The following is a 144,179-nucleotide window of genomic DNA, read 5'->3' on the forward strand; positions in this document are numbered from 1 at the left end:
CTGTATGGAGGAGAAGGTACTGCTCTGTTTCAGCCGTTATGGGCAGCCTAGCTGTGTGGATGAGAAAGCTTTTTTGTTTCCTTTAGTGTCCTTGCATCAACAGCCTTTGAAATGTCTGAATCCTTATGATGAAATGGGATTTCTGGATTCAAATGAAGTATTTAAAATGTGTGTGTGTGTGCGTGTGTGTGTGTGAGTGTTTGTACATACGTACCTACGTGTGTGTGTCAAAGGGAAACTAATTAAGCGAGGTCACTCACTCAATATTGAGCAAGATTATTGCAACAATATTTCTGTGAGAAAATGTATTGTGTACACAGTATTCGCTTACCAGGGGCAGAAGTTTACGATAAATAGAACTTGGTGTGGGTCTTCTCTGGTGGTTATAATTCCATCAGCATATGTTCCTCCACCAGCATCCATTATTCATGCAGTATATCTACAACTACTCCAACACCTGACTCCCACCGCTTCACCACTTATCTTCACACCACTGTTTCCCAAGAAACATATATAACAAACATAGCTGAGGGTTGCGTCCAAAATGCCACCATGTTCCCTATGTAATGCACTCATTTTGTCTAGAGCCCTATGTGTCTTGGTCAAGAGTACTGCACTAAATAGAATAGGGTGCCATTTGGGACGCAGACGAGAAGTGAGTGAACCTTTTCAGATGATTAAAAGGGATGTAAGGTCCTGGGGCAGACGGAAGGGAACACTGAGGTGGCCCAGTAATGACTTTTTAATTGCATTTGTCCCCTGAGGAACACCCATCCACACCACAGGGGAATAGTTTAACTTTAACCCCATACACACATATCCACCCTTCATGCATCAGGGCACAGGGGGAAGGGCGAGCTCAACTTCAGCAACACCTGGTTGTTCCTGATTTCATTCCAGTGTGGATACAATCTGGGTTTTACTTGTGAGTAAACACTAGCATGAACTAGCGCAATTCCCAACATACGCACGCACTCTCACATTCTCAAACATGCACGCACTCTCACACTCTCAAACACCGCAGGCACTCTCACACTCCAAACACGCAGGCCACTCTCACACTCTCAAACACGCAGGCACTCTCACACTCTCAAAACACGCAGGCACTCTCACACTCTCAAACACGCACTCTCACACTCTCAAACACGCACGCATTCACACCTCTCAAACATGCAGCATTCACACTCTCAAACATGCAGGCATTCACACTCTCAAACATGCAGGCATTCACACTCTCAAACATGCAGGCATTCACACTCTCAAACATGCAGCATTCACACTCTCAAACACGCAGGCACTCTCACACTCTCAAACACGCAGCACTCTCACACTCTCAAACACGCAGGCACTCTCACACTCTCAAACACGCAGGCTCTCACACTCTCAAACACGCCACTCTCACACTCTCAAACACGCACGCATTCACACTCTCAAACATGCAGGCATTCACACTCTCAAACATGCAGGCATTCACACTCTCAACATGCAGGCATTCACACTCTCAAACATGCAGGCATTCACACTCTCAAACATGCAGGCATTCACACTCTCAAACACGCAGGCACTCTCACACTCTCAAACACGCAGGCACTCTCACACTCTCAAACACGCAAGGCACTCTCACACTCTCAAACACGCACTCTCACACTCTCAAACACGCACGCATTCACACTCTCAAACATGCAGCATTCACACTCCAACATGCAGCATTCACACTCTCAAACATGCAGGCATCACACTCTCAAACATGCAGGCATTCACACTCTCAAACATGCAGCATCTCACACTCTCAAACAGCAGGCACTCTCAACACACACACTCTCACACTCTCAAACATGCACGCACTCTCACACTCTCAAACACGCAGCACTCTCACACTCTCAAACACACACTCTCACACTCTCAAACATGCACGCACTCTCACACTCTCAAACACGCACGCACTCTCACACTCTCAACATGCAGCACTCTCAAACAATTGCACACACTCTCACACTCTCCAAACACGCACGCACCTTCACACTCTCAAACACGCACGCACTCTCACACACGTACGCACTCTCACACTCTCAAACATGCAGGCACTCTCACACTCTCAAACACGCACACACTCTCAAACACGCACGCACTCTCACACTCTCAAACACGCACGCACTCTCACACTCTCAAACACGTACGCACTCTCACACTCTCAAACACGCAGGCACTAATTAGGTGGTTGATGTTGCTGTGTCATCAGCTTAGCGAATGAGCTCTCCTACTTTTTAGCTCTAGGAGCCTTATACTGCTGAACTACACATGACCTTTATGCCTAGCCATCATTTTCTTGCAGAGGTAATGCTATGATATGAACTTATTATCCATGTGCTGTGCCTGATGCAGTACATTTGCATTAAAAAACACTTGGTCTATTCTAGAAAAACACTGTATTTTTTTCCACTGGCAATGACACAATGACACATACAGCGTACAGTGAGTCCTGGCTGACATCTCAAATGTCTTAGTCTAAGCAGGTCTGGGTGCAGGTCAGCTTTAAATGGGGGTCTACGCTGGCTGGAATGGCAGGTCACTCCAGCTAGCCAGTCACCTCAGTCCACTGGACAATCTGTCCACACAAAGCAAGGCCCAGACTCTTGTCACAGCTCCTTCCAAAGTGCTGATTTGTTCTGGTTATTTCTGAAGCAGGTTAGAAAGATGGCCAGGGACAGAGAGAGGTGGAGAGAGAGAGAGAAAGAGTGAGTGAGAGGGACAAAAGAGAGAGATTATAGAGAACTAAATCATTTGAGGGAGAGATAGAGAAAACAACAAGAGCGCATCATTGTGATGACAGAGACAGACGGGTTATTGTGTGGAGACGAGGCTTTAAATTCCTCCATTTGTCCATCTATCTGATCTGTAATGACATGGATTTACTCACTTGGGCTTGCACAGGTCTCTAATAACACGRATTTACTCAGTATGAACCCACACTCACATTGTAGTTGGAAATATAATACCTCAGCTAGACAGAGGGAGAGACAGACTGACAGCATAGCTAGGTAGATGGAGTGAGTGGGGAAAAGTAGGAGAGGTAGAAGAGGGGAAAAGTAGAAGAGGTACAAACAGAAGTACAAACAGAGACTCAAATCCCCCTGGACCAGAGCACACAGCCCAGGGAGGAGTGATGGAGGAGAAGAGGGACTTAGGGAGTGGGGACGGTTACTGGCTAGTTCTCCCTTTCCCTTTCTCTGTCTCCCCTCCTTCCTTAAGCCTCAGGGGCTGGAATCCCCAACCTGAATGGACTGTGTCACATGGAAGGGGACTTTGAGGGGAAAATCCAATAAGGTGCTAGAGTAGATTGACCAGGCCAGGTTAAAGGCTGAGTCAAGCAAGTCTTTTTCTCGATCTGTTACTTATTGCCTACCCTTTGTTTCTCTCTTTCTCCCTCTTTCTAGTCACTCCTCCCTTCCACTGCCTGTCTTCATCAAATCAAATCAAATCAAATGTATTTATATAGCCCTTCTTACATCAGCTGATATCTCAAAGTGCTGCACAGAAACCCAGCCTAAAACCCCAAACAGCAAGCAATGCAGGTGTAGAAGCACGGGGGCTAGGAAAAACTCCCTAAAAGGCCAAAACCTAGGAAGAAACCTAGAGAGGAACCAGGCTATGAGGGGTGGCCAGTCCTCTTCTGGCTGTGCCGGGTGGAGATTATAACAGCACATGGCCAAGATGTTCAAATGTTCATAAATGACCAGCATGGTCAAATAATAATAATCACAGTAGTTGTCGAGGGTGCAACAAGTCAGAACCTCAGGAGTAAATGTCAGTTGACTTTTCATAGCCGATCATTGAGAGTATCTCTACCGCTCCTGCTGTCTCTAGAGAGTTGAAAACAGGAGGTCTGGGACAGGTAGCACGTCCGGTGAACAGGTCAGGGTTCCATAACCGCAGGCAGAACAGTTGAAATTGGAGCAGCAGCACGGCCAGGTGGACTGGGGACAGCAAGGAGTCATCATGCCAGGTAGTCCTGAGGCATGGTCCTAGGACTCAGGTCCTCCGAGAGAGAGAAAGAAAGAATTAGAGAGAGCATACTTAAATTCACACAGGACACCGGATAAGACAGGAGAAGTACTCCAGATATAACAGACTGACCCTAGCCCCCGACACATAAACTACTGCAGCATAAATACTGGAGGCTGAGACAGGAGGGGTCAGGAGACACTGTGGCCCCATCCGATGATACCCCCGGACAGGGCCAAACAGGCAGGATATAACCCCACCCACTTTGCCAAAGCACAGCCCCCACACCACTAGAGGGATATCTTCAACCACCAACTTACCATCCTGAGACAAGGCCGAGTATAGCCCACAAAGATCTCCGCCACGGCACCAACCCAAACATTCACCGTACATCCTCATATCCTCCTGTCTTGCACTCCTCTGTCACCTTCTCTCTCTCCCTTCCTCTGTCACCTTCTCTCCCTTCCTCTGTCACCTCTCTCCCTTCCCCCTCCCTGCTCTCTGAGGCCTCTAGAACCCTCTCTTCCTCCTGTCCAGTCTCCTGTTGTCACAGTCAGCCCACTGCATGCATAAACAACAACGGCCTGCCTCTCCACTGCACATTATGCTCACAAGGGTCAAGCGGCTGGACAGCTGGGCCAACACGCCCAACCAGTGCACCCAGGGGACTCCCAGGGCTGTCCCCTCATCCTGCCTGCCTGCCACCCCCAGACGGACCCCATCAACAGGCCATGGTGGGGGACTGACACACCCTACTTTAGTCTTAAAATTACACATGTATGGGCAATACACACACGCAAGTACAGAAACACGTACAGGAACACACACAGAGACACGAACGCCCGCACACACACACACGCACACACACTGTGAGACTGAGTTTCCTATGATTTAAATCCTGTCTCAGTGGAGCTGCCCTTCCTAACCAGACTACAGCACAGACAAGACCAGCCCCCTCCCATTAAAGAAACTGCAAGTTGGCCATTTGACTGGCTGGCCAGGGTCTACTATTACTGACCTGAATAGACTGTATCTATCACCAGAGGAGGGTTGAGAAGATGAACCTACGGATGAATGGATCAATCTGAGCTTGTGTCCAAAATTGCACTCTATTCCCTATATAGTGCACTACTTTTGACTAGAGCCACATCGGCCCTGGTCAAAAGTAGTGCACTATATAGGGAATAGTGTGCCATTTCAGATGCAGCTTGGGGGTGCTCAGGTTTTATGTGTGGAGGGAATGCTAAAAAGAGGACAAAGCATAGAGGCACATACCGTAGGTCTCATACTGTGAACTAGCTAGGTATGGATTTTGGTGACCTGGACATACAATAACCTGACACATCATGTGGTCCCCCAGCAACTCTCTCTCACACACACCTCACCAAAACATGAGGACAAACCCCTTTGCTTCACCTGTCTCATTGATGAACGACCACAGCGTCGTTAGGGCTGTTCATGTCCCTGAGCAAAACTGAGCTGGAAGAAGGGAGCCAGATATATATAATGAACACATGCTGCTGGACATGAATACAATGAATACATACAGTCCAGCCTCTACCCCAAAACCAATAACAACTTCATCAATTATTCAGTCCCAGCCATCCCCATGGGCAGCAAATGGTTCATGTTACCGATCAACATCACACAAGTGCGTATCAATTTCCTATACTAGATAAGCATGTATTTCATTATATAGACTCAATAGAATTAGAAAAATCGATATATTCATAGCTAGAGGCTGCTGAGAGAACGGCTCATAATAACGGCTGGAATGGTATCAAACACATGGAAACCATGGAAACCACATGTATTTGATACCATTCCACTTATTGCACTCCAGACAATACCACAAGCCTGTCCTCACTAATTAAGTTGCCACCAACCTCCTGTGGAGTATACCCTCTCTCCAGTCTACACACAATGACAAAGGATACTACTATAGTTACTAAGTCTCATCTATGCTCCATCACTGCCATCTTGAGGGTGGTGCTGGTTCCACTTAAACAGAAGGCAGTTTCCATTCTAGGAGAAATCTGAGAAGAAATCAATCAGTGAGTAGAACATGATGAAGAGCGAGTGGATCATTAATATATTTATTCATCTTCGACTCTACAGGATACTGGCTGGTGGCTTCCAGTTAAATAGGCAGTTGATGAAAAAGGGCATGAACAAACAATACAAAAAAATAATGGGTCAGCTACAACTCAATTATATAAGCAAGCAAGCCAGACAGCACACACATAATTACTTAATTTACAGCAGTAGCATATCCTTTAATACATTCACACTTTCCAATATTAGACTATTTTATGATTCAGACAAACGACCAGAAAAATGGATGCGACACAAAAAGGAAAGATTAAGGGAAAGATTAAGGACTTGTTTACTCATCTTATGATAATGTATCCAAGTGACCCTGATTTTTTTTTAATGCCAATTATTGCAGACAAATGTCAATTATCGACAAGATGAAGAAGCCCCTAGTTGTTTTAACAGTCAGCGTAGCATAAAGCAGTAAGGCTGATTAGGGAAGTATCTATGGTAGTGCCTCTATGGCACTGCCCGTGCTATCTCCATTTCGAAGTAGTCAATTTTCTTCTTCACGTTTGGCTGATCCCTCCTGATGACACAGTTGGACATGACACAACAGGGTCACCAGGAGGGATCAGCCAATGAAGTTGGAAGTCCCACCCAATGATTACACTAAAATGGTGGAAGCATTCAACGGTGCTGCCCATGCTAACATGGCCTTTTGGCCACTACAGGACTCTATCATTCTTTATGTCAGATACCCAAAGATCCTGTTCTTTAAAACTAGAGTTCTTAATTGAAACAATACTAAGCAGTCAATAGCCTTTGTTTCTGTAAAAGTTGAGGGATGGGCCTGGAGAAATGGAACCACTCAAATTCAAAGATAGAGCTATGGCTGCAATGTATGACCATCCTTGATATTACAATTAGTTTAACCATGTTTTGAGCCCATATATTGTTTGTTTACAAACATTGGAATAAAACAAGCTTATAGAGTTCTGATGGTGTACACCAGTTAAACTAAGCCCATGAGGCATTTATATAGCTTTTTCAAGAAACAATGGATATATACATCATCCATTTATGAGTAAAAACAGTAGCAACCAAGGATTCCAGCTAATAACTGAACACAGTATACTGTAGGTCTTGTATAATAATAGCACCATCTACTGGGAACGTAGGAAAGGTCAAGAAGAACTGCAAAGGTGTGAGATGAGACGCAGCTGAGCSATTACAGCGCTCCAACATGCCCAGCACAGAGTTGTACTCATTAGGACATGCGATGGAAAACATTTTTACAAGTTTTACAACAGAAAATGAAAAAAAAATGTAAAGTCAAAGTAGTCTCTCCCTGTTGGTTTGTTTTCTACCATTTGGTGCCTAGAACACAGGTTTATATCCCTAAATAATAAAAACAGATCACAGGAAGCAGTCTGTGCACTGTGCACCCATGCACTGAAGTGTTTTTTTGTTTGTGCTCTTTTCTCAAGTGTTAAAAAAAAAAGCATTGAATACTGTTATTGCATGTCACTTTGATACAAAGGGGCAACAAAAAGATAAAACTGCAAAACATGTGACAACAGACAAATGCTTTCTAAACAAATAGCTTAGTCTTTTTTCCCCTTTTTACAATGTTGGCACATGAACACAATGATAGTTTATGAAATATATATTTAAAATACATTTAAACAGGTCTTGCATTTTATGTTTKGTCCCACTTTAAACAAACTGAAGGATTTCAAAACTTCATAAGGACTATAAGTTATTCACAAATCATATACACCGAGTTACAAAACATTAGAAACACCTGCTCTTTCCATGACAGACTGACCAGGTGAAAGCTGTGGAACACTTGCGACACCTTGTAGAGTTTATGCCCCGACGAATTGAGGCTGTTCTGAGGGCAAGGGGGGGTGCGACTCAATATTAAGAAGGTGTTTTTAATGTTTAGTACACTCTGTGTAGAAGCAAAGCCATAGCATATATAAAGGGTAATAGAACAGGTCCTTGAATCTATGCCAAGTGTGGCATAACCCGTCAGACCCTCTTAAATAGCATGACAGTTGCTGGTGAATGACATAGGCCATATAAAAGGGTTTTTGAAAGCTTCAGTTATCCTTCATTTATTTCTTCAAAGGGGGACCTTGGATTTATTTCTAATACAATCAACCCAGTCTAAACAGAGGAAAGAGGAGTGTTCAGCGCAGTTCTGCTCGTACACACTAACAAGCCCCCTCTGCCTCTAGAAGACAAAGATGGAGTGGAAAATGCATCTCAACAACTTAAAACATTTCAAGCGTGCAGACAAACATGCATAGCGATCCTTTGTCAAACGGCAATGAAATAAAAATGACAAAAGTCTACATAGTTCAAATGGAGAATTTTTTTTTTTTTTTTTAAACTTTTGAATCTAATAGTACATCAAGTGTACTTCATAAGAGGGGAGAACTGAACTTCTGACAAACTAGAGGGATTTTGTTGTGTTTCTTTAACCCCAGTGTTGGCTTGAGTCCCACAGTGAAGGCTCTACAGTTACATTTATACATCTCCTTCTGCTCCTCGTCCTCTTCCTTCCTGTTTAGCCTCGGTAAGAGTGTCAGGGCTCTCTGACCTCCTCTGTAGTTGTGAGCTCACATTGCGCCACAGCAGCGGTTCTGGAAGAGCAGTTCGATGACCGAGGAGTCGGCTAGCGTGGACACATCGCCCAGGTCTTGCTCGTTACGGGCAATCTTACGTAGCACACGCCGCATGATCTTACCTGTGTACACAGAGGGGGAAGTAAAGGCAAGTCAGTCACTAATGAAGTTACCAGCTCTCATTCAAAACACCTTTCAAATCAGTGGAAAATGTTACATGTTCACATACAAAACCATGTTTGTACAGAATAAAATCATAACCAACAATCATAACCAAGGTACACGCTCACCTGATCTGGTCTTGGGAAGGCCTGGGGCATTCTGTATAAAGTCTGGAGTGGCAATGGCACCAATCTTCTCTCTCACTATCAAAGCAGATAAACAGTACAGAAACCTATTGTCGGTGTGGGATGCATGCAGACAGTGTAGGACAATCCCCTTTATCATGTTCAGTGACAGTACTGTAGTTGGCTTTATACACACATAAAACGTACCTTGTTTCTTTAACTGGGCCTCCAGGGTGCGGCTGAAGCTGACTCCGTCTGTAAGCGTGACGAAGCAGTAGAGACTCTCCCCTTTGACAGGGTGCGGCCTGCTAACTACCGCTGCCTCGACCACCGCCTCGTGCTCCACCAAGGCTGACTCCACCTCTGCCGTGCTCAGCAGGTGACCTGATGTACACACAACCCACAGGATTATCATATAGTACAACAGTCCACTGATCTCTACTGTAAATCACAAGTAAGAGAAGGTTCTTACATGCAGCATGACTAGAAGACAACCTTTAATATTTCACAACAGCAGACAGTGCCCTAGTAGTGGTAGTTCTATACCTCCCCAGCTCAAGATAAATGAACACCTGTTAGAGCACTATACTAGCAGTAGTGCAGATGACAGGACAGACGACTCCAACACACTGTACATCACATTTCACAGAGCTCCAGCTGATGGAAGTGCTCACCTGAGACATTCAACATGTCATCTATCCTCCCTGTGATCCAGTAATACCCGTCCTTATCTCTACGGCAACCTGGGGGGGAAAACAGCAATACATTCATGCGATTTCCATGTCAACAACAGAGGGTCTTGATTTAGTATACAAAAAAAACCTGTCCATGACACAATGAGACTCAAAGAATACATATGGTAAATGTGTGAGTTATTCTACAAAACGTCAGTCATTAATGGTGCTCAGGACTGTGTTTGCCATGTTAGACTCATCTTACCGTCACCAGTGACGTAGTATCCTGGGAATTGCTCGAAGTAGGTGGTCTCAAACCTCTGGTGGTTCCCATACACAGTCCTCATGACTCCTGGCCAGGGCTGTTTGAACACCTGAGGGGRATAAGAAGCAAGGATGTCCAAAGTCAAACAAGCAGTGAAGATCCACTTCATCAAATATAGACAGCCGACAGCATACTGCAGTGAGAATATTGCGTATTGGAGTGAGAATTAATCTAATGTTTAGTACTGGGTAGAACTCTACATAAACTTCTGGATAACTAATTGCTCCCGTTGTCTTACCAGGTAACCCTCGCTTGGTCCCTCAAGCTCCTCCCCAGACTCATTCAAAATGGCAGGGACAACTCCAAAGAAAGGAAACGTCTGGTGGAGAAATGGGAAAAGACCAGAAGGCAATTTAGACCAACATATCCCACGATGACAGGGAGGGAGCATCTCAGTGAGCAGGAATTGGGAAGTTGATATTGTCAATATAACAACACTTACAGCAGAGCCAGGCTTCATGGGCGTGGCAGCAGGTAGAGGAGTCAACACGTGGCCACCCTGAGACAGCCAATGGGAAGAGATTGTCAGAACAGAGATTACAGTTACAGAAAGATGTCCATTCAATAAATTCATCCATGTCTTTAACGTATTGAATCAAGACAGACTGCGTGACCGAAGGTAAACGCCCCATTCCTCCCCCACCGGAAGCATCTTACCCAGAGCTAAAAACCAAATCACATTCTGAAATGTTTTGATCAACATGATAAATGTAACCTACGTCTGCCTTATTTATGAACAGCTGAAATAAAAAGCCCACAGTGATTTGAACCAACACTCCAAAAATATATTAGGATGTAGGCTATTTCTGTCTGTTGTAACTAAGAGCATTGCAGTAGCACACAGACTGCCTGTCGGTGTCGTGCTTATGTTTGTAATAGCCTACTGTTACAGACAATGAGGTTTGTTGTACAAATCGATCATGTCTTCGGTACACGTCGAAGTTCGTAGGCTACGCCAGTCAAAGACCGATCATCGCCACAGGGGACAAAAAAATGTGCATGAAGTAGAGTCAAGAGAATGCAGCCACTCCGTTCAATAAAATCTATTCAGTAACATTATTTTTTGATGTGTGTTAATCTAAAATTCATTAAAAAGAATAAACTGCTGACGGTCTCAGTCTGCCAGAAGGTGTCGACCACGGGGCACCTCTTCTCCCCCACCACGCTGTAGTACCACTGCCACGCCTCCGGGTTGATGGGCTCCCCCACAGTCCCCAGCACCTTCAGAGAATCCCGCTTGTACCTGACACACACAGGGAGGGAAAGGGTTAACAGACACCCCCATAGCCTCAAACAAAACATGCAGACATTTCCCAACACTTATATATATCAGTTTATAAACTGGGTGGTTTGAGCCCTGAAAACATGTATTTTTACCGCTCTAATTACACTGGTAACCAGTTTATAATAGCAATAAGGCACCTCGGAGGTTTTCGGTATATTGCCAATATACCACGGCTAAGGGCTGTATCCAGGTACTCCGCGTTACGTCATGCTAACATGGCTCCGTGGAAATCTAATGAGCATAATACAAAAATCCCCATCAAAATCTGTCAGTTTAAGCTAAAGATGTGTTTTAACATGGGCTGCATCTCAATCCACTGCAACCACCGATGTCAGCCTTACACATCTGCTGTGAAAGGTGGCAAAGCTAGAGCGGTGTTTGTCAGGTAACGAGACAGCCCGAAAATCAGGATGTCTCTATGGAAAGATGGTGTTCTCTGTTTTGCTCTACGACCCGCACAAGAGTCATAGGACTTGTCTGAAGTCTGTAAATCCGATCTGCCAACTTCTGTCTGTAGCATCTGAACAGTTTGGGCTACACACTAATATGACCCCTTTGTGGAAAGGTGAATGTCTCACGAACACGTACGTCGTTTGTTTTGCTCTAGGACACCCACAAGCCTCGTCTGAAGTTCCCTCAGTACCAGTTGAGTAAATATGGAGCTCAGATATATTTAACTAAACTTTCTAATATCTCTCAGATATAGGACAGACACTTCAGAACAAACTTCCTTTAGACTTTGTTTGGGACTGTCTGTTTATCCATGTATGAAGCTGACAGTGCTGAGTAAAACCTTAAACTCAAAAACAGCAGCTCTTTGCTGTATTTGTTGCCAGCCTCGCTCTAGTCATGGTTTAAAAAGAATAGAAATCTCACAGTATCAACTTTGCTGTAGCTTTCTTTTACACCTGCTACGTTACTGCAGACACGGTAATCTGAGCCATCGATTGGCCAGTGGTAGGCCTATAGTGCACTTGATTGGCTCCCCCCGGGAAAGGCAGAGTTCGTAACTTCAGACATGAAATGGTTCAAAAAGTTGCCTACCCGGTACACAGAGCAGCTGAAACAGGTGCACCTACTGCCAACAGCCTGGGACAAATAAAAAAATAGGAAGGCAAGGCGTACTGTTGTTTTTTTAATAGAAATGTTTGGCGATCGACAAGGAATGCCTTGGACATCGACCAGTCAATAGGCGGTTGGTGACCACAGCCTTAAGGGGTCCATAAACTCAAATAGCTAAATTATTCTTGGTATGACCATCTTAAACCAATTTCATATAGTTTAGTAGAACCCCCCCCTCATCTTAGACTCTAGTGGATTAAATGATAATATAAACAGATGGAGAACTCAATCTGTAGATACAGGAATGCTTCTTCTGTACTATGAAGCCCTATCATACTCAGGCCAAGGTCATGTTCAATAGGATATMATTTTTTAATTTTATTTTTTTAAACAGGGTCAACAAGGAGGTACTGTCCAATTTGAACAGTTTTGTTAGTGTGCCCTAATGAACACAATCCTGGTGCGGAACAGGCTGAATGARCCAAGAGTGTGGAGACTCACTTCTGGACGGGCTCACTCCCATATTTCATGAGGAGGCGGATGGCTGTGGGCGCCGTGTAGAACTTGGTGACTTGGTACTTGTCGACTATCTCCCACATGCGGCTGACGTCCGGATAGGTGGGCAGACCCTCGAACTGAACATGTATCAAATTCACATCAAAACCGAGCCAGAGGCAGATGGTGTAAACACAACCTCATGATCATAACCTAACTAAGTCATCAATAGCTGTCTGAACTACAGGAACAAGTAGAGGTAGAAAATAACATCCCCTTCCATCTTCCCCTCCTGTTTATACACACATGAGAATACCTTTTTATGAGTCGCTTTATGATATTAGTCAATAAAACCATGACTTGGTTATAAAACAAATATCTCTAACGTTTGTCAAAATGGACTATGGACGTTTTAGACACATTTAAGGTCATACAACATTATGAAGTCCTGTTGCACAACATTGTAAAGCCTTCTTTCAATATAACAATGATAAACTTATCACATTTAATCATAAAAATACTCTGGGTGTGTCCAAGTGTCCAAAAGAGCACCCTATTCCCTATATATAGTGCACACCTTTAGACTAGRGCCCTATTCCCTATATACAGTTGAAGTGGGGAAGTTTACATTCACCTTAGCCAAATACATTTAAACTCAGTTTCACAATTCCTGACATTTAATTCTAGTAAAAAGTCCCTGTCTTAGGTCACTTAGGATCACAACTTTATTTTAAGAATGTAAAATGTCAGAATAATATAGTAGAGAGAATTATTTATTTCAGCTTTTATGACTTTGTTGTCCTTAAGCCATTTTGCCACAACTTTGGAAGTATGCTTGGGGTCATTGTCCATTTGGAAAACCCATTTGCAACCAAGCTTGAACTTCCTGACTGATGTCTTGATGTTGCTTCAATATATCCACMGTTTTCCTACCTCATGATGGCATCTATTTTGTGAAGTGCACCAGTTCCTCCTGCAGCAAAGCACCCCCACAGCATGATGCTGCCACCCCCGTGCTTCACGGTTGGGATGGTGTTCTTTGGCTTGCAAGCCTCCCCCTTTTTCCTCCAAACATAATGATGGTCATTATGGCCAAACAGTTCTATTTTTGTTTCATCAGACCAGAGGACATTTCTCCAAAAAGTACAATCTTTGTCCCCATGTGCAGTTGCAAAGCCAGTTGTAGTCTGGCTTTTTTTATGGTGGTTTTGGAGCAGTGGCTTCTTCCTTGCTGAGCGGCCTTTCAGGTTATGTCGATATAGGACTCGTTTTACTGTGGATATAGTTACTTTTGTACCCGTTTCCTCCAGCATCTTCACAAGGTCCTTTGCTGTTGTTCTGGGATTGATTTGCACTTTTCACACCAAAGTACGTTCATCTCTAGGTTACAGAACACGTCTCCTTCCTGAGCAGTATGATGGCTGCGTGGTCCCATGGTGTTTATACTTGCGTACTATTGTTTGTACAGATGAACGTGGTACCTTCAGGCATTTGGAAATTACTCCCAAGGATGAACCAGACTTGTGGAGGTCTACAATTTTTTCTGAGGTCTTGGGTGATTTCTTTTGATTTTTCCATGATGTCAAGCAAAGAGGCACTGAGTTTGAAGGTAGACCTTGAAATATATCCACAGGTACACCTGCAATTGACTGAAATGATGTCAATTAGCCYATCAGAAGCTTCTAAAGCCATGACATCATTTTCTGGAATTTTCCAAGGTGTTTAAAGGCACAGTCAACTTAGTGTATGTAAACTTCTGATCCACTGGAATTGTGATAGTGAATTATAAGTGAAATAATCTGTCTGTAAACAATTGTTGGAAAAAGTACTTGTCATGCACAAAGTAGATGTCCTAACCGACTTGCCAAAACTATAGTTTCCTAAAAAGAAATTTGTGGAGTTCCGACTTCAACTGTTTATAGTGCACTACTTTAGACCAGGGCCCTACTCCCTATATATGGTGCACTACTTTAGACCAGGGCCCTATTCCCTATTTATAGTGCACTACTTTAGACCAGATTCCAAACAGAATAAGGTTCCATTTCAGACAGCCCTCTTCCTCCTCTAAATGACAGTATTAAGCCTGTGGCCATCCACTCACCAGGACACTGGTGGCCCCGTTAGCCAGGGGCCCGTAGGTGATGTAGGAGTGGCCCGTGATCCAGCCGATGTCGGCCGTGCACCAGTACACATCATCAGGATGGTAGTCAAACACCAGTTTGAAGGTGGTGGCCACGTAGAGCATATAGCCACCGATCGTGTGCAGCACACCCTGATTACAAGACACATGATCACCACAGCAGCATTTACACGTATGTGAAGACAGAGTGCAAAAATCTATATCAAAATGAGAGAAAGGGAGTTAGAAACGGAGTGCCACTGCTGCATAGCATGTGTACCTTGGGTTTCCCGGTGGAGCCGCTGGTGTAGAGGATGAAGAGGGGATCCTCAGAGTCACACCACTCTGGTTCACATTCCTCAGACACACCACTCAGCAGGCTGAGCCAGCACTGATCCACCTCAGGGTTCCACGGCACCTGGCGGAACCACACACACTCTGGTAAAAACCACACAATGACATGGATCCCTGAATTTTTACAGCTCTTGAGACCACATCAAGACATCCTGATAACGATCATAGGAAAAAAAAAAAAAAAAAAAGAAGTCTAATCTTACTTTGATTCGGTCAAGAGCAACAACCAAGCCTAATTGATAGCAGTAGGAAGAAAAGTATAAATGCTTCTAATCCCTAAATCAGGAGTGAAAATGTTAGCTCAAATCAAACATGCTCAGATAAGACAAAAAACGAGCTATAAAAAGGTGCTGGTAAGTCTAAGTGAATCAGCGTGGTTTACACKTTAACAGTCTGAGAATGGCGAGAGAAGTTAAAACATTTGTTAACTCCTAGAGTTCACAATCAAATTACTCTCCTAAAATGCTGCTCTCGGGGTTAAAGGTCACTATATGGGTGGGGCTAATGAAATACACTGAACAGATGTTCTAAAAATATGGGTAGGGCCCTGCATTTCTTGAATTTTTTTTCTGAAATATGCCAAATGTGCATAACATTGATAGTGTTGCACATGTATTGATATACACTCAGTGGACAGTTTATTAGGTACAACAACCTGTTCACAAAAATGGTTCTCTCCAACATACAATGAGTCAAGTGGTCGTGGCTTGCTATATAAAGCAGGCAGACAGGCATCGGAGCATTTACTTACTATTCGATTGAACGTTATAGAATGGGTCAAACAAGTGATCTAAGTAACTGATCGCCGGTGCCAGGCGCACTCGTTCCAGTATCAGAAATGACCAGTCTCCTGGGCTTTTCACGCACGACAGTGTCTAGGGTTTACCGAGAATGGTGCTACAAACAAAAAACATCCCGTCAGCAGCAGTCCTGTGGGCGAAAACAGCTCGTTGATAAGAGAGGTCGAAGGAGAATGGCAAGAACTGCGCAAGCTAACAGGCGGGCCATAAACAGGCAATTAACGGCGTAGTACAACAGTGGTGTGCAGAACGGCATCTCGGAACACGCAACTAGTCGGTCCGTGTCACTCATGGGCTATGGCAACAGTCGACCACACCGGACTCCACCCCCATCAGCTAAAAACAAGAAGTGGCTCCAGCACCAACAGTGGACAATTGAGGAGTGGAAAAACATTGCCTGGTCCGACGAATCCTGGTTCCTGTTGCGTCATGCTGATGGCAGAATCAGGATTTGGCGTAAGTCCACGGCCCCATCCTGCCTGCTGTCACCGGTAGAGGCTGGTGGTGTAATGGTGTGGGAAATGTTTTCCTGGCACACGTTAGGTCCCTTCATACCAATTGAACAACATTTCCACACCCCGGAGAATCCGGGTTGTTCTGGAGGCAAAGACGGGTCCGACCCAGTACTAGATGGGTGTACCTAATAAACTGAGTGTATATTGACAGTGGTGCACAATCTCAGTAAGGCTTTAAAAAAAAACAGAGATTATCTGAAGCATGAAATGAAAGACCCCACTTACAGTATGAGAGATCAATTACATCTACATGGAGTCAGGGGTCAATTACCTCTTATCTGAAACCTTAGTCATTGTTTATCCTTCAGTGAGTGTGGTTACATGCACACAATAATGTGATTATTGTGGATAGTCAGATTAATAAATAGTTTGAATAAAAGTTTACATGCTTTGCAAGAAGAATGATTTCTTTAATCCTGTTTGTATGGACACATCTGAAATCAGGCTACTTGATGGCACTCTGATAAATGCAGAAAACACGCAATCAAAATAAACGTTCTACAACAGCAAACATGTTATTTTTGGGAAGCATATTTGATTCGGAGTTCGAACATGTGAAAACTACTTCTAAGACCCATACATTCAGTTGTTCCGAACTCACTTCACTCACACTAAAGCGGCTGGCTCGCTCGGCTGGTGCTACCACATGCAACGATCAACTACACCGCTGGAACGCCRATTACGTTGTTTACAGGGCTTAATAATTAGAAAGATTGCTCAGAAAATCTGTTGTTTTAATTGGCGTATGTTTACTTCGATTTTGACCTTACGCCGATTAAGATAGCAGAGTAAGGCGTTTACATGACTATTGCATAATTTGCCTACTGCCATAAATCAGTTTAAGGTCGAATTATTAGTGTGCATGTAAACGTATCCAGTGTTTCTTTCAGGTCAAACCTAATAGTATTTATCACCATCTTAAAGATGCACTACACAGAAATTGGTCAGACATTTCCTGGCTGGTAAAATTCTAATAGTTTGCCTAATTTCAGTTTGTGACAATACAAGCAGTGAAATACAAATAACGCAGTGAAATATAATTTCCATAACCAAAAATATTGTATTTTCAGCTGTTTGAAAGTAAAAGACAAAAGCGATACATTAGAACGGGAAGGATAGAAATATTTTTTTATTTAACCTTTATTTAACTAGGCAAGTCAGTTAAGAACAAATTCTTATTTACAATGACAACCCACCGTTCCCCGGTAGGCCAACAGCCTTGTTCAGGGGCAGACCGACAGATTTTACCTTGTCAGCTCGGGGATTCGACCTTTCGGTTACTGACCAAACGCTCTAACCACTAGGCTAACTGCCGCCAAAAAAAAGCTCACATCTATCGCTTCTTAGACTTGCTCTCAATTAGTGACAAATCTATAACACACATTTCTGTGGATTTGGTCAGGTAGCCCAAAAAGTTACATAATGCAGCGAAAGTAAAGCCTAAAGCCAGGCAGAGATCAGGTAAGGGACCCCTGACAGGTGTGAGCTGACAGACAGACACTCAGACAGAGGGGTGTTACTATACGTGTAACACGATTCACCCCCAGGGTTAGCCTACCGCTGACAAGTAGATCAGACAGGTGTTAAGAAGAAAAGGACAAGAAATGGAGAGAATTCAAGCTCAGGGAAATCTGAAATACCTGAGGGACGGGATGGATTTTCTTTACTCTGTCTTTCTGTTTCTCCTGCTAGAAGGGGTTAATGGAAATGGTTAGGCCTATTTGAACAAACATAAAAAGAGGTGGCTTCATGTCATTTGAACCATGACATCGAGACAAAGCCGTACAGGCTTCGCCAAAGGACTATCTACGTGTTGACTGTTTCTGGAGATACGTGAAAAACAAACACAGTAGGGAGTTAACATTAAAGTGAAAATAAGGTATTTATTAATTAAACAGTAGCCCCAGTAGCAAATGTTAAAGGTGACAGACCTGCCCTATGAACACAGGGGTCGTATTCATTAGGCACCAACCGGAAAAAACTAACAGGGAGGGACAGCGGTCTAAGGCACCGCATCGCAGTGCTAGAGGCGTCACTACAGACCCGATTTCGATCCCAGGCTGTCTCGCAACCGGGAGACCCATGAGGCGGCGCACAATTGGCCCAGCATCGTCCGGGTTAGGGGAGGGTTTGGCAGGCTGGGATGTCCTTGTCCAATCGCGCGGGCCAGGCGCATGCATGCTGACTTCGGTCGCCAGTTGTACGGTGTTTCCTCTAACACATTGGTGAGGCTTCCGGGTTAAGAGAGCAGCATGTCAAGAATCAGTGTGGCTTGGCAGGGTCGTGTTTCGGAGGACACATGGCTCTCAACCGTCGCCTCTCCCGAGTCCGTAGGGGAGTTGTTGCGATGGGACAAGACTAACTACCAATTGGATAACACGAAATCGGGGAGAAAAAGGGGTAATTGTCCAAGAACAAACACCCATTTTTAATTCCCGTTGCAAAACAGTTTGCTGTGGTGTRCTCTAAATGAATAGAACCCTAAAGAGAGACCGAGGCGCGTGAAAGAGCTTTTGCTGGTGGTCTCACCTGCAGGTCAGGACAGGGCCGCTTGGCTGGGGGAGACTGAGAGCTGAGGGGAATGGCCTCCACCTCCTTGGACAGGTGTTTAAGCATGATACACCTCTGTACTGGGAAACTCCTGACAGATGGAGAAGAGAGTTGGGCAGTGTGAAAGAGTAGAGGAAGAGACAAAGTAAAAGGACAGAGTCGTGATTCACATGAACAAAGTCTGCATGACCCTCTCCAAGTAAACATACAGATATCTATCGGCAAGGATGTGTTGTAAATATCAAGCAAAGAGAGAGTAGAAGTCTGTATACGCGACTGGCTAGTCAGATAGAAAGTGTGTCCTTACTTGTCCCTGCATTTCTGTAGTGCGTCGTCAGCGATCACCTTCAGGTTGATGAGCTTATCTCCTCTGTAGAAGCCATCTGAGAGAGGGGGGGTATGATGGGATGGGGGAGTTCAGAACGGATGAGGTCAAAGGGTGCAAACCGATCAATGAGAGAAAGGCAGGGCAGTGCTTGCTATCGACAGGACTTCACTGGTACTGTCGGTCTGACTGCATTGGCATAAACCTGTCACAACCTGGGAACAATCTTCATATTGATATTTTAAAATCCGCTGACAACAAAAATGAATGATTCTTAGATTATATTCATATGTGGCAAAACATTTTAGTATTGCGTGCTCAGCTCCAAAATGTTTTAGGATATCAAATGAATGCATGTCTGGGTTCTAGTGTAATTGAACAGCAGCCAACGGGTGTCGCTAATGTGCAACGTTTTTAATTCACTTAATTCCCCATGTAACAGTCTTCAGCCATAGACCAAAATTGCCCAGGACCACACCCAGTCACTCACAATGGGTCACCATCTAAAGAGGTTATGGTGGTTATCCGATTAGCGTCACTCCAAATCCAAAGCTGTACAGTGATGCAGTAGGCCTGTACAGTGGGCTGGGCTCACTATGATGAGTACAAAGCCACGCTAATTAACACTGTGGATTAGGGGGTCAGGGGATAATCTGTGGCACTGTAATCCAATCTAATAAGAGTGTCTTTATTACTGCAGTTTAGTTTGCAGTCTCACCGGCCGTGATCAGCAACGAGCACTGGGAGTCCAGGATCCTTTCGCACAGCGACTCTGCCGAAAAGCCTGCAAACTGGATAGTACACACACACAGAAATACACACATCAAATACAGTGTACTGTGTGCAAATGCACTCTAAAGTGTTTGCCTATTCTGTTTGCCTTGTAGGGTGTTGGTAGATAGATCTGTTCCTTCTAAGTCTGTATGAGGAAAAAGCTAGCAAAATGGGTATTACAGCCACTTTACCTACTAATTCAAGGTCGCTGAAGTGCACTTTAATGACGGTATAAATCCGGCTGGTATGATGTGCCTATAGGTTTTAGGGTTGTCAATGATACCAGTATGACGTCAGGAAGAAAAGGAAACTAAAACGTGAAGCAGACTTAGAGCAAAACAGTCCTAATGTTGGAAAACACAGCCTCATGTTGTCTCCCAGAGTCACACTTATTTCGCAAGCTATAGCACACAATATTTTACATAAAGTAGGATTTTAAAAGGATCATAAAGTCTGCTTCGTGTTTTATTTTTTTGCCACGGAAAATCTGCCTAATCCAGACAGTTTAGGTGTATGTTGTTAGTTACTCACCACGATTGAGTGCACAGCCCCGATGCGGACACAGGCCAGCATGGCCACCACCAGCTCCACCACCATTGGCATGTAGATGGACACGCGGTCGCCCTTCTTCACCCCCTGGGACTTGAGCACATTGGCAAACTGGCAAACCTGCTGGAGCAGCTCTCTGTATGTCACCGTGCTCTCGTCGCCAGGCTCGTTCCCTTCCCTGTAAGGGGACCAACAGCATAGATATCATACAGAGATACAGTGCATTCTGAAAGTATTTAGACGCCTTCTCTTTTTCCACATTGTTACGTTACAGCCTCATTCCAAAATGGATTAAATAAAAATCCTCAATCTACACACAATACCCCATAATGACAAAGGAAAAACTGGTTTTTAGAAATTTAAAACAGAAATACATTTACATAACTATTCAGACCCTTTGCTATGAGATTCAAAATTGAGCTCAGGTGCATCCTGTTTCCATTGATCATCCTTGAGATGTTTCTACAACTTGATTGGAGTCCACCTGTGGTAAATTCAATTGATTGGACATGATTTGGAAAGGCACACACCTGTCTATATAAGGTCCTACAGTTGACAGTGCATGTCAAAGCAAAAACCAAGCCATGAGGTCGAAGGAATATTCCATAGAGCTCCGAGACAGGATTGTGTCGAAGCACAGATCTGGGGAAATCTACCAAAAAAGATCTGCAGCAAATGAAGGTCCCCAACACAGTGGCCTCCAGCTTTCTTAAAATGGAAGAAGTTTGGAACCMCCAAGACTCTTCCTAGAGCTGGCTGCCCGGCCAAACTCCGCAATTGGGGGAGAAGGGCCTTGGTCTGGGAGGTGACCAAGAAYTCAATGGTCACTCTGACAGAGCTCCAGAGTTCCTCTGTGGAGATCAGAGAACCTTCCAGAAGGACAACCATCTCTGCAGCACTCCACCAATCAGGCCTATGGTAGAGTGGCCAGACAGAAGCCACTCCTCACCTCAGTAAAAGGCACTCCTCAGTAAAAGGTACATGACAGCCACTTGGAGTTTGCCAAAAGGCACTTAAGGACTCTCAAACTATGAGAAACAAGATTCTCTGGTCTGATAAAACCAAGATTGAACTCTTATTCCTGAATGCCAAGCATCACTTCTGGAGGAAACCTTACACCATCGTTACAGTGAAGCATGGTAGCGGCAGCATCATTCTGTGGGGTATTCCAGTGGCAGGGACTGGAAGACTAGTCAGGGTTGAAGGAAAGAGTAACAGAGCAAAGTACAGAGAGATCCTTGATGAAAACCTGCTCCAGAGCGCTCAGGACCTCAGACTGGGGAAAAGGTTAAATTTAAAATGGATAAAAATTGGGATTTTGTGTCACTGATCTACACACAATCCTCTTAATGTCAAAGTGGAATTTTGTTAGAAATGTTTATTTAAAAAAAGTTAAACGTTGTCGAGTCAATAAGTAGTCAACCCTACATAAGTTCAGGAGTAAAACTGTGCCTAACAATTCCACAAGTTGCATGGACTCATTCTATGTTCAATAATAGAGGGTAACATGATTTTTGAATAACTACCCCATCACTGTACACCACACATAGAATTATCTTTATGGTCTCTCATTCGAGTAGTGAATTTCAAGCAGAGATTCAACCACAAAGACCAAGAAGGTTTTTCAACGCCTCGCAAAGAAGGGCACCGATTGGTAGATGTGTAATAATGAAAAAAAGCAGACGCTGAATATCTCTTTGAGCATGGTGATGTTAATTAACAGGTGTCCTTCCTAACTCAAGCATGGTGGTGGCTGCATCATGTTATGGGTATACAGCTAAGCACAGGCAAAATCCTAGAGGAAAACCTGGTTCAGTCTGCTTTCCAACAGACACTGGGAGACGAATTTACCTTTCAGCAGGACAATAACCTTAAACACAAGGCCAAATATACACGAGTTGCTTACCAAGACGACATTGAATGTTCCTGAGTAGCCTAGTTACTGTTTTGAAAATCTATGGCAAGACTTGACAATGATCAACTTGACAGCGCTTGAATCATTTTAAATAAGAATAAAATGTGCAAATGTTGTATAATCCAGGGTTGGAAAGCTCTTAAGATTCACAGTTGTAATCACTGCCAAAAGGTGCTTCTACAAAAGTATTAACTTTGGGGTGTGAATACTTACGTAATATGATATTTAAATTTGAAATACATTTGCAAACATTTCTAAAAACAAGTTTTCACTGTCATTATGGGTTGTGTAGATGTGCGAAGAAAAAAAAAAGATTTAATCCATTTTGAATTCAGGGTGTAACAAAAATGTGGAAGTCAAGGTGTACGAATACTTTCTGAAGGCACTGTAGATGTTATCCCCCCCAAAATTCTGAAGACGAGTAATACTAAACCCCTGCTTTCTACTCAAACCATTCAAGCACACCAACATGCTCACAAACCTAATATTCAATGTGGATAAATTCTAGCTAAGTATCTCATGTGCCTACAGTTAAAGTAATAAACTGTGACATTGTGGCTCTCTGCTTTACTCAGCAATGTGCCTGAGCTGTGGAATCATTTGTCTCTTGGAATCGCCTTTAAAAACGAGAAATGCATGACCGGCAAACTAAGGACAAGCTCTTAAAATGGCAGTGTGCGCACTAACGGTAGAATTTGGGACTGTGTGGTTACTGGGCATGATTGTACCTCTGTTAATCCTTAAGAGTCTATCGACTCCCGTGCTTCCCTCGAAGTATCAAAATACAAAAATCTGCTTCAGAAACGGTCAGTTTAAGCTAGAGATGTCAGCTTGAGAGATATTGCATAGGCTACGTCTCAGTCCAACGCATCCGCCTATGGCCGCGCTACAGCGGTGTTCGTTAGACATCCCGAATATCAGTCTTCACGAAAACGTCTGTAACGTCCAAACGGTTTGGCCTACAGTACTATTATGGCCACTCTATGGAAAGGGGAAACTCACGAACATGTTGTTGTTCTCCGTTTTGCTCTACACCCTCACAAGAGTCACAGGACCCGTCTGAAGGGAACCCATACAAACGAATGGAAGGATGAAGGTAGATTTGTGGCAACAAATATTTTTTATATACCTAAAGTGGTCCTAAAAATTCAAAATCAAATAGCTAAATCATCCATGGTATGACCATCTTGAAACAAGTCCATATGTTAGCTTAGTCCCCAACCCCCACCCAACAGCTTAGACTTTGAGGTTAAAGCACTGTGTCCCTTACACAGTTGGCCCTCTTATCCCACTGGCCCATAACAAGAGCCCCTAGGGACTTCTACAAAATTAGAGCAAAACTCACTGTAACCAAGTTCACCCAATCAGCCCACATTCCACCCAAGGATAACAATCACTAATTGTGTTGTTGCTCTGCAATACCTTGTTAATTTGAGTGCGAAAGTAACTCTGCCAGACAGAAATCAGTGTGGGAGAGAAGATAATGGATTTCTCATTTGAGGTAGCAAATGCATTTGAGCAAACAGCACATAGACTTATGATAAACTTAATAGCATTTGGAGTTCTCCTCTACAGTCCAGGACACACATTGCTTAATATAAACAAAACACAGCCGTGTCTAATAGGAAATCTAAAGGAAAGGCCGAGTTTGGTCTTTCCTATTGTGCAACACAATAGGCCTCCCAGATACTGTAGAAGGCCACTTATCTCACAACGTTTTATGTGCAAGAGCGCGAGGAGGAAAATACCCATGCAAAGCTCTGCTTTCACACAACATGGATCTCTCACTAGAGACTGCCCACTGCTCCCTTTTAGATTTATGTTTGTGAGCTGCATTCTGCTCATTGGCAGAAAACTACACCATTGCTGGTAGGTCAAGGTCATCCAAACAGTTTCCCTCTCTCTGGTGGTGACAGAGTGTGGCGAAACACACACACACACTCCTATAAATAGTCAGCAGGAAAAAAAATCTTTCCACTCACGTTCAAGATGTCAAAGTACAGATGACAAAGACGCCAACTCTGTTGTGGAGGTTGGCAGAGGACAGACAAAAACATAGGCCTGCCTATTACCTACACATGCACTAAATAAACAAACTATAGTTAAGCAATAAGGCCCGAGGGGGTGTGGTATATGGCCAATATACCAAAGCTAAGGGCTGTTCTTATGCACGACAACACAGAGTGCTAAGACACAGCCCTTAGGCGTGGTATATTGGCCATATATCTCAAACCCCCGAGGTGCCTTATTTCTATTATAAACTGGTTACCAATGTAATTAGAGCCGTAAAAATAAATGTTTCATCATACCCATGGTATACGGTCTGATATACCACGGCTTTCAGCCAAATCAGCATTCAGGGCTCAAACTACCCAGTTTATAATACAAATTAGATCATTTAGGGACAAAACAGCTAAAGTAGACTATCCCCAGACAAAAAGCTAGCCTATTACAACATTGCGAGACCAAAAAGTAACTTGATAAAGAAAAGGACATATCCATTGGATTGAATAAGCTGAGAAGTAGCAGGGCAAATCTAATGGTATGGCTGACAGTACATTGGAACTGATAGGACAGACATTCACACTTGAGGAGTCATGAGCACTGGAAGAGACTGCAGAGAACATTGCATTTTACGCTAGAGCAACGTGGGACAAAGAAATGTCTAAGTTTTGCAAAATCTCTCCCAACTTTAATAACTGTAATGACTAGCCTGTCGGAAAGGAATACACTTCAAAATTCTACTAGTGAGAAAAAACATCTCCTATAGTGAGAAGTCGGTTTTCTAAAATCAGTTAAGTTGAGACCTCTGAGTAACATACGCAGTCAAAGTCAAGTGTAGGCCCAATGCTGTTCATCATTAGACATCAACTGGTAAATGCACAACAATTTGCAAGACACATACACTTGAGACTAGAGCATATCAAAACTGCAGCATACATCGATGTCAGTTCCCTGTGGTCTAAATGACCTAGTCTGGTGTGGTTAATGGGGTGAGCAAAGAGCATATGTGTATTGTGTCTCAACTTCAAAGCTCTCCTATTCACTCATACCAACAAAACACACAAGTAGCTACCACATCCCTAAATAACCCACCCAGCACTAGAAGTCTATCCTTCCTCATAGATTCACTATTCATTCATGAGGACATCTCTGACCTGGGGCTGGCTTTACAAAAGAGGGGGGCGGGGGTCTTAAGCACTAGTCATTTCAGACAAGACCAGATACAAAGGACCGAGGATCATTGTAGAAGCATTCAGCCTCCTGTCCTAGAATTCCATCAAATTGTTCCAGAGGGGCACTCTCCTCAAGCAGTGAACAATACAATGTCAAGGAGAGAGTGCTTTGACAGCCTCCATAACCCCTTTCAACACACATACACAGGCCATCAGACTTTTAAACAGCCATCACCAACACAGTGAGGCTGCTGCCTACATACAAACTTGAAGTTATTGGCCACTTCAATAAATGGATTACTAGTCAATTCAATAATGTTTACATATCTTGCATTACTCATCTCATATGTATAAACTGTATTTTATACCATCTATTGCATCTTGCCTAAGCCGCTCAGTCATTGCTCATCCATATATTTAAATATTCTTATTCCATTTCTTTACTTAGATGTGTGTATTAGATAGTTGTGGAATTGTTAAGATTACTTGTTAGATATAGCTGCACTGTCGGAACTAGAGTCACAAGCATTTCRCAACACCCGCAATAACATCTGCTAACCATGTGTATGTGACCCATAAAATTTGATTTGACACACCAGTAGAATGCCACTTTGTCCCCTAGCCTCTTCTCGTGAACGTTACAGTCCAGGACATTGTAGCAGATGTTGGTGGTGGCCCCCTCCATGCACTTGATGTAGATCTCCCCCTTCGTCACGTCAAAGTTGTAGTCCATGAACTGGCCCTTGTGCTTCGACTTCCAGTAGAAGTCTTTTGCAATGTCACCCCAGAATGCTGGAACAAGGAAACATAATGAAGGGCCATTCTGATGACCCATGACAGGTGGCTGATAGGGACAATCATCCTCCCCCACCAGAGAACACAGAAATGACAAACACATTCATTTCTTGTGTCACATTTCCTTGACATGCTCACAGTTGTTGGAAAGCTTCCGAGTAAGATTCTCCCAAATGTCTAAACCATGTTACAGAAAAAAAGCAAACATGAAGCAAGACAAGCACACTAGCATAGACATGTGAAAGATATGCTGGCAAAATCTATACACTGGGGTCTGAAGTAAAACAAGACCTACTGCTGGTATAAGTATGTATATAATCTCGCTATTTTTTTATTTTATTTTTTACTGCTGCTAGTTAAACTACTTGTTACCTTTATTTCGTATTTTTTAAACTGCATTTTTGGTTTGGGKCTTGTAAGTATTTCATTGTAAGGTCTACACCGCTTGTATTCGGCGCATGTGACTAATTCAATTTGATTTAAATGTATTTGTAAATAAACCTACCATCTGGATTTTCAATAGATTTCAGGTAGAGTTCTTTGTACTTCTCAAAGTTGGGTACATGAGCATCCTTCTTTAAGTCTCCTCCTGCATGAAATACGTCCTCCTTCGGTGCTTTGTCTGGAATCATTTTGCCCTCGAGTCAGCTGGCTAGCTATCTATCGAAATACGAGACAAAAGATGGCAAAGCTGCGAAGAATGGTATTGACGATAAATTGCGCTATTTGTTCGTGCTTACTGCTGCTCAAACTACTACGTGCAATTTAAAAAAAAGCCTCCAGTGAGTCACCCTCTCACTGCATGGTATTGAAGAAAAACAATGGTACAACTGGCATAGTTCATTCTTACTTCCTTTTTTAAGGATGCTTCTTTAGCCTCCTAGCTACTTTAGAAGTCGACTCTCGATTAATGCATAGGAAAGCAATACAGTACGTTAACTGAGATAATGACGTTAGCTAACTGTCAAGCTAGCCAACGTTAACTTAGCTGGTTGCAAATCCAAGCAATATTTCCAGGCAGTGGAACCCAAAAGAAACGAGATAGCAGCTAGCTAACTTTAGCGACATCAGCTATTCAACGCGTTAGAAAATAGCTTAAAATATAAACCACTTCTTGCTATTCAAAAGGTTAATAACTGCGTTTTCAGTTAGCTAGCTAACTTAGACCCACCGCTGGCTGGAGTTCAAATCCTTGTAAAAAAATAAAAAAAATCTAGCTGCTATAACTATAAGGAAGTAGCAAACGATTGACTTGAGAGCGAGACGAGGCCGTTCTGTTTGAAGTGGTAGCTTGGACACCACTTGACTTGATGGCGCCTTCTTCCATTCAAATTAAGCAACATGGAATGCTTATCTGCAAAAGTATCCGTTTTCCCTGAAGTGGAGGTGGTCTGCCCTTCGTCCAAATGTTGTCTTTTGAAGACAGAGACAACGCGAAGAGCGCATGAGGAATGACGGTAACCTGAACTCCGGTTGGCCCTAAAATGGGCGGAGCGGCAGCCAATCATATTTGAGGAGAACGATTACGATTCCATTAAATACGTTTGAAAGATACCTCCACTTCCTCCAAAGCCAAAGGGTATTTTTGTTGATAAACTTTCCTCTCATCAGGTGTGTGTGTGGGTATGTGTGCAAATCAAATTGTATTTGTCACATGCTTTGTAAACAACAGGTGGAGTTAAAGTGAAATGCTTACTTATTGGCCCCAACAATGCAGAGTGTGTGAGCATGCATCTCCAGGGGTCAGTGTTTTGTGTTAATGAGGTCATAAAGAGGATGCCACTGGAGATAACTGATAGCCCTAAGTCCACTCGAAGGTTGTCACCACTGTGTGGTAGACAGTGAAACTGGTGCCAATTAAAACAATTTAATAACATGACAGTAATTACACAAATTGTGTATTGAAACAGTTAATTTAGAAACAGGGAGAAATAACAGGTAAAACCAATGGACACTGCCACAATCACAGCTACTCAGTTCCCTAGGCGATGCTGCTGCCTCCCCTGATCTGCTGTTTGGGAGCAATAGACTTCCTGCGCGCCCCTTTGGCCGAGCTRAAGCGTACATGAGCGCCACGCTTGTTGTTCCTCTTCTGCTTGCCCAGCATGTCAGCCCCGTCCTGGGTCTTCTGCTGCTGCTCCTTCAGTAACTCAGGTACCGGAGGCTGGATGATGGGCAGCAGGGATGTGCAGGGCATCGACTTGTACACCCGTAGCTGCAATGGACAATGAAAAATGTTAGAGTAGGAGCTGAATACACACAAAATTAGTATTTGTGTCTCCTGTGAGGCTTTACATCTATGACAAGCATTGAGTCTTGCTGTATATAATGTTACATTATGAGGTAAATCCTCCAGGGTTGGGGTCAATTCCAGTTTAATTAGAAATTCAATTGTTGAATTCACTAATGAAGTGGAGAATTCACATTGAATTCAATTCAAATTAACAATCATCAAGTTATGGAATTTAAATTAGACTGCTTGAATTGGGAAAAACATTTAACCTTTGGAATTGAATATTTGTACATTTCCCAGTAATTGGAATTAATGACCTTAGTATAAAAAAAATTCACTGCAGGTGTTAAATAATTTCAACATGTTTTTATATATTTCCAGCTAGGCATTCTGAACAGTGACATGATCAGCCTGAAAGCCTGAGGGAATTTAATTCAAATTGGGATTTGTGGAATTGTCGGGGATATTGAATTGGGAATTTAATTATTTGAATTGACCCAACATTGGAATTGAGAGGAAATTAATTATCTCTGAATTTAAAGACTGACCTGGAATTTTAAGTTAATTAAATGGAATTTCCAGGGAGAGCCCAGCTAGCACATTTGGTTTCTTGAAAGTTGTGGGAACGCAMGTTTTTGGATTCCCATTGTTTCAGGGAGCGAAGCCATACGTTTCCTAACCGGTGAAACTGAACGTTTTTTTAAACGTTCTGAGAATGGATGTTTTGCCTGTTCTGGGAACATTCATTTGTAGGTTGCAGGGAAGTCAGAACATTTTACTATGGTTCCCAGAATGTTTTCCTGGAAAGTTTTAACGTTCTGAAAACAGAAATTATAAGTTATTTGAAGGTTTTTGAATAACTTAACTTTCACTGAATGTTTCAATAAGACTTAATAACACTGCTAACTTTGTTTGGGTTAACTGTTTTGCACTCCAAGCACAGATAGGATACATAAATTAATTTGCTTATGCATTAATCATGCAAACACATTTATTTTTTATTGTGGCACGTGTCAGTGAGATTCAAACCTATGATCTCTTCTATATACCTGGAATTAGTCCACTGTGCCACCAGGATGGTGTTTTTAAAATTCATACAAAGCTGTTCATTTTAATCTACTCAAAACAGACCCCATTTCAAAAGGAAATAAGCACTCTAAGATGAGGCGTGGCAAATTAGTGGGCGCAGCAAACACACTTAAGATGGAGGATAGAGTGTTTTGTTGATGCTGAGAATGGAATGCATGTTTTTAAATCGCATTCTTAGAATGTTCTTTTTATGGAAAGTTCTTAATGTTCTGACAACATGACTTTAAATAGAACCACGAGGAAACCTGCTGAAGTACTGAAATTCCCACAGAAAAACGTTGTTTCTTAAATGTTCTCAGAACAATGAGAACATTACTTTAAAATAGAACCACAAGGAAACGTTATGCTGAAGCAAGCGGTACTGGAGCACCAAGTCTGGGACCAAAAGGCTCCTGAATAGCTTCTACCCCCAAGCCATAAGGCTGCTCAACAGTTAATCAAATGGCTTCCCGGAATATTTGCATTGACCCCCTTTTTATTTGCACTGACTCTCTTGCACCGGCTCTATGCAGACTCACTGGACTCTACCCACATACTACACTGACACTCCAACACACACACACCCACCCACGCACACATATTGACGCCACATGCACGCACACACTCTTTCACATATGCTGCTGTTACTCTGTTTATTATCAAACCTGATTGCCTACCCCTACCTACCTGTCACAAGAGGTTGGTGGCATCTTAATTGGGGAGGACAGGCTCATGGTAATGGCTGGAGCGGAATGCTATCAAATACATGGTTTCCATGTGTTGATAACATTGCATTTACTGTATTACATCTACCTCTTACCCCTGCATATTGACTCGGTACCGGTACTCCTTGAATATAGWCTCGTTATTTTATTGTGTTACTATTTTTTAACTCTGCATTGTTGGGAAAGGGCACGTAAGTAAGCATTTCACAGTAAAGTCTACACCTGTTGTATTCGACGTAACAAATAAAATTATATTTGTTTTGAAGTACCAAAATTCCCACCTATGAAACATATGGTTCTCAGAACGTTATGTGCTAGCTGGGTATCCTGCACTATTCCCAGAATGCTGTGGGAAGGTTGTATGCAAAATAACCATAGGATAACCACACGCTCACCAAGCTCTAAGAAACATACGGTTCTCAGAACGTTAAGTGACAGCTGGGAGGTAATTGAATAAGAATTGAATTTGTGGAATTTACCCCAACCCTAATAGTCTCATGCGGAGGAACAAGGAGATGGTCATGGTAAAAATGGGAAGCACCCACCTGCTCTCGGCTGCTAAAGGACACCTGGAGGTCCAGGGGACAGGAGGGCCGGTGCCTCACTTTCTGCTTGTAGGCAAGCCCCAGGATGGCACTCGTCTGCAGGGGAAATACAACATATAGATTAGTAAGTAATGCTCTCTCACACCTAAACCCAACCACACTTTACAGTGCTATATAACATTCAAATTAAACTTGATTAATTTGAACAATATAACCACAAAGATTTGAAAGTAAGATTGTGGAACTAACAATTCAATGTGATATAGCTGGCCATATATATGGAGCACCTACAGTGGGGAGAACAAGTATTTGATACACTGCCGATTTTGCAGGTTTTCCTACTTACAAAGCATGTAGAGGTCTGTAATTTTTATCATAGGTACACTTCAACTGTGAGAGACGGAATCTAAAAACAAAAATCCAGAAAATCACATTGTATGATTTTTAAGTAATTAATTTGCATTTTATTGCATGACATAAGTATTTGATCACCTACCAACCAGTAAGAATTTCCAGTCTCCAACAGACGTGTGTAGTTTTTCTTTAGAAGCCCTCCTGTTCTCCACTCATTATCTGTATTAACTGCACCTGTTTGAACTCGTTACCTGTATAAAATACACCTGTCCACACACTCAATCAAACAGACTCCAACCTCTCCACAATGGCCAAGACCAGAGAGCTGTGTAAGGACATCAGGGTTAAAATTGTAGACCTGCACAAGGCTGGGATGGGCTACAGGACAATAGGCAAGCAGCTTGGTGAGAAGGCAACAACTGTTGGCGCAATTATAGAAAATGGAAGATGTTCAAGATGACGGTCAATCACCCTCGGTCTGGGGCTCCATGCAAAATCTCACCTCGTGGGGCATCAATGATCATGAGGAAGGTGAGGGATCAGCCCAGAACTACAACGGCAGGACCTGGTCAATGACCTGAAGAGAGCTGGACCACAGTCTCAAAGAAAACCATTAGTAACACACTACGCGTCATGGATAAAATCCTGCAGCGCACGCAAGGTCCCCCTGCTCAAGCCAGCGCATGTCCAGGCCCATCTGAAGTTTGCCAATGACCATCTGGATGATCCAGAGGAGGAATGGGAGAAGGTCATGTGGTCTGATGAGACAAAATAGAGCTTTTGGTCTAAACTCCACTCGCCGTGTTTGGAGGAAGAAGAAGGAGCGTACAACCCCAAGACACCATCCCAACCGTGAAGCATGGAGGTGGAAACATCATTCTTTGGGGATGCTTTTCTGCAACGGGGACAGGACGACTGCACCGTATTGAGGGGAGGATGGATGGGCCATGTATCGCGAGATCTTGGCCAACAACCTCCTTCCCTCAGTAAGAGCATTGAAGATGGGTCGTGGCTGGGTCTTCCAGCATGACAACGACCCGAAACACACGCCAGGGCAACTAAGGAGTGGGCTCCGTAAGAAGCATCTCAAGGTCCTGGAGTGGCCTAGCCAGTCTCCAGACCTGAACCCAATAGAAAATCTTTGGAGGGAGCTGAAAGTCCGTATTGCCCAGTGACAGCCCCGAAACCTGAAGGATCTGGAGAAGGTCTGTATGGAGGAGTGGGCCAAAATTCCTGTTGCAGTGTGTGCAAACCTGGTCAAGAACTACAGGAAACGTATGATCTCTGTAATTGCAAACAAAGGTTCTGTACAAATATTAAGTTCTGCTTTTCTGATGTATCAAATACTTATGTCATGCAATAAAATGCAAATGAATTACTTAAAAATCATACAATGTGATTTTCTGGATTTTTGTTTTAGATTCCGTCTCTCACAGTTGAAGTGTACCTATGATAAAAATTACAGACCTCTACATGCTTTGTAAGTAGGAAAACCTGCAAAATCGGCAGTGTGTCAAATACTTGTTCTCCCCACTGTATGTATCCCCACTATCCAGTACCCCGTTGTCATCCTCCTGCCTCTCACCTGTTTGCCCTTCTCTTGCCAGTGCTGCCAGGTCTCCTCGATCTGGTCGTTGCTGTACTGGGCGATTCGTGGGTCGGTTGGCACCAGCTCCTGCAGGTCAGAGGCAGTGCTGGCCATGGCTGTATGCCGGAGCTTCTGCTGGGTCAGTGTCTCCAGGATACGCTTGGCACAGCTGTTTAGTTTTTTGGACTCAGTTCAGTAAATCTTTATCGTCACAGGTGGGCAATGTGTGCAGCATTAGAAATKTAAAACCATAGAGGCACAACACACAATACAATACATTTAAAAAGCATGTAGGCTTACTGTATAGTAGGACATGTTTAAGTCAAAAACCAATGGCTCAGCAATGCACTCACAATAGAGGAGTCACAGTGAGACCAAAAACTCCCAGGTTTCACTTTGCCCTTTCGGGTTTGAGACTTACTTCCAGTGGGGTTGTGTTCCCTGGTTGAGCACTTTGAGGGTCTGGCAGGAGCCAACCCTCCTCAGGTCCACTGGCAGTTCCCAGGGGAAGGCATGGTGGTCTCCCACACACCACTGGGCCTGGCCAAATGTGCCTGAAGGAAACACTTCTAGTTAGCTTGACATTACCTCTACCCTAGCCTCCAACCAGCCTCCAACCAGACTTGCGCATCCATCCTCTATTATGACTGATAGCTCAAACATTGTATTGTGATTATATTTGACTGTACAGATGTGATTCAATCMAAAAAATTAAAATAAATAAAAAAAGACTGATAGCAAGACCCCCACTGTCCTAAAAGCATTTCACTGTTACGGACCATGTGTCAAATAAAACTTGATTTGAAATGATACAATTTTCATCTAGGTGCTTTTGAAACAAGAGCACACAGGGCAGCAGGTACACTAGTGGTTAAGAGCGTTGGGCCAGTAATCGAAAGGTTGCCGAGTCGAATCCCAGAGCCGACTAAGTGAAAAAACTTTTGATGTGCCCTTGAGCAAGGCACTTAACCCTAATTACTCCTGAAGTCGCTCTGGATAAGAGCATCTGGTCAAACATAAAAATGAGACCGCAACAGGCCCATATGAGAGCACCACACCTATGTAGCTGCCAGCGATGGTCCACAGTCGCACGTTACAATCCAGGCTGGCGGTGACAATGAGGCGGAAACGTTCCACGTACTCCAGACTAACGATGCCCTTCAGGTGACCCCGCCAGGAGCTGAGGAGGGGCGGAGGGGTGAGGGAGACGCTCCAGCCATCCACCACCTGGACAAGTGGAAACCGTGAAGAATTAATKAATAAATGAGACAGGGTTATAAACTCTACAATCCTCTTTGATTGGAATGAAATGGATAATGTGGTGAAAATAATATATCCATGTACACTGAGTGTATAAAATATTATGAACAAATGCTCTTTCCATGACAGTGTAGATGAAGGAGAGGAGACCGGTTAAAGAAGGATTTTTAAACCTTGAGACAATTGAAATATTGGATTGTGTATGTGTGGCATTCAGAGGGTGAATGAGCAAGACAAAATATTTAAGTGCCTTTTAAGTGCCTTTATGGTAGTAGGTGCCATGTGCACTGGTTTGTGTCAAGAACTGCAACGTTGCTGGGTTTTTCATGCTCAACAGTTTCCCATGTGTATCAAGAATGGTCCACCACCCAAAGGACATTCAGCCAACTTGACACAACTATGGGAAGCATTGGAGTAAACATGGGCCAGCAACCCAGTGGAACACTTTTGACACCTTGTAGAGGGCAAAAGAGGGTGCAACTCAATATTAGGAAGGTGTTCTTAATGTTTTGTACACTCAGTGTATAATAATTAGTCAGTGAGAAAGCAACAATGGATTTGTTGCTATGCATTTTCAATATTTATTTCCCAGAAAGCCACTGAAATCAACATGTAAAATTTGTCTGAACAGGGTTGTGTGCGGTAGGCACGAAGCAGAGAAAACTTTTTAAAATGGAGGATGTGCTACAGAAACTTGCGTAACACTGATATCGGTCTTCTGTTGCAAAACATTTCACTACAGTGTGCCATACAGAACATGACTGATTTTGTAACCATCTATCTCATCCTACTCTCACCCACCAAATTAGAATGCTAGAAAGGTTTATGACGTGTTACTCTAGTATGTTCTCTCTCTATGCTGCACCTCGGTTCTCTTCTCCACCTTCATCCTGCGAGGCCCAGTCACCTTACAGTACCTGGGGATGAGGCTGGGCAGATGAACGGCCTTTTCCAGAGGGGCCATCCCCTCCCGCTCCCCTTGCATACAGAAGCAGTACCTCTCTATGTCCCACAGCTGGGGAGGGGGATAGAAAGTGTTAACTGCAAGTTGCTTCAGATAAGCGTCTGCTAGCAGCTAAACAACCATATTCTCATATATCGTAATATTCTGATATGGGAACGTCTGCGCTACTAATCCTCTACGATTCTTCTGACCAACCATGATGTAGCCGGTGCTGTCCCCAGTTAGCAGCATCTGGTCTTGCAGATCAGTAGACATGGTGCTGATGGCCGTGTCCTCGGAGTGGACCGCCCGGAACTTTCCCAGCAGTCCCCCCAGGTGGTGGATGGACCAGGCGTACACATAGCCGTCAGCTGCACTGGTCAGCAGGATGGCTGTGTCAGGGCTCCGCTCCCTGGTTCCCAGGAAAAGAGCCTGAGGGAGCGAGGAAGTGAAGGAGGGGATTTGTGTGTGTTCAACCACTTTGTTGGTACTTGTTACATCATTGTGACCTGATCTGCTCTGATGTCGTGGGAATATTGCTCAGTGTCTGAGGGTGTCCAATGCTGCGTCCACAGACTCTCACTGAYTGGTCCATTAGCCCATACCTTCTCCACAGCCAGTCTGGGTTTCTCTAACTCTTTTGCACTGAATGGCTGAGGTTTGCCGCTCTTGTGCCGCTGCTTTGGCGACTTCTTCTGATGAGTTCTCTCATTTTCTTTCTCAGTGCCTGACTCCTCCTGGTGGGGTCAAACAAGGTCAAATATCAACTAAGAGAGAAGCCAAAGGGAGGGTTAGAAGCAGGGTTGAGGTCAATTCAGTTTTCAATTCAGGCAAATAATACATTCTCATTGAAAACACACAGCGATTTATTTTTTMAATTCACTTCATGAATGGATCTTAACCCTGGTCAGCAGTTATGGGTCAGAATGTCTCACCTGGATCATCTCAGGGGGGCTGCTGCAAGAGCTGTCCTTGTCCTCCTGAGGAGAGGTGGGAYGAGGTGGGGGTGCACCGGGCCCCACTGAGACCCCCTGGCTGGAATGGGAGACTGTGGCCTCCCCTCTGTACTCTGATGAATCTGTCCATTCGCTCTCATCAAACGAGCTCTTAGACTCTGACGCCTCAAATCTGTCAAAAGCTGACCTGTCAATCACCTGGAAGGCAGGATTGGGCAACAAAAACATGATCATTTAGCCTTCTAGCATAGGGGTTTTCAAACTTTACTTGCCCAGGGACCCCCTGCCCAGGCAAACTGGCAACCCAGGGACCCCCATCATATGTTAGCAAAATATAAATAAACTTGCGTCTTGTAGCCTGCGGCTATGGAACCCTGACCTGTTCACCGGACGTGCTACCTTGTCCCTGACCTGCTGTTTTCGACTCTCTCTCTCTACCGCACCTGCTGTCTCTCACACTGAATGCTCGGCTATAAAAAGCCAACTGACATTTACTCCTGAGGTGCTATTATTATGATGATTATTATAATACCCGGCTGGTCATCTATGAATGTTTGAACATCTTGTCCATGTACGGTTATAAATCTCAACCCGGCACAGCCAGAAGAGGCCTGGCCACCCCTCAGAGCCTGGTTCTTCTCTAGGTTTCTGCCTTTCTAGGGAGTTTTTTCTAGCCACCATGCTTCTACATCTGCATTGCTTGCTGTTTGGGTTTTAGGCTGGGTTTCTGTACAGCACTTTGACTTCAGCTGATGTAAAAAGGGCTTTATAAATACATTTGATTGATTATCAGGTGAATGATAATGGCAAGTAGAAGTAATCAACATTTTAAAATGAATAGAGTTTCATTATTTTGACCTCCACACACTTAATTGGAAGAGGAAGTGTAAACTCTAACATAACCTATTAGCTAGAAAGGTATCTTGGCAGCTGAGAAAATATTTTGCAGTTTTGAAGCTAACATCCAGCAATTCTACACAGTTTGGCATAGAGCTGAGAGACAATTTTGCAGTTTTAAAGTCCTACAATAGTATGCATTGTTAGTTCTCAAAAATGGTATTATAAAATAATATATATAGTTCAATATCTTTTCTGGATGCTTTCTATCTGGTTTGGTCGTTTAAGTTAACACTGAAAATTACCATTTAAACTGGCCACCTAAGAATGTTCTATGCAGAAGAATTTCTTTTTTATTAGTGACCAATTTCCTCCATATTAGACGGATAATTCGAGATTTTGGCATGTTAACTGTTTCTGTAGATTTTAATTAATTGTGCTAACGCTAGTTAGCATTGGCTCGTGAAACTACATATAACTTCCTTCATACTGGATGCAGACATAAAAATGRCATTCTGTTGTAGCTAGCAATATTCATAAAATAATGCTTTTTCTCCAAATAATAAAACAAATATTTAAAAAATTACGCTGACCCCCTGCAGTACCGCCGCGCACCCTAGGGGGCCATGGACCCCAGTTTGAAACCCCCTGTTCTAGGGGATTGGTCAAAAAGTAAGTATGATCACTATCCCCTCACCCGATTGGGCAGCAGTGGTCGCGAACTCTCGCAGGCGTTGAAGCGGCAGAAGGCTCGCCCCGAGTCGATGTTCCATACGATGATGTCACCACTGTAGGAGGCGGTCACAAGCATCTTGTTGCCGTGGGCATGCATGGAGTAGATATCCTCGGCATGGTACTGGTTCCAGATACGGTACTCCATCTCCATATCCTCCTTCACATCCCTRGCAGCCACAGCAACAACCACACTCCATCAGAGGAGCCTTAAAAAGGTACACTCAGCAATACAACATCATCCAGCATGAAGTTGTTCCGCAGTGTATGATGTCATCACATTGCTCAGTATACATTTAACCCTGCAGACTTTAATGACACATGGTGTCGATGGGAGGTGTACTCACAAGTACCACATGACCCTTTTGCTCCAGCCGGACACATATATCCTTTGGTTGATGTAAATGACCCCCGTCACCTGGAAAAAGAGCAGGGTCAGATTTTCTTATCCCCCTATTGGATAAGGCTGAAAGAAGGTAGGCTAGCTACTGATCCCTGATCTGTAGTTGGGCGTAACTTCTACCTCGTTATCATTCAATATGGGGAGTGTAGCTAGCAGCGCTCCGTTGTTGAAGTTCCACAGGCGCAGGCTACCATCCTTGGACCCCGTGATGAGGCGGCGCTTGGGCCCGTCAAACGTCATGGCCGTTACCTCCACCGCCTTCTCCGGGGATGTCTGGAATTGCATGACCTTCTCCCCAGTCAGGATTTCCCACACACTCACCACGCCGTTATGACAGCCACTCACTACCTGGAACAGAGAGAAGGCAGACACATTGGGGTTCAAATGGGACAGAACATTGTTCTTTCATCTCTTAATGAATTAGTTATTTGTTCATTCATCCAGCCACCTGGTGTTTTAGAGTATACCCAACAACTTACCTGTTTGAAGTTGGTGTTATAGAGAGCTGTACACAGGGGCTGCTCATGTGATGTCTGCAGCTTGTGAACAGTATCCACATCATCCACCACTCCATGTAGAACCCCTATCTGCACAAAGATTGCCGTTATAATAGGCAAAAAAAAGCATAGCTGTTGATGCTAGAGTAGCTGTAACATATTTGTGTGAGACGATAAATCGCATTTGCATGGCTTCCTCGATGCCCATTAGCRGACCACTTAGCCAGCGCTAATCTTCCTAGGGCTTTGATTACTTCAATCAGTCCCCTTTTATGTGTCCTACAGTATGTGAATGAACAAGGTGGGGAGCCTACCAGAAAGGTGGCCAGCACCAGGGTGTTGGTGTCTCTGTTGTAGTGGACACTTGAGATAGGGAAGCGACTCATGGTCACATTCCTGGAGTGGATGTTCTGGAGACAGGCACAGTCCTGCAGGTCCCACACACGCACATTCTGAGACACAAACAGAGAATAGGAAAGAAAACAGTGTGATCATGTGCGTGAAATCAAGCAGTGCTTCTCTTACATTCATGGCAATTCTTGCTCATCACATTTCTCATAACATGATTTCTAGTAATCCTGATCACCGAGGAACCAGAGACCGTAGATCAGGTTTGTCCCCAGACAGACCTTGTCCTTGGAGATGCTGATGATCTTGTTGTCGCTGCTGTTGACCACGATGTGTGTGATGGCTGTGGAGTGGCCCTTCATCTGAGAGGTGGCACAGTTGTTCACGTAGGGGTTCCATATCCTCACAATGCGGTCAAAGCCTCCAGTCACTATGACAGGGATTCACATTCAAAACACAACCCTTCTTTTAACTTTGTAATTCATTTATCTACACAAAGTAAAGATTTGACAGTAAAAAAAAATGTAAGAAACAAAAATGCAGGTGGTGAAAAAAAGACTGCTGATATTTTTGCACGAAAATAACGCAAATTACTAATTGCCTTATTATTAGACTTTAATGAAGGAGGATTCATCCTAATCAATCTCTTACCCAGAATGTTAAACTCGGGAGAGTAGTCAAAGCAGAGGATTCCCTTCCTCAGCTGAAAGAATGAGTTGCTATGATGGAGAAAGCACACAGTCACTTTTGGAAACAAATTGTATTCCTAAACATTTAGTACTTTTGGAAACAAATTGTATTCCTAAACATTTAGTACTTTTGGAAACAAATTGTATTCCTAAACATTTAGTACTTTTGGAAACAAATTGTATTCCTAAACATGTAGTATTTTTAGAAACAAATTGTATTCCTAAACATTTAGTACTTTTGTGAAAATGAGCAAAATGCTACTGTAACAATCAGGGCTCTTAAAAATGTTCAGTGTCTTAAAAGTAGGACTTTTAAAGGGCAGCTGATCCTAGATCAGCACTCAAAAACGCTTTGTGAATATGGGCCCTGTTCCTCTGTAAGGTCGACAGAGATACAGATATGTGTGAGTGGAATAAGATAGAAGAGAGAGTTCCTGGACCACTATGTAGGAACATGCACTGTGTGCAGGGCATGGGGAACGTACTGGATTTTAGCCTTCTGAGAGTGGGGCACAGTGGTGAGAACCATGGAAGTTTGGTCAGATGCACAGCAGGTGGCGACAGCGTTTAACTCCGGTAGAAAGCGGATCTGATGGCACCAGTTATTGTGCAGGGCCTGGGGGGGTGGCACAGAGCCATGAAAAGAAGAGATACAGTAATGGCGTGAAAAAGGTGGGATACTGATAAAATAAGAGACCAAAGTAATAAATAGGCAATAGAGTAGTGTAATAAAGGCTGCTGAGAGGGAAATGAAGGCACATGTGGTCTAATGGAAGTATGAGGTCTACTGAAGTCAATCAGTCCATCTTCCAGCCCAGGCTCCCCCCTGACAAGCAGACTATCATCTTCGACCTGATTAGTATGTATTAGTCAAGTGATATGTCCCCAGGGTCACAGATGGGTAATGGGACAGTCCCTTTGTGACAGACTGATCCATCACAGAGGTAGAGACACTCTCTCCATAACCCCATCCCCTTCTCCATCTCTCACAATGCTGTTGTCATCCATTTCTTTTTCCTTCCTCTCCAACAGACGTAAAACTGTGTTGACTATTATAAAAAATAGAGACCTTATCATTAACGTTATTTTCATCAAATCCTTTACATCTCTGCAAAACTCTGGAGCAGGAGAGAGGGTTACCGTCCACCCAAATCTTCATTCCAGTCCTAAAGATCTACTGGTGGGTAGACATTCATTCAAAAGCCTACAGTAACAGACCCTAATTCAGCATAATTGTAAGTAAAGTGAAGACCTTAATTAGTTAAATATTTGAATCAAGTGTTACTGCTGGGCTATAACAAAACCATGCACAGATTCCTGCTCTTAGACTGACCAGAATAATTGCCTTTGTAGAGTAACGTACCACTTTGAAACACAGGAAATACTTGGAGGTGTTCTTCAACAGAGCTGGGACAGGGATGCGGCAATTCCCCCCTGAGACAGAGAGAGAGGGTAACCATCCACCCAACTAGCTGAGAACCATCATAAGGTGAAGAGAAAGGGTTTGATAATGTGCAGTGAAGGGTTTGATAATGTACAGTGAAGGGAGTGTTGGATCAGGACAGGGAGGGTTAGTACCAGACTTAAAGGCCCCGCTGTTGAACAGTCCATACTGGAGCACATCACTGGAGATGAAGACAGACACATAACCCTCAATGTCCCCTATCGAAAACACTGCTTTGGTTCCATCTGACCTGGACAGACATATAGACAGACAGACAGTGTGGGAAATTAGCCATACACAACAAAATGTATCGTTAACAGATCCTCCCGTCGACTGACCTGATGTTTTATCTAAATGTGTGATGCCCTATAGCCAATGTCATACCAGTAATTGAAAGTCCTAGCCAATGCCCTATCAGCAGTGGTGTAAAGTACTTATGTAAAAATACTTACAAGCACTACTTAAGTTGTTTTTTGGGGTATCTGTACTTTTTACTCCATACATTTTCCTTGACACCCAACAGTACTCGTTACATTTAGAAATGCTTAGCAGGACAGCAAAATGGTCCAAATCATACACATCAAGAGAATATCCATGGTCATCCCTACCGTCTTTTATCTGGCAGAATCCCTAAACACAAATGCTTCATTTTAAATTGTGTCTGAGTGTTGGAGTGTGCCCCTGGCTATCAGTAAATTTAAAAACAAGAACATTGTGCCATCTGGTTTGCTTAATATAAGGAATCTGAAATTATTTACACTTACTTTTGACACTTAAGTATATTTTAGCAATTATTCACTTTTGATACTTAAATATATTTAAAACCAAAATACTTTTAGGACTTTTACTCAAGTAGTATTTTACTGGGTGACTTTCACTTGAGTAATTTTTTATTAAGGTATCTTTACTTTTACTCAAGTATGACAATTAGGTACTTTCCACCACTGCCTATCTGTAATCTAAAAACATAGCCATTGCCCTATCAGTAATATAAGTTACTAGACTAGCTGGTGCCAGGAAATCCAATGCACTTGCCAATGCCCTACCAGTAATCCATGACAACCGCGTAGCCCTCCAGTCCAGTCAGAGAGAATACAATGTCACACTTGCTGGCGCTGATGTCATAAAACTCTAACACACAGACAGGCATAATACACAGAGAAACACATCAAATAATGTCTAAAGCTATACAAAGTGAAAGCAAGGGATGTTAAATTGCTACTACCGAATCTGGTCTGATTTGGTTCATGGTTTTGTTCAGGGTTAATTACAATTCTTACAGACACACCCTCACATGCACTTGCTGCAGGCTCTACACATGCATACACACCAACGTCTCGTCCAGTGGAGGCGATGGCCAGGAGGTTAAGGTTGCTCAAGCAGATCATGTCGGTTACCCAGATCTGTTGGATGGAGGTGGAGGGGGGGGCTCGTTTCAGCTGGTCCAACTGATAGAGGACAGACAGAGGAGGAAGATCAAAAGTCAGTAGACCACTAGAACCACACATACAGTGGGGCAAAAAAGTATTTAGTCAGCCACCAATTGTGCAAGTTCTCCCACTTAAAAAGATGAGAGGCCTGTAATTTTCATCATAGGTACACTTCAACTATGACAGACAAAATGAGAAAAAAAATCCAGAAAATCACATTGTAGGATTTTTAATGAATTTATTTGCAAATTATGGTGGAAAATAAGTATTTGGTCAATAACAAAAGTTTCTCAATACTTTGTTATATACCCTTTGTTGGCAATGACAGAGGTCAAACGTTTTCTGTAAGTCTTCACAAGGTTTTCACACACTGTTGCTGGTATTTTGGCCCATTCCTCCATGCAGATCTCCTCTAGAGCAGTGATGTTTTGGGGCTGTTGCTGGGCATTTACAACATTAACAATGTTTACACTATTTCTGATCAATTGGATGTTATTTTAAATGGGGGAAAAATAATATATATATATATATATAACAAAGTGCTTGTCTTTCAAAAATAAGGACATTTCTAAGTGAACTTTTGAACGGTAGTGTACATATATATATATATACACTGCTCAAAAAAATAAAGGGAACACTGTAACTCCAAGTCAATCACACTTCTGTGAAATCAAACTGTCCACTTAGGAAGCAACACTGATTGACAATAAATATCACATGCTGTTGTGCATATGGAATAGACAAAAAGGTGGAAATTATAGGCAATTAGCAAGACACCCCCAATAAAGGAGTGGTTCTGCAGGTGGTGACCACAGACCACTTCTCAGTTCCTATGCTTCCTGGCTGATGTTTTGGTCACTTTTGAATGCTGGCGGTGCTTTCACTCTAGTGGTAGCATGAGACGGAGTCTACAACCCACACAAGTGGCTCAGGTAGTGCAGCTCATCCAGGATGGCACATCAATGCGAGCGCAAGAAGGTTTGCTGTGTCTGTCAGCGTAGTGTCCAGAGCATGGAGGCGCTACCAGGAGACATGCCAGTACATCAGGAGACGTGGAGGAGGCCGTAGGAGGGCAACAACCCAGCAGCAGGACCGCTACCTCCGCCTTTGTGCAAGGAGGAGAACTGCCAGAGCCATGCAAAATGACCTCCAGCAGGCCACACATGTGCATGTGTCTGCTCAAACGCTCAGAAACAGACTCCATGAGGGTGGTACTCCAAAAGGGATGATGGCCCATGTTGACTCCCACAGTTGTGTCAAGTTGGCTGGATGTCTTTTGGGTGGTGGGCCAATTCTTGATACACAYAAGAAACTGTTGAGCATGAAAGAAAACAGCAGCTTKGCAGTTGTTGACACAAACCTGGCACCTACTACCATACTCTGTTCAAAATGCACTTAAATAGAAGTCTTGCCCATTCACCCTCTGAATGGGCACACATACACAATCCATGTCTCAATTTTCTCAAGGCTTAAAAATCCTTCTTTAACCGGTCTCCTCCCCTTCCTCTACAGTCTACACTGACTGAAGTGGATTTAACAGGTGACATCAATAAGGGATCATAGCTTTCACCTGGATTCATCTGGTCAGTCTGTCATGGAAAGAGCAGCTGTTCTTAATGTTTTGTATACTCTGTGTATACTGTGTATAGACCACTAATCCCATGTAACAAGGTTTAAGTAAAACACCTGCTTGGTGCATAGGTCTTCTGGATCACATTACAGAGATAGCATCCCATGCAAGATTCAGAGGGTTTAGATATATTGAGATGTTGGTAATCTTGGTCAGCCTTTACAGAAGCAGTGGTTTTAACAGACCCATGGAGAGACGAGGCAATCCGCCTTCGGTGTCCTCAGTGGCCCGCCCAATCAGACGGGTGATGTGTGGCACCACCTGTCCCCGTGGAGCTGAACTATGCCGCTCTGATTTATTGCCATGGCAGGTGTCTACTTTATATCCATGGATGAGTCATTGTGGCCAACTTTAAAATAGACTAGGTGGTGACAGGACATCCATCCATCTCTATGGAAGAGCAGCATCGACTCAATTCATGTTTTTTCATCCTACCATGCAATGCACTGAATTCCTCTCTCCTCAGTCTAACCTCTGAAGGGAAGTACTCTGGTGTTTTAAGTGCGCGCACACACAAAGATGCACTTGTACACACACAGTGGCGTGCACACACAGACACACTCACGTTGACAGTGCGTGTCAGTTTGAACCTCTCGCTCCAGTAGTTGAGGATGCCATCTCGGCTGACAGACAGGTAGCGTCCCAGCTGGGCGCGGGTTTTGGGCACGGCCCTGCCCTGCCCCCCGTTCTTCTCTGCCTGGGGGGTCTGGAAGGGGTAGAACTGCAGCCGAACGATGGGCTCACAGTGGGCACTGCAGAGAACCAGACAGAAACGACACAGACCTCACAAACCACCAAGACATCAGTCAAAGAACAAAACCTGTGTGGATTATTGGACATTTAGGATTCAGAGTATTTTGTTTGTCAAATATATATGAGAAAAAAAGTGGCAAGCTGCAATATTTCTAAAGACCTGATCTCCAACGATTCCATTAAATGACATTATCTTAGCCATTCTCTGGTGATATTTATAGACTGCCTATATCCATGTCTCCTACAGTCAGAAATAGACCCCCGGGGACTGGATGCCAGTGATCTCAGATAGACACACCGTGAGTAAGGAGAGTAGCAGTGATGTGTCATCCATGGACATGAGTCATTGACACAGACAGGGGGATGCATGCATGGCCACACACACACAACCCCTACAGACAGAGAATAGGAAAGAAAGCATACACTTGAGAGAACAGAAGAATGCAAAGGGCGTGGGTGTAAAGAGTGGGGGTTAGAAAGTATGGGAGATTCATGGCAAAAATCCTTGGACCCTTTGAATAATTTACATGTGAAACTACAAAAGGCGCTGTTATATGCAAATCATCTCTTTCACCCTCTCCACACACATACAACTGAGGAGTAGTTGTCCTAGCCAACGTCCTAGCCAACGTCCTAGCCAACGATAATAGGAACCATCCATGTCTATCGGAGAGCCATCACTCGTCTCACATACAGCAGTAGCATCCCATCCTTCTCCGGTCTCCCAGTCATGGCACCGTACCATGACAACACACCTAACCCAGGGTCGAATTAATGGACTGAAACACAGAGGGACTGCTTGGACTTTTCCAATAAGAAATGCTTGTTTTTGTTTTCCATTGCAAAACGTTTTGCTACGGTGTGCCGTAATGAATAGGATCCAAGTGAGAGAGCACTTACACAGGGACAATCTTTAGAGGTTTGGGGAAGTAGAGGGGACGGTTCTGCTTCTGTAGGGAGTCCTTCTCCCTGTACTCCAGCAGCATGTAGTTTAGATACTCATCCTACAGGCAGACAGGCACACATCATGAGCTACTGTATGTCCAAAGGCGAATAAGAAATGGCACCCTATTCCCCACATGTGCGCTAGAGAGAGTAGGGAATAGTGTGTCATTTTGGATGCACTCATTTTGAGTGCATCGCACTCAAGGAGCTCAGACGCAATCATTTTATAACCAATGTTCCGACAGCCAAGCTGTCTTCATCAGAGTATAATGACAAACACTGCAGATCACTAGTTTATATAGTTTGAAAGGACACACACACGCACACACCGGTGTCCATAATCAAAGCTAGCTGTGGCTTGATTTCATTGGTTGATTTACAGATGTCAATAGACATAAGTCATGAATGGATAACATGTGATCATAAATACAATTTGGCTACATAAGCCTACAAACACTTATGATAGCAAAAACACAATAGCTTCAGATCAAACGCTACGTTGAATGTGCAGCTCTGCTTTTCTTTTTCAAGTGTTCTACTCTATTAGCCAGCACCTCTTCTAAGCAGGTGTGCATTTCTGTGCCTTCATTTTGGATGCAGCCATTAAGTATGTGGAGAAAGGTGGAGTTTTAACAATATTGGGGTTATTCAGTCTTCAGGCATTTAGATAAGAGATTCCCACCACAGTCACCCTCTGTCTCAGCACACAGACATCCCTGGTCTGGCCCTCTGTCTAGTAACAGGGGAGCGATCATCATAAATAATGGTTTGGGGTGGCAGCTGGGGGTTTGAGGCAGAGGGGGCTCACTGTGCGAGACGAGTGTCACTCTTTGGGACACACCCACCGGAACATGTAAAAAGCCCGAGGAAGGATGTAATTTGACTCTTTTCATCCCCCTAGTCCCAATTACGCACCACCGTGTACCCATTAACCCATACCCTGAGAAATATAAAAAGCCTTTGTTTTACGGTCCTGAAAACTACCAGCTTGGCCCGACAGACACCCACCCAGTCCACACCGCCGTCACAGTTGGTGTCCACCTTCATAAAGATAATGTCCACATCTTCATCATCAATGTCACCCATGATCTTCTTGATTGCCTCACGAAACTCTTCCATATCCAATCCTTTCAGCGAGGGAGAGAAAGAGAGGAGAAAAGAGGGTCATTAGGATAATAGTGTTGAACCATGGTTGTATTTCTGATCATTCCACAACGTATCTTCAGACGGTGTTGAAAATGAGCACAGCGATGGCACTGCTATAGTCAAGAGAATTTCATGAGGAGTGAGACATCAGAACGGTACCCTTGTCTCCAGGTTCATTTCTACCGCATATAGACAAGACGTCAAGCTAGTGGATTTCTCTATCAGAACTGGATCAACAGGAGATGGGGTGTGGATGAGAGGTACGAAATCTATGTACCTCCCCCTCCGTCGGTGTCTGCTTCATGGAACATGGCCTCAATCCGTTGAAGGTGCTCCTCGTTTATCTGGTCCTCCACACGTCCCTGGTTCTTCTTCTCTCCCTCCTCAGGGGAGTCACTCTTGGTGCACCCGCTGCCAGCAGTCGGCTACACAACAAGGGACGGGATAGAAGGAATAACAGTACTACATCTCTCACAACCAGACAATCAGACCAAGAAGAATACAGTAGAAGGGTCTGTAACGCACAAGTGGTCTTTACACTATACCTGTGGTACATTTTGTTTGTGCTTGTCTCCATCAGTAGGGGACCTGGAAGCAAAGTTATTTATGCAGACAATTGTGATAAACATTTACAAAATGATGATCCTCAGTGTAAATGGCTAGACAGAAATCTTATCACTCAATACACATACCAGGCCTCTGAAGATACCTTCATCATGTTGGTATTGCTGCCCTGCGGCGAAGTACTTCCCATGACTAACATTAAGCCATATGGTTGGTTTGTTGTTGTCTCAGGGTTTTCAACAATTGAGTTTCACTAAATAATTGACATTCCAGAATAATGCACTCTTTATGATGTCACAGCAATGGAATTCCAATCTGGCAAGTTGACCTGGAAATGGACATGTGAATTTCAAATTCTGAACTAGGACTGCTTGTTTTGTCAAYCGAATAAACAGACCTTTTCTGCCATATATCACCTTTATATTAGAGAAAAGGGAGAGAAAAAAATGAACAGAAGGGGGGGGGGAATCTTGAAATACTGTTTTATTGTTTGTAAGAAACTTGATTCGGCAAACATGATTTAAGTAAATCAGAAAAAATAAAATACATTTCCCGCTGAAAAAAATGTTTAAATCAATTAAAAATGTTTTTTTATTTTTTATTTTATTAAAATAAATTAAAAATCAACAGACAAAAAAGGAGAGCAGAAGGTGGCACAAGGCCCACAGTGTACCAGAATGTCAACTCAGATTATTATGTCACAGGGGATATCTGATGAGCACCACTGATCTTTCACACCACAAAAACACAAGAGCTGCAAGGGCTCCTTCCAATTACCACACTAATCATTCAGAATATCTAGAAAATAATACAATCAGGAACCAATAGCTAACAGGGAGTTGCTCGATGGTTAAAAGGTCAAGATTGGCACAAGGTTAGATTGAAACAGGTCATTGCGGGGTTCTGCCTTGCATATAAAATGCACTTTACCAAAACTATTTCCACCTTCCAGACTGACTACATTGTAGATGTCTGCCAGATCTCAACTCCTGGATAAGTGTTTAATATCTGCAAACCACATATGATATAGCAAACTGATAAACTGCGCAGTCGATGACGTTGCACACAACCATTGGTTGTAGACTGCTGGAACATGACCCGTGTTTAAGACCCAAATACCCACTAATCTGCCACCAGGATAGTTTAGTCTTTAAACAAGCCAAATTCAAAAAAGACAATTATGTTTTTAAACTATCACTCAAAACAAATGTTTCTGGACTCAAGGTTAACAGTCACAATGATTATTTCTGTGTGTTACACATACACATTCATATCCCAATACATTTTGAAAAACTGTTTTGGACATGGTAATCCCAAAAAGTAGACAAATGAAATTAGGGTTGTGGTCCAGAAGAAAGTAACGAGGACCAAAACGTAAAAATAATATTACAGCCAGGCATCCCCATGCATTTCGGAAGGTTTTTGCAYGACATTCAAACTTCCTTCATTGCCTAGAAAGGTTCCGTTTTAGTGCCAGAAAACTAAAGTACACCACAATGGTCAAATCTATGTGCAGCTCCCACATGGACTTCAAGCCAATAAGCAATTCATTACATATTCAGCATCAGAAAATCCCCTTCATAAAAAAACGACATGCAAAACTAATGCCCAGCGACCAGCACAACCAAAGGATGCTATAGATCACATTGTTGTGGCATTACTGTTCAATTTATTATACACATTATTTAACAGGCCCTGCAAGGAGGCAAGACTTTGGACTTGACAGTTATGTACTTCTAATTAATCAGCTGGGTCATTTCAGCCAACAGATGGGTGGCACGAGTTAGATTAAGTACACCAATAAGTTCAGAACACTTCAAATGAACCATCAATGATGTACAAATGTAAATTGATCTTTGTCAGAGCAGTGTGTTAACTGGAAGACTGAACATCTATTTGACAGATTCTCTAGACGGCCATTCAGAGCAGCAGAACAAAAAAAAGATCTGAAATGACAATTCTTTAAATCGAATTACAAACATTTGCCAAAAAGAGAGTACAAAGTCACATATGTAGGTTATGAAAGGTATTTAAGAATAAGGCAATTCATAAAACTTAGAAAATCTCTGATCTTCCAGTGCAGAGACTGGCAGTTCTATTTGCGCATCAGCGTTTTGGGCCTAGAACCTGTCAATGGTGCAGTGGCTCCATAATCAAAACAGATTAAGATGCAAGACCGGAGTAAAAAAAATAAAAAATAAAAATGAAGGTAGAAAATAGAAAAACATCAGTCACCTTTTGCATTCCCTAAGAAGATGCATTGACACTAGAGGTGCTAAATCAAGTTAAAACTTTATCCCATGCCAACTGAACAATTTTAGACAAGAGAAATGCCAACAAAAAAAACAAAGTGGGTAATTTGGGATAAGCTTGGGACCAGAGCGTTTCTGGCATCCACAGTGCACATGCCTTCCAACATCCAAGAGACAAACAAAACAGATAAATCACGCACAAAGTATTCCACCATAAGTTTGTAGTTTCTAACATGTTTCTTCATAAATATCGTCAGGTTGTTATGAGCTGTCCCGAGAATTGCAGCCACACTAAGAGGCGTTGACCTGAATCTTTGAGAAAAAAATGCCACTTTCCTGGAATAAAAAGGATTGCACCGATTAAAAAAAGGTTAATATCCAAACAAGAGGAGACCAAATGAAAGTAGTGAACTCAACTAGGTTTGAGGGATATGAACATTTGGTTAGTAAAGCAAAGAAAATGTCCCACGATCACTACATTAAGCAAGTAGAAACTCAAAGTGAATTTGCTCAGACCCAGAAAACAATTGCTACACGTGGCAAAAACAGTGATAATTTAGGAAACAGGTAAAATAAGAAAAATACTATGTACAAAAGTGAGTGCAGGTTCCAATGAACTTGTAACGCCAATTCCCGGAACAGACACAGAAATTGAGGGGAAAGACAAGCAAACAAAAAAGTGACATCTTACAGATGGACAGTTCACTCTTCTGGACTCAAATAGAGCCAAAATGGCTGCCTTCTACCAACATGATGCTGATACGGGCCAATGGGATGACCCAGAGAAGGGCTTTCAGAAGAGGAGGTACTTCACACACACTTCACTTATTTCAACTTGATTTTACAGAAAAAAAACATTTGATATACAGTCCACTCAGAGACCACGAACACATAACACATTTTTTGGAGGGGGTGTTGTAAGTAGGGCGAGGATGGAGATGTGGTAGCTGATTGAAGGGGTTTGGTGGGTTGAGGGGTTGTATTAAAAGCTGCATGATCCACTCTTGAACGTTAGAATTCCTCCTGGTCCTCTGACTCAGCGTCCGGTATGACAAAGCCCTCCTGAGATCACAGAGACGGATGAAGAGGAAGATATCAGGTTAGATATTAGGTTATAGGACTCTACGTAGCGGAAAGACACTCAAATTGAGATCGAAGTCTGACCTGGGTCAAATACACTACACAGCCAAAAGTATGAGGACATCCCTTCAAATTAGAGGATTTGGCTATTCCAGCCACACCCATTGCTGACAAGCACACAGCCATGCAACCTTCATAGACAAACAACAGTAGAAAGGCCCGTACTGAAGAGCTAAGTGATTTTAAACATGGCACCGCCATAGGATGCCACCTTTCCAACAAGTCAGTTCATCAAATTTCTGCCCTGCTAGAGCTGCACTAGTCAACTGTAAGTGCTGTTTTTGTGAATTGGAAACGTCTAGAATCAACACCGGTTCAGACGCGAAGTGGTAGGCCACACAAGCTCACAGAACGGGACCGCCAAGTGCTGAAGCCTGTCATTTAAATTTTGTTTTTTTTAAGTCACCTGTCCTCGGTTGCAACACTCACTACAGAGTTCCAAACTGCCTCTGGAAGCAATGTCAGCACAATAACTGTTTGTCAGGAGCTTCATTAAATGGGTTTTCATGTAAAGGGAAATTCTAACGCTACGCCAGTCAATGACATGCTAGACGATTCTGTGCTTCCAACTTTGTGGCAACAGTTTGGGGAAGGCCCTTTCCTGTTTCAGCATGACAAGGCCCTGTGCACAAAGCAAGGTCCATACAGAAATGGTTTGCCGAGATCAGTATGGAAGAACTTGACTGTCCTGCACAGAGACCTGACCTCAACCCAATCAAACACATTTGGGATGAATTGGAACTCCGACTGCGACCCAGGCCTAATCACCCAACATCAGTGTCCTATCTCATTAATGCTCTTGTGGCTGAATGGAAGCAAGACCCCGCAGCAATATTCCAACATCTAGAGGAAAAACCTTCCCAGAAGAGTGGAGGCTCTTATAGAAGCAAAGGGGGGGGGGGAGACTCCATATTAATGGCCATGATTTTTGGAATAGTCCCAAAAGTGCAAAGTAAGCTAAATCAAGCACACTAGTGTTATGACATTTATTCGACGCAGGTAAGCACGCATGAATTTCGAACAGAATGAACCAATCATGCGTCGCCTGATGGAACGAAACTGCATAAGCTGTATGAGCATACGTTAGCATTCCGTTTGAGCTACATGCATGCCATTCCACAAACTGAATTTTAAGGCATCAGCAGTTGTTTGAACCAAAACACATGGGCTCAAACCTAAAAAAGCTGAAGTGACCCGTCGAGGCTGTGTGTAATGTTGACTAARCTCACATCTGTGGCGTAGAGTATATCCACGATCCTCTGCAGTGTGGGATCACCCTCTCCTTCCTCTTGGCAGATGAGCTCAATGTTCCTCAGTTTGCCAAAATAAAAGTCCCTCTCCTTCTCCATGTCCTGGATGGTGGACTTCAGTATATTCACCTGGGAGGAGGGAGGTGGGCAACAGATGATACAACCTGTATATCTCTGAACTTTGAGTAGAGCTTCAGTCAAACCAATTGTTATCATTTCTAACAAGACATGGCACATGAATTCATGAATGGAAGGATGGATGACAGTACCTCCTGGATGAGTTCTGCCCGCTCCTCGTCACCTCCGCCAGCCCCTGGTCTCCGCGCCAAGCTGGGCGCCATTTTGGGTGCTACCTTGGCAACTGCTGCTCGCTGGGGTGCTGATGGGAACAAGCCACCAGTCAGAAAAGAGATGGGGAGAGGTTGTTATTGACAAGCTCAGTAGATTTAAGTATGGAAAGACAAATCACCTCTAGACTGCTTACAGAAGCCATTTCTTGCTGCTAGTCAGTGTTTCTCCTACAGTGTTTCCATTCTCCCCCCAAACTAAAACAATTTTGATTTTGTTGCTTTCAATTGACAATTTTAGTTCAACAGGTCTCAAGATGTTGATTTTGGGGTCTTTGTACCCCACCTTGAACCTTCTGTAGGGGAACCACTCCTAAAAAGTTATTCTACAGTGAAACAAAAAATAATAATATATATATAAAAACATTGCACAGGCTCAGCCACTATTCTCACCGGCATTGAGGATTTTCTTGGGCTTGTTGAGGGCCGACATGGCGGGGTTGGACATGGAGTCTTGGCCCTGGCGAGCCTCCACAGGGTCGTACTCTTTCCCATCATAGTTGGCATCAAAGAACTTCTTGAACCACTGCACAAACTCAAAGTTGTCCTGGAACTTGCTTTTTATCAACTTGTCAACAGGGATGATCTTGGGAAGAACAAAGCACCAGGTAAGTGGATTCAACACCACAAAAAAAGGGTTAAATTAACACTAGTGGATGTGCACATCATACACAGCTGATTTAGACTAAACATGCATTGCAGAGGTAGTGACTACCGTTACAAATGCTGTCGGGATGTGGATATAACACACAGAGACTAGGAGACGAGGACTGTCCATTTCTAAGGGACTTTGTCATGACACTGGATTGGAGAAAATCAAAACTCTCGCTCTGAAGTGTGTTGCTCTCTGTCTCCCTCTCAAAGACAGGACAGCTCTTCACTGTGCAGTAGCCGAATCCAACAAATACGCCATCTAATTGCTGGATGAGAACCAATGACTAAGAGTGGAGACTGTATAGGATGCCAACAGTCCTGTCTCTGCGGGCACAGGAAAGTCAATATCAGTGAGCCACTGTAGAGAGGTCATGCTAGCTCAGCAGTAAACACAATTAGCAAGCAGTGGCAGAGAAGTATACAGCAGCTGACATCATTGGTACACACACAGACAAACCCACACTACGGGCAACTCAGATGTGTAAATCCAAAGGAGAAGGCAAAGATTGGGATTAGAGAACACGCCGTTGTTGAATTGTTATCATGTTACAAGCCAACACATGGTAAAGACCGGAAGCAAAAGGATCAATAGATTAATATGCTTCAAAAGCAACCAGTTCAAAAAAATATAATCAGCCTGGCAAATAGAGCTATGAGCCTAGGACATGCTGAGAGGGAAAATGGAATAGCCTACTTACTTTTTCGACACCCATTCTTTTGAAGCCAGCTTGCAAGATCTTATAGTTGTGAATGAATTCGTGCTCTAGTTTTGCAGCAAATTTGACTTTCTTCAAAGGCACACAGCCGGGGAAGAGCATGTCCATGAACTGGCAGTAGGCCGCACCTTGAGAAGACAGGCACACCAGGGGTCAACACAAATGCTAATGAACTATTCCTCTATGATGATATACTGACACTAAAGGAAAGTAGGCTTAACCTTCAGGCTACATCAATTACAGGATTTACTTTAATTTTCCCTAACCATCTAAGCAATCTCCACCTTATGAAGTAATGCAAGAACAAATGCAGTTCTGCCATCCATAACCTGCCAATTACCTGAACATAACAGCTCTATCTTAGTCAGGTTGATCTGTAACGATTCGTTGATCCATGCAAGCATGTCATGACGACTCAAGTTGTCACTACACACTGAGGTTGAGTAAACGTTCACAGCCATTTTCTGTTGAAGCACAAAAGGATAAATGTTGATTTCAACTTCATGTTCACGTTAGAAAAAACACACAGGTGATTATTTTTATTAGGACATTTCTATGCCATATAATCATGTCAGAGATACAACAGGTTGGGGGGGGGGGCTATTACTGGTTCAGTGGGGACCATTCCTGAAACGAAGGGAAATGATCATGGTCAGGAGAAGAGTTGAAAAACGTTGCAGCCAGTTCTGYTAACCAAAGACTGAATCACTTCTGGACACTGGCTAGCTAACTATATCAGATAACTAATTAGGTAGTTTAGTTCAGTTGGACTAGCTTTCGTAACGTTGGGTAGTTAATTCAGACGTATTGGTGAGTGGAAATTACGAGGATGGAAGTAAGCATTGTCTTGCAGATGTGTAAGCTACCCAAGTTAAGTAGCTTGAATGGCCCTGAAATTACTATCAAATAAATGTGCCAACGTTAGTTAGCTATATCATGAAGTCTGCTTGTAATGAAAATTAGCTAGCTAACGTTAACTAGGTTGTCATTTTCAACCTAACAGCTARCTTATCGAGCTGGTAAAGACAAAGTAATGTTAGATAGCTACGTTACATATTAATAGTGCGCAAACTATCTGTGGGTGGCTAACTAGCTGGTCTGGTAACATTTCCCCCCGCCCAACTCAGTCGTGCTAGCTAACTAAACCCCCATATATCATATACATTCAATCTAACCCCGGCCTCTGCGCCCCATCCATGCCATTGGCTAACTAAATGCTAGGTAGTTAAATTACACGTTGCAAATATTGCTGTATAAATGACTTACCCTGTTTTGGCGTAGGTGTTGCCAATATATTAATTCAACAGATGTCAATGTTTACTGCTCTCAGTTCATTCGAGAAATCTACCGGTGAGGTGATTTCTTTAAATGCAACTGCGTGCGTTTGTTCTCAAGTCAAACGACGCCAAGACGTAAAGCCTAGACGCATGCTGGAGCTCACTGGTGGATATGGGAAGAGATGGATAACTGGGCCCAATGAGTGTCGAATTTARTTATCGAAAGATGTCATGGATTATTTGCTACGTGTGGTTTATTTGATCAAATATACGTTTCGTAATGCATAGTTAGGTTGTTACGAGTGTACTGATATAAGTAGGACACGTGACATCTGTTAAAGATTGATGATATTTACTAGAAGAGAGAGACCAAGTTGAGACGCTAGACCAGGTGGATAAGGTATGATATTTAAGGCAGTTTAATAAGTTGCAAAGATATCTGACAACACGTGCACGGGCTCGTCCATTTAGCTCAGAGGGAGCTAGCAGGAGGAGCCCCGACTCATATTGTGCAATACATTTTATACAGTGAAATGACGTAGGTTGATTCTAGTAGTTCTGCTCTCCTGACTGGTCGCTGTGAGTGGAGGGCGKTCCCCTTCAGGCTGATATCAATGTTCCATTGGTTCTCAGTAGTGTTCTTTGTCCTTGGAACTCCCGCCTGAAACAGGGGTTTGTGTGTGTGTGTGTGTGTGTGTGTGTGTGTGTGTGTGTGTGTGTGTGTGTGTATGCATGCGCGTGCTCGTTGAGTGCCATGCTGGTCNTGTGTGTGTGTGTGTGTGTGTATGCATGCGCGTGCTCGTTGAGTGCCATGCCGGTCTGGGTTGTCTCTTGTATTGACAAGATGTTGAAGCAGACACCAGCAACTGGCGCCTGAGGTCAGAGCGCCCCCCTGAGGTCAGAGCGCCCCCCTGCCTTATCAGTGCTCATAAATGGTTTGTGTCAGCCATCTCTCTCTGTGTGTGTGTGGGAGTAAGGTTAGTATCTGGCACAGGCAGAACGGGTTCATCTGTGGGGTGCAGCAAAGTATTACAACAGAATCTACTTTAGTAAAAAGGCATTATGTCAGCATTGTAGCTATGGGTTAAAGTCACATAAAAAACATCATTTATTACACATCCCAGCAATTTTGATAAAAATATCGGCGTTGTGCCTGATAACGCACTCGTATCTGCCCTCATTGGCAAGAATGGTCCCACCTGTTATCGCCACCTCCCAACTGTCTTCCATATTTCTTTGAATACATGTATTTTTATTGTTAGAGCGCCCAATTGAGTATCACACACACTAGCTGGTGGGCTAAGTCAGCAGAAGACACCCATAAAGGGGAGAGGTAGGAATGAGCTGTCACACAGCCTTGGAGGGCAATTTTCGCGCTCTGACCCACAGGTCACAGTTGCCCTGTGGTCATAGCTAGGCTCACCTGAAATTATTTTGCGGGTGCTGTACAGCTCCTAACAGATTATTGTAGCGCTCTACCCTTACTGTGTACTGTGGTAGCTGTTGTATACAGTCTCCGGTTATTATTATATTACTTAATTTGATGAATTAGTATATTGCATAAGAAATATTATATATTTATACTTTGTAAATTATTTTATTCACATTCTGAGCTGAGAGAACACTGCATCACCATGATGCTGGGCATACATGGCTGCTCCTCTTGTGGAGCTGAACTACAAGTAGAAGATGGTCATGACCTGTGCCCCGCCTGCCTAGGCATTGGCCACCTACGTGAGGCCCTTTCTGACCCCTGCATTAACTGCGCCATCCTGCCTGTGAAGGTTGAGGGCCTGGATTTCACAGATAATTTACTAGTGTTCGGCGGTGTTCGCCAGGGCCCACCCAAGGCTACCAAAAGACGGACAGCCCACAAAACCGATGGCGCCCCCCCTGGTAAAACAGTCTAAAAATAAGAGCCTCACTCGGAAGGTTTATTACTTATCCTCTGAGATAGAGCAGCTAAAAACACTTTTGCATTTCTTCAAGCCCCCTGAGTCGGTGCTCTCTAGCACTCCCTCCAGCATGGGGAACGCAACAGAGGACTCAGATAGCCGTGATGATGACCTGCTCTCCACTCGGGCATCCAACCGCCACTTTAGTGACCAGAAGGATGACATGCCCAACATGGTGAAGGAGGTGCCAACCAGTGTTGTGGATCCATTCAGTCTCAACGCTAAAGATGGGTCAGAGGAGTCATTCCGAGGCTCTGATCACACAGAGTCAGAAGAAAGCTCTGCCTCACTATGTGCTGTCCTGCGTGTGGCCTTAGCTAGGCTAGAGCTTGATGACCCTCAAGCTACAGCTCCTGCAGCTAACCCGTTCTTTAAGAAGGCCCTGGCAGCTACACCTTTCAGTGTGCCACCTTCACCGGCTTTTGTTACGGAGCTTCAGAGATGCTGGTCCGACCCACGGGCTCTCGCCCACCATAGCAAGGACAGTAGGACACTATCTGCCATGCACGATGCAAAACAACATGGGCTGGACCATATGCCTAAGGTGGATGAATGCATAGCAGAGCTGATGCTCTCCTTAGATGAAGGATGATGGCCGTTGCCCCAGACCTCATTGCAGTGCCACAGATGAGCTACTGTCACGGGCCTACAACACATCACCCCGCATTGGGAACTCCCTTTCAGTGCTCATGCTAGCACAGAACAGTATGCTCCAGCCGGACCAYGCAGACCTGGACCTCTGCAACCTGAATGACGCATYTCTTCAAGCGTTTGCGTTCATGACCAGAGAGCTAGACAGACTGATGTCCACCCTTGTTGTGACTCGTCACCAGGTCTGGCTCGCCCAAGTCCCAATGTCCGATGACTCCAGACGGACGCTGAGAAAGCTCCCAGTAGCGCTTCCGCAACAATTCTTCTGCAACAATTCCAGTTGAATGCATTGGTGAAGGTACGAATGTTCCAACAACTGATGGGCATGCTTGCTGGGTGACACCATTAGGCCTGCTGTCTTTAAGGCCACTACAAGTGTGGTTCAACGACCTTCACGTGGAGGAAGAGAGCCTACCTGATTACAGGTGTCCCTCTCGGATCATTTCCGGCAAGGCGGGAAGTAGTGACGACCAACGCTTCACTAGCAGGCTGGGGATCAGTGTGGCAACACAGGTCTATACGGGGAGAGAGGTGCCCCCGCTGGAGGAAAGAGCACATCAACGTGCTAGAACTTCAGACAGTTTACCTCATCCTGAATCACTTTCTGCCGGTTCTCAAACACAAACATGTCCTGATACGATCAGACAATACGTCAACAGTGTTCCACATCAACCATCTACCACATCTGGCCTCCCTACGAGCCTACCACATCTCTGAACAAGGTGGCAGACTTCTTGTTGCGACAGAAACCGCCCATGGGGGAGTGGAGACTTCACCCACAAGTAATGAAGATGATATGGCAGTGGTTTGAAACAGCACATTTGGACCTGTTCGCCTCAGAGGAAACATCCCACTGCTCCCTCTGGTTCTGTCTGTCAGAGTCCAAGAACCCCTTGGGCATGGACGCCTTAGCCCACACATGGCCAGATTGCCTACTGTATTTTTACATGACATAAGGTTGAGCGTTCTGACCTCACAACGGCTGTCAAGCACTTAAGGTAACTAGCTAAAGTTGGCTAGTTACCTTAAGAGAGGAGAAGAAGAGAAGAGAAGACTCCTGTATAGTTGGGGACRGTTSCAGAGGTAACAGGAGTGAGTTCAGTTTTTGATCCCCACAGGATACAGCAAGACCCRGAGCCMAGAAGACGKTATCCCGGAGAGGGTCTCATGGGGGAGACCTWYTCTTTTCTTTTGAATTATTATTTTAATAAACACCTTTGAAACTGAGCTAATCCTAATGTGTCCGTGTCTGATCTGTGTAAACATTTTGACCCAACCCCCTGGTCTGCCACACCAGATATGAAATGATATTTCACAGTAAACAAATAAACAGCTTTTTAGCACTCTTATAAGGGCTTTCAACATTTATGGCACTTACACAAATTACTGATGATTGGCTGACAGAAATTGATAATAAAAAGCTTGTGGGAGCTGTTTTGTTAGACTTGAGCAGCTTTTGACATTATCGATCATAATATGCTGCTGGAAAAACGTGCTGTGGCTTTACATCCACTGCTATATTGTGTATCGAGAGTTACCTGTGTAACAGAACACAGGGGGTGTTATTTAATGGAAGCCTCTCCAACATAATCCAGGTAGAGTCAGGCATTCTCCAGGGCAGCTGTCTAGGCCCCTTAATTGTTTAAATCTTTACTAATGACCTGCCACTAGCTCTGAGTAAAGCCTGTATGTCCATGTATGCTGATGACTCAGTACCTTACAAGACAGCTACCACAGCAAGTGAAATCACTGCAACACCTGACAAAAAGCTGCAGTCAGTTTCAGAATGGGTGGTAAGAAATAAGTTAGTCCTAAATATTCAAAAAAACAAAGCATTGTATTTGAGACCAATCATTTACTAAACCCTAAACCTGGAAATTAAGCAAGTTGAGGAGACTAAACTGCTTGGAGTAACCATGTATTGTAAACTGTCATGGTCAAAACATATTGATGCAACAGTAGCTAAGATGCGGAGAGGTCTGTCCATAATAAAGCGCTGCTCTGCCTTCTTAACGTTATCAACAAGGCCGGTCCTACAGACCCTAGTTTTGTGGCACCTGGACTACTGCCCAGTCGTATGATCAGGTGCCATAAAGAGGAACTTAAGAAAATTACAATTGGCCCAGAACAGGGCAGCACGGCTGGCCCTTAAATATACATGGAGAGCTAACATTAATAGTATGCATGTCAATCTCTCCTGGCTCAAAGTAGAGGAAAGATTGACTTCATCACTACAGTCGTGGCCAAAAGATTTGAGAATGACACAAATATTAATTATCACAAAGTTTGCTGCTTCAGTGTCTTTAGATATTTTTGTCAGATGTTACTATGGAATACTGAAGTATAATTACAAGCATTTCATAAGTGTCAAAGGCTTTTATTGACAATTACATGAAGTTGATGCAAAGAGTCAATATTTGCAGTGTTGGCCCTTCTTTTTCAAGACCTCTGCAATCCGCCCTGGCATGCTGTCAATTAACTTCTGGTTCACATCCTGACTGATGGCAGCAGAGTTTGTCAGAATTTGTGGGGTTTTGTTTGTCCACCCGCCTCTTGAGGATTGACCACAAGTTCTCAATGGGATTAAGGTCTGGGGAGTTTCCTGGCCATGGACCCAAAATATCRATGTTTTTTTCCCGAGCCACTTAGTTATCACTTTTGCCTTATGGCAAGGTGCTCCATCATGCTGGAAAAGGCCTTGTTCGTCGCCAAACTGTTCCTGGATGGTTGGGAGAAGTTGCTCTCGGAGGATGTGTTGGTATCATTCTTTATTCATGGCTGTGTTCTTAGGAAAAATTGTGAGTGAGCCCACTCCCTTGGCTGAGAAGCAACCCCACACATGAATGGTCTCAGGATGCTTTACTGTTGGCATGACACAGGACTGATGGTAGCGCTCACCTTGTCTTCTCCGGACAAGCTTTTTTCCGGATGCCCCAAACAATCGGAAAGGGGATTCATCAGAGAAAATGACTTTACCCCAGTCCTCAGCAGTCCAATCCCTGTACCTTTTGCAGAATATCAGTCTGTCCCTGATGTTTTTCCTGGAGAGAAGTGGTTTCTTTGCTGCCCTTCTTGACACCAGGCCATCCTCCAAAAGTCTTAGCCTCACTGTGCGTGCAGATGCACTCACACCTGCCTGCTGCCATTCCTGAGCAAGCTCTGTACTGGTGGTGCCCCAATCCCGCAGCCAAATCAACTTTAGGAGATGGTCCTGGAGCTTGCTGGACTTTCTTGGGCACCCTGAAGCCTTCTTCACAACAATTGAACCACTCTCCTTGAAGTTCTTGATGATCTGATAAATGGTTGATTTAGGTGCAATCTTACTGGCAGCAATATCCTTGCCTGTGAAGCCCTTTTTGAGCAAAGCAATGATGATGGCACGTGTTTCCTTGCAGGTAACCATGTTTGACAGAGGAAGAACAATGATTCCAAGCACCACCCTCCTTTTGAAGCTTCCAGTCTGTTATTCTAACTCAATCAGCATAACAGAGTGATCTCCAGCCTTGTCCTCGTCAACACTCACACCTGTGTTAACGAGAGAATCACTGACATGATGTCAGCTGGTCCTTTTGTGTCAGGGCTGAAATGCAATGGAAATGTTTTTTGGGATTCAGTTAATTTGCATGGCAAAGAGGGACTTTGCAATTAATTGCAATTTATCTGATCACTCTTCATAACATTCTGGAGTATATGCAAATTGCCATCATACAAACTGAAGCAGCAGACTTTGTGAAAATGTATATTTGTGTCATTCTCAAAACTTTTGGCCACGACTGTACCTGTATTTGTGAGAACTATCGACATGTTGACTGCACCGAGCTGTCTGGTTAAACTACTAGCACACAGCTCGGACACCCATGCATGCCACCAGAAGTCTCTTCACAGTCCCCAAGTCCAGAACAGACTACGGGATGCGCACAGTACCGAAGAGACCTATTCTAGGTCTAGCTCTATTCCACATCAAGTAACTCTTGGAAGCAATAAAATCAAATGTAAAAATCTGATAAAAATACACCTTATGGAACAGCGGGTACTGTGAAGAGACACACACACAGGCATGCACACACGCACATAATAACATACGCACTATATGTACACATGGATTTTGTGTTGTAGATATGTGGTAGTAGAGTATTGGCCTGAGGGTGCACACTTAATCTGTTGTGAAACTGCTTTAATTTTGCTCAACCTTTGGCAACAGCTAATGAGGATCCATAATAAACACAGCTAGTGGGGTGGCTTGCTTCCTCTTCCGTCTTTTTTATTACTACTTTCCACAAATGGCTATAAATAAAAACAAATCATGAAAACAACAATTTGGTTTTTAATCTTTATTAAGGTTAGGGTTAGGTTTAAAATCGCATTTTATGAAGAGAAAGTGAAGAAATAGCCGGGATTAGAGTGTTTGGCCATCAAATCCCCGAGCTGACATGGTAAAAATCTGTCGTTCTGCCTCTGAACAAGGCAGTTAACCTACTGTTCCCTGGTAGGCCGTCATTGTAAATAGAAATGTATTCTTAACTGACTTGCCTAGTTTAAATTAAGGTTACATTAAAAAAATTACTAAAGGGAACATCAGTTATTTTGCAACATAATAAGCAATTAAAAAAAAAAAATGTATTAACAGATTTCTTTACACTTTTGCTTTACACCATTTATTTAAACTTTACAACTGTGGGACTTATGCTGGTTATTAGTACAGGCATCAGTGAACTACATGTAGTTCAACTAGTAATTAAACTACATTTTTCAGTAGGTTTGTGGTCGTTAAACTAAATTCAAATTTTGCTTTAAGGAGCTTATTACTTTTTTGCCATGTAGCGTTGTAGCTAACTACTGGAACTACATAATACTTTTTTTATATAGAGAAGAAAATATGGGGGAAATAAGCAAACATTTCTTTCTTTTTCAGCAACAGAACAGCTTAATTCACACTTGAAACATAGTTTTTGTGTTAATATGGCAAATTACACATTCTTGTAGCCTATGACATTTCGGCTTTAGATATGATAATTTGTCCTGAAGTAGCTTGATGTAGTGAACTACTTTTTCAAAGTAGCTTAACTTCTTCTAGTGTGAAGTATTTGGTTGATTGGTAAATTAACAATTACTTGCATGATTCCCTCCAATCCAACATGGGGTAGGATAAACCGCTAAATTTGTATCTCAAACTTAATATCACAGTAACTTCATCCTTTTCAGCCTTTTATTCTAGAATGTAGATGGTTGTAATGTTGTCACCAAAGGCTCCTCTGTGATATGAAAGGGCCATTTCTTCTGAATGGGCTTTTTTCACTAAAGGCTTGACCACAAACTACACACTTACAAAGGAATGTATGCAGAGGTCCTCTTGGGTGCAAAATGTTGGTAGTGTTTATTACTAGATGTGACACTACTAGTCTCAAGAACAAATCAGACCCGAACCCGATTGACAAAAAAATACATGTTGGAGCTCATTAGGATGAAAGACCAGTGGTTGTTCCCAGTGCTGACCGGTTCGCTGCTTTGAGGTAGGCCTGGTTGAAATGTAAATATGTGACCCGATGGTCTTTTGGGCAAGTATTGTAGTTTAAAGGTAGACTCAGTGAAATTACGTTGCCACGAGCAGCACTGCAGATATTGAGATGAGCGAGATGCAAAACGCTACTCTAACAGTCACACACAGTATCTGTGCATGTGCACGGGTTCACAGCGTGGTAGCCAGGGCATCAAAACAGCTGAGAAGTTGAGCCTCGCGCTTCAACGCTCTTAGTTGTTGCGGAAATCGACCCACTATGCTGTTTACTTTCTGCATCTACGTCATATCGCTGAGTCTACCTTTAATTTATACTAATTATTATAATAATCTATTTGGATTACATTTGTATCACATACTACAATCACCATTTGCAAAATCATCCAATGCATATGATTGACGATACAATAAAACGCAACCATGACATCATATTAAACATTTCATAAAAATGTTATTTGTACTATTCATTTTTAAATAAGACATCACTATATAGCCCTTGGCTTAACACAATAGCAATCAGTTTTTAAGAAAGATTTAAAAAATGAACATGATTCTGTCTGCCTCCTTTCACACAATAAAGGAATCTTATAAAAACATCCAATATCTGACCAAATTATTTACAGTATTATCATACCATAACAACTTCAATTCTATTTACAAAGTTACATTATATTTACAGTAGAATGTGGCTTGTTAGCAGCAGATATGTTTGAGTGTTTCTCATATGGCTGGCATAAAGCAACACAGAGGTAGTCTTGCTGGATCTAACCATCTTTGTTGAGAACATCCCTGCATGTCACAGCTTTGACTTGGACAGAAAGTGACAGTGCTCATAGTAGGGAGGCCATTGACATCACATGACCTCATTAAAAAACAAATATACATGAAATCTCAAGCCATCTAATAGAGGCCAAATATCAAGTAATTTTTCCATAAAAATAGAGACATAAATGAATAATAACCCAATGAGAGGATTATCCAACTCAGAACTATTAACACAATCAGATTGTGAACCCAACGATGATGATGAAGAAGCTTTGTCTTAGTAAGATGTGTCTGCTCTTTCGATCCATTTCTTCTTGCTTGGCCTTTGTGTCAGGTAAGAAAAAATCAGTGTGAACAAACAATAATAAAAGAGATGCATAAAAGGGTTTAAGTAGAACAATTAAAAGATTAAAAAGATCAGATAAGTAGATTTTTTTGTTGTGGGCATTTTCTGTTTTCTATTTTTTTGTTTTGTTAATTTTGTTCTCTCTTATTGGCCACAGCCCCGTAGGGTGGAGGGTAAGCGCCCTTGCTGAACCTGACTGTCACTCCTGGGGACTACACCATGATTGACCCCTCCCCCATGGCTGTGAAAGGACCGGGGGAAGTTGTTCACAAGCAAAGTAGTCCTTCAGTGGGGCAAAGAGATGGCGGATCACAGGCACACTCCAGGACTTCCCCAGCACCTTCTGCCTCTGCTGGCGATTCATGTTCTTTACATCGGTGTAGTGCTTGGGGAAGCCGAAGATCCTTGAAGTGAAAGGCAGAAGAGAAGAGAACATCTTTACTTTCCACTGAATTTCAAAAAAAAATATGAAAATAAGTGATAAAAAATTAAATGCCATATTTCAAAATGCCTACTTCTCTAACTCCGTGATCCACAGGTTGTCATCCACGCCTTTCTCTGATACAGGGAGCTTGCTCACGTCCTTGCCCTGCTTGAGGGAGTTCGGGTTGGTGGTGATGGTCCTCACTTTTGTGAACTGTACAATAGAATACAAAATAAACAAAGGAAAACAAGAAAGTAAGACACCAGGAAATGCTTGGATACAAACAGTCACAGGTTCTAAAGAAAGATGGGTAGACTAACTCAAATGAAAAAAACAACAGGACAACAACATTTGAAAACAACCAAAGAGGATCAGATTGGGACTTCCTAGTTAAATGAAGATTCAATAGAAAATTCATTTGAAACATTTTCTGACCTTGGCAACTCTTCCCCTTTCAAGGCAGTCCTGGAGAATAACCTTGTCGTTCTGGGATGCAATGATGGGTCTAGAACAGAATCAGACACATTGAACAAAACCTAAGAAGATTTCTAAAGGCAGGAAGCAGACCCATCACCAAGGAGATAATCAGGCAGACGGGGTCACCAGTGAGTTATGCTAAATTATAATTATTTTGCCACTATGGCCTATTTATTGCCTACCTCCCTCATCTTACTACATTTGCACACACTGTATATAGACTTTTTCTATTGTATTATTGACTGTATGTTTGTTTATTCCATGTGTAACTCTGTGTTGTTGTTTGTGTCGCACTGCTTTGCTTTATCTTGGCCAGGTCGCAGTTGTAAATGAGAACTTGTTCTCAACTGGCCTACCTGGTTAAATAAACGTGAAATAAAAAATAAAAAAAGTTATTCTTATTATCACAGAGAGATGGGCCTAAAGATGTTGTCATACTGGTGTGGTCCTGGGTTTTTGCGAAGACCCACATATCAGTAGACTATAGAGATCAATTGCACTGAATAAATCATTTTCATCTAAGGTTTCAATAATCAAAGGGGTTGATGAGAAAGGATCATGGATCAGCTGAGTGGTTTAGTTTGGTCCAGGGTGCAGACACGTACCTGTTCATCCCAGGGATGTTGCCCCAGAAGTATCGCGCTCTGTGGGCCGGGCTCACTTTCACCGCATCCACCAGAACCGGGTTGCACTGAGAACAAACTGGCAGTTATTTGGGTTCTGAACTAGAGAACATTTAGACAGTATGATTTGTATACAAATCAAGAGATCTGGTGCTGTGTTCATGTGCATTATTATATTTTCTGACTTCAAAACAGTTCATTCTGAGACCCAGACCAAAACCAGAAAGACCCAGAAATATAAGCGCCAAAATTTCGTTTTCAGCTTGAACCCTAAGTTTCCCATTAGAATTCCCAATGTTTGGAGACAAAAATGTACACAGCACGATACAACTGTTCTAAGAGGAGAGTGAATGGGGCTAGCTAACCTCCAGGAAGCGGCAGATGTCGACCTTGTGGTGGTTGTTCATGAACACCACGTTCTCGAAAAACCAGAAGAACGGCCTCTGGTCGTCTTCTTTGGGCTTCATGATGTGAAGAAGCCGGTAATACTCAAAGAAGAGCCTCCCCGTTCCCTCTACAGACAGAATGACAGAGATGTAATAAGCACCCATAACACAGGGGAATAGTCGGGGAAGTTGGGTTATGCACTGTAGCTAGGCAGTGAACAACATTGCAGAGCTGATATCCACATTAGAGCTAACACAGATGTTGCACTCTACTTGCCTATTCCAAACTAACCACGCGGTTGTACACTGCACTCTGCTGGTAATGTCTATAAGCCACACTACAAAATGTGTAGAAAATACTTAAAATATATTTTTACTCTGTTGATCTCACAAGGTAAACTATTCAAGTCCCAGACATACCAAACAGTCCCTTCCGTGCTGGGTTCACCATGGCCAGATCGTTGCAAGGGCTCCCACCAATGAGCAGATCGAACGGACCCCACTTTAGGATCTGCATTGGACAAGAGTAGTGAGGTCTGTTTTAGTACTGACCAATGTTTCAAATCGACAGTAAAAGCGCTGTGCTCACATTATAAGACGTACGTGCTCTTTGGTGATGAGCCGGACATCATCCACATGTATGATCTTGCCTTCATGGTTGATCTCGGAAACGGCGATGGACTCCGAACAGATCTCCGAGGCCACATATTTGTCCACCTTGAATCCCAGCTCTTTCAGCACCAAGTAACCTAAGGGTCAAATAAAACAGATGTCCTCCTTCATAATCTGGTTAAGTGCTACTGTGCAAAGTCTCTGATTATTGAAGTTCCTCTTCTCGCTAGACCTTAAAGGAGTATAATATAATTTTCACAGTAGAATCAGAACAGTAGAAAAACAGTAGAATTAGAATCAAATGGAATAGTCAAATATTCACAGTAAGATMTTCATAGTAGAAGCAAAACAAATAATAGTGGAATCAAAATTAGAGTAGAATTAAAACAACACAAAATACAGTAGTATTTTTGTCAGCAGAACCAGGACAACACAGAGTAGAATTAGAATGGAGGAATTCCGGCSCTGCAGCTAACCTGTGCCAATCCCATCAAACAGTGAGAGGACGCTGATTGGTCGACGCAGGTTGGCAGGGATGGACAGGTATACCCGATCGGGCTCCTAGAGAGGGCAAAGGTTAAGCACACTCATTTGGTTATTGACCAATAAGAGCAGTACCGGTATGTAAATAAATGTTACTAATACATCAAATCAAAACAAAAAGCATTCCATTCTAAGGTAGCTCTACAAGAAAAGATGAATTCGCTGGGCCACTCACAAACTGAAAGGCACTGTTAGTTGCAAAAAACTCCTGGACACGGATGCTCCAGTCAAGACGGGGTTTCAGGGCACCGTGGGCATTGTGTGGTTCACACAGGTAGCAGATCCATGGATCCACCTCCTTCAGAGAGTCAAAGGTACCTGGGCCAACCAAGATGTTTAGGCAGTCCAAGCAGTAGGAGCTGGGAGAAGACATATATGTTAGACCATGATCCATGTCTGGAAGGTTTAGGGTAAACAATGGCAAAGGAGGCTGGTGGAGTGAGAATGGGGAGGACGGTCCCTCTTCCACCAGCCTCCACTGGACAGAGCGTTAGTAGCAAATACTGTTACTCACCGGCAGCAGCTGTCGTTCCCACAGAGGATGACCTCCAGGCCAGCACAGCACACTGTACAGTATGACTGGTAGCCATCCTCATCGTATCGATAGAGAGTCTCAGTGAAGTTATCCTGTAGGGAAGAGTAGTCAGTGTTATAACTTCCCATATAAAGATTTAGAAATTGGCACAACTAGGGAAGACATGACCATCTGAAAAAATGGAGGCAACACACCCAATATACATTTTGTTTAACATATACAATACCAGTCAAAAGTTTGGACACACCTACTCATTCAAGGGGTTTTCTTTAATAACACATATGGAATCATGTAGTAACCAAAACAGTGTTAAACAAATCAAAATATATTTGAGATTCTTCAAAGTAGCCACCCTTTGCCTTGATGACAGTGTTGCACACTCTTGACATTCTCTCAACCAGCTTCATGAGGTAGTCACCTGGAATGCATTTCAATCAACAGGTGTGTCTTGTTAAAAGTTAATTTGTGGAACTTCTTTCMTTCTTAGTGCGTTTGAACCAATCAGTTGTGTTGCTGCAAAGAAACCACTACTAAAGGACACCAATAAGAAGAAGAGACTTGCTTGGGCCAACAAAACACTAGCAATTGACAATAGACCGGTGGAAATCTGTCCTCTGGTCCGATGAGTACAAATTTGAGATTTTTGTCGAGTAGGTGAACGGATGATCTCCGCATGTGTGGTTCCCACCGTGAAGCATGGAGGAGGTGTGATGGTGCTTTAGTGACACTGTCTGATTTATTTAGTATTCAAGGCACACTTAACCAGCATGGCTACCACAGCATTCTGCAGCAATATACCATCCCATCTGGTTTGCGCTTAGTGGGGCTATCATTTGTTTTTCAACATGACAATGACCCAACACACCCCCAGGCTGTGTAAGGGCTATTTGACCACGAAGGAGATYGATGGAGTGCTGCATCAGATGACCTGTTCTCCACAATCACCAGACTTCAACCCAATTGAGATGGTTTGGGATGAGTTGGACTGCAGAGTGAAGGAAAAGCAGCCAACAAGTGCTCAGCATATGTGGGAACTCCTTCAAGACTGTTGGAAAAGCATTCCAGGTGAAGCTGGTTGAGAGAATGCCAAGAGTGTGCAAAGCTGTCATCAAGGCAAAGGGTGGCTACTTTGAAGAATCTCAAATAGTCCAAATAAAGAAAAACCCTTGAATGAGTAGGTGTCCAAACTTTTGACTKGTACTGTATGTTTTTGTAACCTCTCTGACCTGTACAACATGGTGAAATGTAGCAAGAACCACAAGATGAATATATATTTTGCTTTACCTTGCATTTAAGGCAAAGGCTTCCTTCAAACAGTGGATGGAAAATCTCTATATCGTCAGCCATACAGCACAGGCAGAAAGCTTTGGGAGATAGAAAATTACAAAGTGAGTGTACAAAACAACGAATGAACCAGATTTCCAACACAATACCACTATTTAATACAAAAGTGCGTCCATGTCAGCACAAGCTCTCACCTTCAATGTCCAGTCTTTTTTTCTGTACCCTTTGAACCATCTTCTCTGAGAAAATAAAGATACAAAATACAGTATATTAAATGAGTGGGCAGAGACAGTGTCAGTGCATTGAGAAAAGTAAACAAATAGGAAATACCACTGGTGGAAGTGATTTGAAACACAATTAGTAACAGAGGATATATCAGCGTGAAGAAAAAGTAGAGAAGGCCCACCTCTGTATTTCTGGTCCGGATGTTCATAGACGTAGCCTGGGTCTTTTTTTTTGTTGTACTGCTGCTTTTGTTTTTTGAGTGTTGGCTGGCAGTCTGGATTTTGATCATTTTYCCCCTTGTTGGACGAGGCACCTGTATCCTCCTCCTGCCTGAGGTTGAAGGTGCCGTTGTCCAGGTTCAGCGAGAGCTTGGTGAGACACACAGACACCTGGCGCAGGTTGTGCAGTTTGCTGTTGATGGATGTTGCCTTTTTTTGGTCCGGTTGCTTCCCATTAGCAATCCCTTTAGCTGTAAAATCATTAACATCATCAAAATACTGTATACCATTAACACAAAATACATCWATTTTTTTTCATACAAGTTGTTATAACATCTTCAAAATGAAAGAGAGGGATCATGTATGTAATACCCACTGGGCACAGACGTCAGTTCAACGTCTATTCCACATTGGTTCAACGTAATTTAATTGAAATGACGTGGGAACAACATTGCCTCAACCAGTGTGTGCCCAGTGGGTAGATACAGAATGATATGTTAGTCAGCCTCTTAGCTTACCCTCTGTCTGGAGTGGTGGTTGGAACCCATCTGGGCCAGTGGGTTTGAAACCGCCGAAGGCCCAGTCCACCATTTCCCTGAGGTGCTCCTCCCGCTCCTCTGAGCCCGGGGAAAACACCTTCTTACATCTTGAAGCAGCCACCTACACGGTTACATATCAACAACACACAATCAGATGGGATACACACATACACACGACAATCATACAGCACAGACATTCAGACACAAGCAGAGATAGACAGACTGACCTGTAAAGATTGAAATATAGCATCCCTGTACGTGACGAGGGTGGCGAAGCTATTTGCGCAGAAAAATTGTGCAAACGCTCCAAATTGCAGCAGTCCCTGGGTGTTTATCTGAAACAGACAGAATTTCACTGAGTGATAGGCACAACAATCCACCTTTACAATCTAATTTAAAAAACATTATTGTCCATCAAATATGGACACTCATAACTCACACAAACACACTGAAAACAACAAAAACATGATGTCCTCTCCCCCCCTCACCTCGGAAAACATGCCATCCCCAAACCATTCGACTTTCCGGATGCTTTCGGCTGCCTGCCGTCCCTTCCAGGGTTGGACAATCCCTGGCCACAGAGAGTATCCCTCTATCTGTCCCCATACCAGATCCCCCACATTGTAGCCCTTCTCATCCTACAGGGAAACGCACAGCACACAGTCAGCCATACACCGCAAAACACATCTGGTGAGATTGAACATCGAAATGCACTGATATGTACCATTGTTAGCCTCAAAGCTAACTGTCATGATAATGTAAATCAGAAAAGAGAAAGGATTATTTTACACACTTCAGCTAAGCAGAGAGAGAATTTCAAGACTAATGACATAATACTACTTAACAATTGTATAAAACCTTGGCAAGAAAAAATGTGTGAACCCTTTGGAATTACCTGTACTTCTGCATAAATTGGTCATACAATTTGATCTTCATCTAAGTCACAACAATAGACAAACAGTCTGCTTAAACACACAAACGTTTTCATATCTTTAATGAACACACCGTGTAAACATTCACAGTGCAGGGTGGAAAAAGTATGTGAACCCTTGGTTTTAATAACTGGTTCACCCTACTTCGGCAGCAATAACCTCAACCAAACATTTTCTGTAGTTCCTGCACAACGGTCAGGAGGAATTTTGGACCATTCCTGGAACAAGTGCGCTGAGAGTCGGGAAGCAAGTTCAGGGAGTGAGTGTTTTAATAAATAAAATAAACAATGAACACATAACACAAACAGCGCACCGACATGAAAACAGAGTCAATAACACCTGTGGAAAGATCCAAGGGGAGTGACAGATATAGGGAAGATAATCAAGGAGATGATGGAGTCCAGGTGCGCGAGACAATGGTGACAGGTGTGCGGGATATCAGCAGCCTGATGACCTAGAGGCCGGAGAGGGAGTATACAAGACAATTCCTCTTTACAAAACTGTTTCAGTTCAGCAATATTCTTGGGATGTCTGGCGTGAACCGCTCTCTTGAGGACATGCCACAGCATCTCAATTGGGTTGAGGTCAGAACTCTGACTGGGCCACTCCAGAAGATGTATTTTCTTCTGTGTTTTGGGTCGTTGTCCTGTTGCATCACCCAACTTCTGTTGAGCTTCAATTGGCGGACAGATAGCCTTACATTCTCCTGCAAAATGTCTTAATAAACTTGGGATTTCATTTTTCCGTCGATGATAGCAAGCTGTCCAGGCCCCGAGGCAGCAAAGCAGCTCCAAGCTATGATGCTCCCTCCACCATACTTTACAGTTGGGATGAGGTTTTGATGTTGGTGTGCTGTACCTTTTTTTCTCCACACATAGTGTTGTGTGTTCCTTCCAAACAACTCAACTGTAGTTTAATCTGTCCACAGAATATTTTGCCAGTAGCGCTGTGGAACATCTAGATGCTCTTTTGTGAACTTCAGACGTGCAGATATGTTTTTTTTGGACAGCAGTGGCTTCTTCCGTGGTGTCCTTCCATGAACAACATTCTTGTTTACTGTTTACGTATCGTAGACTCGTTAACAGAGATGTTAGCATGTTCCAGAGATTTCTTTAAGTCTTTAGCTGACACTCTAGGATTCTTCTCAACCTCATTGAGCAATCTGTGCTGTGCTCTTGCAGTCATATTTGCAGGACGGCCACTCCTAGGGAGAGTAGCAACAGTGCTGAACTTTCTCCATTTAGACAATTTCTTTTACCGTGGACTGATGAACATCAAGGCTTTTAGAGATACTTTTGTAACCCTTTCTAGCTTTATGCAAGTCAACCATTCTTAATCTTGGGTCTTCTGAGATCTCTTTTGTTCGAGGCATGGTGCACATCAGGTAATGCTTCTTGTGAATAGCAAACTCAAATTCACATCTCCATTCTCGTCTCAATGATTGTACTCCAGGTTAGCTGACTCCTGAGTTATTAGCCCAGGGGTTCACATACTTTCCCCAACCTACACTGTGAATGTTTAAGTGATCTATTCAATATAGACAAGACAAATACAATAGTTTGTGTGTTATTAGTTTAAGCAGACTGTGTTTGTCTGTTGTTGTGACTTTATGCAGAAATCCAGATAATTCCAAAGGGTTCACATACCTTTTCTTGCCACTGTACATACATATAACAGTATAATATAATAACAGTGACAATCTGTTGTTGGAGTCAACAGTACCTACCTCGTTCAGGCAGGAGGATGCCTTAGATGTTCCATCAGGGGTGGATGTGGCCATCAGCAGGGCATTGTCATCTTTAAGCTGGAGGTCAGTGAGAGAAACACTTATATTATGCTTCCATAATATATGCACTGCACATAAACATATGTTATATTAAAAAAAGGAAATAGATTTAAACAAAAATATAATGTACCTTGTGCTGTGTGGTCGCAGTCCAAATAACGTCATCATCGCTGTCATCGCTGTCACCGAGATCAATAACTTCAATAGACTCAGTCATCTTTAGCGCTGCCATTGTGGGCAAATTGCAATGAGGTCAATATTTTTTGGAGGACATATAAATATACAATATTGATACAATTGTCTGACAATGATCCTTTAATGAGTGTATGTGATGCTCAGTGCTATCCTTACCTGGTCTTGTGTCTGTCTGAACAGGCCTGGGTTCAGCAGGCTCTGTGATGTCAATCAAATCTTGAACAATAGGAACAATCGGAATTATTAAATATACAGTATATCCGTATTCACCTACAGGGTATGCAATGTTTTTGTTCCAGCCCAGCACTCACACACTTGTTACAAATGACCAACAAATAATGGTCTTCAATCTGGAGAGGCTTAGTTGAATTGAGTCTGTTACTGCTGGGCTGGAACAAAAGCCTGCACACAGAAATAGAGTTGGAGACCTCTGCTCTGAATAAACAGTTTGTCAAGTGTCACATTCCGGTAAATATGTAGTACAATCTTACCAGACGAGTTGCTCTCCTGTTTCAGAGGACTTGAGGGTGATGAGGGTATGCCTTCGTCCTCACTGTGTTCTGTCTCTTCTGTGAGCCAGTCATCCTCATCCCGACTACCAACACCAAGCAAGGTAGCCTGGACACATATAAAGACATCCATACCAACACATATTAACAGACAGAAACAAAACAGATTTAATTTTTTTCTACATTGCAAAACAATGTGACTATAGTAGTAGCATACATTACAGCAGAGCTAACACATCAACATAATTTCCCAAACAGTGCCGTCTAGTCCAGTTAGCTACACACCTGAGCGAAGACCCTGTCCCTTTGCAGAGAGCCAGAGGGGAGAGTAAGCAGGCTGCAGATCAGCCTCCGTAGGATAGATGTCTTCCCCATGGTCCTCAGCACCTGTTTCCAGTGCTGCTCCACCGTGGGCCCAGGGGAGGGAGAATCGACGGTAGGCTTCTCACCCTCTGAGATCATATACTCCAGGAACTCATCGGTCAGCAGGGCCATGTCCCCCGGGACTCCACACAGCCCCATGAGGGACCCCAGCTCGGCCACCACCCTACCCGTCACCTCCAGCCTCCCAGCAGGCCTCAGCAGGATGGGAATGTTCTTCAGGGCCACGTTGGGCAGTGGCAGGCTCTCCATCAGGCTCCAGGTGGTAGCCTTGTAGAAGGAGACACTGCTCTCCAGGAAAGAGTCAACGACATCGTCTTTGAGTTCTGCCTGATGTTCCGACAGGAAGTCCTTCACGCGGGCGCCCGTGTTCACCTCCACCCTCAGGAGGTGGTCCTTCTCGTTGGCAAGGAGCTTGGGCTCCCGCCGCCTCAGGAAGCGGTCCACGGCAGGCGGGCAGAGGAAGCTGGCTGCATAAGAGTGCACCAGGCTGGAGGCCTGCTGTAGGATGTTGGCCACGTCAGAGTCGCCCCATTCAAGGAGCTCCTGGAAGGCACAGAGGGGCTCCAAGGCTTGCCCCAGGAACAGCAGGCTCAGTCTGACTTTTAGGTCCCTTAGACGGGCACACACTTGCTCCGCGTCCCCCTCATTGCCCCGGGACTCAAAGTACTGGAGCAGCTCGGGCCAGGCGTCTGCCATCCTCTGCACCGTCCTGCCCAGGAAAAGGCACTGGGACGACAGGGGAAGGAGTGGGTCCAAGGGTGCCACATCGGCAAATATCTCCTTGAGGTTGTCGTTGGTGGTGGGGCAGGTGGAGTAGTGGTGGTGGATGTCTCTAACCAGCTCCAGGACCGACTCCGGTAGCGCCGTCACGCCCACGTGACACGCCCGTCCAGCCAGGCCAGGGAGATCACAGAGGGACACCAGCCCAGGGTTCAGGGCCCTGAGCCCGGTCACCAACACCTGGCTCAGCCCTGAGTCTCCACAGTAGAACACAGCCAAGTTCGCCAAGGGGAGCTCAAACCTCCTCAGAGTCTCCACCAGACAGTTCAGCTCAGCTGTACCAGCTGACACTGTGGCATCCCTGGGCTGAAGGGTGTCTAGCAGGCGCACGTGTTTGACCCCTGACCCCTGGTCAAAGTAGCCCATTAGGAGCACACTGGCCGTCTCCCGGTCTCCATCGCCTCCCAGCTCCACACCTCGGTACAGGTAGAGGCAGTAGGGGGTCTGGAAGCAGGCGGCGGTGATGTCCCGAGGGTATTTCTGACCCAGAACGTGTCTGGCTACCTGATCCTGGGTAAGTTCTGTCCCGCGCTTTGCTGGGCTGGGCCAGTGCTTCTGGATGAGCTGCAGCAGGCTGGGGCTGAAAGGGAAAAACGCACCCTCCTTCTCCTCTGCTGTTTGAACATCCAGTGCCATTTCCTGGTTCTGCCAGGGCCCCTCAGACATCTCCACTTCCCTAGCTTTGGGTGACAAAAATGACAACACTGAGCAACCAAAACACAAATAAAGTGGATACAGTGGACTATAATTTCATACTAGCAATTCAYACAAAAAAAACTAAAGAATAGAACAGAGAGAGCGTGAAGTTGAGTCTCACAGAAGTTGAGTTGTGTCAGGGCTTTGGGTCTTTGTGGCTGTTTAGCAGCTATAGCAGGCGGCATGCTCTGTCCAGCCCGCCACTCCAGAGCATCATACTCCTGGCCCTTGTGGTTGGAGTCAAAGAACACCTTGAACCACTGTAGGAAGTCCAGGCTCGCCTCAGAGCTCCCTCCGATCAGACCCTCCACTGGGATTGACTGGGGAAGGAGAGATTTTACACAGCATTATTAAATCACTACATGTAACAATATGCATGTTATAAAATGTAATAAGTACTAAATTACATATATAATAACACCATGTTGTTACTAGAGTAATTGCAGTGTTGCTACACATGTATAAGAGCAATGGAATGAAGACGTTGTGTGCAGATTACACACAGTCCTACTAGACTGCAGTATATCATGAACGGGTGTATGGCTGTAGAGTGTAACTCACTATGATCACCCCACTCCTCCTGAAGCCGGCCTGCAGCACACTGTAGTTGTGAAGGGCATCCACCTCATCACTGGCCTGGAACCTCACTTTCTGTACGTCCACAGAACCAGGGAACAGCCAATGCATCAGCTGGCAGAACGCAGCACCTGGAACACACACATTTTGAGTCATACCCCCATGCCTGGAACTCATACAAAATAGCTAACTATGATTGTTTTACATGAGAACTTGTTCTCAACTGGCCTACCTGGTTAAATAAAAGTTAAATAAATAAAAACATTGATGTAGAGGAATGTTCTCTAAGTATGACATCAGACACAAAACAGTGTATTATCTAGAGACAATACATAGGCCTAGAGAAATTGTCAACAATGTGTACAATGAGCATCTAGCCTACCTGAGCATGTTTGCTCCACCTTAGTGAACCTGGTCTGTAGAGATTCATTGAGCCAAGCCAGCAGCTCATAGCGGTTGTGTTTCTCACCAGGCTTGACATGGACATTCACTGCCATCTCCAAGTCTCCACCTGTAACAAAACCACACATCAATAACAATGTAGCTTAATAACAAAAACAACGATCCTAGTATTTGTATAAGTGATAGTATGTGTTAAATGCATGAATTGATATTCAGTACGGAGTGCACACTCAGCTCCACCAAAAAGACTACTTTCAGGCACTGGTAAACATCAACGTAAACACCCATTTGCGTATTGTAAAGGTTGGGGGAAGGAATCGAACATCGCAATTACAATAAAAGTAAGCTATCGCTACAGTGTATTAGATATAGCTGCTGCAACATTGTATCGCTCTCGAACGATTCAGGGTGTTGTAACATTGTGTCGATTCATCTGCGCTCTTGCTTTGTGCATTCGTGCTTCACGTTAACTTCCTGAATGTTCAAATAGCCTATATTAACAGTCACTATAGTCATCAAATGTTCTGATTTTAAATGTTTACACAAATCGCCAAGGGCTAAATTTACGTATGCTCATATTCTTTTCCCGCAAAAACACCGAAGGAATGTATTGTATTTGGACCAATGCTGACCCAAGCAGCCACGTGTATAGTAACCATGCAGTGTTGAGAGAAAACGTGAGGGGACAGAACATACGCAGAAGTGTTACTTCAGGTGTCCCACATGTTATTAGAACGTTGTTATAAACAATATTTGACTAGTGTTTTCAACAAGGCTGGTAAACTGTAGCCAAAATGGCAAAACATATATTTCTCAGCATTCCAAGCAATAATAATTTATTTAGACATTTTGGTAAAAGAAAAGTATATATCCTTCAATTACATTGTTTTATGTGTAACATATGCTATTTATAAAGCTTGGTGAACGTAAAAAGTACAATACAACCTGGTAAAAGTTAATGTGAGGCTATGAGCTAGGCTACTTGTCTATTTGCTTACGATATATCGAAAATGTTCAATATTGTTCAGACATGTGCGCTCACCTCGCTCTCCTTTCCTTTCCATGGCGTTGTCTGTCGTTTGGCCAAGCTAGCTACTCACCCCTTTGGCTCCGAGAATACGGGATATYTAACTCGCTGCGACTGTTCAGAAGCCCCATAGCTATGTGTCGTCCGCGGGATTCCAACCAATGATCTCTCTATGCTAATGTTGAGTGGGGTTGGACAACGTGAAACAGCCGATCCCGCAAACTAGGCTATAGCTAATTGCGCCCGCCAACCATCGAAACAATGGAAACACTCACTGTTTTACAGTTTCCAAGTCAGAATCGTAGGCGAAACATCGTAATCTATTGCTGTATCATTGTAGGGTTGTGTTTACGACATTTTGAGAGCCACAAGGTGTTGCAGACTATAAAGCCATAATGCCCATCAAAACGGATCTAGGCGAAATTTACTCAGCATCTTAGATGATCGAACCTTTCTAGCGTGGCCACTAAAAGGAAGTAACCGAATGTACCCACATATTCATCACGTTCCACGACAAAACAACATTTAGGACTATAAAAACACCATGGGGGTAGGTAGGGGGACCACAGGGTTGTACTTTCTTGATAGAAACATAACGCCTTCGTTCCCGAAATATGCCTAAATCTGGACAGGTTAAATCTAGTGTAGTAATTTGACCATTCCGTCCTATTTAGTTGAACCATTCTGTGCATAGGCCTACAGTAGCCTAGTTTTTCTGTTGTCAAATGGCAGCTCCATCGGGTCTAAAATGGCGACGGTCGAAACTAAGCTCAGTTGGGTTCGACTCAAACTCCGAGTCATTTAGTTGTTAAACGAATGGATTAACATTATCCACGTTTCTATCCACAGTTTGTATGTGAGTAAAGTCATATCGTATAAAAAAACACGACAGCTGATGGAAAGTTTTGGTGTAATTGTTATAAATGCCGACAGATGGGCCTAATTTGTTCGTTCAACATGGTGGGATCTTTTTGTGACTAATATTATTTATGCGGGAAATGGCGGTGGAAAGTTATAGTATTCAGACCCCTTGACTTTTTCCACATTTTGTTAAGTTATGGCCTTATTCTGAAATGTATTAAATTGTTATTTTTCTTCTCATCAGGCCTTTATGGCAGAACAGCCTGCTTTGGGTTTGCCAAAAGGCACCTAAAGACTCTCAGACCACGAGAAACAAGATTCTCTGGTCTGATGAAACCAAGATTGAACTCTGGCCTGAATGCCAAGCTTCACGCCTGGAGGAAACCTGGCACCATCCCTATGGTGAAGCATGGTGGTGGCTGCATCATGCTGTGGGGATGTTTTTCAGTGGCAGGGCCTGGGAGATTAGTCAGGATCGAGGGAAAGATAAACGGAGCAAAGTACAGAAAGATCCTTGATGAAAACCTGCTCCAGAGCACTCAGGACCTCAGACTGGGGCGAAGGTTCACCTTCCAACAGGACAAATACAGGTGTGCCAAGCTTGTAGTGTCATACCCAAGAAGACTCAAGGCTGTAATCGTTGCCAAAGGTGCTTCAACAAAGTACTGAGTAAAGGGTCTGAATACTTTTGTAAATTAGCTATAAGTTTTTTTTCTTTTGAATTACATTAGCAAAAAAATAACTGGTTTTGCTTTGTCATTATAGGGTATTGTGTGTAGATTGATCCATTTAGAATAAGGCTGTAATGTAACAAACTGTGGAGAAAGTCAAGGGGCCTGAATACTTTACGAATGCACTGTATATATGTTTATTGATAGACTTTCCATATCGGTGCCTATCACTAATAGTATGCTATTACGTCCCCAATTTGTTTTACATTACCCAAAGGGAAATCTACTTCCTTGGAGAGGAAATATGTTAAATTATGCTTATGGCGGCGCAATGCGCTGGATGATGGCATGCAATAGCTCTCTGTTGTTCATGACAACTGACCTCTGTTCTGAGACCAGTGATTTGGCAGGTGTTGTCCACGTACACTATATATACAAAAGTATGCTATGCTATCATTGCTATGCAGACGACACACAATTAATCTTCTCCTTTCCCCCCTCTGATAACCAGGTGGCGAATCGCATCTCTGCATGTCTGGCAGACATATCAGTGTGGATGACGGATCACCACTCAAGCTGAACCTCGGCAAGACGGAGCTGCTCTTCCTCCCGGGAAGGACTGCCCGTTCCATGATTCTCGCCATCACGGTTGACAACTCCATTGTGTCCTCCTCCCAGAGTGCTAAGAACCTTGGCGTGATCCTGGACAACACCCTGTCGTTCTCACTCACATCAAGGCGGTGACCCGTTCCTGTAGGTTCATGCTCTACAACATTCGCAGAGTACGACCCTGCCTCACACAGGAAGCGGCGCAGGTCCTAATCCAGGCACTTGTCATCTCCCGTCTGGATTACTGCAATCGCTGTTGGCTGGGCCTCCTGCCTGTGCTATTAAACCCCTACAACTCATCCAGAACGCCGCAGCCCGTCTGATATTCAACCTTCCAAGTTCTCTCACGTCACCTCCGCTCCTCGCTCTCTCCACTGGCTTCCAGTTGAAGCTCGCATCCGCTACAAGACCATGGTGCTTGCCTACGGAGCTGTGAGGGGAACGGCACCTCCGTACCTTCAGGCTCTGATCAGGCCCTACACCCAAACAAGGGCACTGCGTTCATCCACCTCTGGCCTGCTCGCTCCCTACCTCTGAGGAAGTACAGTTCCCGCTCAGCCCAGTCAAAACTGTTCGCTGCTCTGGCACCCCAATGGTGGAACAAAACTCCTCACGACGCCAGGTCAGCGGAGTCAATACCACCTTCCGGAGACACCTGAACCCCACCTCTTTAAGGAATACCTAGGATAGGATAAAGTAATCCTTCTAACCCCCCTCCCCCTTAAAAGAGTTAGATGCACTATTGTAAAGTGGTTGTTCCACTCGGATATCATAAGGTGAATGCACCAATTTGTAAGTCGCTCTGGATAAGAGCGTCTGCTAAATGACTTAAATGTAAATGTAAATGTATGTGGACACCCCTTCAAATGAGTGAATTCGGCTATTTCAGCCACACCCGTTTTTGACAGGTGTATAAAATCAAGCACACAGCCAAGCAATCTCCATAGCCAAACATTGGCCTTACTGAAGAGCTCGGTGACTTTCAACGTGGCTCCGTCATAGGATGACACCTTTCCAACAAGTCAGTTCGTCAAATTTCTGCCCTGCCAGAGTTGCCCTGGTCAACTGTAAGTGGTGTTATTGTGAAATGGAAACTTCTAGGAGCAACAACAGCTCAACCGGGAAGTTGTAGGCCACACAAGCTCACAGAACGGGACCGCCGAGTGCTGAAGTGCGTAAACATTGTCTGTCCTCGGTTGCAACACCCACTACCGAGTTCCAAACTGCCTCTGGAAGCAAGGTCAGCACAAGAGCTGTTTGGCCGGAGCTTCATGAAAAGGTTTTCCATAGCCCAGCAGCCGCACACAAGCCTAAGATCACCATGCGTAATGCCAAGCGTTGGCTGGAGTGGTGTAAAGCTCGCCGCCATTGGAGCAATGGAAACACATTCTCTGGAGTGAGGAATCACGCTTCACCATCTGGCAGTCCGACAGATGAATCTGGGTTTGGCGGATGCCAGGAGAACGCTACCTGCCCCAATGCATTGTGCCAACTGTAAAGTTTGGTGGAGGAGGAACAACGGTCAGGGGCTGTTTGCCATGGTTCAGGCTTGGCCCCTTAGTTCCAGTAAAGGGAAATCTTAACGCTACAGCATACAATGACATTCTAGATGATTCTGTACTTTGTGGCAACAGTTTGGAGAAGGTCCTTTCTTGTTTCAGCATGACAATGCCCCCATGCACAAAGCGGTCCATAAAGAAATGGTTTGTACAGATCGGTGTGGAAGAACTTGACTGGCCTGCACAGAGCCCTGACCTCAACCCCATCAAACACCTTTGCAATGAATTGGACCCCGACTGCGAGCCAGCCCTAATCGCCCTTCATCAGTGCCCGACYTCACYAATGCTCTTGTGGCTGAATGGAAGCATGTCCCCTCAGCAATGTACCAACATCTAGTGGAAAKCCKTTCCAGAAGAGTGGAGGCTGTTATAKCAGCAAAGGGGGTCCAACTCCATATTAATGCCCATGATTTTGAAGTTAGATGTTCAATGAGCAGGTGTCCACATACTTTTGGTCATGTAGTGTATGTCTCATGTGGTCTTCCTGAAGGGCTTGACCCATAAGAGGGTGTATTTATTTATTTTTATTTCACCTTTATTTAACCAGGTAGGCAAGTTGAGAACAGGTTCTCGTTTGCAACTTGGACCTGGCCAAGATAAAGCAAAGCAGTTCGACACATACAACAACACAGAGTTACACATGGAATAAAAAACATACGGTCAATAATACAGTAGAAAAAGTCTATATACAGTATGTGCAAATGAGGTAGGATAAGGGTGGTAAGGCAATAAATAGGCCATGGTGGCGAAGTAATTACAATATAGCAATTAAACACTGGAATGGTAGATGTGCAGAAGATGAATGTGCAAATAGAGGTCCTGGGGTGCAAAGGAGCAAGATAAATAAATACAGTATGGGGATGAGGTAGTTAGATGGGCTATTTACAGATGAGCTATGTACAGGTGCAGTGATCTGTGAGCTGGTGCTTAAAGCTAGTGAGGGAGATATGAGTCTCCAGCTTCAGTGATTTTTGCAGTTCGTTCCAGTCATTGGCAGCAGAGAACTGGAAGGAAAGGCGGCCAAAGGAAGAATTGGCTTTGGGGGTGACCAGTGAGATATACCTGCTGGAGCGCGTGCTACGGGTGGGTGCTGCTATGGTGACCAGTGAGCTGAGACAAGGCGGGGCTTTACCTAGCAGAGACTTGTAGATGACCTGGAGCCAGTGGGTTTGGCGACGAGTATGAAGTGAGGGCCAGCCAACAAGAGCGTACAGGTCGCAGTGGTGGGTATTAAATGGGGCTTTGATAGACTGCATCCAATTTGTTGAGTGGCGTGTTGGAGTCTATTTTGTAAATGACATCGCCGAAGTCAAGGATCGGTAGGATGGTCAGTTTTATGAGGGTATGTTTGGCAGCATGAGTGAAGGATGCTTTGTTTGCGAAATTGGAAGCCGATTCTAGATTTACTTTTGGATTGGAGATGCTTAATGTGAGTCTGGAAGTAGAGTTTACAGTCTAACCAGACACCTAGGTATTTGTAGTTGTCCACATATTCTAAGTCAGAACCGTCCAGAGTAGTGATGTTGGAYGGGCAGGGAGGTGCGGGCAGCGATCGGTTGAATAGCATGCATTTAGTTTTACTTACATTTAAGAGCAGTTGGAGGCCACAGATGGAGAGTTGTATGGCATTGCAGCGCATCTGGAGGTTAGTTAACACAGTGTCCAAAGAAGGGCCAGAGGTATACAAAATGGTGTCGTCTGCGTAGAGGTGGATCAGAGAATCACCAGCAGCAAGAGCGACATCAATGATGTATACAGAGAAGAGTCGGCCCGAGAATTGAACCCTGTGGCACCCGGCCCTCCGATTTGACACGCTGAACTCTATCAGAGAAGTAGTTGGTGAACCAGGCGAGGCAATCATTTGAGAACCCAATGCTGTTGAGTCTGCCGATAAGAATGTGGTGATTGACAGAGTTGAAAGCCTTGGCCAGGTCAATGAATACGGCTGCACAGTAATGTCTCTTATCGATGGCGGTTATGATATCATTTAGGACCTTGAGCGTGGCTGAGGTGCACCCATGACCAGCTCTGAAACCAGATTGCATAGCGGAGAAGGTACGGTGGGATTTGAAATGGTCGGTAATCTGTTTGTTAACTTGGCTTTCGAAGACCTTAGAAAGGCAGGATAGGATAGATATAGGTCTGTAGCAGTTTGGGTCTAGAGTGTCTCCCCCTTTGAAGAGGGGGATGACCGTGGCAGCTTTCCAATCTTTGGGAATCTCAGACGATACGAAAGACAGGTTGAACAGGCTAGTAATAGGGGTTGCAACAATTGCAGTGGATAATTTTAGGAAGAGAGGGTCAGATTGTCTAGCCCAGCTGATTTGTAGGGATCCAGATTCTTTCAGAACATCAGCTATCTGGATTTGAGTGATGGAGAAATGGGGGAGGTTTGCATAAGTTGCTGTGGGGGGTGCAGAGCTGTTGACCGGGTTATGGTTAGCCAGGTGGAAAGCGTGGTCAGCTGTAGAAAAATGCTTATTGAAATTCTCGATTATCGTAGGTTTATCGGTGGTGACAGTGTTTCCTAGCCTCAGTGCAGTTGCCAGCTGGGAGGAGGTGCTCTTATTCTCCATGGGCTTTACAGTGTCCCAGAACTTTTTTGAGTTTGTGCTACAGAATGCAAATTTCTTCTTGAAAAAGCTAGCCTTAGCTTTCCTAACTGCCTGTGTATATTGGCTCCTAACTTCCCTGAAAAGTTGCATATCATGGGGGCTCTTCAATGCTAATGCAGAACTCCACAGGATGTTTTTGTGCTGGTCAAGGGCAGTCAGGTCTGGAGAGAACCAAGGGCTATATCTGTTCCTCGTTCTAAATTGGAACCCACCATACGAGACTGTACACTGTAAAAATGTTCCTGTAAATTTACAGCATTATACTGGCACCACAGTTGCCAGTTTAATACTGTAATTTTGCTTTACAGCAGTAATGCTGTAATATAGTTTACAGCATGTTTTATGTGACATACATATTACAGCATCCCTGCTGTAAATTTACAGCAGGGATGCTGTAATATGTTTTACAGTAAGGAAAATCATGCTGGTAACTATTACAGCATCACTGCTGTAAAGCAAAATTACAGTATTAAACTGGCAACTGTGGTGCCAGTATAATGCTGTAAATTTACAGGGAAATACCTACAGTAATATACAATTATTTTACAGTACTAAGCAGCATTGCAGGTTGTCTTTAGAAGACAGCTCCCTGAAATGTAATATTGTAAGAAAAACAATGTGTACAGATATATATATTTATTCAAATTCATAATATGAATTTCACATGAATTGCACTTTAACCACAAAGAACAACATTTGAAAAGAGCAACATTACAACTCCAGATATGTCACGCCCTGACCTTAGAGAGCCTTTTTATTTCTCTATTTGGTTAGGTCAGGACGTGATTTGGGTGGGTATTCTAGTTTTTCTATTTATTTGTTGGCCGGGTATGGTTCCCAATCAGAGGCAGCTGTCTATCGTTGTCTCTGATTGGGGATCATACTTAGGCAGCCTTTTTCCACCTTTAGTTTGTGGGATCTTGTTTTTGTACTGTTGCTTTCCAACCCTACAGAACTGTGCGTTTCGTATTGTATTTGTTGTTTTTTCGGTGTCATCAATAAAAGAAAGATGTTCGCCTACCACGCTGCACCTTGGTCTCCTCACTCAAACAACGAGTGTAACAAGATAGTAGGGGAGAGAGGGAGACAGAGAGAGATACAGTGATAAGAACATTGACAAATACTAGCCAATATTGTACTTCACCATACACAAACCAAGACATCAGAATAGGGCAATCTTGAAAATACAGGATTATGTAAGAAAAAAATACAATCTAAACAGATCAATGAAAAATAGGAAAACAACAGTAGAACATGGAGACATTTTGACAAAAAACTAACAAGAACTGCTTGCCTGCCTGTCTTTGAGAGAGAAATGAGAGAGAGAGAGATCGAGAGATCGAGAGAAAAAGGGTCTGAGAGAAGGACGGATAGAAAGGAGCGAGCAGGGCTAGATTGGAGCCAGAGAAGCACGCTACCGCAAGCCAACACAGTCTCTGGGATGGCGCAAGCAGATCATTTTCAATGCCTCAACTGATTTAATATATTCTATGTTGGTTTGTGCAGGTTCCTGGTTCGAATAAACCCTGAAGGAACCAAATGCACAGCGAAAGCAGAAGTGAGCCCCAAGACCGGAAAGGTCGTTCAGAGGAAGCCATTGCCAATTGACCCACATGTTACACGCTTTCTCGCAGACCTGAACGAGTTTGAGTGGAAAAAGTACACAAACAATAAGGAATATCATTGCAATGTAACTAACAAATGCTAAATGTAAGTGTTGGATTAATGAATGTTCAATGCTTACCTCTGTATCAGCTTCAAGGTTGCAGAGGTCGACTCCTGGTATTCTATGTTAAAAACATGGAAAGTGCTGAAGAGCACAGAGAGGGCAGCAGCAAAGTTGGACTCACTGTCCAAAACACAGACCACTCTCCCCTCGATCGACACCATCCATTTTGAGGAACCCAATAGAGTATTTCCTGAAATACACAAAAGTAAGGCTGTTAGTGTATACTTACTAGACATCTCTAGATAGGTACCACAATACTATATATTTCTGTTCCACCTTAAATCAAATAAATGTATTACCAAGCATGATCATCCTTGGTGTGTCTGGCAAAGGAATTTGCGCCTCGACATCAACCCGAGTTGCAGTGACCTAAAATCACAAAACGAAAATATTCAATCATGTGTAATAGTACAGTATAAACACCATTAATCATATTAACTTTATAAGTATAAAAACACTATTCCTTACATCTGCCAAGAGGAACAGAGACTTGTCCTTCTCTTTGAAGTGGGTCATCAACAAAAGAATGGCAGCAGTGGCTGTTAGATCGTCATTGCCTTTTATGTAACCATCGATTTCATTCAGCAGGCACTGGATCTCTCTCCTCAACTTTGTCTTTCGGCTTTTAAAAAAGTTGAAAATTCTCTTACCCTTGTTCAGGAGAGCTTGAGTCAGGTGACTGTCAATCACGAGTATTGAAGTGGTCGCAGAGCCATAACTTGGTGAAAAGGAAAGGCCACTGTTCCTGGAGGTTAATGATGCTTGRAGGAGGACAAGTGTCCTATCCATTGTTACAGATACTATCCATTCTTCATTTTCTTTAAAAAAATACAAAGAAAAAAAACTCTGTTAGGCTATGCGCTGCACTCCATACCAGCACAAGAGGACAAACAATTAATTTTCAGAAACATTTGAATATTTCTGTACTTATGTACTTTTGTAATTACCGTCCATTTTATTGCATATTTCTTGCTCCCTCATAACATAAACCATTTATTTTGAGGGCAAACAAACTAACTAAACTCAGCAAAAAAAGAAACGTAAATTTTTCAGGACCCTGTCTTTCAAAGATAATTTGTAAAAATCCAAATGACTTCACAGATCTTCATTGTAAAGGGTTTAWACACTGTTTCCCATGCTTGTTCAATGAATCATAAATAATKAATGAACATGCACCTGTGGAACGGTCATTGAGACAATAACAGCTTACAGACGGTAGGCAATTAAGGTCACCGTTATGAAAACTTAGGACACTAAAGAGGCCTTTTTACTGAAAAACACCAAAAGTTCATCTGCGTGAACATGCCTAAGACAGCGCCACAGTGAGACAGGATGGACAGCTGATCATCCTCACAGTGGCAGACCACGTGTAACAACACATGCACAGGATCRGTACATCCAAACATCACACCTGCGGGACAGGTACAGGATGGCAACAACTTTAAAAAAAAAWKTTWACCTTTATTTAACTAGGCAAGTCAGTTGAGAACAAATTCTTATTTACAATGACGGCCTACCCGTCCAAACTCGGACGACGCTGGGCCAATTGTGCGCCGCCCTATGGGACTTCCAATCACTGCCGGTTGTGATACAGTCTGGATTTGAACCGGGTTGTCTGTAGTGACGCCTCAAGCACTGAGATGCAGTGTCTTAAAGGCTGACTACACCACCCACATCGCGTACGCGAGCGTTGCAAAATAAATTTAGAAATCTATGTTATTCAATTATTGCACCCACACTGCTAGCACGCGCCAACGAGTGTCTGCGTTGCCAAGGGCTAAAATAGAAATCAGTTCTATTTCTGACGCAGATCGCGCTGCAAGTCCTGCCTCTCCCATCTCATTGGTTTATAGAAGCAGGTACCCACGTGCCATCTCCTCATTGGTTATACCCACATGGGTGACTGAAAGACGAACGAGGTCAGTGGCGGTAATGCACCTAATTTATGAAAGTTTCCAATCGCAATATAAAGCCAAGAGAAGAAAAAGCCTGGAAAAAAGAGATGACTAGAAATATTTCGGTTGACCGTTTTATGTGTGGATTAATTGGCGGAGTAGAGGACCTTGTGCATTTCAGGTAAAATAACAACTCAATGTTTATATCCCAGGACAAATTAGCTAGCAACAGCAAGCTAGCTAAATAGGACAAATTAGCTAGCAAGTGCAAGCTAACTAGCTCAATTGCCATAAATGTTTAATGCTTTTCGACCTGTCCCTAAATTAATATAAATGGTTCAGAGTTTGTTTTGATATTTGAACCTGCGTGTCATGATCGCGTTTGTTGTGGGGGTACAAAATACATTTATGCATGATGGCGCACGCGAGCAGCCGGTTTGGGTTCCATGTTAGACCACTGCGCCACTTGGGAGCCCAACTGCCTGAGTTACACCAGGAACGCACAATCCCTCCATCAGTGCTCAGACTGTCTGCAATAGGCTGAGAGAGGCTGGACTGAGGGCTTGTAGGCCTGTTGTAAGGCAGGTCCTGACCAGAAATCACCGGCAACAACGTCGCCTATGGGCACAAACCCACCGTCGCTGGACCAGACAGGACTGGCAAAAAGTGCTCTTCACCGACGAGTCGTGGTTTTGGCTCACCAGGGGTGATGGTCGGATTCGCGTTTATCGTCGAAGGAATGAGCGTTACACCGAGGCCTGTACTCTGGAGCTGGATCGATTTGGAGGTGGAGGGTGCGTCATGGTCTGGGGTGGTGTGTCACAGCATCATCAGACTGAGCTTGTTGTCATTGCAGGCAATTTCAACTCTGTGCGTTACAGAGAAGACATCCTCCTCCCTCATGTGGTACCCTTCCTGCAGGCTCATCCTGACATGACCCTCCAGCATGACAATGCCACCAGCCATACTGCTCGTTCTGTGCATGATTTCCCCCCAGAAATGTCTGGAAACCCTTTCCACAGAGAACCCTCTGTGGAAAGGGTTCTACATGGAACCCAGAAAATTTCTACCTAGAACCAAAAAGGTTATACATGTACCTGGAATCAAAAAGTGATCTTCAAAGGGTTCTCATATGGGGACAGCCAAATAACCATTTTAGGTTCTAGATAGCACCTTTTTTCAATACAATGACATAAATATGTTACATTTATCAATCAAGAGCTCACCTTTTTGGTTGAAAGACTGAAGCAATTCCCGGCACTATGTTGGCGTCAAATGGTATTTTATGTCCTCCGGCTGAACATATTCAAGGTCGTTAATATTCTCCACTCCAACATTTGCCCTCAGATGCGCCGACAAAGATCTCACCATCTCGGTCTCCAACTCGGGCAGTTGGTGTTTAATTGCATCTTGAAGACCCTCCATCCTGACACTGGTTTAAGGAGAACACACTGAGTGATGCAGGGAAACAGAGAAACCTGACACTTTATAAACTGGTAGTGGGTAATAATTACTCAAACTATCTTCATTAACACACACATAATTAATCAAGAGAATCTGGTATAAAATGAACCCTGAGATCGACCAGTGCGTTACAGTGCGACTGATACACCCCAACAATAAAATTAACCTGTGATTCTCTGACCAGAATCAGTGAGATCTTTCCAAATATGTATCCGTCATCAATTTCTCCCATTACAAGGCCTTTAGTGTATGTTTTTACTTTGTATACAATTTTGAACATCTCTACAGTGCTTTGCTTTGTGAACACTTTTGACTGAAGAGGTCCCTGAATGGCGTTGTTAAATAATTGCTCCTCAAATTAATTAATGACACCAACAACTTCAATACTATGTGGAAACAATTGGCCGCTGCATAAGTAAGATTGGAGTAACTGGTGGCTCTCAGGCAAGTTTTCTGGCTCACTCCTTGAAGTAGGAGTGCTTGCTCTCAAACCTTGGTGTCCACAAACGAATGAGTCACCCAAATTGCAGGATGAGGTCTGGGTAGTGTAACAAGTTGTGATGCTTTGGTGCAAGGGCACTCTACCCCACAAGCAAAACTGTAGTTCGCCACATTTTTTTTTTTTTGCATGAGTAATGAATGCGGCGCCAAACATCTGTGGTGTGTGTGTGAGAGAGAGAAAGAGCGTTGTATCCCATAGTTGAACCAAGACTGTTCTCAGGGCAGGTCTGGCGGTTTTGACTAGCAGAAGTTGCTTTTCTTAGCATATACTACTGTAAAGAAATACAGTAAGTTAGTCATTTTTACAGGAGGCTTACAATTACAGTTAATAACAGTATTTTTCAGCATTATACCCATATGCAGTGCAATCTACAGCATTAATGCTGTAAAACACATTTAAGGTATTTTAAGGTGGATTCTACAATGTTTTACTGTTGAAATTACAAGGAAAACCAACATAGTAAAGAACATAATTAAAGCCATTTTTATTGAATAGAAGTAACATATATCGAGTACAAAGAAATACTTTCTTGCTGCCTTTCCAAACAGTACACAAGTACAAAAATAGGAGACAGATCTTTTTGAATAACTCCCTCTTCAAACACGTTTAGTTTAAAAACATTTGAATGCACAATGGAAGTACAGTATTATTGGAGAAAGTATTTTTCACAAAATATAAATCATATATATATATATATAAAAAGATGTTGCAAATCTAACATACAAAAAAGCCTATTGATTAATCTTGTTCTAAAACGCTTGATAAAATAATACATCACAAGCAAGCATTATACAGTGCCTTCAGTAAGTATTCACACCCCTTGACTTTTTACACATTTTATCACTGGCCTACACACAATACCCCATAATGTCAATGTGGTATTATGTTTAATCAAATTAATTAAAATTGAAAAGCTGAAATCTCTTGAGTCATTAAGTATTGAACCCCTTAGCTAGGGCAAGCCAAAATAAGTTCAGGAATAAAAATGTGCTTACAAAAGGGACATTAAATATCCCTTTGAGCATGGTTAAGTTATTAATTACACTCTGGATGGTGTATCAATACACCCAGCCACTACAAAGATACAGGCATTCTTCCTAACTCAGTTGCCGCAGAGGAAGGAAAACTGAGGATGGATCAACAACATCGTAGTTACTCCATAATACTAACCTAATTGACAGCGTGAAACGAAGGAAGCCTGTACAGAATAAAAATATTCGAAAACATGCATCCTGTTTGCAACAAGGCACTAAAGTAACACTGCAAAAAATGTGGGCAAAGCAATACATTTTTGTCCTGAATACAAAACATTACTGAGTACCACTCTCCATATTTCCAAGCATAGTGGTGACTGCATCATCTTATGGGTATGCTTGTAATCGTTAAGGACTGGGGAGTTTTTCAGGATTAAAAAAAATCTACAGAATGGAGCTCAGCACAGGCTAAATCTGGTTCCGTCTGCTCTCCACCTATCAGCAGGACAATAACCTAAAACACAAAACCAAATCTACACTGGTTACTTGACAAGAAAATAACAAATATTCCTGAGTGGCCGAGTTACAGTTTTGACTTAAATTTACTTGGAAATATATGACAAGACACTGAAAATGGTTGTCTTGCAATGATCAACAACCAATTTGACAGAGCTTGAAGAATTTWAAAAAATAATAATGAGCAAACGTTGCACAATCTAGATGTGGAAAGCTCTTAGAGACTTACCCAGAAATACTTACTGTAATCGCTGCCAAAGGTTCTTCTACAAAGTATTGACTCAGGGGTGTGAATACTTATGTAAATTGRTTATTTCATTTTCAATAAATGTGCAAAAATGTCTAAAAACATGTTTTCCCTTTGTCATTATGGGGTATTATGTGTAGATGGGTAAGGAAAAAAATCGATTTAATCCATTTTGAATTCAGGCTGTAACACAACAGTATGTGGAATAAATCAAGGAGTATGAATAATTTCTGAAGGCACTGTATATATTGTGCTATTACTTCAGATTTTGTTTTAAGTAAGCAGAAGATCTGAGTATATAAAACAAAAWATGTTGAAGGTGTAGTTCTAAAAAGCCATTAAAATAATAGAAAAAACATTTTGAATATTCAAAATCAAAAGCATGACATTTATCAAAATTAAAAGGATACAGTGCTATTAATAAAGCATGTAAACATCTTGTGTATTTTGGTATCTTAGTAAAATAACCTTTGAAGTAAAGCAAGTGCTGGTTATGACATATAGTCAGTGTTTTACTAAAGTAAGCTCTTTGAACAGACTGCTAAAAGGCACCATGAACGAGTGAGTAGTACTGAGTAGTACTCAGTAAAAAACAAATAACTGGCAGGTCTCCACTGTGAACATATGCTATGTAAAAAATGTCCAGTATTTTAAAACTGCACAGCAAACTCTCCACATTCATTTACCAAAACAAAAAAGGGCTACAAAAGTAGCCAAAATGAGTAGACAAAATAAGTGTATATTGTACTTCAATCTGAAGTTCAGAGCACTTTAACAATGGTGAAGGATATCTATGCACCATACTGGGGTTTATCAACCACTTAAATTTACAGATTTAAAAATATAAATTTAAGATGACATTAGGACAATGAAACTCCCAAAGTCCAATCAAATATTTTTTAAATCTTGTAAACATTTTCATATATACAGTATAAAAATGAAGTATACCATTTCTATAAAACATTCCAGTGACTTTTTGTACAGATAGCCAAGATGGTTTTCAGATGCCCTGGATGATGAGGTAACTCACTTATATTTGGTGAAAGCAAAAACTAACTTCCAGTTAAAGAATATGGATACTTTAGAACAGTAGCACATGACAAATGTCAAAATGTCCAATATTGAGATGTCTTTACGTCTTTGTATTGATTTTACAGTAAATTTTTAATGTATTTTGGCATGGCTGAGAACGGAGCCTTCTTCATTCTGTCTCTCAGCTCGATTGGACATTTTTGTATTGATTCAAGTATTACGTCACATTGGCATTTGGGAGAAGAACATGTACATTTCCCAATGTTGACATCATGAAAATGAAACAAAAATGTCTACTCATTGATAAAGAGATCTATAAATTCTTATATAAAAGTTTCTCTAGTTTTAGAAAATCAGTGTGGCATAACTGCTTGAGGAATAAATTAGACATTTTACAGAATTTGGCAACCTTTTGACTATATGGAGAATCTCCCCCCACATCACATTGATTGAATCTCTATATAATCCTTATATAATGTTTCACACGTAATGTATAATATGTAGCCTACGGCATATGACCCAATGTCTCATTATTATTATTTTTTTTACTGGATGTTTGTATATATAATTATAATTTGTTTTATTTTTTCTTTGTTACGCTCGTCTGTTACTGTCACTTTGTCCTATTGTTGTCTAATATCTTTTCACTTTTGTGAAAATACAAAAAATATGTCTGATTTTGTGATCACAACAAATCCACTCAGACAACATGAGGGGAAGTAATTTGTTAAGAAGTAAAAGCAGTGTATAAAGCCTTAAAACCCTAAAATAACACTTTGGCTTTTGCCTACCAGGGGATAACAAGATTGTCTAACTTAGCATTGGCACTTCTGATTGACAATCAGTGGTACTTTCCATGTCACTCTCAGACCAGCCTTTTGTTAAAAGGAAGGCTATAAAAGTAAGACCCTCAAATGGTCCCCTTATCAGTGCTGGTTTCGCTCAGTGAAAGGCAGGTCTGGCTCCTTCGATTTTTTTTGTGTAGGGTATTTTTAGAGTGTTGGAAGAAAACATCATGGCTGAACGGAGAGGGGTGAGAGCGGAGTCACCATGTGTACCCGCACGATCTTGTGTCCTACTCCTCAGCCTCATGATTGGAGGAGGCCAAAGGGTGCAGATCTACACCTGCATTGCTTGCTGTTTGGGGKTTTAGGCTGSGTTTCTGTATAGCACTTTGTGACATCAGCTGATGTAAAAAGGGCTTTATAAATACATTTGATTTGCAGATCCTCCTCATGGGGTAGCAGTAGAGGGAGGTGTGGAACTACAGAGAGGTTGGTTAGGGAGGGCACTATTCACATGCAAAGTAGTCCTTCAGAGGGGCAAACAGGTGTCTGATGACAGGTACGCTCCAGGACCTGCCCAGAAGCTTCTGCCTGGCACCGCGGCCCATGTTGGACACATCTGTGTAGTGGACCGGGAAGCCAAAGATCCTGGAGGGAACAGAGAATTAGAACAGTTTCTAAACATGTGAGCGGCACAGTCTGAATAGAATTGTGGGTCTTGGTCTCACCCAATGATATTTATAAAACCTGGATTGCTAATGCTATGTATTAGCCAATGAGAGGCTTTGAAGCTACCGGTTGGCCATATTGGCACACCCTTTTAGGAGCAGTCCTCCATAGTAATACATGGAATTCTACAGTATTTTAATTCTAAGGACAAAATTCTGTGTATTTAAGTTTTTTGTTTGTTGTAGAGGGGACAGTAACATTAGTACTCTATAAAATACATTAAGGAAAATGTTTTTATATTTTTAATAATTTTTTATTTTTATGTTTAGCTCACATAATATAATTTAAAAGCATACATGAAGGTGTTTGTAATAGAATAAATGTGTCAAAAACGAATGTAGACATTAATAAAAGCATTTCTATAGCTTCCAAAATCTTTTTTTACAATTGAGGAGGAGTACCAAGATGACTGTGCGTGGCTTCAATACAGCTCTTCCTGTTAGTCATCCAGTGTTTATACACATCATTGGTCTCACCTCTCCAGCTCAGTGCACCACAGGATGTCCTCTTTGCCATTCATCATGACGGGAAAGTGCTGGTCTTTGCCCTGCTTGATGGAGTTGGCGCGCGTGGTGATGGTGCGCACCTTTCCAAACTACAGGACAGAGAAAATACACACTCATATTAACACTATACAGATGCGATCAAAATATTGGCCCTCTTGCTCGATTCACTATTTCTTCTAAAATAAGTGGAAATTACCAAGGCAGCAGCTACTCTTCCTGGGGTCCAGCAAAATTAAGGCAGTTATATAATTTTACATTAAGTGTGTGCCCTCAGGCCACTACCACATATCTACAATACAAAATCCATGTGTACGTGTGTGTATAGTGCGTATGTTATCAAGTGTGTGTATGCATGTGTCTGTGCCTGTGTTTGAGTCTCTTCCAGAGGTGTGGACACGAGTCACATGAATTGGACTCGAGTCAAACTCGAGTCAGAAATATGATGACTTGCAACCTGACTTTGACTTTAACACCAATGACTYGTGACTTAACTTGGACTTGAGCCTTTTGACTCGAACTCACTTGATACCCTCCCCAAGCCCAAATATATAAAAATGATGCTATTAAAAACAAAAGTGTGCAGCGCGCCAACTCTTCATTTAACAGATTACAGTTTGAACTGGACAGCAGCCAATCAAATTGTGCCAGCTGAGAAAAAGTTGCACGTGGCAGTGCAGAGGAACGTCGGCGGGTGAATTCAGATGGAGCGCTTGGAAAGATGATACCTCAAATTATTATTTTCAGATATAAAGACTATGCTGTATCAACAAAAAACGGATTGCACCTTGCAAAACATGCAGGAAGAAAATTACACAAAGAACGGTAAGTCGTGGCTAATATAGCCGACAGCTATATAATTTATAACTTTGCTAGTGTAGCATGTAGGCTAACGTAACGCTAAATCAATGAGCCTCAACACAGTCAGTCAGTGCGAGAATGTGATCATTGCACCCAAGATTGAGCTACAACTGGCTAGGCAGTTGGTAGCCTAAATCCTGCCTGACTTTACACATGTGGCCTGCTGGAGGTCATTTTGCAGGGCTCTGGTAGTGCCCCTCCTGCTCAAAGGCGGAGGTAGCGGTCCTGCTGCTGGGTTGTTGCCCTCCTACGGCCTCCTCCACGTCTCCTGATGTAATGGCTGTCTCCTGGTAGCGCCTCCATGCTCTGGACACTACGCTGACAGACACAGCAAACCTTCTTGCCACAGTCGCATTGATGTGCCATCCTGGATGAGCTGCACTACCTGAGCCACTTGTGTGGGTTGTAGACTCCGTCTCATGCTACCACTAGAGTGAAAGCACCGCCAGCATTCAAAAGTGACCAAAACATCAGCCAGGAAGCATAGGAACTGAGAAGTGGTCTGTGTTCACCACCTGCAGAATCACTCCTTTTTGGGGGTGTCTGGCTAATTGCCTATAATTTCACCTGTTGTCTATTCCCTTTGCACAACAGCATGTGAAATTTATTGTCAATCAGTGTTGCTTCCTAAGTGACAGTTTGATTTCACAGAAGTGTGATTGACTTGGAGTTACAGTGTTCCCTTATTTTTTTTGAGCAGTGTACATATGAGATGAGTAAGTAGGGTATGATAACATTATATTAAGTGGCATTGTTTAAAGTGGCTAGTGGTACATTTTTACATAATTTCCATCAATTCCCATTATTAAAGTGGCTGAGTTGAGTCAGTATGTTGGCAGCGCCGCTAAATGTTAGTGGTGGCTGTTTAACAGTCGATGGCCTTGAGATAGAAGCTGTTTTTCAGTCTCTCGTCCCTGCTTTGATGCACCTTTACTGACCTCACCTTCTGGATGATAGCGGGGTGAACAGGCAGTGGCTTGGTGGTTGTGTCCTTGATGATCTTTATGGCCTTCCTGTGACATCGGGTGGTGAGGTGTCCTGGAGGGCAGGTAGTTTGCCCCCGGTGATGCGTTGTGCAGACCTCACTACCCTCTGGAGAGCCTTACGGTTGTGGGCGGAGCAGTTGCCGTACCAGGCGGTGATACAGCCCGACAGGATGCTCTCGATTGTGCATCTGTAGAAGTTTGTGAGTGCTTTTGGTGACAAGCCGAATTTCTTCAGCCTCCTGAGGTTGAAGAGGCGCTGCTGCGCCTTCTTCACAACGCTGTCTGTGTGGGTGGACCAATTCAGTTTGTCCGTGATGTGTACACCGAGGAACTTAAAACGTTCCACCTTCTCCACTACTGTCCCGTCAATGTGGATAGGGGGGTGCTCCCTCTGCTGTTTCCTGAAGTCCACAATCATCTCCTTTGTTTTGTTGACGTTGAGTGTGAGGTTATTTTCCTGACACCCACTCCGAGGGCCCTCACCTCCTCCCTGTAGGCCGTCTCGTCGTTGTTGGTAATCAAGCCTACCACTGTAGTGTCGTCCCCAAACTTGATGATTGAGTTGGAGGCGTGCATGGCCACGCAGTCGTGGGTGAACAGGGAGTACAGGAGAGGGCTCAGAACGCACCCTTGTGGGGCCCCGGGTTGAGGATCAGCGGGGTGGAGATGTTGTTACCTACCCTCACCACCTGGGGGCGGCCCGTCAGGAAGTCCAGGACCCAGTTGCACAGGGCGGGGTCGAGACCCAGGGTCTCGAGCTTGATGACGAGTTTGGAGGGTACTATGGTGTTAAATGCTGAGCTGTAGTCGATGAACAGCATTCTCACATAGTATTCCTCTTGTCCAGATGGGTTAGGGCAGTGTCAGTGTGTTGCGATTGCGTCGTCTGTGGACCTATTGGGTCGGTAACAAATTGGAGTGGGTCTAGGGTGTCAGGTAGGGTGGAGGTGATATGGTCCTTGACTATCTCTCAAAGCACTTCATGATGACGGAAGTGAGTGCTACGGGCGGTAGTCGTTTAGCTCAGTTAGCTTAACTTTCTTGGGAACAGGAACAATGGTGGCCCTCTTGAAGCATGTGGGAACAGCAGACTGGGATAAGGATTGATTGAATATGTCCTTAAACCACACAGCCAGCGGCTGCGCATGCTCTGAGGACGCGGCTGGAATGCCGTCGGGCCTGCAGCCTTGCGAGGGTTGACACGTTTAAATGTTTTACTCACCTTGGCTGCATGAAGGAGAGCCCGCAGGTTTTGGTAGTGGGCCGTGTCAGTGGCACTGTATTGTCCTCAAAGCGAGCAAAAAGTTATTTAGCCTGTCTGGAGCAAGACATCCTGGTCCGCGACGGGCTGGTTTTCTTTTTGTAATCCGTGATTGACTGTAGACCCTGCCACATACCTCTTGTGTCTGAGCTGTTGAATTGCGACTCTACTTTGTCTCTATACTGGGAGTTAGCTTGTTTGATTGCCTTGGAGAGAATAGCTACACTGTTTGTATTCGTCATGTTTCCGGTCACCTTGCCCTGGTTAAAAGCAGTGGTTCGTGCTTTCAGTTTCAGCGCAATGCTGCCATCAATCCACGGTTTCTGGTTTGGGAATGTTTTAATCGTTGCGTGGGTACGACACTGTCAATGCACTTTCTAATGAACTCGCTCACCGAATCAGTGTATTCGTCAATATTGTTGTTGGACGCAATGCGGAACATATCCCAATCCACGTGATCGAAGCAGTTCTGAAGCGTGGAATCAGATTGGTCGGCCAGCGTTGAACAGACCTGAGCGAGGGAGCTTGTTGTTTTAGTTTCTTGTTTGTAGCTGGAAGCAACAAAATGGAGTCGTGGTCAGCTTTTCCGAAAGGAGGGCGGGGGAGGGCCTTATATGCGTCGCGGATGTTAGTATAACAATGATCCAAGGTTACACCAGCCCTGGTAGCACAATCGACATGATGATAGAATTTAGGGAGTTTGTTTTTCAGATTAGCCTTGTTAAAATCCCCAGCTACGATGAATGCAGCCTCAGGGTGTGTGGTTTCCAGTTTACAAAGAGTCAGATAAAGTTCGTTCAGGGCCATCGATGGTCTGCTTGGGGGGGAATATATAAGGCTGTGATTATAATCGAAAAGAATTCCCTTGGTAGATAATGCGGTCGACATTTGATTGTGAGGAATTCTAGATCAGGTGAACAGAATGACTTGAGTTCCTGTATGTTGTTATGATCACACCACGTCTCGTTAATCATAAGGCATACACCCCCGCCCCTCTTCTTACCAGAAAGATGTTTGTTTCTGTCGGCGCGATGCTGAAGAAACCAGCTGACTGCACCGACTCCGTTAGCGTCTCTTGAGTGAGCCATGTTTCCGTGAAGCAGAGAACGTTACAATTCTGATGTCTCTCTGGAATGTTACCCTTGCTCGGATTTCATCAACTTTATTGTCAAGAGACTGGACATTGGCGAGTAGTATGCTAGGGAGTGGAGCGCGATGTGCCCGTCTCCGAAGCCTGACCAGGAGACCGCTTCGTTTGCCCCTTTTACGGCGTCGCTTAGGTCGCCGGCTGGGATCAGATCCATTGTATTGGGGGAAGGCAAAACACTGGATCCGCTTCGGGAAAGTCATATTCCTGGTTGTAACGATGGTGAGTTGACGTTGCTCTTATATTCAGTAGTTCCTCCCAACTTGTATGTAATGAAACCTAAGATTACCTGGGGTACCAATGTAAGGAATAACACATAAAAAAACAAAATACTGCATATTTTCATAGGAACGCGAAGCGAGGCGGCCATCTCGGTCGGCGCCGGCACCATGTGTGATGCCAAGCGTCGGCTGGAGTGGTGTAAAGCTCGCTGCCATTGGACTCATCACGCTTCCCCATCTGGCAGTCCGACGGACGAATCTGGGTTTGGCGAATGCCAGGAAAACGGACCTTCCTCAATGCATAGTGCCAACTGTAAAGTTTGGTGGTGGAGGAATAATCGTCTAGGGCTGTTTTTCATGGTTTGGGCTTGGCCCCTTAGTTCCAATGAAGGGAAATCTTAACGCTACAACATACAATGACATTGTAGACGATTCTGTGCTTCCAACTCTGTGGCAACAGTTTGGGGAAGGCGCTTTCCTGTTTCAGCATGACAATGCCCCAGTGCACAAAGCGAGGTCCATACAGGAATGGTTTGTTGAGATTGGTGTTGAAGAACTTGACTGGCCTGCACAGAGCCGTGACCTCAATCAACCCCATCAAACACCTTTGGGATGAATTGGAATGCCGACTGCGAGCCAGGCCTAATCGCCCAACATCAGTGCCCGATCTCACTAATGCTCTTGTGGCTGAATGGAAGCAAGTCCCCGCAGCAATGTTCCAACATCTAATGGAAAGCCTTCCCAGAAGAGTAGATGCTGTTAGTGTAGCAAAGGGGGGACCAACTGCATATTATTGCCCATGATTTTGGAATGAGATGTTTGACAAGCAGGTGTCCACATACTTTTGGTCATGTAGTGTGTGTTTTCTGTGGGATATTGTGAAATATACACTCAGTGGCCAGTTTATTGGCTACACCATCCCATTCACGAAAATGGTTAATGTGGCCGTGGCTTGCTATATAAAGCAGGCAGACAGGCATCGAGACATTCAGTTACTGTTCGATTGAACGTTAGAATGGGCAAAACGAGTGACCTAAGCAACTTTGAGCGTGGTATGATCATCTATGCCAGGCGTGCCGGATCCAGTATCTCAGAAACGGCCAGCCTCCTGGGCTTTCATGTACGACAGGAGTTACCGAGAATGGTGCTACAAACAAAAAACATCCAGCCAGCGGGCCAAAACCGCTAATTGATGAAAGGTCGAAGGAGAATGGCAAGAATCGTGGTATCAACGGTAGAGGCTGGTGGTGGTGGTGTAATGTTGTTGGGAATGTTTTACTGGCACACGCTGGGTCCCTTAATACCAATTGAGCAACATGTCAATGTTCCGGAGAATTCAGGCAGTTCGAGGCCAAGGGGGGTCCCATCCGGTACTAGATGGGGGTACCTTATAAACTGGCCACTGAGTGTATATTGYAATATACTGAAATAAAACCACTTATTGATTTTTGACCAGTTCCACTGAGTGAAGAAAAGGTAGATAGTGTTACCTTAGCCACACGGCCATGATCCAGACAGTCCTGTAGCTCTAGCTTGTCCATCCCAGATGCACACCGAGGCCTGGCACATGAACAATGGGAATGTGATATGGAATACGCCAAGAGATATCCATAAATGGCCATTTATTTTACGGTACTGTTTCCACTAGATTTCAATTGGTAACAATGTGTACTTTCTGGCATTTATTTCAACACAATTGACAACTACCAAAGTAAAAGTAATTCATAAGATATAAAACTGTGTAGTTACCAACCATGCAATTAGGTCATTTTTGTATTGTAAATTAAAAACAGGAATATGAAAGATTGTGTTATTATAGGAAAACAAGKAGACTGTGGGCATCACACACCTGTTCATCCCTGGTAGGTTGCCCCAGAAGTACCTAGCCCTGTGAGCCGCAGACACCTCAATGGCATCGATCATCACTGGATTGCACTGTCGGACACGGACACACACACAGGTAGGTGTTTCATTTAACATACCACAGCTATCTATCATGGGTTATACATTTTCGCTCTTCACAACGCCTTTGTGTTATGTTGCGAGTCCGCAACGACATATAAAGACTACAACAACTTTTGAAACGCTCTAATGAAGTAATGCCAAAGACCTCAGATTGTCACCTGTATTGTATTGATATTGTGGATATAACAAACCTCGAGGAAACGAGAGATGTCCCTCTTGTCGTTGACGCCCATGGCGACCACGTTCTCGAACATCCAGAAGAATGGGCGGTCCTCGCCCTCCTTGGGCTTGGCCTCACTCAGCAGGCGGTAGAACTCAAAGAACAACCTCCCTGTGCCCTCTGGACAGACAGACGAGGGATGAGGAGAACACGTTAGGAGATTTTTAATACAGTCGACTGAATAATAATACACTGCTCAAAAAAATAAAGGGAACACTAAAATAACACATCCTAGATCTGAATGAATGAACTATTCTTATTAAATACGTGGCGTTGGTGGATGGAGCGAGACATGATGTCCCAGATGTGCTCAATTGGATTCAGGTCTGGGGAACGGGCGGGCCAGTCCATAGCATCAATGCCTTCCTCTTAGCAGAACTGCTGACACACTCCAGCCACATGAGGTATAGCATTGTCTTGCATTAGGAGGAACCAGGGCCAACCGCACCAGCATATGGTCTCACAAAGTCTGAGGATCTCATCTCGGTAACTAATGGCAGTCAGGCTACCTCTGGCGAGCCCATGGAGGGCTGTCGGCCCCCCAAAGAAATCCACCCCACACCATGACTGACCCACCGCCAAACCGGTCATGCTGGAGGATGTTGCAGGCAGCAGAACGTTCTCCACGGCATCTCCAGACTGTCACGTCTGTCACATGTGCTCAGTGGGAACCTGCTTTCATTCTGTGAAGAGCACAGGGCGCCAGTGGCGAATTTGCCAATCTTGGTGTTCTCTGGCAAATGCCAAACGTCCTGCACGGTGTTTGGGCTGTAAGCACAACCCCCACCTGTGGACGTCGGGGCCCTCATACCACCCTCATGGAGTCTGTTTCTGACCGTTTGAGCAGACACATGCACATTTGTGCCTGCTGGAGGTCATTTTGCAGGGCTCTGGCAGTGCTCCTCCTGCTCAAAGGCGGAGGTAGCGGTCCTGCTGCTGGGTTGTTGCCCTCCTACTGCCTCCTCCACGTCTCCTGATGTACTGGCCTGTCTCCTGGTAGCGCCTCCATGCTCTGACACTACGCTGACAAACACAGCAAACCTTCTTGCCACAGCTCGCATTTGATGTGCCATCCTGGATGAGCTGCACTACCTGAGCCACTTGTGTGGGTTGTAGACTCCGTCTCATGCTACCACTAGAGTGAAAGCACCGCCAGCATTCAAAAGTGACCAAACATCAGCCAGGAAAGCATAGGAACTGAGAAGTTGTCTGGGTCATCACTGCAGAACCACTCCTTTATTGGGGTGTCTTGCTAATTGCCTATAATTTCCACCTGTTGTCTATTCCATTTACACAACAGCATGTGAAATTTATTGTCATCAGTGTTGCTTCCTAAGTGGACAGTTTGATTTCACAGAAGTGTGATTGACTTGGAGACTAATTGTGTTGTTTAAGTGTTCCCTTTATTTTTTTGAGCAGTTATATATCAATTGCAAATATCTCTGATGTTTACCTTCAATGTATATGGAAACAAGGTATACGTTTATACTGTGCATATAAGAGGGAATGTATAGAAATGACATTTGATAAGAACTACTTCCCTGCCATTTCAGCCTGTAACACTTGGCATGGATTTTTATAGAGGTGTAATTGGAGTGAAGTGAAGCATGCTTCGTAACACATTTATTGAAGTTTGATTAAGATTAATTGAATCATTTTTATGAAGTTTCTTACCGTACAGTCCCTTCCTGGCGGGGTTGACGATAGATAGGTCGTTACAGGGGCTTCCTCCGATCACCAGGCAAATGGGCCCCACTCTTCTATCTGTGAGATAACAGCCCCCTATTGTCAGACTGAGTGTAACACAATCAATGCCCAACATTTCTCATTCCCATCCCCTCTATCCCTAATAGCGTCACCTCCCCATCCATATGACCAAACAACCCCAACATAGGATAGTACACTGCTCAAAAAAATAAAGGGAACACTTAAACAACACAATGTAACTCCAAGTCAATCACACTTCTATGAAATCAAACTGTCCACTTAGGAAGCAACACTGATTGACAATAAATTGCACATGCTGTTGTGCAAAGATGGAATAGACAAAGGTGGAAATTATAGGCAATTAGCAAGACACCCCCAAAAAAGGAGTGATTCTGCAGGTGGTGCCCACAGACCACTTCTCAGTTCCTATGCTTCCTGGCTGATGTTTTGGTCACTTTTGAATGCTGGCGGTGCTCTCACTCTAGTGGTAGCATGAGACGGAGTCTACAACCCACACAAGTGGCTCAGGTAGTGCAGTTCATCCAGGATGGCACATCAATGCGAGCTGTGGCAAGAAGGTTTGCTGTGTCTGTCAGCGTAGTGTCCAGAGCATGGAGGCGCTACCAGGAGACAGGCCAGTACATCAGGAGACGTGGAGGAGGCGTAGGAGGGCAACACCAGCAGCAGGACCGCTACCTCCGCCTTTGAGCAGAGAGGAGCACTGCCAGAGCCCTGCAAAATGACCTCCAGCAGGCCACAAATGTGCATGTGTCAGCATATGGTCTCACAAGGCTCTCGAGGATCTCATCTCGGTACCTAATGCAGTCAGGCTACCTCTGGCGAGCACAGGAGGCTGTGGCGGCCCCACAAAGAAATGCCACCCCACACCATGACTACGCCCACCGCCCAAACCAGTCATGCTGGAGGATGTGCAGGCCAGCAGAACGTCTCCACGGCGTCTCCAGACTCTGTCACGTCTGTCACATTGTGCTCATGTGCTCAGTGGTGAACCTGCTTTCATCTGTGAAGAAGCACAGGGCGCCAGTGCGAATTGCCAATCTTGGTGTTCTCTGGCAAATGCCAAACGTCCTGCACGGGTGCTGGGCTGTAAGCACAACCCCCACCTTGTGGACGTCGGGCCCTCATACCACCCTCATGGAGTCTGTTTCTGACCGTTTGAGCAGACAATGCCACATTGTGGCCTGCTGGAGGTCATTTGCAGGGCTCTGGCAGTGCCACCTCCTTGCACAAAGGCGGGAGGTAGCGGTCCTGCTGCTGGGTTGTTGCCCTCCTTACGCCTCCTCCACGTCTCCTGATGTACTGGCCTGTCTCCTGGTAGCGCCTCCATGCTCTGGACACTACGCTGACAGACCACAGCAAACCTTTTTGCCACAGCTCGCACTTGATGTGCCATCCTGGATGAACTGCACTACCTGAGCCACTGTGTGGTTGTAGACTCCGTCTCATGCTACCACTAGAGTGAGAGCACCGCCAGCATTCAAAAGTGACCAAAACATCAGCCAGGAAGCATAGAACTGAGAAGTTGTCTTTGGTCACCACCTGCAGAATCACTCCTTTTTGGGGGTGTCTTGCTAATTGCCTATAATTTCCACCTTTTGTCTATTCCATTTGCACAACAGCATGTTGAAATATTTATGTCAATCAGTTGTGCTTCCTAAGTGGACAGTTTGATTCACAGAAGTGATTGACTTTGAGTTACATTGTGTTGTTTAAGTGTTCCCTTTATTTTTTTGAGCAGTGTTATATAACCCCCACTGGAATCTCCAATTACATTGAAATGAAACTACAGACAAAAATACAACCCTTCAACCCCAAAATGCCTTGGTGTTGATGGATTCTAAATTGAAATGATCAAATATACAACCACAAATTCCATAATGGCTTATACTAAAACTTTAACATAATCCTCAGCTCTGGCATCTTCCCCAATATTTGGAACCAAGGACTGATCACCCCATCCACAAAAGTGGAGACAAATTTGACCCCAATAACTACCGTGGGATATGCGTCAAAAGCAGCAACCTTGGGGAACCTTCTGCATATCATTACACAGCAGACACTTACATTTTCTGTACTGAGGCAAATGTCATATTGTCTTTTTCCTAAAATTAACATACGACAGACCACATATTCATCCTGGACACCCTTACTAACAAACAAACAAAAAACAACGAGTTTCCATTGCTTGATTCATAAAAGCTTTGACTCCAATTTGCGAGAGCGTACTCCTATAACAATTGATGGGAAATGCGCGTTTGCTGAGAGCTTACTTAACATTAAAAATCCATGTAGACAAACAACAAGTGTTGCAGTTAAAATGGACAAAAAAACACACACCTTTTTTCGCCCACAGGCGCGTGAGGTGAGACAGGGAGACAGTTTGAGCCCCACCCTCCTTCAACATATACAGTGGGGAAACAAGTATTTGATACACTGACAATTTTGCAGGTTTTCCTACTTACAAAGCACAGTAGAGGTCTGTAATTTTTTTATCATAGGTACACTTCAACTGTGAGAGAAGGAATCTAAAACAAAAATCCAGAAAATCACATGTATGATTTTTAGGTAATTAATTTGCATTTTATTCATGACATAAGTATTTGATACAATCAGAAAAAGCACTGAATATTTGGTACAGAAACCTTAGTTTGCAATTACAGCAGATCATACGTTTCCTGTAGTTCTTGACCAGGTTTGCACACACTGCAGCAGGATTTTGGCCCACTCCTCCATACAGACCTTCTCCAGATCCTTCAGGTTTCGGGGCTGTCGCTGGGCAATACGGACTTTCGGCTCCCTCCAAAGATTTTCTATTTGGTTCAGTCTGGAGACTGGCTAGGCCACTCGCAGACCTTGAGATGCTTCTTACGGGAGCCACTCCTTAGTTGCCCTGGCTGTGTGTTTCGGGTCGGTTGTTCATGCTGGAAGACCCAGCCACGACCCATCTTCAATGCTCTTTACTGAGGAAGGAGGTTGTTGGTTCAAGATCTCGGATACATGGCCCCATCCATCCTCCCCTCAATACGGTGCAGTCGTCCTGTCCCCTTTGCAGAAAAGCATCCCCAAAAAGATGTTTACCACCCTATGCTTCACGGTTGGGATTGTGTTCCTGGGTGTGTTACTCATCCTTCTATTCCTCCAAACACGGCGACGTAGGTAGACCAAAAAGCTCTATTTTTTGTCTCATCAGACCACAAGACCTTCTTCCATTCCTCCTCTGGATCATCCAGATGGTCATTGGCAAACTTCAGACGGGCCTGGACATGCGCTGGCTTGAGCAGGGGACCTTGCGTGCGCTGCAGGATTTTAATCCATGACGGCGTAGTGTGTTACTAATGGTTTCTTTGAGACTGTGGTCCCAGCTCTCTTCAGGTCATTGACCAGGTCCTGCCGTGTAGTTTCTGGGTGATCCCTCACATTCCTCATGTCATTGATGCCCCATGGAGTGAGATCTTGCATGGAGCCCCAGACGAGGGTGATTGACGTCATCTTGAACTTCTTCCATTTTCTATAATTGTGCCAACAGTTGTTGCCTTTTCTCACCAAGCTGTTCTGTGCTATGTCCATAGGTCCATCCAGCCTTGTACAGGTTACATATTAATTTATCCCTGATGTCCTTACACAGCTCTTGGTCTTGGCCATTGTGGAGAGGTTGGAGTCTTTGATTGAGTGTGTGGACAGGTGTCTTTTATACAGGTAACGAGTTCAAACAGGTGCAGTTAATACAGGTAATGAGTGGAGAACAGAGGGCTTCTTAAAGAAAAACTAACAGGTCTGTGAGAGCCGGAATTCCTTACTGGTTGGTAGGTGTCAAATATCTTAATGTCATGCATAAAATGCAATTAATTACTTAAAATCATATCAATGGATTTTCTGATTTTTTTTGATTCGTCTCTCACAGTTGAAGTTACCTATGATAAAAATGACGACCTCTACATTTGCTTTGTAAGTAGGAAAACCTGCAAAATCGGCAGTGTATCAAATACTTGTTTTTCTCCCCACTGTATATCAACAAATGTACGAGGGCACTAGATAAACAGTCTGCAGCACCCGACCTCACCCAACTAGAATCTTTTTTCTGATGATCTGGGTACTTCTGTCCCCAACCAAGGAGGGCCTAAAGCAGCACTTAGATCTTCTCCACAGATTCTGTCAGACCTGGGCCCTGAGATTAATGTTCCAAAAAAGTTCCACGAAAACAAATTCCATCTAGACACCGTTGCCCAAGAGCACACAAAAACAGCACCTTTCACAAAAGCTGTGATATCGATCTGAAGAGAAAGGCAAGAAGGCCTTCTAAGCCATCAAATGGAACATAAAATTCAACATCCCAACTAGGAATCTGGCTAAAAATACTTGAATCAGTTTATTTTCCCTTTTGTACTTTAATACTATTTAACATTGTTCAACACTTACTATGTACAAATATGTATGGCATTATTAATAATGGCGCCGGAGAAGAAGGCAGACGTTTTACGCGTGTACCCAATAGAGAAGATGCAGATGCGATTTGAATAATTCGAGGTATTCAACGACAATTCATAAGCCGTACCGAGACGAATCCGTGCAGAGTTAGCGGTCCGTGTTTTTGCTCGTTTATAGCGCTTCTTTGGTAACTCTGAGTTCTTGGTTACACTTATTTTGTACATATATCGTTTAGCACGGCGTACCAGGATCTAGTATTTGAACTGAAATGAACTTCTGGACATATGAACTGTCCTGACTCATTCGAACGCATCCTCATCACGCGCGACGGCAAATCCTTTGAGAATCTTTGAGCCTTGTAACAGTTGTGGAGTCTGACGAGCCCGAGCGAACGATATACATCTTTTCGGGAAACCGGCCAAGAGCCTCGAGTATTCCATAAAGAGGAGGCGATAAAAAAGGGCGCCAGAGGGCGGGCTGCCTTCTGAGAATTCTTAGGCGATCAAATAAAGCCCCTTCCTTCCATTCTGCTAGCAAACGCGCAATTTTTATTTTATTTATATTTTCACCTTTATTTAACCAGGTAGGCAAGTTGAGAACAAGTTCTCATTTACAACTGCGACCTGGCCAAGATAAAGCAAAGCAGTTCGACACATATAACAGAGTTACACATGGAGTAAAACAAACATACAGTCAATAATACAGTAGAAAAATAAGTCTATATACATGTGAGCAAATGAGTGAGAAGGGAGGTAAAGGCAATAAATAGCCATGGTGGCGAAGTAAATACATATAGCAATTAAAACACGGGATGGTAGATTTGACAGTGAGTGAGTGTGCAAAGTAGAAATACTGGGTGCAAAGGAGCAAAATAAAATAAATAAATAAATAAATACAGTAGGGGAAGAGGGTAGTTGTTTGGGCTATTTATTAGATGGGCTATGTACAGGTGCAGTGATCTGTGAGCTGCTCTGACAGCTGGTGCTTAAAGCTAGTGAGGGAGATAAGTGTTTCCAGTTTCAGAGATTTTTGTAGTTCGTTCCAGTCATTGGCAGCAGAGAACTGGAAGGAGAGGCGGCCAATGGAGGAATTGGCTTTGGGGGTGACCTGAGAGATATACCTGCTGGAACGCGTGCTACGGCAATCTTTGGAGAATAAAATCAAATACCTACGCGCAAGATTAAACTACCAACAGGACATTCGAAACTGTAATATCTTATGCTTCACAGAGTTGTGGCTGAACGACGACACTATCAACATACAGATGGCTGGTTATATGTAAATGTAAATGTTATACGCTGTACCGGCAGGATAGAACAGCGGCGTCTGGTAAGATAAGGGGCGGTGGACTATGTATTTTTGTAAATAACAGCTGGTGCACAATATCTAAGGAAGTCTCATGATAAGCTGTACACCACACTATCTACCTAGAGAGTTTATCTGTATTTTTCATAGCTGTTTACATACCACCACAGTCAGAGGCTGGCACTAAGACAGCATTGAATGAGCTGTATTTCTGCCATAAGCAAACAAGAAAACGCTCACCCAAAGACGGCGCTCCTAGTGGCCAGGGACTTTAATGCAGAGAAACTTAAATCTGTTTTTTCCAAATTTCTATAAGCTGGTTAAATGTGCAACCAGAGGAAAAATAAACTCTGGACCACCTTTACTCCACACACAGAGACGCATAACAAAGCTCTCCCTCACCCTCCATTTGGAAAATCTGACCATAATTCTATCCTCCTGATTCCTGCTTACAAGCAAAAATTAGAGGAGATGCTAAGCTACAAGACTGTTTTGCTAGCACAGACTGGAATATGTTCCGGGATTCCTCTGATGGCATTGAGGAGTACACCACATCAGTCATTGGCTTCATCAATAAGTGCATCGATGACGTCGACCCCACAGTGACCATACGTACATACCCCAACCAGAAGCCATGAATTACAGACAACATCCGCACTAAGCTTAAGGCTAGAGCTGCCGCTTTCAAGGAGCGGGACTCTAACCCGGAAGCTTATAAGAAATCATGCTATGCCCCCCGACGAACCATCAAACAGGTAAAGAGTCAATACAGGACTAAGATCGAATCGTACTACACCGGCTCTGACGCTTGTCGGATGTGGCAGGGCTTGCAAACCATTAGACTACAAAAGGGAAGCACAGCCGAGAGCTGCCCAGTGACACGAGCCTACCAGACGAGCTAAACTACTTCTATGCTCGCTTCGAGGCAAATAACACTGAAACATGCATGAGAGCACCAGCTGTTCCGGAAGACTGTGATCACGCTCTCCGCAGCCGATGTGAGTAAGGTCAACATTCACAAGGCTGCAGGGCCAGATGGATTACCAGGACGTGTACTGCGAGCATGCGCTGACCAACTGGCAAGTGTCTTCACTGACATTTTTAACCTCATCCTGTCCGAGTCTGTAATACCAACATGTTTTAAACAGACCACCATAGTGCCTGTGTCCAAGATCACTAAGGTAACCTGCCTAAATGACTACCGACAAGTAGCACTCACGTCTGTAGACATGAAGTGCTTTGAAAGGCTGGTCATGGCTCACATCAACACCATTATCCCAGAAACCCTAGACCCACTCCAATTTGCATACTGCCCCAACAGATCCACAGATGATGCAATCTCTATWGCACTCCACAATGCCCTTCCCACCTGGATAAAAGGAACACCTATTTGAGAATGCTATTCATTGACTACAGCTCAGCGTTCAACACCATAGTGCCCTCAAAGCTCATCAATAAGCTAAGGACCCTGGGACTAAACACCTCCCTCTGCAACTGGATCCTGGACTTCCTGACGGGCCACCCCAGGTGGTAAGGGTAGGTAACAACACATCCGCCATGCTGATCCTCAACACAATGGCCCCTCAGGGGTGCTTGCTCAGTCCCCTCCTGTACTCCCTGTTAGGCACGACTCCAACACCATCATTAAGTTTGCCGATGACAACAGTGGTAGGCCTGATCACCGATAACGACAAGACAGCCTATAGGGAGGAGGTCAGAGACCTGGCCATGTGGTGCCAAGACAACAACCTCTCCCTCACCGTGGTCAAGACAAAGGAGAGGATTGTGGACTACAGGAAAAAGAGGACCGAGCACACCCCCATTCTCATTTACGGGGCCGTGGGGCAGGTTGAGAGCTTCAAGTTCCTTGGTGTCCACATCAACAACAAACTAACATGGTCCAAACACACCAAGATAGTCGTGAAGAGGGCAAGACAAAACCTATTTCCCCTCAGGAAACTGAAAAGATTTGGCATTGGTCCTCAGATCCTCAAAAGGTTCTACAGCTGCACCATCGAGAGCATCCTGACTAGAGGTCGACCGATTATGATTTTTCAACGCCGATACCGATTATTGGAGGACCAAAAAAAGCCGATACCGATTAAAATCGGCAGATTTTTTTGTTGTTGTAATAATGMCAATTACAACAATACTGAAYGAACACTTATTTTAACTTAATACATCAATAAAATCAATTTAGCCTCAAATAAATAATGAAACATGTTCAATTTGGTTTAAATAATGCAAAAACAAAAAGTGTTGGAGAAGAAAGTAAAAGTGCAATATGTGCCATGTAAGAAAGCTAACGTTTAAGTTCCTTGCTCAGAACATGAGAACATATGAAAGCTGGTGGTTCCTTTTAACATGAGTCTTCAATTTCCAGGTAAGAAGTTTTAGGTTGTAGTTATTATAGAATATATAGGACTATTTCTCTCTATACGATTTGTATTTCATATACCTTTGACTATTGGATGTTCTTATAGGCACTTTAGTATTGCCAGTGTAACAGTATAGCTTCCATCCCTCTCTCGACGCTACCTGGGCTCGAACCAGAAACACATTCAACAACAGCACCCTCGAAGCAGCGTTACCCATGCAGAGCAAGGGGAACACTACTCCAAGTCTCAGAGCGAGTGACGTTTGAAACGTTATAAGCGTGCACCACGCTAACTAGCTAGCCATTTCACAACAGTTACACAGCGCTAATCTCAGGAGTTGATAGGCTTGAATCATAACAGCAGAGCTGCTGGCAAAACGCATGAAAGTGCTGTTTGAATGAATGCCTGGCTGTGGCCTACCATCGCTCAGTCAGACTGCTCTATCAAATCATAGACTTAATTATAACATAATAAAACACAAACAGAAATACGAGCCTTAGGACATTAATATGGTTGAAATCCGGAAACTATCATCTCGAAAACAAAACATTTATTATTTCAGTGAAATACGGAACCGTTCGAGAGAGAGAGAGAGAGAGGTGCTACTGTGCTTCTGAGACTCTTACGCAACTTCGAGGGGGGGGGGGTGGGGGGGCATTGACTACCTACTGCCTAAGGGTTATGTGAGAGGGGTTGTAGGTTCTTCGGGCCCAGACCTTCTTTGAGGAGTGCTCTGAATCATTGACAACGGGATGAATGAGTTCTGGGGGATTTACTCGACAAGAGGCTGTGCTTTGTCCTCTAACCCAGATGACGTCAAGGACTCGCATGCGACCCGGCAGCGCGCCCCTCTGCCACTGTGGCGGAGCTATGTGTTTAGGTTTGACTTGGGAGTAGAGGGGGAAGTTGTGTTTTGTTATGAACAGGGATGAAAGCTGGGTGGATCAAGGTTTGTGTGGTTAATGTTGTGTGTTGGTGTATTGTGTGTGTGTGTGTGTGTGTGTGTGTGTGTGTGTGTGTGTGTGTGTGTGTGTGTGTTGTGTTGTGTTGTTGAAGCACTCAAAAGAGCCCTCAAGAGCCCATGCGTCTGTATATGTTTAATTGTGGATCCACATAAAGTAGGGCAGGGGAGCATTCACTATAACAGGTGAGGCTCTTTAAGCTATAATAAGGTACTAGTGTCCTGTCTGGACAGGCAATAGCCCACAGAAAAAGCAGTAAACGGGTGTGTCATGTATGTGCAAATGTTTGCATTTCGAAAGACACTGAGGACTACTCCATGAGACATAAAGGCACTAGTCCTTGGCAATTTATTCCCATATGATAAATAATATGAATAATGTAGACCAGTTCAGTTGATAATCCTCATATGTTGAATAAAGAGAAGGACTAGAAAGAAATGTTTCATGAAGCACCTGCTTTACACAACAACAAAATCAGTCATTGGGGAAGGGATTAGATTTTTGCTATAGAGACAAACTTTGTACTCTACTATCCCCTCTCACTCCTCCCTCTATTTGACTTGACTCAGATTAAGTTTGCTCTGCCCATCCATTTGTCAGTAATGCGAAGAGAAAGAGAGACAGGGAAAGAGATGTGTTCTGCTTACATTTTTTCTGGTGATGTTGCGCACGTCGTGCACGTACTGGATTCTTCCTTCATGTCGGACGACCCCCACCGATATGGAATCCTCACACACCTCTGATGCAATATAATGGTCCACTTTGAATCCTAGGTCTCGTAGCACTAAGTAGCCTAGACACATGCACCCACACATGGAAATATACGGTACCAGTCAAAGGTTCACACACCTACTCATTCAAGCGTTTTTCTACATTGTAGAATAATAGTGAAGATATCAAAACTATGAAATAACACACATGGAATTATGTAGTAACCAAAAATGTGTTTGATAAATCAAAATATATTTTGATTTGAGGTAATTCAAAGTAGCCACCCTTTGCCTTGATGAAGGCTTTGCACACTCTTGGCATTGCACACAACTTGCAAGCACCCGGCCCGACACAAGGAGTCGCTAGAGCGCAATGGGACAAGGACATCCCAGCCGGCCAAACCCTCCCTTAACCTGGACGACGCTGGGCCAATTGTGCGCCGCCTCACTGGTTTCCCAGTCACAGCCGGCTGTGACACAGCCTGGGATCGAACCCGGGTCTGTAGTGACGCCTCAAGCATTGTGATGCAGTGCCTTAGACCGCTGCACCACTCGGGAGGCCCTCTGAATATTACATTTGACACCTACGCGCACACTTACCAGTGGCGATGCCATCAAACAATGAGAGCACGCGGATGGGGTGCCTCTGATCTGCAGGGACAGCCCGGTAGATCTTTGGGCTTTCCTGAGAAACATATAGACCAAATCACAATGTTTATATAAACAACCACAGCTATGTAGTAATGTTGCTATGAGTGGGACCCTGAGGTTTTCCAGACCCTGTGACCTGAGCAAGGAGAATGCCAGGCCCTAGATACTGTATGAGCTAAGTTGGTTTGTGATCAGTATTGTGACATGGGCCAATGTGAGGAGTTAACTAAAGTATCTTTATGGGACTCACAAACTCCTGGCCGTTGTCGTTGATAAAGAACTCCTGCAGCTTCATGCTCCAATCGTGGCGTTGTTTGAGCACACCGTAGGGCTGCAGGGGCTGGCACATGTAGCAGCGCCACGGGTCCAGGTTACGGGCACTGTTCGACGCCCCCGCGCCTACCAGAATGTCCAGGCATTCTACACAGAAACACCTGGATGGGGAGGAAGGAGACAGACGGAGATGTGTGAAATAAGGTTGAGGGGGAAGGAGGGGAGAGAGGGAGATGGATGAATAAGGGAGGGGATAGGGGGGAGACAGATGGAAAGCAACGATAGGAGACAGGAGGAACTAGTGGTAAAAAAAGGTGACACGAGAAAAAAAATACTTCTAATCAACAGGTGAAAGAGAATGTAGAAGCTGACTGAAAATACATAAGTTAAAAATTAACTAAGATACAGTAGATTACAGTTAAGACACAGTAGAGGTACAGTCTGTGTTCCCTATATAGTGCACTACTTAGTAGTTGACAATAAAGGAGAAAGGGTGTCATTTGGAACACACACAGTAGAATACAGAGTTACAGTTTAAGAAGTGAGTGTTGAGTCCCACCTGCAGCAGTTGGCGTTCCCACACAGTAGCACCTCGCGGCCCCCGCAGCACACGGTACAGTACGATTGGTAGCCATCGTCATCATACATGTAGGAGATCTCAAGATACACATCCTAACACACAAAGATAAACACTAATTAACAATATACAGATGCCAGTGTTCTACATATTGACAAACAGAACAAAATAAAAAATAAACATTTCTTGGCACCAGGATTAACTAGGTGCATGTCTGGTGAGCCAGGATATCAAACAAGAATGTGAATGCAAACAGGACCGGCCCTCACATTAGGCAGGATTAAGCGGCCGTCTAGGGCGGCAGATTGATGAGGGCAGCATTTTCCGAGCTAAACTGACCAAGACGTGTGGTATAAAAATTACATATTTACCTGATCTATTTGATATTAATGGTTAACAATTAATATTTAACTAATAGTAAGACATTTGTCCTACTAGTGTCTGTGTTTTTATGGTCTCCACTCTAGTTCCCTGCAGCTAATCTGGGTGTATGGTCACCAGAAATGGCTTGACCTGACAAATGAATTAAACACACCATTACATAAACAACAATGTGTTTTACTAGAGATGGATTGTTCTACTCCCAAGCTCTCATTGTCTCAAAATCATCCTGGTGTAACGGATGTGAAATGGCTAGCTAGTTAGCGGTGGTGCGCGGTAGCAGCCTTTCAGTCGGTTACATCACTTGCTCTGAAAGGGCCGTGGCTTTTGTGGAGCGATGGGTAACGATGCTTCGTGGGTGACTGTTGTTGATGTGTGCAGAGGGTCCCTGGTTCGAGCCCGTGTAGGGGCGAGGGGACGGTTTAAAGTTATACTGTTACACTGGCAACTGGGAAACTAAGCCAGGGGTTAAGACAACAACCCCGTGCAGATGACGACAGGATGAACCCAGAGTGGCTTATAATGTCCTAATCTGCATGGGAGTGTAAGGACTGACGTTGGGAGTCGAGAAGCAGGTACGAGGAGTCAACATTTAATTAGGGACAGACATGGAACAGGACAGGAACAGCTTCAGAACTGGGTAATACACAGACGTAAGACAGTCAATGCTGCAGCGGGGAACTGACAAATATAGGGGAGGTAATAAACAGGTGATTAAGTCCAGGTGAGTCCAATAAATCGCTGATGCGCGTGATGAGGGATGGCAGGAATGTGTCCGTAATGATGGTGGCAGGAGTGCGTAATGCAGGGCAGCCTGGCAACCTCGAGCGCCAGGGGGAAAAGAGCAGGAGCAGGCTTGACAGGGAGCGGTGGAACCAACCATGACTGAGCATTCGTAGTGTCAGCTATATAAAGAACTCTGCATTTGTGTAAAGGTTAGGCTACTCGGCCCAAAAGCCAAGACTGTGGGTTGACTAGTCTCATTACTGCAATAATTAATCGATAGTAAATAAAGATGATTGTTTGAAGAAATGACAGTCTTTCTCAGTATGAATTTCCACCTCCAACAACACATAACATAATTCTGCCCAAAAACAATGAAAACATAAATACAGGCAAGTGTCTGGAACTCTATCGGAGGGATGCAACACCATTCTTCCACGAGAAATTCCATAATTTGGTGTTTTGTTGATGGAAAAAGCTGTCTCAGGCTCCGTTCCAGAATCTCACATAACTGTTCAATTGGGTTGAGATCTGGTGACAGACACACACACACTAGGACTGCACTGTTTGGAATTATTTTATTTTTGGACTAGATATTGCGATTATCTGTGATTAATTGTGATTATCAGTTGCGATTTTCAAACACTTGGTTGAAAACTTGGTAATTCCATCAGACATGGTTAAAACAAGAGTCAGGGTAGAAAACATCACTTCTAAAATGAGATCATACAAACTGTGCTAACTGAACGCAAAACCAACATTGTTTTATTGACCTTTTTAACTACTGCCATACCACTGAAGATGCGCCCTTCTTTGGCACCAAATCGACGTTCTCGTTGGCACTAGCAACACTCATGTTTCCGACACTTACTCTGCACTCAGGTGAAGCTCTTTCTTCCCAGCGTTTAACTGTAGGGTTGGGCGATGTATGGGGTCAATTGGCGGGAAGAACTCAATATACAGTGCAGTTTTCCTCATCAATCTACACACAATACCCCATAATGACAAGGCGAAAACAGGTTTTTAGACAGAAATACCTTATTTACATAAGTATTCAGACCTTTTGCTATGCGACTCGAAATTAAGCTCAGGTGCATCCTGTTTCCATTAATCATCCTTGAAATGTGTCTACAACTTGGAGTCCACCTGGGGTAAATTCAATTGTTTGGACATGATTTGGAAAGGCACACACCTGTCTATATAAAAGGTCCCACAGTTGACAGTGCATGTCAGAACAAAAACTAAGCCATGAGTTCGAAGGACTTGTCCGTAGAGCTCCAAGACAGAATTGTGTCGAGGCACTGCTCTGGGGAAGGGTACCAAACATTTCTGCAGCATTGAAGGTCCCCAATAACACAATGGCCTTCATCATTATTAAATAGAAGAAGTTTGGAACCCCCAAGACTCTTCCTAGAGCTGGCCGCCCGGCCAAATTGAGGAATAGGGGGACAAGGGCCTTGGTCAGGGAGGTGACCAAGAACCCAATGGTCACTCTGACAGAGCTCTAGAGTTCTTCTGTGGAGATGGGAGAACCTTCCAGAAGGACAACCATCTCTGCAGCACTCCACCATTTAGGCCTTTATGTTAAAGTGGCCAGACGGAAGCCACTCCTCATTAAAAGGTACATGCCAGGCCGCTTGGAGGACTCTCAGACCATGAGAAACAAGATTCTCTGGTCTGACGAAACCAAGATTGAACTCTTTGGCCTGAATGCCAAGCGTCACATCTGGAGGAAACCTAGCACCATCCCTATGGTGAAGCATGGTGGTGGCAGCATCATGCTGTGGGGATTTTTTCAGCGGCAGAGACTGGAAGCCTAGTCAAGATCGAGGGAAAGATGAACAGAGCAAAGTACAGAGAGATCCATGATGAAAACCTGCTCCAGAGTGCTCAGGACCTCAGACTGGGGTGAAGGTTCACCTTCCAACAGGACAACGACCCTAAGCACACAGCCAAAACAACGCAGGAGTGGTTTCGGGATAAGTCTCTGAATGTCCTTGAGTGGCCCAGCCAGAACATCTCTGGACAGACCTGAAAATAGCTGTGCAGCGACGCTCCCCATCCAACCTGACAGAGGTTGGGAGGATCTGCAGAGAAGAATGGGGGAAACTCCCCAAATACAGGTGTGCCAAGCTTGTAGCGTCATACCCAAGAAGACTSAAGGCTGTACTCGCTGCCAAAGGTGCTTCAACAAAGTTCTGAGTAAAGGGTCTGAATACTTTTGTAAATTAGATACGTTTTTTTTTCTCTTTTTTTCCGAATAGATTTGCAAAAATGTTTAAAAATTAATTTTTTGCTTTGTCATTATAGGGTATTGTGTGTAGATTGATCCCATTTAGAATAAAGCTGTAATGTAACAAACTGTGGAGAAAGTCAAGGGGTCTGAATACTTTAAATGCACTGTATATATGTTTATTGATAGACTTTCCATATCGGTGCCTATCACTAATAGTATGCTATTATGTCCCCAATTTGTTTTACATTACCCAAAGGGAAATCTACTTCCTTGGAGAGGAAATATGTTAAATTATGCTTATGGCGGCGCAATGCGCTGGATGATGGCATGCAGTAGCTCTCTGTTGTTCATGACAACTGACCTCTGTTCTGCCAAGTCACTGGTCTCAGGTGTTGTCCACTATATATACAAAAGTATGTGGACACCCCTTCAAATTTGTGAATTTGGCTACTTCAGCCACACCCATTTTTGACAGGTGTATAAAAATCGAGCACACAGCCAAGCAATCTCCATAGCCAAACATTGGCAGTCGAATGGCCTTACTGAAGAGCTCGRTGACTTTCAACGTGGCTCTGTCATAGGATGACACCTTTCCAACAAGTCAGTTCGTCAAATTTCTGCCCTGCCAGAGTTACCCTGGTCAACTGTAAGTGCTGTTATTGTGATTTTTATTTCCATAGCAAAAATTTCGAACAACTTGTCATTGTGGGGTATTGTGTGTAGATTGATGAGGGAAAAAACGATTCAATCCATTTTAGAATAAGGCTAACGTAACAAAATGCAAAAAGTCAAGGGGTCTGAATACTTTCCAAATGCACTGTATAAAGGACAAATTGGTAATACCAAACCATACCACTGTAAATTTGTGCATGTCATTCTCCTTATTTAAATTGTTACTAAAGCCACAAACAATCTCTTTTATGTTTTGTCTAGGCTACAGAATGATTTTCAAATTGGTAGGGCTATGTTTCTCTCATCCATAAAAATACACAGATATCAGTTATATTAGCCTACCTTTTAAAAAATTAATATTATAGCCGTATCAAGTGTTGTTTTTTCATCTTGATCATCTGAGTAATCAAGCACATTTGCAACATTCTTTCTTCTATTAGGCTACTTCCCGACAGTATCAGACTTTTTAAAAAAAGTAATAGGATTTACTGGGGGGGGGCTGATCCAATGTGTCAAAAAAAAAAAGAAAAGCCCCACTCTTCCCAACATTAAAAATATTTTCACAGGACCCTCCCCTTGTACTGTAAAATAAATGGAATAGACCTCCTAAAGTCAGGGACTWATTTCCATTATGGTCCCTATTTTTTTTTTTTTTACATAAACACACATACAATTACATAGAAACAGACATTACAAAAGAGATGAAAAATGCTCAACCTTCAGATGAGCGGGGAGTTTAAGTACCATTCTTACAAGCTTGTTTGGCTGGTAGCATATTCTTTAAATGTTTGGGGCTGCTGGGGAACCATGATGTGCAGGCATAATCAAAGTGACACAGGACTAGCGCACTTGCCAGTTGCCAGAGTCTTTAGTGTCTATAGCTAGGTTTCGAACCAATTGGCGATAGATTTGTGAATATTCAAAAATCTTCCTAAAAACAATATGCCATTTCAGAGTTTCTCTTTGGAAAATTTGGCGCCAGACAACTTGACAGGGAAGACTTAAATTCACCTGACATTTGAGAAATTTTATAGACATCCATATGCATTCAGATCAGACCAAGCGCCATCAAAAAAATGAGGGATGTTGGCCAAATGAGCCATATTTACACGTCCTTAAAAACAGCTATAACAAATTACAAAAACACTATTCCTTGTGTTTCGATGTGTAGCATATGTAAAACTTTAGACACATTTTTTATTTGTTTTTAGGCTACTTTCCTAAAATAATATTTGTCCACCTCACGGTTCAGCTGTCAGAGATTTGAACACTAAATGCATCATGGAATTGCATGCATAGGCCTATAGGCTTAGGTGTCCACTGTATGATATTAATATGTTTATAAATATATACAGTACCAGTCAAAGGTTTGGACAAACCTACTCATTCAAGGGTTTTTCTTTATTTATACTATTTTCTACATTGTAGAATAATAGTTTAGACACCAAAACTATGAAATAACACATATGGAATCATGTAGTAACCAAAAAACTGTTAAACAAATCAGATATATTTTTGATGACAGCTTTGCACACTCTTGGCATTCTCTCAACCAGCTTCATGAGGTAAGATAGCCCTATTAGGTAAAATACCAAGTCCATATTATGGCAAGAACTGCTCAAATAAGCAAAGAGCAACTACAGTCCATCATTACTTTAAGACATGAAGGTCAGTCAATCAGGAAAAACATGCAACCCTCCCCAAAGCAAAAAAAAAGTTGGACAACCCTCCCCTATTTTGGACCACCCCTCCAACCCCAGTAAATTTACATCTGTCAGTTAGTAACTAAAGTAAAGCCTGCTTAATCAGAAAAAGAACGATGGCTGACTTGGTGGGAAAGAAAAGCATGTCTTCGCCTGTAAGGCAGTTCTTCGGTTTCAGGCCGAATTATAAAGTTGAGCCAGCAGACCTGACCGAATTCTTGCAGACTATGCTAACAGATTATCAGGGCAAGGGATGGGCAGACTACAAATCTCCGTTAACATTTACAAGTCCATCATCCTGCTCAGTTCGCTTCTCTTGGCAGAAAAGGTAAACATGCTGGTGTTTCTTGCCAAAAACATTTAGGTAGGCCTAAGAAATGGTAAAAAACAACTAGACCTAATGGTTCCTCATTGCACTTTTTTATTTTATTTTAAATGGAGAATATATTCAAATCCAGATGCATCTTATTCGAAAGACAGCCTATAGGATAGGCTAAAATATTCTGTCAAACCTTGAAAGGCTTATTTGCACAAAATTAAGTTATTTTCATACTTAATTTGTTTAGGCAGTTACTTTATTTTGTAACTTGTAGGCATGTATTTAGGATTTGTACAGTTCAATAGGCGGGAGATAAATCCCAATTGCCTGTTGCACAATTCAAGGACATCAATAAACACTTTGACAATATTATAAATATTAGTTTATAAGTTTAACTCGTCAAAGTAATGTTTAGCCTACTGAATCTTTTATTGACAGTAGCCTATGTGTAGGCCTAAAGCCTATTATTGGCTGTTTGGTTTGCAAGGAAGGATTTTCAGGATTGTTTAAACTTAGCCTGGTCTCATACACTATATGTAACATAGTAAATCGGGGGCACTCAAATTAGTATGATATGCTACGTTTGGTTACATAACGCAAAAACGAACCCAAAGTGTGCGAGTTCGAATCTCATCACGGACAACTTTAGCATTTTAGCAACTTTTTAGCTACTCTGCAACTACTTAGCATGTTAGCTAATCCTTCCCCTAACCCTTTTAGCCAACCCTTCCCCTAACATGAACTTTTTTAGCTAACCCTTCCCCAAACCTTAACCCTTTAACCTAACTCCTAAACTTAACCCTAACTTTAGTCCTAACCCTTAGCCTAGCTAACGTTAGCCACCTAGCTACAATTAGTAACATATCATTAGTTTTGCAAACTCTCAACATATTGTAAAATTGTAGCAAATTGTAACATTTTTCAAACCAACAAACCAAGTAAAGACAAGGATGGTCAAATGCACTTGAAAGATGGGTGGAGCACAAATATTTTTTTTTAAAGACCAACACCAGCAGAAACCTCAAACATATCCAGAGCTGAAATACTGCTGAATGTGAATTGCGAGAGACCAATAAAAGCTGCAATTAAACTACAAAAGAGTGCAAAGCCAGCTGGAGCCGACAACATTCCATCAGAGGCCTTTGAGGCGATATCAACGCATCTACAGACATGCTCTATGAGGGGTCTGGGAAGAGGAGAAAACACCCAAAGAATGGGCTGAGGGGCACATTGTCAAGCTTCCGAAGAAAAACGGCCTAAGGGAATGCAGGAATTACTAAGGGATTGCTCTAATGTCTATACCCTGCAAAATCCTGAATAGGATCATCCTCATGTGCCTCCAAAAAGCTGATCAGGGATCAGCAGGCCAGGTTTAGGAAAGACAGACAATGTACGGACCACATGGAAACACTACGCATCATCATAGAACAATCAATAGATAGACGATTATGGCCAAAATATCATATTATATTTTTCAACCAAAAGTTGATCTCATTTGAGATCTGGGCAAAAATCTAGGCCTTATTTTTAAAGATATGCTCCGGAACTTTAGCGACTACTAAGTATTTTTGGGCTAGATGTGTCAATGTGTAGTTCATGCATGCATAATCTATGACCAGAATTACTGTCGTACCTCAATTAGCCACGAAATCCCTAGTTTGATAGCAACTGTTTTTCTGGAAGCTGTGCTGCGCCATTTTCCCCCACGTTTGAGCCCCTAGCAATTCGAGTTCAACCAATGAGCTTCAGCTTCTAGCTATATGAGTGACAGCTAGCAAGATGCACATGATGCACACACAGAAGAGCGAGAGAGAGCAATGACAGTGCACATATCTGCAAATACATATCTGCAAACACATATCTGCAAATATACTTGGTACTCAATTTTCGGGGACCACTTTTAGCTCGTGAGCGCTACTTTCAGAACTACTGGCTAAAAAGTATACAAAAGTACCAGAGAATCCCTTTAATCAAATATTGCAATTGTGATTTGACTTGCAATTAAGATCAAAACACTCGGGTGAACTGTTGGAAATGGAATGATTATTTTAATTCTATAGTTAAAATGTAATAGTGGGACCGTTGAATACAGTATTGTTTGACATGACCACAGAGGGCGTCTCAGAAACACTTGGAGTGACGTCCAGGCAGAAATGACTGAAAGCGGCCTCAATTGGTGTCACCTGGAAAAACTTGCCCCGAACTGAGTGAGGTGTAGGATATTTGTAAATGGCCTATGCTCCTTACAGGAGTCAAGGGATTAAGTCAAGTAAGTCAAACCTTGGCCAGGAATCAGGACTAGGCTAAATAAAGCCAATGCAACTGCCTGTTTTACAAACAGTACAGCACGGATGGCATTCATAAAATTGCATTGCGGGGCGACACTGTAGGCTGCACTATTCTAGATTTGCGGGAATATGAGGGCAGCCAGGACCAGGCCTGAATACAAAGATGTGTGTTTGCGTATGTCTGTGCATTTTAAACCCAGAGACCAAACCCCACAGACACAAAGGCGCCGCTCTGGGACTCATTGTATAATTGACACAATAACAAAGCTGTAAACTGACTGCAGCCAAAGGTCAGTCATAACTCACATATTTTCAGTCCCAGAAACATGGGACACACCATTATCATCATCAACAACCATCATCACCATTGCGATTTTATATTTCAGTCACCGTGAACCTAATGGACTGAACCATAGCATTTTTACTATGATGGAACTGAGCCTATAACTAGAAAGCTGCTAATAATAAAGAAAATGCTTGAGCCAATAGTTTCTATTAGAACTTCAGCTGAGTGTTTTGTTTCATCAGTTAACTAGAGTGTGTGTTGTTGCTAGAGTGGAACCATAGGGAGGTCACAGGTCCCAACTGAGGATCCTCTGAAGTTAGTACCAGAGACCTGGGGGCATATTCATAAAGCATCTCAGAGTAGGACTGCTGATGTAGAATCAGTTTTGTCTTTTAGACAGTGCTGGGGAAAAAAAGTAATCAATTGTCATACTTCAGTAAAAGTAAATATACCTAAATAGAACATGACTCAAGTAAATGTCACCCAGTAAAATACTACTTGAAAAAAAGTATTGAATAAAAATCTAAGTACACGACATGGCCACATGCCCGTCGAACATCTCATTCCAAAGTCATGGGCATTAATATGTAGTTGTTCCCCTCTTTGCTGCTATAACAGCCTCCACTCTTCTGGGAAGGCTTTCCACTAGATGTCGGAACATTGCTGCACATGAGCAGGAAAGGGCCTTCCCCAAACTGTTGCCACAAAGTTGGAAGCACAGAATCGTCTAGAATGTCGTTGTATGCTGTAACGTTAAGATTTCTCTTCAATGGAACTAGCCCGAACCATGAAAAAGGCCCCAGACCATTATTCCTCATCCGCCAAACTTTACAGTTGGCACTATGCATTCGGGCAGGTAGCATTCTATCGGCATCCGCCAAACTCAGATTCGTCCGTCGGACTGCCAGATGGTGAAGCATCATTAATCATTCCAGAGAATGCGTTTCCACTGCTCCAGAGTCCAATGCCGGCAAGCTTTACACCACTCCAGCCGACGCTTGGCATTGCACATGGTGATCTTAGGATTGTGTGCAGCTACTCGGCCATGGAAACCCATTTCAAGAAGCTCCCGACGAACAGTTATTGTGCTGACGTTGCTTCCAGACGCAGTTTCAAATCAAATCAAATTTTATTGGTCACATATACATATTTAGCAGATGTTATTGCGGGTGTAGTGAAATGCTTGTGTTCCTAGCTCCAACAGTGCAGTAGTATGTAACAATTCACAAAAATCTAAAAGTAAAAAAATGGATTTAAGAAATATATAAATATTAGGACGAGCAATGTTGGAGTGGCATTGACTAAAATACAATAGAATACAGTATATACATATGAAATGAGTAAAGCAGTATGGTAACATTATTAAAGTGACCAGTGTTTCCATGTATATGGGGCAACAGCGTAAGGTGCAGGGTTGATACGAGGGATAGTCATTTATACACTACTGTTAAAAAGTTTGGGGTCACTTAGAAATGTCCTTGCTTTTGAAAGAAAAGCAAATATTTTTGTCAATTAAAATAACATAAAATTGATCAGAAATACAGTGTAGACATTTAATGTTGTAAATGACTATTGTAGCTGGGATCGTCTGGATTTTTTATGGAATGTCTACATAGGCGTACAGAGGCCCTGTCACGCCCTGGCCATATAGAGGCTTTTATTCTCTATTTTGGTTAGGCCAGGGTGTGGCTAGGGTGGGCATTCTAGTTTCTTTATTTCTATGTTTTGTCCGGGTATGGTTCTCAATCAGGGACAGCTGTCTATCGTTGTCTCTGATTGGGAATCATACTTAGGCAGCCATTTTTTCCTTTGGTGTTTGTGGGTAGTTGACTTTGTTAGTGCCACTATAGCCCTAGTAAGCTTCACGGTCATTTCTTTGTTTCTTGTTTTGTTGGCGACATTCTAAATAAAATTAAATGTACGCTCACCACGCTGCACCTTGGTTTGTTCATTTCCACCTAGACGACGGCCGTGACAGGCCCATTATCAGCAACCATCACTCCTGTGTTCCAATGGCACTTTGTGTTAGCTAATCCAAGTTAATCATTTTAAAAAGGCTAATTGATCATTAGAAAACCCTTTTGCAATTATGTTAGCACAGCTGAAAACTGTTGTTCTATTAAAGAAGCAATAAAACTGGCCTTCTTTAGACTAATTGACTATCTGGAGCATCAGCATTTGTGGGTTCGATTACAGGCTCAAAATGACCAGAAACAAAATACTTTATTTTGAAACTCGTTAGTCTATTCTTAAACTTGGATTAGCTAACACAATGTGCCATTGGAACACAGGAGTGGTGGTTGCTGATAATGGGCCTCTGTACGCCTATGTAGATATTCCATAAAAAATCAAGACGTTTCCAGCTACAATAGTCATTTCCAACATTAACAATGTCTACACTGTATTTCTGATACATTTTATGTTATTTTAATTGATTAAAAAAATTGCTGTTCTTTCAAAAACAAGGACCTTTCTAAGTGACCCCAAACGGTGGTGTACATATTAATATACCCCCCAAAATTACTTAAGTACTTTACACCACTGGCTGGTCGTAACGGTATTGTTTATTGCTGTTCTTAAAATTTGAATTCTATATTGCTCCAAATTTGCACACACCCCATGTTCCATAACATTGTCATGGAAAATATTAATTATGTTTCCAACTACCAATCAGTCAGAAACTGCGCCTTAAATCCAGCTGCATATTGAACGTTGAGATTTCTGAAAGGCCAGTCTCTTTGGCAAATAACAGGAGTGTTAGCTAAGAAGACTGGTACCCAGCCTGATCTATTGGACTGGAGGCATTCRATAGAAGCAGCCAGCCAAGCCTGGTATCGATGCCTCTAGTCCAGGGGGTACCAACATTTTCTTTTTTTACCCCTTTTTCGTGGTATCCAATTTCTAGTTAACAGTTTTGTCCCATCGCTGCAACTACCGTACGGACTCGGGAGAGGCGAAGGTCGAGAGCCATGCGTCCTCCGAAACACAACCCAGCCAAGCCGCACTGCTTCTTGACACAATGCCCGCTTAACCCGGAAGCAAGCAGCATCAATGGGTCGGAGGAAACACTGTACACCTGGTGACCGTGTCAGCATGCATTGCGCACAGCCCGCTACAGGAGTCGCTAGTGCGCGATGGGACAAGAACATCCCTGCCGGCCAAACCCTCCCCTAACCCGGATGACGCTGGTCCAATTGTGTGCCGCCCCATGGGTCTCCCGTTCGCAGCCGGCTGCGACAGAGCCTGAACTCGAACCAGGATCTCCAGTGGCACAGTTAGCACTGCGATGCAGTGCCTTAGACCTTTTCTGAGTCAAGATCACTTTGAGTCAAAAGGCAAGCCGAGATCTACGGCTCAGATTTCTTTTTAAACATGACAAAAAAATTGAACCCTATGCAACATTAACCTAATAAAGATAATTCTGTAGAAATTAGGTTTGTGCATTAGGCCTAATACATTATCACAGCATATTGGCTATGCCTGGTCTGCAAATATTGTTCTTCTCAGACCATATTATATTTCAAAACTCGAGCTTGATAACAAAATAGATCAGTTGTTGTATCACTTGCGAGGCACAGCTGAGCATAAATTTAAATAATTCACTTTTTTATTTTACTGGACTGATGGTGCATCTGCATCTGATGGTCCCTGCATCTGGTGGTCAGTCTCAGCGGAGGGAGAGAGCAGCAGAGGGTCCGCCTCTCACRTTCCCTGCTCTCTCCTTTCCTCCGGTGAGATTGACCAGAGAGAGGGGACACCGTCTTCCACCTGGTGGCGAGACTCGAGTCGCACCACATTATTTCTGACTCATGCACACATTCATGTTGTTCCTATGATGAAAGAAAGTGAAATATTCCTCCATATTAAAACAGACGATCTGCTAATAATATAAACACAGGCCTATCGATACACTTGGCAACTCATTGATTGCAGCTGCAGTGCTGGTTGTAGCACGAGTGGAAGTAGGGCGTTTTATGTTTTGTAAAAGTGCTGAATAAAAGCAGTGTTGACAGTGCTGAATAAAAACAAACAAACAAACTCATAAAAACATTAGCTCTGTGCTGTATTTGTTGACAGTCTCTCTCTGGTCATGGTTTTAAAAGTTATAAAATCTCACATAGGCTACTATCAAACTTTGCCGTGGGGTCGTGGAAGCTGTAGGCACGGTGATTTGAGCTATCCGATTGGCCAGCGCAGTAAGCACACTTTATTTAGCAATCCTGGTCCACCGGGTAGGTGGAGTTTGTCCCTTCAGACAAATTAAATGGTTCAAAATGGGAACACTTTGCCTACCCAGTGTGCAGGGCTTCTGAATAAAGTGCACCCACCACCAACAGCGCAAGACAAATTGAAACAAAGTAGGAGCGCAAGGCTTTATCGCTGGAATTTCTACAGAAATGTTTGGTGATCGACTAGGAATGCCTTGAAGATTGACCAGTTGGTCAACCGGTTGGTGACCACTGCTCTAGTCCCTTACACAACAAAGAGGCAAGCCCAGGCATTTACAACTCAAAAATTTTGAACACAGTGGCTCTACTGACAGAATAGCTCTAGATGACTATTGTGGAAATCCTGCTTCCAGAGAGCAGCACAAACACATTAATAAACATTTTGATACATCGTAGGGCTCGGAGTGGATTAAATATTTAGGTAGGTAGGTGAATGTCTGTGTGTCCTTCACCCCAGGGTGTCCTGCTTTTTTCAACAATAATTTTCTACAAGTATAACGTGGGACCTACTGTATAGTCAGTGGGTGTTGTAAGGATGGTTGAGTGAGAGTGATGACAGTTAAAGATAATATTGGTGTATTTCTTGGGAGTGTGCCGTTTCTGACTGAGAGAAGTGCACTAACCTTGCATGCTTGGCAAAGGCCTCCTTCAAAAAGTGGGTGGAAGGTTGCCGCTCGTGTTTTCCCACATGAGAGGCAAAACTCTGCCAGAAAAAATACATAGATTAAGTCTTCAGACTAAAGCACTTTTCGCAGTTTATGTTCCATAGCTACATCAATTAGAGATCTTTTTTTGAGAAATGTCCAAAACTAAAATGAGAACATACCTTCTATACTTCTGTTATTCTTCAAAACTTCATGCACCATTTGTTCTGAAGGGCAGAGAGGATACACAGAGAGAGACACACACATCCAAGTCAATAATCAAGACAGGTCTTGAAACACATGAACAATAACATACTACTGTATAGTACTAAAGAACAATCTTAAGGGAATTAGCTACATATGTTTGAAACAGACAACTCCAGGTTCGTATTCATTAGGGTATAACATTTTGAAAACGTTTTGAACAGAAATAGTAAATGAATGTTTCTTATAGGACAAATCTAAGTAGTCCCTCCCTGTTTCAGTCTGTTTTCTTCTGTTTGGTGCCTAATGAATACGACCCTGGTACCCCAGGTTGACCTCTGACCTCTACTGTAGACCTCCTCGGGGCTGCTCTTGGCCTTACAAAGGCTGATGCGGGGCCTCTTGGCTGTGGGGAAATACTCTAGCAGACTGACGTCCAACACTTTGTGGTTTAACGGGTTGCTGTCTAGAGAGAACACATACAGAACAAAAACAACAGTCAAGTTATAAGACAGATTAAGTTATTGCCGAAACAAAATGTTGTATTACATTTTTTTWAATCTCACTGACAGCAAATTATTGGCCAAGTAATATCGGGGTGAAAGTAAGCCGGTACGGAGTAGACGTTACAGCGTACCAGTATAACATGAGCCTATCACAATAATTAAAACAAAGATGCCAAGAAAACTGAAGGCAATTACAATATTATTTATCATTACTGCATGTCAGTTGCATGACAAATGGGAGAATGGACATGAAAACATGTAGAATACACTCCAAAATGCAGTGTGGTTTGACGATAAAAGTTACATTTTGCGAAGGCAAGAGGTAAGTGTCAGAGACTGAGACTCTCGCGGACAGCAGTGGACGCATCATTTCAGGTTACAAGTGTTGTGTGCCTAATGAATGTGTCACGCCCTGATCTGTTTCACCTGTCCTTGTGATTGTCTCCACCCCCCTCCAGGTGTCGCTTATTTTTCCTGGTGTATTTTCCCCTGTGCTTCCTGTCTCTCTGTGACAGTTTGTCTTGTATGTCTTTCAAGTCAACCAGCGTGTTTTCCCGTACTCCTGCTTCTATTCTCTTTTTGCTAGTCCTCCCGCTTTTGACCCTTGCCTGTTTTCTGGACTCTGTACCCGCCTCCCTGACCTGACCTCGAGCCTGCCTGCCACTCTGTACCTCCTGGACACTGAACTGGTTTTGACCTTTTGCCTGTCCACGACCATTCTCTTGCCTACACCTTTTGGATTGATTAATAAATATCAAAGACTCAAACCATCTGCCTCCCGTGTCTGCATCTGGGTCTCGCCTTGTGCCCTTATAGAATGACAATCACTGAATGTCATTCATTATACTTTGGTGTTTTGTAACAGATGTTTCTTTCCATTCATCAATTAATCAATCTAATGCATTTATAAAGCCCTTTTTACATCAGCAGACAAAGTGCCACAAAGTGCTTTCTAGAAACCCAGTCTAAAATCCCAGGGAGCAAGCAATGCAGATGTAGAAGCATGGTGGCTAGCAAAAACTCCCTAGAAAAGGCAGAAACCTAGGAAGAAACCTAGAGAGGAACCAGTGTCACACCCTGATCTGTTTCACCTGTCTTTGTGCTTGTCTCCGCCCCCCTCCAAGTGTCGCCCATCTTCCCTTGTGTATTTATACCTGTGTTATCGGTCTGTTGCCAGTTAGTTTTGTTTGAGAATCCTACCAGAGTTTGTTCCACTGCCCCTGCCTGTTTCTTACGCCTGTTTTGTAGTCCTTCCCGGTTTTGACCCTTCTGCCTGCCCTGACCCTGCCTCCCGTTCTGTACCTTGCCCCACCTCACTGGATTATTGACCCCTTCCTGCCCTGAGACTGCCTGCCATTCTGGACCCTTTGCACCCTCTCTGGATTACTGACCTCCGCCTGCCTTTGACCTGTCGTTTGCCTGCCCCTGTATTAGAAATAAACTTTTGTTTCTTCGACACTGTCTGCATCTGGGTCATACCTGAAACGTGATAACCAGGCTCTGAGGGTGGCCAGTCCTCTTCTGGCTGTGCCCGTTGGAGATTGTAAGAGTACATGGCCATTCATGAAATGGTAGTTGCACAGTGCACTGTATGGTTGCAGGATTTATTTTAGAGTGGATGAAGGTGAGCAGGTGGCGAGGCTTACAGGAGCCTATTGAAGTGATTGTTTGAAAATTAGATGAAAACATGACTGGTGTTTATGCCACAATAAAATATAAATCTTGACTATTAGTCCACAGACATCATAGTAAGGGATTCATTCTATATACTTTCACACCTGGTTAATCCCCTGACAAACCCATGGAGTACTGTGGATGACATGAAGCATACTAGACAGGAGGCAACCTTTAACCACCCCTCCACTCTAATGAAATAGCAAAGTGTCAACATGCAGTTAACAGACAATATGCAAACAAAGACTGGGGGAGAAAGACAGAAAGACAAAGAGAAGTGCGAGTGTGGGAGATGCCAAGTAGAGACATAAATAAATGACATAAGTATTCTAAAAACAGCTTATCAAGAAGCAAATTTTTTGAATCAGGTGTGCTAGATTGTGGTTGGAGCTAAAAACTACAGGACGGTAGCTCTCCAGGAACAGGGTTGGAGAACCTGATCTAGAGAAAGTAACGGTGGAACTCTTAAATCTGTCAGCAACTACTGTTCACAGCACTAACCGGGGCTATCGTTTAAGTTGGGTGCTATAACAGTGATACATTGGACTACAGATATGCTTCCTAGATTATTCCAGCAAATTCACAACTATTGTATGATGTGAAAACTGAAAAAACGGCAGCTATCCCTTTAACCTCTAGGGTACGTGGGATGGTAGCGTCCCACCTCATCAACAGCCAGTGAAATTCCATAATTAAAATTCCTCAAACATACATGTATTTTACACCATTTTAAAGATACACTTGTTGTAAATCCAGCCAGTGTCCGATTTCAAAAAGGCTTTACGACGAAAGCAAACCAAACGATTATGTTAGGTGAGTGCCTATTCACAGAATAACACAGCCATTTTTCCAGCCAAAGAGAGGATTCACAAAAAGCTGAAATATAGATAAAATGAATTACTAACCTTTGATGATCTTCATCAGATGACACTCATAGGACTTCATGTTACACAATACATGTATGTTTTGTTCGGTAAAGTTCATATTTATATCCAAAAATCTGAGTTTACATTGGCGCGTTACATTCAGAAGTTCCAAAACAGCCGGTGATTTTGCAGAGAGCCACATCAATACTCATTATAAATGTTGATGAAAATACAAGTGTTATGCATGGATTTTAGATGCACTTCTCCTTAATGCAACCGCTGTGTCAGATTTCAAAAAAGCTTTACGGAAAAAGCAAACCATGCAATAATCTGAGGTCGGCGCTCAGAGCCCAATCAAGACAAAAATATATCCGCCATATTGTGCAGTCAACAGAAGTCAGAAATAACATTATAAACATTCACTTACCTTTGATGATCTTCATCAGAATGCACTCCCAGGAAACCCAGTTCCACAATACATGTTTGCTTTGTTCGATAATGTCCATCATTTATGTCCAAAATCCTCCTTGTTGTTCTAGTGTTCAGTACACTTTCCAAACTCACGACGTGCGGGAAAGTCCAGCGGAAAGTACAGACGAAAAGTAAAAAAAGTTATATTACAGTCCGTAAAAACATGACAAAGTATTGAGTCAATCTTTAGGATGTTTTTAACATAATTCTTCAATAATGTTCCAACCGGAGAATTCCTTTGTCTTCAGAAGTGCGATGGAACAGAGCTCTCTTTCACATGAACGCGCATGGTCAGGTCATGGTAGACCTTACTCAATCCCCTCTCATTCGGCCCCACTTCACAGTAGAAGCATCAGACAAGGTTCTAAAGACTGTTGACATCTAGTGGAAGCCTTAGGAAGTGCAACATTACCAATATTCCACTGTATCTTCAATAGGAGCTGAGTTGAAAATCGACCAACCTCAGATTTCCCACTTCCTGGTTGGATTTTCTTTCTCAGGTTGTTGCCTGCCATATGAGTTCTGTTATACTCACAGACATCATTCAAACAGTTTCAGAAACTTCAGCGTGTTTTCTATCCAAATCTACTAATAATATGCATATTCTAGCTTTTATGGCTGAGTAGCAGGCCGTTTACTCTGGGCATGCTTTTCATCCGGACGTGAAAATACTGCCCCCTACCCCAAAGAAGTTAACCTCTCTGGGATCGTTCGGGACGCTAGCGTCCCACCTCGCCAACAGCCAGTGAAATTTCAGGGCGCCAAATTCAAAACAGAAATCTCATAATTAAAATTCCTCAAACATACAAGTATTTTACACCATTTTAAAGATACACTTCTCGTTAATCCAAACACAGTGTCCAATTTCAAAAAGGCTTTTCGGCAAAAGCAGAACATATCATTGTGTTAGGTCAGCAACTAGTCACAGAAAGCATTCAGCCATTTTCCAACCAAAGAGAGGTGTCACAAAAAGCAGAAATATAGATAAAATTAATCACTAACCTTTGACGATCTTCATCAGATGACACTCCCAGGACTCAATGTTACACAATACATGTATGTTTTGTTTGATAAAGTTCATATTTATATCCAAAACCTCAGTTTACATTGGTGCCATGTTCAGAAATGCCTCCTAAAACATCCGGAGAAATTGCAGAGCCACATCAAATAACAGAAATACTCATCATAAACTTTGATGAAAGATACATGTTTAACATAGAATTAAAGATAAACTTGTTCTTAATGCAACCGCTGTCAGATTTCAAAAAAGCTTTACGGCAAAAGAACAATATTCAATAATCTGAGTACAGCGTTCAGCCACCAAAGCAAGCCATACAGTTACCCGCCAAATTGTTGAGTCAACAAACGTCAGAAATTGCATTATAAATCTTCACCTACCTTTGCTGATCTCCGTCGGAATGCACTCCCAGGACTTCCACTTCCACAAGAAATGTTTGTTTTGTTCGATTACGTCCATATTTATGTCCAAATACCTCCATTTTGTTTGCGCGTTTAGTTCACTATTCCAAAGGCACAATGCGCGAGCGCAAAATCCAGACGAAGAGTCAAAAGAGTTCCATTACAGTTTGTAGAAACATGTCAAACGATGTTTACAATCAATCCTTAGGGTCTTTTTATAATAAATCTTCAATAATATTCCACCCGGACAATAGCGTAGGCTTCCAGCAGATAGCAACAGTCTTTAGAAAGTTGTTTGAGGCTTCTATTGTGGAAGGGGGTCGAATAAGAGCTGTTTCAACAAGTGGACTAGGCTGAGGCCAATGAGTTGTTTACTGCTCGGTTACGCGGGCGTGCCATTCCTTCTTTTTCCTCTGTAATGAATACGCTATTGTCCGGTTGGAATATTATTGAAGATTTATTTTGTGGAAGACAGAGAGGTTGTAGAAGGAATGGCACGCCCGCGTGACCACGCAGTAAACAACTCATTGGCCTCAGCCTAGTCCACTTGTTGAAACAGCTCTTATTCGACCCCCTTCCACAATAGAAGCCTCAAACAACTTTCTAAAGCTGGACCTCTGCTGGAAGCCTTGGTAAGTGCAATCTGGCCCCATAGACACAGCATATTGGATAGGCAATCACTTAAATGAAACTACAAACCTCAGATTTCCCACTTCCTGGTTGGATTTGTCTCAGGTTTTTGCATGCCATATGAGTTCTGTTATACTCACAGACATTATTTTAACAGTTTTGGAAACTTTAGAGTGTTTTCTATCCAAATCTACTACTTATATGCATATCATAGCTTCTGGGTCTGGGTAACAAGCAGTTTACTCTGGGCACCTTATTCATCCAAGCTACTCAATACTGCCCCCCCCTTTCCCAAAGAAGTTAAGGGGCCCATAGTGGACAAGACTGGACAGAAGGGGAGCAGGAGAAAACCCCAGCCATGGCATTAAGACCTTATATTGACTTTGGTTGGTGAGTCTCACCAGGGTTCTCTGTGGGTTTGAGGCCCTCCTGGCCCTTAGGCAGGAAGCCCCCTTTGGCCCAGTCCAGCATGGGCTTGACCTGGTCCTCTGGCCCCTCTGACTCACACGGAGGGAATGGCTTCTCAGCACGCAGACTGGCCATCTGAGAGAGAGAGGGGGAAAGAGAGGAAAGGGAGGAGGCAGGGGTGTGGAAGAGGGAGAAAAGGCGGGGTGAGCGAAGGAGAGAGGGAGGAGAGGGAGAGGGAGAGGTAGGAGGTTAGGTGGAAGATAGAGAGGTTGTAAATGAGAACTTGTTCTCAACTAGCCTACCTGGTTAAATAAAGGTGAAATAAAATAAAACACTTTAAAAAAAAATACAATTGATTGTGTGAGTATACATTTTAGGGGAAAATATTATAGGCCTATTTTAACAATGAAAAGGAATTGTCTAAGTTAAATTAAAATATCCATGTGACATTGTCACATACAAAAATATAACCTGACATTTGATATTCTTAATTTAATAAAACAACAAACCTTTAAATGTCGTTTTTATCCTGTGTACCCCATAAAAAACATATCCCACTTGTTGTATTTGTCTGCCAATCAAAGCGCCACTACAGTCACAGAGGCTTCATGTGTAGCAAGTAAAGTGAGAGATCATTGTTATTTGTTGCTATTTGTAGACAAGGACAGGGAGCACAGCAAAATGTTGCCTCAATTAGCCTAGCTAGCTAGCTGGCTAGTTTAGGTAACTTCTCTTCTCCGATTTGATGCAGTCAACACAGGCACTGTCAGATGGGACTATAAATAACATATGGCATCAACAAGTTAGCGCGAGTTGACTAGGCTACACTGCATCTCTCTTTGTTTCTCCCTGTTTGCTCTGCACACCCCTTCCACACACACTGGCACCTCCCCCCGCCTGCTTCTGCTGCAGCAGAGTGCATTGCCTCTACCTTGCTGAGCAAGTGTTCAGGTTAAAAACATAGCAAAGTTAAGGAAACAATTGTATTACGAAAATCTGAATAACCCCCCAAAAATGTATGATATTTTTCGAATAGTAACATTATTTCAAATTCCCATACCTACTGTCTGTCTGTCGGTATTGTGAAGTTATTAACAGGCCCTAGTATTGAGATCAAGGAAATGCAGAGATATTCCTGGCCCCTGTATTGACATAAAAAATTWATATACAGTACCAGTCAAAAGTTTGAACACACCTACTCATTCAAGTTTTTTATTTGTTTTACTATTTTCTACATTGTAGAATAATAGTGAAGACATCAAAACTATGAAATAACACATATGGAATCATGTAGTAACCAAAAAAGTGTTAGACAAATCTAAATATATTTTATATTTGAGATTCTTCAAAGTAGCCACACTTTGCCTTGATGATAGCTTTGCAAACTCTTGCACACTCTGTGGTAAATTCAATTGATTGGACATAGGGCTGTGGCGGTCACAAATTTTGTCAGCTGGTGATTGTCAAGCAAATAACTGTCGATCTCACGGTAATTGACCATTAATTAACACACACATTTAATTTTAATGCATTTCTAAAAATGGCTAAAAACCTGTTTTTGCTTTGTCATTAGGGGCTATTGTGTGTAGATTGAAGATGGGAAAAAACGACTTCATCCATTTTAAAACAAGGCTGTAATGTAACAAAATGTGGAAAAAGTCAAGGGGTCTAAATACTTTCCGAATGCACTATAGAGTAACCAAACCCTCTCCCCACACACCACACATATATACACACACACATAAATGAATCTCTACATTCTTCTTTGCCACCCTCCTCCTCCCCCTCCTTACCTCCAGTGCCTGGAAGATGGCCCTGCGGTAGGATGCCAGCTTGGCGTAGGAGGCTTGGTTGAAGAACTTGGGGAAAGCAGTGATGGAGTCCAGTTTGTCAGCTGAAACCTGGTGAGGATGATGAGTGGAAGCCAAGGACAAGACATTAGCAGGTGGAGATATGGAAGGTTAAAAGCTCATTCATTGCTTTACTGTAAAACAAGGTCCATATTCACAAAGCGTCTCAGAGTAGGAGTGCTTAACTAGGATAAGGTGCCCCCTGTCCATATAATGTTATTCTTTATGATCTACAAGAGGACTGATCATCAACCAGCACTCCTACTTCGTGTCGCATGAGCCTTGTTTACACCTTGCACTAATATGTGGGTTTCATGATCTTATCAATATGATCCAATCACTATCTAATCAAGGTTTATCTTTCATCCATCCACTGTGTCCGCATTTTGACCAGATTTCCTAGTCCCTCCCTGTATGCAATTTCTTTGCATTCAGATAATATGAATGTATTTATTTATTTTAAGAGACAATTATTGATGCTGCAAGTCATTGGTACTGCCTGTCAATGATTTTAGAGATCAGTATAATGATGATTTAATTAAATGGTTTGACCATCCAGATCTGTCTACACTTCATTGATTTCCAGACACAATGCTTGCCTGACTACATCCAGATGTGGTCAGGAAGATCTGATCACAACCAGATCACAATTGTCTACACCTGTCTAAAAATGTGGGCACAATCAGAATGTGGACAAGATAAGGACAAAAGGATGAATGTTAGCTCCGGGTATAAACAGGGCTTTTGTCAATGCTGCCCCTGAAATATAGCGGACTTTATGACAGACATGATAACATCCAAAATGTTCCTCTCTGCCAAACAATGATGGAGTGTTGTGATTGTTGTGAGTACACAGGGTGGGAACCCTCCTCCTCAAATCTCACCTCAGAGAACTTGCCATCACCGAACCACTGCAGCCACCTCATGCCATGAGTGGCTTGTCGTTTGCCCGTGGCGCGCCAGGTGACCACGATGCCTGGCCACCAGGAGAAACCCTTGATCTTCCCCCACACCAGCTCCCCAATGCCAAAACCCTTGTTGTCCTGCGAGGGGAGAGGACGGGGGACAGTTGGAGGGGTAAAGAGGTGTGTGTGTGTGTGCGAACTAGATTTGGAGTTTGAAACAGGTGGGTCTTTGACTCTAGGACATGTCAGCGCATAGACAATCCGCCAGGTGCACATCATCATAATGGATATACCACTGCTAGGGGACTGGGGTTCCATTAGTCTTGTTGTGGATACAGGTTGGCCTCCAAACACACATTACAAAGACTCAGTCTTACTATGAGACTATGTTATACTTCATGTGCCATTGCCACTGACTAACCCCACACCACTGTAGACCTGTGAGGTTACAGACGTCAAAGAGAATGGAGGCAGAGATGTACAAACACACAGTCAGTCATGCTCCAAACACACATTGTCTCTGCAGGTGGACAAACAGAAGAAGGGATGGGAGACTTCTATGATATTATCCACTTTCTCCTCTCTTGTTTTCTGTTAAAACGTAACTCCCTCTTCTATTGGCCCTATATTCCCCCCTTTGTCCTCTCCCTTCTCTCTCCCCCTTCCTCACTTCTTCCCCTCTCCCTGTCTCTCTCTCCCCTTCCGTTACCTTGTACTCTGGCTGGCAGGCAGGCTCTGTGGTGTTGGAGGCCAGGGAGGTGGAGGTGCTCTGGGCCGAATCCTTAGAGTCCTGCTCCAGGAGCTCCAGGGAGGGGCTCTCAGGGACCACGGACACCAGGGGCCCGGGGCCAACACTGCAGGCCAGGCTCTGTGGAGAGAGAGAGAAAGGTGGGAGGGGGAGAGATGGGAAGGAGAGAAGGAAACAATGCATTAAACATTAGTTGGGATTAGGGTTGCAAAGTTCCAGGAACTGTCAATAAATTCCCTGGTTTTCCCGGAATCCCGGTTGGAGGATTCCTGTTTATTCCCTCCAAATCGGAGAATTCTCCAACCCTGATTTCGTGAAAACCAGGGAATTTATTGAATGTTTCCGGAATTTTGCAACTAGCTTTATGAGAAGGTTATACAGTGGGGAGAACAAGTATTTGATACACTGCCGATTTTGCAGGTTTTCCTACTTACAAAGCATGTAGAGGTCTGTAATTTTTATCATAGGTACACTTCAACTGTGAGAGACGGAATCTAAAACAAAAATCCAGAAAATCACATTGTATGATTTTTAAGTAATTAATTTTATTGCATGACATAATTATTTGATAACCTACCAACCAGTAAGAATTCCGGCTCTCACAGACCTGTTTGTTTTTCTTTAAGAAGCCCTCCTGTTCTCCACTCATTACCTGTATTAATTGCACCTGTTTGAACTCGTTACCTGTATAAAAGACACCTGTCCACACACTCAATCAAACAGACTCCAACCTCTCCACAATGGCCAAGACCAGAGAGCCGTGTAAGGACATCAGGGATAAAATTGTAGACCTGCACAAGGCTGGGATGGGCTACAGGACAATAGGCAAGCAGCTTGGTGAGAAGGCACAACTGTTGGCGCAATTATTAGAAAATGGAAGAAGTTCAAGATGACGGTCAATCACCTTCGGTCTTGGGGCTCCATGCAAGATCTCACCTCGTAGGGCATCAATGATCATGAGGAAGGTGAGGGATCAGCCCAGAACTACACGGCAGGACCTGGTCATGACCTGAAGAGAGCTGGACCACAGTCTCAAGAAACCATTAGTAACACACTCACGCCGTCATGGATTACTGCTGCCGCACGCAAGGTCCCCTGCTCAAGCCAGCATGTCCGGCACTGTCTGAAGTTTGCCAAGACACTCATTCTTTGATGATTCAGAGGAGGAATGGGAGAAGGTCATGTGGTCTGATGAGACAAAAATAGAGCTTTTTGGTCTAAACTCACTCGCCGTGTTTGGAGGAAGAAGAATTATGAGTACAACCCCAAGAACACCATCCCACCGTGAAGCATGGAGGTGGAAACATCATTCTTTGGGGATGCTTTTCTGCAAAGGGGACAGGACGATTGCACCGTATTGAGGGAGGATGGATGGGGCCATGTATCGCGAGATCTTGGCCAACAACCTCCTTCCCTCAGTAAGAGCATTGCAGATGGGTCGTGGCTGGGTCTTCCAGCATGACAACGACCCGAAACAGACAGCCAGGGCAACTAAGGAGTGGCTCCGTAAGAAGCATCTCAAGGTCCTGGAGTGGCCTAGCCAGTCTCCAGACCTGAACCCAATTTTGGAGGGAGCTGAAAGTCTGTATTGCCCAGCGACAGCCCCGAAACCTGAAGGATCTGGAGAAGGTCTGTATGGAGGAGTGGGCCAAAATCCCTGCTGCAGTGTGTGCAAACCTGGTCAAGAACTACAGGAAAACATATGATCTCTGTAATTGCAAACAAAGGTTTCTGTACCAAATATTAAGTTCTGCTTTTCTGATGTATCAAATACTTATGTCATGCAATAAAATGCAAATTATACTTAAAAATCATACAATGTGATTTTCTGGATTTTCTCTCACAGTTGAAGTGTACCTATGATAAAAATGATGATAAAAATTACAGACCTCTACATGCTTTGTAAGCAGGAAAACCTGCAAAAATCGGCAGTGTATCAAATACTTGTTCTCCCCACTGTAGTTTTTTGAAGTGTCTTAAAACCTATGTGTAATTACACAATTTACCAAGTACGAACAACTGCTAAATCTGTAATGTATTTCTTGTTGAATTTGGTCCCTATCCACCTGATGATCTCGATCCACCCAATCCTAGTTCTTAGCTCCATCAGTGTGTGTTTTAGCATAGTGCTCTTGACCCAAATGGACTCCCACATCTACCCAGATAATCTAGACCATCACCATGAACCTACTCAGTGTTCTTTAATCCAGACCATCACCTTGGAACCTACTCACTGTTCTTTAATCCAGACCAACACTTTGGAACCTACTCAGTGTTCTTTTAATCCAGACCAAAACACCTTGGAACCTACTCAGTGTTCTTTAAATCCAGACCAACACCTTGGAACCTACTCAGTGTTCTTTAATCCAGACCATCACCGTGGAACCTACTCAGTGTCCTTCTCTCTTTGATGTATTTAGCAATCTCACTGGTAACTGAAATAAAGCAACCTTTTTGCAGGTACTGTAGACTGACAGAGAGACACACAGGGTATGAGAGAAAGGGGAGAGAGAGACAGAGAGAGAGGAAGAGAGAGAGGAAGTGAAAGTGAGAGAGACAGAGAGGGGGAGAGACATAGAAAGAGGGACAGAAAGCGAAAGAGAGAGAGCACAAGAGGGAGAGCGAAAGAGAGAGATAGAGCCGTTGAACATTGTCAGTCACGAAGGGCAGAGGCCGAGCACTTACGGCACTTTTGAAATCTCATCACATGATGGACTGCAGACAAGCATGTTTTAACTGGCTCAGGCTGCAAACAAGAGACTTCAGAAAATAAACCATGAGGATCCAATTGTACACTGACTGTCACTCCTTCCAGGCCGCAGTGTTTCACACAAAGGCAGCCCTTATGGTTGCTGTGTGTGTGTGTGTCTCCAACGGTTTGGTCTCTCCTCTGTACCTACCCTCTCATATCTGCTGTTTGAGCGTGACAAGTGTGTGTGTGTGTTTGACTGTTTCAGCGTGACAAGCCATTCTTGTTGGATGGTGTGTGTTTCTACAGGTGCTGCCTCATAATTTCTCAGAGAACTGACAGAAGACACACAGAACTACATTCCTCCAGCCACATGGCATGTCTTGTCCTGTCCTACTGTGCTAGTTGTGTTAATCATAAGGATGTTGCCATGGCTCAGAGTGATTTTTTTTTATTTCGATCGGTAAGCTGCTCAGATAGCTGATGCTTAAAGTTAGTGAGGGAGATAAGTCTCCAACTTCAGCGATTTTTGCAATTCGTTCCAGTCATTCGCAGCAGAGAACTGGAAGGAAAGGCAGCCAAAGTCGGTGTTGGCTTTGGGGATGACCAGTGAGATATACCTGCTGGAGCGCATGCTACGGGTGGGTGTTGCTATGGTGAYYAGTGAGCTGAGATAAGGCGGAGCTTTACCTAGCAAAGACTTAGATGACCTGGAGCCAGTGGGTTTGGCAACGAATATGTAGCGAAGGCCAGCCGACGAGAGCATACAGGCCGCAGTGGTGGGTGGTATATGGGGCTTTGGTGACAAAACGGATGGCACTGTGATAGCAAACTGGATGTAGTCTGAGTAGAGTGTTGGAGGCTATTTCGTAAATGACATCGCCGAAGTCAAGGATCGGTAGGATAGTTCGTTTTACGAGGGTATGTTTGGCAGCGTGAGTGAAGGAGGCTTTGTTGCGAAATAGGAAGCCGATTACAGAGTTCATTTTGGATTGGAGATGCTTAATATGAGTCTGGAAGGAGAGTTTACAGTCTAGCCAGAAACCTAGGTATTTGTAGTTGTCCACATATTCTAAGTCAGAACCATCCAGAGTAGTGATGCTAGTCGGGCGGGCGGGTGCGGGCAGCGATCGGTTGAAGAGCATGTATTTAGTTTTACTAGCATTTAAGAGCAGTTGGAGGCCTGTTGTATGGCATTGAAGCTCGTTTGGAGGTTTGTTAACAGTGTCCAACGAAGGGCCAGATGTATACAGAATGGTGTCGTCTGCGTAGAGGTGGATCAAGGAATCAACCGCAGAAAGAGCAACATCATTGATATATACAGAGAAAAGATTCAGCCCGAGGATTGAACCCTGTTGTACCCCCATAGAGACTGCCAGAGGTCCGGACAACAGGCCCTCCGATTTGACACACTGAACTCTGAGAAGTATAGTATGCCTACCTAGTCATGTAATCACGGACAGGATTGACAGAATATCTTTTTTAATATCAAATCATGTCTAAGGTACTGTTAGAACAGAGTAATTCATTTCTGTGGGGGTGTCAAATTTGAATGAAAAAATATGTAAAATCAAATATGACTCAGAGGTGGATTTGTTTTTCTTTGTGAGAACATAAAACAGAGCTGAATATTTTGACAGACTAGATGGGAGCCCTGGCCTGTATAGTGTCTGTTCATTACGTTGCTGCATATTCAGTCTACTCTGAATGGCGTGTGTCCACATGTAGTGTGTGTTCTCACCAGAGGACTGCTGTGGTGCTCCAGCTTGTTCTGGCGTCCTCCCCTTCTCTGCTCGCGGCTGCGTGGTTTGCTGTGAGGGGCCAGCAGACCGGCCTGGAAGATGGTCCTGGGAGAGGGTCTCTGTCTCAGACCCGAGCCAGACTCCGAGCCCCCCACTCCTACTACCTTGGCCTTGTGCTGTAGAGAAGACACAGCCCTGCTAAACAATGGTTGACCAACTCCCTGCACAATCTGGCTGACCTTTGGACCATCATAAGGTTCATGTCCATTCCTGTATCCTAATTCTACAGCGCACAGTGTCTGGCTACGAGACAACATCATCACCGTTCAGGTTTTGTTGATGAGATGGGGTTCAACACAGACTAACAGCAGGGCTCACTGGTTCTACTGTTAGGATCATCACTTTGAGCACTATGCATTTGTGCAGGTAGTATTCTCCTGGCATTCGGCAAACCCAGATTCGTCTGTCGGACTGCCAGATGGTGAAGAGTGATTCATCACTCCAGTGTTTCCACTGCTCCAGAGACCAATGGCAGCGAGCTTTACACCACTTCAGCCGACACTTGGCATTGCGCATGGTGATCTTAGTCTTGTGTGCGTGCGGCTGCACGGCCATGGAAACCCATTTCATGAACTTGTACTGACGTTGTTTCCAGAGGCAGAACCGAGGAGAGATTATTTTTACGTGCTACGCACTTCAGCACTCGGCGGTCCCGTTCTGTCAGCTTTTGTGGCCTACCACTTCGCGGCTGAGCCGTTGTTGCTCCTAGACATTTCCACATCACAATAACAGCAATTACCAGGGCAGCTTTAGAAGGGCAGAAATTTCRCGAACTGACTTGTTGGAAAGGTGCCACGTTAAAAGTCACTGAGCTCTTCAGTAAGGCCATTCTACTGCCAATGTTTGCCTATGGAGATTGTGTGCTCGATTTTATACACCTGTCAGCAACGGGTGTGGTTGAAATAGCCAAATCTACTAATTTGAAGGGRKGTCCACAACAGTCCACCACAGGAGGTTGCTGAGGGGAGGACGGCTCATAATAATGGAGCAATTGGAATGGCATCAAACACCTGGAAACCATGTGTTTGATGTATTTTATACTAATCCACATATTCAGCTCCAGTCATTACCATGAGCCCATCCTCCCCAATTAAGGTGCCACCAACCTCATGTGGTGTCCACAAACTTCTGTACATATAGTGTACCTTGAGAAGCAACTGCTCTCTATGTATCCCCTCTTGATCCCGCATTCTTTTGTCTTTTACGTAGCAGGCGTAAAAGAAACACAGACCAGACAAGTAGATTATGGTTGGATTGGATTATGGTCATTGTAGTTCAGTATCACGTATTCTGCGCTAAACTATGTAGAACATTGGCCTGTTGGAAACTACAACCCCCTACAGTTTGATCTGATTTAAAATCATGATCTGATTTAAAATCATGATCATGATCTGATTTATTTCTAGAGAAACTGCAGCACAATGTGCAGAGTCTGGTGGAATAGAGTGTTGGGCAGTGTGTGTGTGTGTGTATATATATATGTGTGTGTGTGTATATATATATATATATATGTGTGTGTCTGTGCGTATCTAAGTATGAGTATGTATCTACGTGTGTATCTATGTATGAGTAAACTGTCCGCGCGCATGTCTGTGTATGTGGGTCTATGTAGTGTGAATACTCACCTCACTATAGGAGGAGTCCCAGCTGCACTCCTCCTCCTCAGAGGACCTCTTCCTGGTTCTCTTCCTGCTCCCAGACAACTGGTTAACATCTGAGTCTGGAGAGAGAGAGGGTAGGAGGGAGAGCAAGAGAGAGAGAGAGTGTGAGAGAGTGAGAGAGAGAGAAAGAGAGAGAGAGATGGAGAGACATGGGGGACTGAGTAAAAATGGTGACTTATGAAAACACAGGGTTCAGAGAGTGTGTGAGAAGTTTAGGCTTGAGGTGAGAGGAAGCTGCTACTTAATGCGGTAGTCAAGTGTAAGGTGAGAATTTGGTCAAATGAATCAAATGTATTTATAAAGCCCTTTATACATCAGCAGATGTCACAAAGTGCTTACAATTGAAGTCGGAAGTTTACATACACCGTAGCCAAATATATTTGAACTCAGTTTTACACAATTCCTGACATTTAATCCTAGTAAAAATTCCCTGTCTTAGGTCAGTTAGGATCACCACTTTATTTTAAGAATGTGAAATGTCAGAATAATAGTAGAGAGAATGATTTATTTCAGCTCTTATTTCTTTCATCACATGCTTCCCACAATAAGTTGGGTGAATTTTGGCCCATTCCTCCTGACAGAGCTGGTGTAACTTAGTCAGGTTTGTAGGCCTCCTTGCTCGCACATGCTTTTTCAGTTCTGTCCACACATTTTCTAGGTCAGGGCTTTGTGATGGCCACTCCAATACCTTGACTTTGTTGCCCCATTTTGCCACAACTTT

The 144,179-nt window shown here is 43.4% G+C and overlaps 4 protein-coding genes and 1 pseudogene across 8 annotated transcripts; all 5 read right to left on the reverse strand.

Annotated features, from left to right (window-relative positions):
* Positions 1-8,401: 8,401 nt before the first annotated feature.
* LOC111976981 (acetyl-coenzyme A synthetase, cytoplasmic) lies at positions 8,402-28,143 on the reverse strand. Of its 3 annotated transcripts, none has more exons than XM_070447875.1 (19): positions 27,844-28,143; positions 27,178-27,332; positions 26,474-26,669; positions 20,769-20,964; positions 20,182-20,254; positions 19,446-19,521; positions 19,118-19,229; positions 18,229-18,276; positions 15,200-15,337; positions 14,902-15,072; positions 12,807-12,940; positions 11,069-11,201; positions 10,401-10,457; positions 10,197-10,277; positions 9,899-10,007; positions 9,634-9,702; positions 9,167-9,343; positions 8,963-9,037; positions 8,402-8,794 (listed from the first exon to the last, which is right to left on the reverse strand). In XM_070447875.1, the coding sequence occupies exons 2-19, from the start codon at positions 27,302-27,304 to the stop codon at positions 8,667-8,669; spliced, it is 2,100 nt and encodes a 699-aa protein (XP_070303976.1). In that variant the 5' UTR covers positions 27,305-27,332; positions 27,844-28,143; the 3' UTR covers positions 8,402-8,666. The 3 variants fall into 3 exon arrangements, with proteins under 3 accessions (XP_070303976.1, XP_070303977.1, XP_023861969.1); XM_070447876.1 differs by having other exon boundaries at positions 27,178-27,328; positions 27,844-27,933; XM_024006201.2 differs by lacking the exon at positions 18,229-18,276 and having other exon boundaries at positions 27,178-28,007.
* A 432-nt stretch (positions 28,144-28,575) lies between these two features.
* Positions 28,576-47,952, reverse strand: LOC111976893 (WD repeat-containing protein on Y chromosome-like). Its single transcript, XM_070448150.1, has 25 exons — positions 47,908-47,952; positions 47,476-47,623; positions 47,061-47,179; positions 46,008-46,111; positions 44,920-45,106; positions 42,625-42,742; positions 42,341-42,425; positions 41,433-41,544; positions 41,214-41,294; positions 40,336-40,466; positions 39,813-39,880; positions 39,443-39,591; positions 39,128-39,265; positions 38,796-38,903; positions 38,437-38,664; positions 38,261-38,331; positions 37,879-38,083; positions 36,324-36,542; positions 35,994-36,125; positions 35,605-35,820; positions 35,311-35,460; positions 34,244-34,412; positions 33,607-33,739; positions 33,183-33,354; positions 28,576-28,812 (listed from the first exon to the last, which is right to left on the reverse strand). The coding sequence occupies exons 1-25, from the start codon at positions 47,950-47,952 to the stop codon at positions 28,654-28,656; spliced, it is 3,447 nt and encodes a 1,148-aa protein (XP_070304251.1). The 3' UTR covers positions 28,576-28,653.
* A 275-nt stretch (positions 47,953-48,227) lies between these two features.
* Positions 48,228-56,462, reverse strand: LOC111976718 (microtubule-associated protein RP/EB family member 1). Of its 2 annotated transcripts, XM_024005778.3 has the most exons (8): positions 55,388-56,462; positions 54,729-54,748; positions 54,462-54,585; positions 54,104-54,249; positions 53,145-53,337; positions 52,674-52,783; positions 52,384-52,533; positions 48,228-51,076 (listed from the first exon to the last, which is right to left on the reverse strand). In XM_024005778.3, the coding sequence occupies exons 2-8, from the start codon at positions 54,744-54,746 to the stop codon at positions 51,026-51,028; spliced, it is 792 nt and encodes a 263-aa protein (XP_023861546.1). In that variant the 5' UTR covers positions 54,747-54,748; positions 55,388-56,462; the 3' UTR covers positions 48,228-51,025. The 2 variants fall into 2 exon arrangements, with proteins under 2 accessions (XP_023861546.1, XP_023861547.1); XM_024005779.3 differs by lacking the exon at positions 54,729-54,748.
* An 8,268-nt stretch (positions 56,463-64,730) lies between these two features.
* Positions 64,731-77,917, reverse strand: LOC111976947 (uncharacterized). 2 transcript variants are annotated; one of them, XM_024006136.2, is made up of 25 exons: positions 77,799-77,917; positions 76,737-76,865; positions 76,340-76,485; positions 75,900-76,098; positions 74,204-75,762; positions 73,901-74,027; positions 73,566-73,625; positions 73,345-73,439; positions 73,155-73,232; positions 70,985-71,134; positions 70,724-70,831; positions 70,476-70,617; positions 69,921-70,208; positions 69,709-69,753; positions 69,515-69,594; positions 68,210-68,322; positions 67,871-68,054; positions 67,629-67,713; positions 67,144-67,289; positions 66,961-67,051; positions 66,520-66,668; positions 66,137-66,222; positions 65,490-65,559; positions 65,146-65,267; positions 64,731-65,034 (listed from the first exon to the last, which is right to left on the reverse strand). In XM_024006136.2, exons 1-25 carry the CDS (start codon positions 77,818-77,820, stop codon positions 64,830-64,832), a joined length of 4,479 nt encoding a protein of 1,492 aa, XP_023861904.1. In that variant the 5' UTR covers positions 77,821-77,917; the 3' UTR covers positions 64,731-64,829. The 2 variants fall into 2 exon arrangements, 1 of the variants encoding a protein (XP_023861904.1); XR_011481294.1 differs by lacking the exons at positions 64,731-65,034; positions 65,146-65,267; positions 65,490-65,559; positions 66,137-66,222 and having other exon boundaries at positions 66,562-66,668; positions 67,130-67,289.
* Positions 77,918-90,148: 12,231 nt separating this feature from the next.
* Positions 90,149-144,179, reverse strand: part of LOC111976522 (DNA (cytosine-5)-methyltransferase 3B-like) — an 83,976-nt pseudogene continuing 29,945 nt past the window's right edge.

This window comes from Salvelinus sp. IW2-2015, linkage group LG17 (assembly GCF_002910315.2).
Source record: "Salvelinus sp. IW2-2015 linkage group LG17, ASM291031v2, whole genome shotgun sequence".
Classification (NCBI taxonomy): domain Eukaryota; kingdom Metazoa; phylum Chordata; class Actinopteri; order Salmoniformes; family Salmonidae; genus Salvelinus; species Salvelinus sp. IW2-2015.

Bases quoted from the DNA above. Each gene is read 5' to 3' on its own strand.
- LOC111976981 (XM_070447875.1), bottom strand. From the start codon at position 27,304: ATGATTCCAGACAAAGCACCGAAGGAGGACGTATTTCATGCAGGAGGA. The intron at 20,255-20,768 runs GTGAGTAACTAA...TGTACTATCCAG, and splicing joins GGGCTGTGCACTCAATCGTG to TTTGCAGGCTTTTCGGCAGA. The intron at 10,458-11,068 runs GTCAGCAGTTTA...TGGCTGTCTCAG, and splicing joins CCTTCTGGCAGACTGAGACC to GGTGGCCACGTGTTGACTCC.
- LOC111976718 (XM_024005778.3), bottom strand. The intron at 53,338-54,103 runs GTAAGTAGGCTA...GTTCTTCCCAAG, and splicing joins AAAGAATGGGTGTCGAAAAA to ATCATCCCTGTTGACAAGTT. The intron at 52,534-52,673 runs GTACTGTCATCC...CCCTCCTCCCAG, and splicing joins GGGCAGAACTCATCCAGGAG to GTGAATATACTGAAGTCCAC.